Below are 105,955 nucleotides of genomic sequence, written 5' to 3'. Positions count from 1 at the left end.
TCCTGGCGTCGTGAGGGAGTTTGTTCCACCATTGGGGGGCCAGAGCAGCGAACAGTTTTGACTGGGCTGAGCGGGAGCTGTACTTCCTCAGTGGTAGGGAGGCGAGCAGGCCAGAGGTGGATGAACGCAGAGTTTTTTTATTTAATCCATTTTAAAATATGGCTGTAACGTAACAAAATGTGGAAAAACTCTAGGGGTCTGAATACTTTCCGAAGGCAATCAGAGAGCTAGAGGGGGGGTTATTGAACACACTGTCAGCCTAATGGAGTATATGGGGTATTGGCCCTATATTGATTGTCGAGTTGTGTTATATTCTACACTGAGTGCACAAAACATTAGGAACAACTGCTCTTTCCATGACATAGGCTGACCAAGTGAATCCAGGTGAAAGCTATGATCCCTTATAGATGTCACCTGTTAAATTCACTTCAATCAGTGTTGATGAAGGGGAGGAGACAGTTTAAAGAAGGATTTTTATCCTTGAGACAATTGAGACATGGATGGTGTGTGTGCCATTCAGAGGGTGAATGGCCAAGACAAAATATTTAAGTGCCTTTGAATGGGTATGGTAGTAGGTGCCAGGCACACCGGTTTGAGTGCGTCAAGAACTGCAAAGCGGCTGGCTTTTTCATGCTCAACAGTTACCCGTATGTAGGACATCCAGCGAACTTGATGTCAATATGGACGAGCATCCCTGTGGAATGCTTTCGACACCTTGTAGAGTCCATGTCCCGACGAATTAAGGATGTTCTGAGGGCAAAAGGGGGCGCAAATCAATATTAGCAAGGTGTTCCTAATGTTTTGTACACTCAGTGTACATTTACCTTGTAGCCTATACTTCATAAATCTAATCGTGCACAATATGCTGGTGGCATTGTTTTCAGACTAAATATTATGCATTAATATAAACCTAAATGTGAATAAAACTATGTAAAGGAAAAAGGTTATTCTTGAATGATAATCAGATTGTATTGGAATGCTTGGAATGTGTGATGCATTATTTAAATTATGTAATGTAAAATTATGAGGCTTCATGGGTGTTTCACTAGAACATTGGCCGAGTAAAATACCATAAAGTATCAGGAAAAAGTATAGCCTGAAACATACTCCCATTCATAACCATGTATGGACCCCAATAGGCTGCCAGTGTGTTCATTAACCCCCACTCTATCTCTCTGTCAGGGCTGGGGCCAGGCAGGCAAATGCTATAGTAGAACATTAACCGGACCAGATGGTTGCCATAGCACAACCACTGTAAATTCAATTTAAGGCATTTACATCATGACATCATCCAACCAGCCATCTATATATACACCCCTCCCCAATCTGAGGGATTGGGAACGTTTGGTGGGTCTGGACAGGTACAATCCTAGATAGGAACCTTTTACGGAGGACGTACAGTTTAGGTGTGTACGAGTTTGTGTGGGAGCCCTTTGGACTTTAGAAAACCCCTTTTGGCCCTGTGTGACTGTTTTGGCTGATAAGGTGAACCATGTGCTCGGGTAGCTTTGCCAAGTCCCTGGGCATCACCTTGATCCCCCTGGCCATCTTGTGTGTGCTCAGTAACATCCTGCTCTTCTTCCCTGGGGGGCTGGTCGCTGACGACAATGACCATATCACTAAAGAGGTGTGGTACTTTGGGGGCATCATGGGATCTGGGGTTCTGGTAAGTCAGCTGTTATGGAAGGGATGGAAAAGGGCTTCTAATAACTCTCTAATGTACACATTTCTAATTTCAATGGTTTTACTTGAATATCTCTATTCAAACATGTGGAGAAACATAGAAATGTACCAATATTGTCTTGAGCCTTTCAGATAAACAGTTGAACAGTCAGGCAGACACATACAGTTGTGGCTGTAGCCTATGCGGTGTGTTTAGGAGCCCGTCTCTGCCTACAATACAGCTTTAGTGAGATGAACAGTCCTTTTGAAAAGCTTTGTTTCCTACTGCGAACTAGACTGTGGATTTTGGTTGAGAGGCTGGGAGTGGGTCAGATGTAAATCATTTATAATGTATTATAACTTCATAATAGTATATGAGGTACAATTTGAAACGATCAAAATGAAAGACTGAGGTGGGCTTGAGCAACATGCTTGTGTTATTCCAGCATTCTTAGAATGTGATGAAATGTTTCCAGCGTTCAAAAGAGTGCCACGCTGTTTTTGCTTCTTTAAGCCAGCCTGCCGTTGTCCTTCCTGTTGCCGATGACAGACACAGTAGCCTCCCTACTATTCGGATACAAGCCAATATGGTTGTCTGTGCTAGAGTGAGCATTTACAAAATGGAGCGCAGTCTTCCTGGTCTTATCTAAATGGTTGTATAGCGTCTTTCTGTCCAGATCTTAATCAATAGTTGTGTATCCGAATGGTTGTGCAGATATTGTTGCGGTCTGATTCTAATGATTGTGTGCTGTATATCTTTCTGAACAGATGACCCTCCCAGCACTGGTCTTCATAGGACTCAAAAACAATGACTGCTGCGGTTGCTGTGGCAACGAGAGTTGTGGAAAGAGATTTGCGGTGAGTGACGTTACATGGAGAGAAAAAAAACATGCAACTTAATAACATATTTATTTAGTTAAAGCATGGGGCAGTAGGTCAACTCAGTACAAAACCGCTATGGGGATAGAAAATCACACCCTAAGCAGACCCCAGCGGACACCAAATGAAAAGGGCGACGGCAGACCACACAGAGTTCCAACCCGACAGAAAACCTGCCTTTGCGATACATGAGATTGGTTTACAAGATGTGTTAAAAGAAATCCTTTCAGATAATATACCATATCACCCAGTCATCATCATCATCATCACAATATCCTCACCAAGACCCCTTCAAACTGGTGCACAGTCCAGCTTATTGTCCACTGTATGCTCACATATTGAAAGGATCTCTTAACAAATTGTGTAAGTCAATCTTATCTGATTATGTATCATGAAATAGAAGCACACTTCAATCAATAAATCACATTTCTTTCGCGAAGCTCTTTTTATATCAGCAATTGTCTGTGTTTTACAGATATCAGCCAAAAACCTACAATGAATAGAGGGTGCAAACACTTCAAGACCGTAAGGTCAGGTGGCTTTTCATGCTTTAGGAAGTCAGGGTATGTGTGTGTGATGGTAAGAGACATGGCAGTTAGGGATCAGTTCAGGTCACACTAGGTAGTCAGCAGCACGGGAGAGGCAGCCCAACCAGGTGGATTGGGGACAGGCACAGCCAGGAATCATCAGGCAAGGGTGTCCTCGGGCGTAGAGTGAGATAAATGGGCTAATTAGTGGGGGCATTCAGATCCAATGTTTTATTGATATTCATTCTTTATTGACTATTAATTACACTTCATATTACACACGTTTATGAACATATCCTTTAATAAATCTCATTAACATAATTTCACTTCATAAATGTTACATTTTTCTTATTAAAAGTTGTGAAGGGTTTTCTAAACAAGTTCAGGCCAAGAACTGCTTGTTCAGTAAGCACAACTTTTATTTTGAAACTATCAGACCAGCTGTGAAAAAAAAAGTGCTGCAACCTGATTGGCTGAATGCGATAAGCAACATCCGGGACTAAGCATTAGGCACTCAAGTATGGTGATGGAAAATTGTGTTTCACAAAGAAAGTATGGATATTTTCCCACCATCTCGCTATTAAATTGATTTAAGGAGGAAATTAACTCCTTTGCAGCCTGAATGGAGAATGTTTTATGTATGAACCTGTGCACGGTGGATAGGAGTGTACAGTCGGCTGCATACATTCACTTTGGATGGTAAAATTATGACTCAATATCGCCATCTGTCGACCTTCGGCTAGATGCCGCCAGACCCCTGGTGGATTGGGCAAGTACACAGTTAGGTATTTCCTGCCTTTTGCTGTCATATGCTGGAGAAACAGCTTCCACAATCCACTGGGAGAGACACTGTTTAGAAAGCGCTCTACCACGAGCCGGATTAGAAAAAAATAATTTAAAAAATTGGTCACACAAACTGGTCCGCTCAAGTCTGCTTAATGCTTATAGTATGCTTAATGCTCTTACCGGACACAGGGCATGTACCGCTCTGCTCTTTAGAAGAGAACAGAGGGAAAAAGCTCAAAAGCTAGAGACCTGTAGGGCATAGTCATGACCTTGGAGGCGAAGGTCACAACGTGACTTTAGAGTTGCCAAAGGAGCACATTATACAGGAGGGATGAACGGGTGGAGATCTCCCACCACCTGTAGCTGAGGCCAAAGCCACGAGTAGAGCGGTCTTGTAGGAGAGGATCTTCAGATACACAGACTCAAATGGGGCATCAAACAGCACATCCAAAACCCAAGCCATATCCCATATAGCCGCAATAGGTTTAGAAACCGGCCTGAGACAGTGCACACCTTTTAAAACCTCACTGCCAGGGGAAGAACGCCCCAGGAAGTGGCATCATCAATTCTCAAATGAAACGCTGAATTAGCTGCCATATACACCTTCAAGGGAATTAAACTGCGTTTCGTGGTTTATCGCTTGTGGAAGGCGTGGCTTCCGGTGAGGCACGGTGTTCACTGGCCTTGTCAGGCGTGATTCTAATGTTCTTCATTAGAGGGAGTTACCGCGCGAACACCCAACGTACGGAGTTCACCGACCGAAGGGAAACAAAGAGCAGGCAGTGAGCTACAGCGCTCTCTTACCACCCGACTAATAATATTATTGATCTCATACTGGTACCATACTGCAGCATTGTTTAGGACGGTGCCATTGCTTTCAACAGATTTTGGGGCAAAAGGATCAATTGATTGATTGTCCATTGTTCCATTGGTTGGCTCAAGGAAATAATTATTTTGAACTGTTGCTGATATATCAAGCTGATATGCTCACAGAATAAGTAAGACCTAAAGTCCATCCTGACCTAGGATCAGGAGGCCAGACCTGTCCGTATAATCTTATCAATTATGGTCTGAAAGCCAAACTGATCCTTACTCAGACGCTGTATGGACACGGGCCCTGGACACTAGTGTTAGTCCACTGAGTTAAAAGTAGGAGGGGCTAACGAAGTCTATTTGAGTCACTTGGATGGCCTGGGTTCAATACCCAGATTGATTGAATTGAACCTCGACCTGTGATCTTTATTTTCCTCAGATGTTCACCTCGATCATCTTTGCTGCGGTGGGGGTTCTGGGGGCTGGCTACTCCATCATTGTGTCTGCTGTTGCCATTCATAATGGACCAATGTGCCTCTATACCAATGGTACAACAGAGTTATGGACCAACCCCTTTGTTGACGGGTAAGAACGGTTTTACCACTCAAACACATTGTTGTTAATAACCTCTTGAAGCTAGAGGGCACTATTTTTATGTTTGGAAAAATAACATTCCCAAAGTAAACGGCCTATTTCTCAGGACCAGATGCTAGAATATGCATATAATTAACAGATTAGGATAGAAAACACTCTAAAGTTTCCAAAACTGTCAAAATTTGGTCTGCGAGTTAAACAGAACTTATATTGCAGGCTAAAACCTGAGGAAAATCCAATCAGGAAGTGCCCCTGTTTTTGAAACCTCTCTGTTCTTATGCATCCCTATTGCCCATTTAAAGGGATATCAACCAGATTCCTTTTCTATGGCTTCCCTAAGGGGTCAACAGCCTTTAGATGTAGTTGCAGGTTATTATTTTGAAGAATGAGCGTGAACGACCACATTGCGTAAGTGGATAGATGGGGGCTCTCAGTGAGTTGTGCGCAAAAGGCGGCCATTGTTACTCTCGGTCCTTGTGAAAAGCCAACTGTCCAGGTCGATATATTATCGAATAGATATTTGAAAAACACCCTGAGGATTGACTATAAAAACGTTTGTCATGTTTCTGTGGACATTATGGATATAATTTGGAATTTTTGTCTGCGTTGTCGTGACCGCTCTTTCTGGTGGATTCCTGGGCATAACGCACCAAACTAACGGAGGTATTTGGATATAAAAAATATATTTATGGAACAAAAGGAACATTTGTCGTCTAACTGGGAGCCTTGTAAGTGAAAACATCCGAAGACCAAAGGTAAACGATTAATTTGATTGCTTTTCTGATTTTCGTGACCAAGTTACCTGATGCTAAGTGTACTTATTGTTTTGCCGAGCGATCGCTAAACTTACAAATGCTTGTATTGCTTTCGCTGTGAAGCATAGTTTCAAAATCTGAGATGACAGGTGGATTAACAAAAAGCTAAGCTGTGTTTTGCAATATTGCACTTGTGATTTCATTACTATTAATATTTTCTAGTAATATTATTTGACTGTGGTGCTATGCTATTTCCGTCATTAAAATGTAAATTAATTTAACATTTTTGGACATACGTTTCTCTGGATTTTTTTGTTGTTATTCTGTCTCACTGTTCAAATGAACCTACCATTACAATTATAGACAGATCATTTCTTTGTCAGTGGGCAAACGTACAAAATCAGCAGGGGATCAAATAGTTTTTTTCCCCTCACTGTACCTCTGTCACTCAGATAAGATTCAGCACACTGCAATGTATTTGACTTTTTGCTGAACTTCACCATTTTCACCAGTGACTACCTGAATAACCACACCCTGTGGAAGGACTGTACAGCACCTGAGGGCATTGTGACCTGGCACCTGACCTTGTTTTCCATGCTGCTGGTGATGGGCCTGCTGCAGGCTGTACTCTGCGCCATCCAGGTCATCAACGGACTCATCGGTGCCATCTGTGGAGACTGCTGTGGGGTAGGAGGACCAACCCTAGTCTTGAAACACCACAATCTTAAATAAACATCTAGCCCATATGCCAAATTGGGGGTCACAAATACTTTTGCTCTAGTGGAACATACCTTTTAACTAATTGTATTCTAAAGCCCAGAGCTGGACTGGACCTGCCCACATCTAACACTCAATAAGGCTAGCCCCCTATTGACATTTTCACCCACCTGTGTCACTGACCTCTCGGGCCATGTGTTGTCTGACCATGAACTCCAGTGAGCTTAGCAACAATTACCTCATCCATGATTGTCACACTAATACACTGTATAAATATGTTTGTATTTGAATAAAAGTTGATTTGAAAGTTTTGTCCTGTGTTTGTCTTTCAGAGTACTGATGGTGCAGTCTAAGGATGTTTGAGCCTCTCAGAAGACTTGTTATAACTGGCTTTCTATGAACAATTTCCTACCTACCTAACTTGATGGCCTTTTGCTTTATAGAAAATATTAGATTTATTTAAACGAAGATAATACTTTTAACGTAATCAAATGTATTATTCAATATGTTTAAAACATGAGAGCAGTTTTTACAAGTTATATTATAATTTCATATTATGCACGATAGACATGTCCAACAGAACACTTGGCATCAATTAAATCTATCAAATATGTATCTTTATTTAATTGAAAATCATTTTAGCTATTTAAATACACGAAGAAAAAAAAAACTTCATAAAAGTTTGACAGAGTGAGTGGACCACACCTGCGTTGGACTTATTTTAGTAGGCCTGTGGGTTAAGTTAAGAATTTGTTCTTAACAGACTTGCCTAATTCAATAAAGGTTCAATAAAATACATTTAAAAAGTCGTCTTATAACTTTATTCTGGCTACGTCTTAATGGAGGGACACGGCTAGCTTCCCGCCGCTGTGTCACGGCATGGGGTTACTGAGGAGTCCATGACATTATGAGGATGTTGATTGCACTATATTATACAAACACACAACATTGGGTCTCCAACCCAGACCCGCTTTGCATTAAACATGTTCGAATGGTAGATGCAAAGATTCTTGGGCTTGCAAGCCTCCCCCTTTTTCCTCCAAACATAACAAAGGTCATTATGGCCAAACAGTTCTAATTTTTTTGCATCAGACTAGAGGACATTTCTTCAAAAAGTATGATCTTTGTCCCCATGTGAAGTTGCAAACTGTAGTCTGGAATTTTTTATGGCGGTTGTGGAGCAGTGGCTTCTTCCTTGCGGAGCGGCCTTTCAGGTTATGTCGATATAGGACTTGTTTTACTGTGAATATAGATACTTTTGTACCCGTTTCCTCCAGCATCTTCACAAGGTCCTTTGCTGTTGTTCAGGGATCGATTTGCACTTTTCGCACTTCTCAGGAACGCGTCTCCTTCCTGAGCGGTATGACAGCTGCGCAGTACCATGGTGTTTATACTTGCGTACTATTTTTTGTACAGATGGACGTGGTAACTTCAGGCATTTGGAAATTGCTCCCAAGGATGAACAGGACTTGTGGAGGTATATACTTTTTCCCCCTGAGGTCTAGGCTGATTTCCCCATGATGTCAAGCAAAGAGGCACCGACTTTGAAGGTAGGCCTTGAAATACGTCCACAGGTACACCTCCAATTGACTCAAATTATGTTAATTAGCCTATCAGAAACTTCTAAAGCCCTTACATAATGTTCTGGAATTTTCCAAGCTGTTTAAAAGGCACAGTCAACTTAGTGTATGTAAACTTCCGACCCACTGGAATTGTGATACAGTGAATTATAATTGAAATAATCGGTCTGTAAACAATTGTTGGAAAAATGACTTGTGTCATGCACAAAGTAGATGTCCCAACCGACTTGCCAAAACTATAGTTCGTTAACAAGAAATTTGTGGAGCGGTTGAAAAATGAGTTTTAATGACTCCAACCTAAGTGTACGTACACTTCAGACTTAAACTGTATATGTGTGTCTGTTTATGTATACAGTCACTAACTCAAATTATTTTTTATATTTTCTACATTGTAGAATAATACTGAACACATCAAAACTATTAAATAACCCATATGGAAACATGTAACCAAAAATGTGTTAAATCAAAATAGATTTTATATTTGAGTTTCTTCAAAGCAGCCCCCATTTGCATAGTCTTGGCAGTCTCTCAACCATCTTCACCTGGAATGATTTTCCAAGTCTTGAAGGAGTTCCCACATATGCTGAGCACCTGTTGGCTGCTTTTCCTTCACTCTGCGGTCCAACTCATCCCAAACCATCTCAGTTGGGTTGAGGTTGGGTGATTGTGGAGGCCAGGTCATCTGATGCAGCACTCCATCACTCTCCTTCTCGGTCAAATAGCCTGTACACAGCCTGGGGATGTGTTGGGTCATTGTCCTGTTGAAAAACAAATGATAGTGGGACTAAGTGCAAACCAGATGGGGTGATGTATCGCTGCAGAATGCTGTGGTAGCCATGCTGGTTAAGTGTGCCTTGAATCCTAAATAAATCACTGACAGTGTCACCAACAAAGCACCATCACACCTCCTCCTTCATGCTTGGTGGGAACCACACATGTGGAGATCAACCATTCACCTACTCTGCGTCTCACACAGACACAGGGATTTTGGAACCAAAAATCTCACATTTGAACTCATCAGACCAAAAGGACAGATTTCCACCGGTCTAATATCCATCGCTCGTGTTTCTTGGCCCAAGCAAGTCTCTTCTTATTGGTGTCCTTTAGTAGTGGTTTCTTCGCAGAAATTTTACCATGAAGGCCTGCTGTTTTGGGGGAACTATTTAATGAAGCTGCCAGTTGAGGACTTGTGAGGTGTCTGTTTCTCAAACTAGACAATAATGTACTTGTCCTCTTGCTCAGTTGTGCAACGGGGCCTCCCACTCGTTCTATTCTGGTTAGAGCCAGTTTGCGCTGTTCTGTGAAGGGAGTAGTATACAGCTTTGTACAGTTTCTTGGCAATTTCTCTCAAGCAATAGCCTTCATTTCTCCGAACAACTATAGACTGACGAGTTTCAGAAGAAAGTGCTTTGTTTCTGGCCATTTTGAGCCTGTAATCGAACCCACAAATGCTGTTGCTCGAAAAAGTAAACTAGTTTTCTTGCTTCTTTACCAGAACACCAGTTTTCAGCTGTGCTAACATAATTGCAAAAGGGTTTTCTAATGATCAATTAGCCTTTTAAAATTATAAACTTGGATTAGCTAACACAACGTGCCATTGGAACACAGGAGTGACGGTTGCTGATAATGGGCCTCTGAGCCTACAGTACAGCAGCCCATTATCAGCAACCATCCCTCCTATGTAGATATTACATTACAAACAAAAGTAATTTACAATATTAACAATGTCTACACTGTATTTCTGATCAATTTTAAAAATGGACAAAAAAAGTGCTGAGGTGAACTTCTGTATTAAATGACATCAACAAATAAGATCCACGGTTCTGACACCATTTTATTCATTTTTTTTACATGTTATACAACTTTAAAATGATCAAAGACTCCTTGCCCAGGTTACATTATGTAAAATGGCCTCCACACTGCCAGGATACAGTATACGGCCATTTTGTTGGTGTGCGATTTCCACAACCAATGAGCATTCCAAGAACACTGTACCTACTGACAACATACCCCCGTCTCATACAACCATGCAGCTGTAGCCTAGCCACTGCGCTATATATTGCTACAGAGTTATCCTTTCCAATCCATGTCATGCCCCTCACTATGCACAGCTGTAGACAAAACGTGCTCCACACCAAACCATTTCCTCAAACACTTTATTCTGTAACACCACCGCCGTGTTCATCCCCCATCGATGGTCTCAAAAGGATCCATCTCTTTATCAGGCCTCCAAAGTACAGACTTACAAAAAGACATTCTGATATAAATGCGATTATCCATTTTCTTGAACTTTTAACTTGTGCCCTTCATACTGGTGCAACCTTGAATCGTGTCCAGTAACAACGCACAAACATCCCTGCCCAGTGTCCCCCCTCAGTGCCCCTCTGGCTTGTGTTAGAGCTTGAACAGCAGGCCATTCAACAGAAAACAGACAGGAAACCTCCCTGATGCACACCAGGAGAGGAAGCTGTGCGATTGGACAGTGTTAAGCCTCATCCAATCCCCTTGTCTGATTCTCAAAGGACCTCATCACCTCTCACTGGAGCGGTTTTCATCAGCTAGGCCTGGGCATAAGTTAGCATGTTGCTAGCCCTGTCAGAGCGAGCCTTCTTAGGCCATGCTTGGGTCATAGAGAGGCCTCCAATCTTTGGCACTAATCCACACCATTTCCCCCAATCCACACCTCTCCAATGAGACGTGGTAACTGTGTGCCCCTCTCACCCCCCCTCTAGGCCTCTCTTCACCTTGACGTTAGGACGTCATGAGCGCGGTGTTGGCCGCTGTGTTGAAAAGCAGCGGGCTTTGGCGTGCATTTGACGCCCCCCCCCCCCCCCCACTCCCTAAACTCAACCCTCCTCCCTCTCTCCCCATCGATTCATTGCCCCTTCCCAGGATCCATCACTTTCTCGCCTTGTCAGTCCTAACGTTCTACACAGTAACCAGACTCAGTATAGTCACAATATAAGGTCGGGCTATAGAAAACCTAACGCTAAGAATAACAAATTATGTCATTCAACATGCAAATACAAAAACTGAGGCAAATGTAGAAAAAAAGATTAGAGCAGATTGTGATGAGGGGCTGGCATGTTAAAACAAGATCATAATGCCAACCCCATGTCAATCCAATCTCACAATCCAGTAAAAATCCTTTAAAAACACATTAAAGGCCATATAAAATACTATTGTTGCATATTTCCCCGCAGAACAGATATTAGAACAGTTGTCCTTTGGGTTTTCAAACCGGCCCAACTGAGGACCAAAGACAGAGTTTGCTTATGAAGGATTATCAAGCCTCAACGCACATTGAACCAACACGTCTAGTGGGAGCTTCTGGTGATCATCTAACTTCAACATTCACTTCATGATCAGATATCTTTGAATCCCTTGCTGATTTGCAGTGCTTTGAAATCTCAATTGCATTAACAAAAAAAAACAAAAAAAATCTAAATGTAAGAGACATAGCTCATGATAAATACTAAAAATGCTAACTTTATATTATAGGTCCTACAATGGCACCAGATGCAAAGAACCCATCTGGGCTATTTTACAGTAAAAGGAAAAATAATACTTGTAGCATGATATAAAAAGTACATGGTATAAAACAATTCTACGTATGCACGTCATCGCATAACCGAGGCATGAGCTTTTAGTGTTATAATAACTACATTGGAATCAGCTTGAGTACAATTAATAAAATGACAAAAAAACAAAAAACAATGTTTACAAAAACAAAACAAAAATCAAAGAATACAATTTTAAAGTTTTAAAGCTTTTGTAGTGACATTGTAGCGAACCACAGGAAACATTATTTGGTATACAACACACTTTGCTCTCATGGCCGCTAACGCTGATATATAATTGAATCCAAGATGGTTTTCTTTGTGAACAGAAGCAAAAAAACAGTAACAAAGCCAAATCAGGTTTTTTATTCTAACCCAAACTGACAGTCATGGTACTGTTGGTGATATAGAAGAAGGTTTACAGTGCTGTTGCCAAACGAGGTCCACTTTATACAAAGAACCTACAGACTGGACAACCTTGTAGCCAGTAAAGATCCATTTCATAACTGCAGTACGTTAAGCAATAGCTCCACCTAGTGGTGAAAAAGACTCCCAGCATACATTTTGACAGTCACATCAAAGCAATACCATTGGGAGCCAAATGTATTGATTTTCACCAAGTCACCCCAAGAAAGAAAGGAAAGCTGTGGAATTGCTTTAATCAATTGTGATTCCAAAACCAGAGTGGGTTATCGGAGGAAGTCTTATAGGACATACAAAACCAAAAGTACTAACGTTGTTAGTTTACCATACAGTAACTTCAATAGTGAAGTATACTTTAATACATGTCATGTTTTGATTTGCTTTTGTTCTCTCAAGGCTTTGATTAATACTCGATCTTTGATCCAAAACTGAACTCAGATTGACTATATGTGGTCTGGCAGACTGAGGTTAGACAGACAGAGCATAATATTACTGTACACATGGAGAAGTGGGAAGAAGAGATAATGCTGATTTGAAAAAGTAGCAAAAAGGTAGTCTTTAGATATGTGGAGTGAGTCTTTCATCCTGTTTGTATGGCTGTGAATATATGTGTATAGAAGTGTGTGTGTATGTGTGTTTGTGTGTTTACAGCCAAGTGAGGAAGGGCTCGCTCTTGTTGAGGACTGACTCCACGTCGTTGAGGATGGGGATGAGGTCTGCTCCCTCCAAGGTTCCCAGGTCCACATTGGTGCCTGGCAGCGAGTCCAAAAAGTCCGGGAAGCGGCTGTGCTGGGGCACGTTCATATTGCCCGCCTGGGCCATGCTCTCACCTGGAGGGGGAGATGAAGGTTAGTCGAGGGGAGGGCGGGGGGGGGACAGAGAGAGATGGTCACATAGAATCAGAGAGAGAAGAGAGAAGAGAGAGAGAGAGAAAATGTTTGCTTTTGCAATGTATGTGGTAACACTTTCCATGTCAATAAAGCCACGTGGGAGAGGAGGCGAGAGAATAAAGGTGAGAGAGAGGGCGAGAGAGAGTCCTACCTGTGTCCATCTCCTCCATGTTATTAAGGAAGTCCTCTGGGGTGGTGGGGATGCTGTAACAGCCCAGCCCCAAGCCACTGTCTGTGCTCTGCTCCCGTGAGTGCTGGAAGTGACCACTGTGGATCACATACATGACACACACATTAATACACTGATCCCTTCTGTCCACAAACTGGATCACACTCTACAGTTTGAAAGCTGAAAGCAGAAGACAGGCGGAGAGGAGAAGGAGAAGAGAATAGCCAGGGGATAAGAGGGAGAGGGGGTGTTGAGAAAGAAGGGAGAGGAGAGAGAGCAAGGAAGGGGGGGGGGGACTGAGACAAAACAGAAGCAAAAGAGGAGGGATAGGTAATATATGGGAGTCAGGAGTGCACTTGCCTGTTGAGGAAGGGGTCGGCTCCATTGGTGGGCATGTTGCCCTGTGTCATGGGCTGGGCAGGGTTGCCACCGGGGGTGGGCACTGGTGCCATGCTCTCCGAGTCCATGGGCAGCTGTCTACACAGCGCCACCTCCTAGGGGGAAGCAATAGGCAGCAGGGGAAGGGGGAGGAGAAGCGAAGGAGAGGGGGAGGAGAGATTCAAGATTACTGAAACTATGTTCATTATTGAGAGCGTTGGACTAGTAACCGAAGGTTGCGAGTTCAAACCCCCGAGCTGACAAGGTACAAATCTGTCGTTCTGCCCCTGAACAGGCAGTTAACCCACGGTTCCCAGGCCGTCATTGAAAATAAGAATGTGTTCTTAACTGACTTACCTGGTTAAATAAAGGTCAAATAAAAAAAAATAAAAAAATGTTATTATTGAACATGTGCTACAGCACAACGAGGAGAAACATTTGCTGACTCCAGAACAGGGACAGAATCTGCTTCTTACAACTATTACAGAACAATTAACCAAGTAGTGTTTTTCCAGGCCACAGGCATCAGACTAGCATAATATATTAGTGAGTGTGTGAACTTCACAGCAATTATCTGATGTGAAAACACACACACTTAACAGTCTTAAAGAAAGGGGGCCACTGGTTAAGTAATAGGTGTGTGCTTTCTGATTTACAGATAACCCTACCCAAACACACACACAGTTAGGCACTCGCACGGGATGAGTGTCAAAGACAGACCTACACTGGTGGGACTTGGAGGAAGGGAGAGAGAGGGGGACCTTTGCCGGTCCCACTGCCCTGACACCGTTTCTGGGGTTGGATCAGTGCCAGCCTCCATGCCTCAGGCACTACTAACTCCCAGTGCACAGTCATTCCAATTCACTTTAAATGGCTTCCCCATTCATCTGATGGGCTGTGTGTGTAACAAAATGGCTGTATATCTAAAGGCAAGGGGCTTTCCAGGCTGCTGAATACGGCTTTATAACAGTTGATAAGTGGGAGTGTGACATTGGAGCCGGATGGACTGAACACCACACTGTATGGTAGTGAACAGAGCGGTTAGAGGAGGAATACACCAGTCTATATGGATCTATTTGCAGACAGTCAGACCAAAGCAAAGTCTAGGGGACGACAGTGGAAAATAGAGACGCTACTGCTAAGGATGGGCCTTACTGACACACCACACACACCTCCCCTCTCCCAACCCTTGGCCAACCCCAGGCCATTCAGTGCTGCTCAGTGCTCAGGGCAGGCCAAATGTGTGCCAAAGAGTTCTGGGTAAGATAAACACTTCCTGGATGAGGTCACTGGCTGGATGTTGAAGGCAGCCATTTTGTAAACAGACTGGTGTGCACATCTCTGACACACTAAAGGCTTCAGCATGCTTCAGTTCGGCTAGCGCCGAACAAGCGTGCTCGCATTCTCCCTTAAAATACCTTTGCTTCTGAAACAATAGTACTGTTTGTGCATTTTGAGATGCCGTAGCGACGCTACTGCTTAGGACGGGCCTTACTGACACACCACACACACCTCCCCTCTCCCAACCCTTGGCCAACCCCAGGCCATTCAGTGCTGCTCAGTGCTCAGGGTGGGCCAAATGTGTGCCAAAGAGTTCTGGGTAAGATAAACACTTCCTGGATGAGGTCACTGGCTGGATGTTGAAGGCAGCCATTTTGTAAACAGACTGGTGTGCACATCTCTGACACACTAAAGGCTTCAGCATGCTTCAGTTCGGCTAGCGCCGAACAAGCGTGCTCGCATTCTCCCTTAAAAGACCTTTGCTTCTGAAACAATAGTACTGTTTGTGCATTTTGAGATGCTGTAGCCAGTATACATTTCCTCAAAATAGTCAAGAAAGGATATCTTTGTCGTAATTTTAGGTGCAGTATTTCTCAATGAAAAAATGTGCATGAAAAGGAGTCGTCTCTCATTGAATGACAACAAGGATTTTATTGAAGAATCCCTACTGTTGACCAATCACTGACAATTGGCTACCCCGACTTCCGCTTACCTCAATACAATTTTTTGGTGTGCCCGAAAAGCCGAAAATCCAAAACGTCACAAAATGTTGTCGAACTCCTCGGAATTGTTTCTGCTAGGAAGCATACGGACACCTTAAGAGTTCAGTGTGCTCTCTCTCTTTCACTCTCAATGTAAACACCGCTCTTAAACACTACCCTGCCTTCGTGCAAGTGTAGGAGCAGATGGCTTAAAACAGAGAGTAGCTAGTAGCTAACCCTTTTCAGCCACCAGGTGATGCTAATGTTTAACCCCCAACCCCCCCCTGCCACACGCCAGAAAAAGGCCCAAAGCATGCGCTCAAAAGAAACTACTGTCGAGGTAAGCGGTCAATTTCCTGTCTTTCTGAGAGTCTGAGGAAACCCCCGAAGACGTGATGCGTTGGCTTGTGGCCAGTGTGTATGTGTATGCGTCCATGCTAATGTGTGTTTAGCTTGAATAAAATTGGGTCGAAGTGTCTTTATGAGGAAAAGAGGAGATAATGAGTGATTAGCGATATTGTGAGCAATAAACAAAAAAGAGTGAGACTTGAAGAGGAAGACCGAGAACAGAGCAGTCTCTCTGTCTGAGACCAAGGCCATAGGGGCAGACCAGACTGGGAGGATGAGGGAAGGGGGGGATGTAATACATTTGTGTGTTATATGGCTTACTAGAAATAGAGGGCTGTTGCTTATACTGTACTAGGCCATATCTACTTAACCATGGCCTTTCATGATTAGAGCTTAGAGGACTCATACGGGCTCATACTTTAGCAGCTGGGGGTTGTTTTTGAGGTTCAGATTGCCTCACCTGTCTCATGAGCTCCTCCTGTCGTCTCTGGATCCTCTCCCTCTCCAGCTGGATGCGCTGCAGCCTCATCTTCTGCTGGTGCTGGGAACTGACCCCCACGCCCAGGGGACTGGACAGGCTCATCATCCCAGCCTGGGAGCTCTGCTGCTGGGGGAGTGAGCCAGGTGAGCCTAAGGCTTGGGCCTGTTGGGGCTGCTGCTGCTGGGCGTGTTGCAGTTGCTGCTGGTGATGGTGTTGGGACATCACTGTGGAGGGAGGGACAGAGAGGAGGGCGATAGGAGAGAGAGGGAGGGGAGTTGTTATTAAGGCTAGAAACAACAAAGCACAGTGGAGGACAGAGAAAAAGGGGCGAGAGGGTTATCTTGAAGCTTACAGTACTGTGATAAGAACGACTGCGCTAGTATGTACACAGTACCACTACAAACACTTCTATCAGGTCTATTCAATCAGGTGAACAGCAGCTGATTCGGAACACTTTGAGCTCAGCTCACTTCACGAGTTCCACATCACCTCTTTTCACACCACTGCTCTGGGTAGGAGACAAGGTCCAGATAGTAAGTTAGGCTGGAAATGGATCACCCGCGCATAGGCCACATGTATTCATTTGATTTAACTCGGCAAGTCAGTTGAGAACAAGTTCTTGTTTTACAATGACGTCCTTTTGCACGTGTACAAAAGCACTGTGTGCGCGCACCCACACCACACGGGTGTAAGACTGTCGGCATAAACACTGCACATGTGATAGAGCTTGGTCAGGTTGTTTCTCACGGTCAACAGAGCCTAGGCCACATACTTTAAAGCACACCTGGAATATGGATAGAATACTGCTCCTGCTCTTAAGGGAAACCAGATGGCCAGGACAGACTAGACCTCCAGCAATAACATCTAGACTTGGCTATTCCAGACAACAGCCAAAAGGGGTTTGTAAGGTTGGTTTCAGAAAAACAAAACAAAACAAAACAACAACAAAAATTAGAGAACATGGTTTTTGGGACTTGTCTACTGTTTCTAGTCAGTTAATCATCAGCTCATTCAAAGACTGTATCATCATTATCAAGCAGTGATGAGCCGTTTTTCTTTGTTACCAGTGGGCGTTAATAATTAGCTAGCCCCTATGTCTGACTCTGTGATCCCAGCCAGCTCAGTCACACAGAGTGAGAGAAGTGTAGCTTAATGAAGGCCAGTACAGTGATGCAGTGTTCCGTTTTTTTGTCTCAGGACAGGACAGACACACGGTCACCCTACTCTCACAGGAACAACTAGACTGACAGGGAGTTACTGTACTGGACAGAGCCTGCCTTGGGTCTGGACAGGGAGAAATGTGATCATGATTTGGTCAGTTCATTCACTTGGTCAACATTATTCACACCTCAATGGAGGTCTTTAACTGCAGCTTCACCACTATTTTTTCAGCAGTATCGAATAAAACCTTGCTCAAACTTTTAATGGATTCTCCAGAGCACAAAGTCATTGTGTGTGTGTGTGTGTCGTAAACTAATCACACATGGCATAAATGTAGCAGTAAAGGCCCGATTTGGAGCCGAAAAGGCACATGGCACAAAAAGCAGACAGTCTGGTGGTTTCGGTGTGGACAGTCTGCTCTCTCTCCTTCACCCCATCTCTTTCCTTCTATCTCTCTCGGCACATCTGTTTCTCTTTCCCTCCATCTCTCTCCTTTGCCTCCTCACTCCATATCCTCCTCCCCTCTCCCCCTTGGCAGTTCAGTGTACCTCTCTCCCCCCTCATCTGTCAGCTGGACCTGTAGTTTACGTGAAGTCTGGATGAAGAGCAAAGGAGGAACATAGTTTACCCAACCTCCTTTCCCAAATCACAACCAAATGGGTTCAACACAGACTCAGTGTGTGGGGAAAGATTGACTCACGTAAGAAAAAAAATGGTTTTGGCCTAGCTGTCATGCAATGTATGATTTCATCTTTCTATCTATAAAAGCAACACATTTGTGGAGCATAAGGTGTTCCTCAGAGCCCCCTTAACGTACTTCACAATTCTGCAAAAATAACCATCCATAATCGTCCTATTACACTCAATGACGTAATTCCCAGAGGCTCGATGCACGGCCATTTTGGTTCCAAAGCTATTCATTGCAACAGTCTTCATGTTTGGTGAAGGGGCCAGACAGGAAACCGTCCATTAGACATTCAAACATATCAAATAGATTATGCTGACAGCTATTAAGAGGCCTGGGCTAAAGTACATGACAATAATGGGAACATTTATTTATTATACCCTTGTTTTGTTAGAACCAAATAGCTTGAGCGGAGGCCCTATGTTTGGATTTGGGCCAAACAAACAGAGACACACATGCATACACATGGCATGCATGCAATTGCACACAGAAACACTCAAAGCAGCATGTTTAGGTTTGGGTCTGGGACAAGCTTACATGGCAGGACACACCCTGTCAGAGTGTGCATATTGGGGCTGGAGAAAACAGACTGCAGGCTTTGCACAGCTCCACACAGCCTCAGTCACAAGACAAATAACACTCCTCTACTCCCTCCTGTTTTACCCTCTTCTCCCAGGATCTTCCTCACACTTTCCCACCTCTCTCCCCTCACCTCCCCCTCTCTAACCTCTCCGATAGACTAGAGCAACAAGACGACGAGCCAGCACACTACAACCCCTCACAACTCTGTCACAACATCAGGAGAGAAATGGAGACAGAGAGAGAGATTGAGAGAGAAAGGAGTAACAGGGAAGTTGGGGTCAAAGTAAAAAGGGAGGAGGTAAGGGCGTTGAGAGAAAAACAGAAAGGAAGAGAGGGAGGCTGAGAAACAGGGGGACACGGTAGGTACCGAGTGGCGCTGCTCTGCTAACAAAGATCTTGTTTCGTTTACTTCCCAGAAACAGTGTCAGCTAACACGTGGAAAAACAGAAACTCATTAAAACCTCCACCATCTCCTGTGTGTGCGTTTGTGGGTGTGTTACATTTGATAAGAGACAGCAGAGTGATTTAACTTCTTGGATATAGGGGGCGCTCTTTTAGTTTATGGATAAAAAAACGTTCCCATTTTAAACAAGATATTTTGGCACGAAAAGATGCTCGACTATGCATATAATTGACAGCTTTGGAAAGAAAACACTGACGTTTCCAAAACTGCAAAGGTATTGTCTGTGAGTGCCACAGAACTAATGCTACAGGCGAAACCAAGATGAAACTTCAAACAGGAAGTGAGCCAGATTTGAGGCGCTGTGTTCCAATGTCTCCTTATATGGCTGTGAATGCGCCAGGAACGAGCCTACACTTTCTGTCGTTTCCCCAAGGTGTCTGCAGCATTGTGACGTATTTGTAGGCATATCATTGGCAGATTGACCATAAGAGACTACATTTGCCTGTTGTCCTCCGTCAAAATTGGTGCGTAATCTCCAGCTGCATGTATTTTCCCATGTGATTCAGAGGAGAAACAAAACTGCCACAAATGACTTATCATTGAATAGATGTGTGAAAACACCTTGAGGATTGATTCTAAACAACGTTTGCCATGTTTCTGTCGATATTATGGAGTTAATTTGGAAAAAAGTTGGCCGTTTTGATGACTGAATTTTCGGGGGGGTTTCTCAGCCAAACGTGATGAACAAAACATAGTGATTTCTCCTACACAAATAATATTTTTGGAAAAACTGAACATTTGCCATCTAACTGAGAGTCTTCCTCATTGAAAACATCCGAAGTTCTTCAAAGGTAAATTATTTTATTTGAATGCTTTTCTTGTTTTTGTGAAAATGTTGCCTGCTGAATGCTAGGCTTAATGCTAAGCTAGCTATCAATACTCTTACACAAATACTGGTTTTGCTATGGTTGAAAAGCATATTTTGAAAATCTGAGATGACAGTGTTGTTAACAAAAGGCTAAGCTTGAGAGCCAATATATCCATTTAATTTCATTTGCGATTTTCATGAATAGTTAACGTTGCGTTATGGTAATGAGTTTGAGGCTATAATTACGATCCCGGATACGGGATTGCTCGTCGCAACAGGTTAATATCATATAAAAGGATATGTGGAAGTGACACTTGTAAGGATCGAGTTTTGTGTGTGTGTTTGCGTGTGTTTGTATGTGCATGCTTGCACGTGAGGATCAGGCAGGCCGGCAGCACTCACACACAGCCAGTCTTTGAGGACAGCTTCTTGTGCAACAGGACCCGTTTGGGCAGCTGGCTGGGGAATGAAAGACTAAAACTCTAAAGTAAATGCATTATTTTAAGGTCAGTGCCAACTAAAGATGAAGTGGACTATAAGTTAATGTTTTCCATATTCAAAGGAATTTTTAACAGAGCAATTTAGTGTTGATATGTTCCTCTCCTGGATATGTTCCTAAACCAGTCCATACTCCAGGCAGAAAACAATTCCCATTTTAAAATCCAACACCAATTAACTCTCTTCTGTCAAAGAAAGCTTCTGTTTTGCCTTGTTGGTCTTACCTCATCCATCTAGGGACCCGACAACATCCATCTAGGGACCCGACAACATCCATCTAGGGACCCGACAACATCCATCTAGGGACCCGACAACATCCATCTAGGGACCCGACAACATCCATCTAGGGACCCGACAACATCCATCTAGGGACCCGACAACATCCATCTAGGGACCCGACAACATCCATCTAGGGACCCGACAACATCCATCTAGGGACCTGATAGTGCGGAGGTTATCCAGCGCACAGAGCTGGGTACTCTCCTAGGGACCCGACAACATCCATCTGCTCCCCCCAGACACACACCTCATCGATCCATCTAGGGACCAAATCATATACACACCTTGTCTCGACACGCCAAATCATATACACACGCATAAACACGCCAAAACACATTTCCCACTATTGCACTCGCATCACTAACTAAAACACTGAGAAACTAAACAGACTATAGTTGAAATACAAGCACCCAAATTTGTACGTCAAATACACACACAAAAATCAATCAATCATCATGCAAGGATAGGAGAGCACTGTCAGGACAGGAAGTGACACAATCACATGTAGAAATCAGGAGACCCATTGGTCACTGGTGGGAGGGAGAGGCAATCATTTTTATTGGCTTGGCACAGTCTTTGGCTATTGGAATCAGACTTGGTATCCAGATAAACATGTGATTGGGTTTCTCAGGAAGATTTAGCTAACTCTAGTCCAAGCAAAGCATTCCTCTAGCTTCTCACAGGCAAAGTTCAGTCCCAGGAGGCAACAGGGGGCAAGGGGTCAATGGCCAGGTATGAGAGATCAAGGGGCATAGTTTGATTAGTTTAATGCTAGTAATTCTGGGATGAAGGGGGTTGATTGGTTGGTTGGAGGTTTGAGCAAGTTGAAAAGGTAGCGATTTGGGGGATTTGCGGTCCACTTGCTGTCCAGAGGGTACTTACTGAGGCGAGCATCCACGCGCGGGTCGAGCCAAGACGTTCTGTGTGTTTTGTGGTCAATGAAGTAGGTTTCTCCACTAGGGTTTTCAGCCTGCTCCCAGCCATCAGGTAGCTCTCCTGTTCACAAGCAGCAGCAACACCACATCAGCCAGAGTACTTCACCTTTACCAAGCCTGACTGATGCAACTTTCTTGTGACCAAATTTCATACCTTACAGTATATGTTCATTTGATTGGACAATAACACTTTTGGGGTATTTGAATTCTTTGGAGCTGAAACATACTGGTGAACAGTAATCTAACTAATTACAGTTTGACACATTTTCAATGTTTCTCCCCCAGTCACTCACCTTTTGTTTCATCAGGTGATTTGACTAAGAATACAGTCAAGGGGTTGAAGTGGAATGGAGAGGAGCAGAGCACTTTCTCACGAGTTTCATGATGAGTCAACATGTCTAACAGGGGAGATGAGCCTTGTCATGACTAGACCTAAAATCTGAAACTCACTGCGTTGCCATGGGAGATGAAATTCCACCGAATCTATTCTAGAACTACAGAGACAGTGGTCATGATCACCAACGTAGTAGTGGAGAGATGCCAGGTAGCTAACAGTATATTTCTAGTCGTTTCTTAGAATCAGGTGTTTTAGTGCTGGTCTGAAACAAAACCCTGCACACCATCACCTCTCCAGAACCAGGATTGGCGATGATCACTCTGGATACCCATACAAGAATCAAGCACTTCTCAGGGAGTAGACAGAATCTACAGTACGGGATCAATACCTCTAACTGGCAACCATAGACCTGTGTGTTGTCTGTTAAAACCCCAAAGCAGAGTGTGCTAACATGTCCATCTGAGAGGAGAGAAGAAAACAAAAGGGGTAGAACACAGCCATCAGGACAACAAAGACAAAGAGAATTCCCCTTCAACAAAAGACTGGGGCGTCCGCAAGCATTGTTCCAGCAAGAAGGGGGGGGGTTCAAATCCAGTTCTGAGATTTGAATTTGGTGAAAACTTTCCATGGAAGATTTGCACAGAAGTTTGAATTAGGCCCACAGGCTCCAGTCGGGATTAGTCCTGAAGCGCTTTAGGAACAGCCCTCAGAGTTATTTTATAGTCATAGGTTTTAGAGAGTGTGTGAGTGTGTGAGTGTGTGAGTGTGTGAGTGTGTGTGTGTGTGTGTGTGTGTGTGTGTGTGTGTGTGTGTGACATCACTCCAATAGAGCAGTGGTAAAAACATCCCAGTGACGTTTGAACAAGTCGAGCAGGGCGGTGTATATACAACTACTCAGGTTGAGCGACTCCATTCATACACTCGCACACTAGGCCACACACACGCGCACGCACGCACGCGCACACACGCGCGCGCGATCCCGCTCCATTTCTGTCCGTCCTAAATTTCCTAGGTCTCTTGACATTTTCCACTTGTTTGGCTCTCACTCTTGAGTTTACCCCTCCACTGCTCACTCAGCCCATCCCTCTCAAACTGCAGACACCTTTTTCCCCCCATGTCATCGACTCAAATGGCATAAAGCGTTGCACACACACTGTGCTGAACGAGGCAGTGGTGATGTTCTGCAGGCTGAGCCAGGTGGCCGTGATATGGGTTAGCTAGGTCTATTATTAGGTGCGAGCTAGGCTAATGCCAACGTGAATGAGATTAACCAGTCAATGCCAATCTGTGTTATGAAGGAGCTGTCAGGCTCTGTCAGACTAAGTGGAGCATAAGAGGGCGGGGAGGGTTTCCTTATCTCACCTTCAACACAATAACATGCCTCTCTCGGGCAACACAGATCCTGGCTTTTGGTTGGTTCACACACATTCCTTTGGTGTTATTGTGGAAAGGGACTGCGCATGTTATTGTGGTAGTTCCCCAGGGTGAAAGACGTCATTGGTCAGAGTGATAATGGGCAGTGCCTTGTGGCAGATATGTCAGCACATAGGCGTCAAGAGAAGTGGGATATCAGTGTGTTTTGGTAAGCTACTAACTCACGGTGGTTGGCCCAGTTGAGTGTGTCAGGGTTTAAGAGCGTGAATCGGGGTTGCCGAGATTCACAGAGATACCCTGCCCAAAGCCACTACCGTTTCCCGGGATAAATAACTGCGAGACACCAGTAAATGATTATAAATGAACTATATGAACAGCATGATGTGAAATGGAGCTGTTAAATGATATGCGACGTCTAAAAAAAAATAAAAATAAATTTTTTTTTTAAATCGGTCTCATCTGTCCTGCTATGTGCACGATCAAGGCAACGTTCAGGGTGGGGACAGAACGCGCAGTTCACGGGTGCATGGATCACCTCATCAGCCGGTAACTTTTGTCTTCTTCTTGTGACTGGTACATTTGCTGCAGCATAGCCTACTGTATGCTACAGTAATATTATAACCAATATATCTGAATGCTCGTCTAATTTCATCTCCATCTGGCTTTCGGGGGGTCATACGCACTGCACTATACACACACCAGTACACATGGATTTTGTGTTGTAGATATGTGGTAGAGGAGTATGGGCCTGAGGGCACACACTTACTGTGAATTCTGTAATGAATGTATTGTAATGTTTTTAAATCGTGTAATTGCCTTAATTCTGCCGGATCTTGGAGCAAATTAAATACCTTCGTTTTTTTTGTGTGTGTGTGTGTGTGTGGGGGGGTGACTTCATTAAAATTGCAGCTGCACTCGAATATTGTTGCTTTAAGTTAGACCATGCTGGCATATGCACTTTCTCTCACCATCAATTCCATTCAAATTGTATCCAAAAAAACGATACAGTATCGATACATCGATGTTGACGATACAGTATCGATATAGACATACTGTAGATAGATGTCCTAGCCTAGGTAATAAATTCAATGCAGCATTAGCCCTTATATTTTGCTAATTCATTATGGGGGTGGGTTCTACTAAGTTAACATATGGAATTGTTTTAAGGTGTTCGTACCATGGATCATTTAGCTATTTGATTTAGGAAGGTATAAAAAAATTAATGATTTGATAAAATTACTACTATAGCCCATAGAAACACATTGAATGACAATCATAAATGGCAAAACAGACAGTCAAAAAAATGTATAATAAGAAATACGTTTTTTATATAGGAGATAAGAAAGCTCAGGAAATATATTTTGGGGGACAAATATTTAACCATTTTTGATGGCACAAAATTAATTCTATACTTCCATTAATTTTTTAAACAGGTACTAGGTTACCTTCAGACCAAGGTAAGAGGGATGCAAGCTTGCTCTTGTTTGCTGAAAGTTAAATACAGCAGCCAAAAGAACCCACAAGGAAAGGAGAAGACGCGCTATAGCACAGGGGTACTCAACTACTATTTGAGAAGGTCCAGTGACACAAATTTCCTAGGTGGCAAAGGTCCGGAGGGATATCATCGTTTATCGGCGCTATGGTACAGCGTAGTAGCAAACATAGTAGTCTACGACTTAGGAAACATGTTATATAAAATGTACATTAAATACATTGAGACTAAGAACTTTACTTTACTTTAATAACTCCTTTAGCATGTAAACGTGGAACATTGCTGAAGAACAAAAGTGGTTGCCTAATTGTCTATAAACAAAGTGCACTCTGAACCATTGTACACGGGCCTTGAATTAACTTTTTACAATTATTATTATGAAATAAAGTGCATGTTTTCTGGAGAACAAAGGAGAGTTGAACAAAAAAAAAATAATCTGAATGCACAGAGTGTCACTCTGGGCCATGCAATATTCATGTATAAGTCACTCTGGGCCATGCAATATTCATGTATAAGTCACTCTGGGCCATGCAATATTCATGTATAAGTCACTCTGGGCCATGCAATATTCATGTATAAGTCACTCTGGGCCATGCAATATTCATGTATAAGTCACTGTGGGCCATGCAATATTCATGTATAAGTCACTCTGGGCCATGCAATATTCATGTATAAGTCACTGTGGGCCATGCAATATTCATGTATAAGTCACTGTGGGCCATGCAATATTCATGTATAAGTCACTGTGGGCCATGCAATATTCATGTATAAGTCACTCTGGGCCATGCAATATTCATGTATAAGTCACTCTGGGCCATGCAATATTCATGTATAAGTCACTCTGGGCCATGCAATATTCATGTATAAGTCACTCTGGGCCATGCAATATTCATGTATAAGTCACTCTGGGCCATGCAATATTCATGTATAAGTCACTCTGGGCCATGCAATATTCATGTATAAGTCACTCTGGGCCATGCAATATTCATGTATAAGTCACTCTGGGCCATGCAATATTCATGTATAAGTCACTCTGGGCCATGCAATATTCATGTATAAGTCACTGTGGGCCATGCAATATTCATGTATAAGTCACTCTGGGCCTTGCCATCACATCAATGAGAGAAATTAAACTTGGTCTCCCGCCAATGCTTTGAATTTTGGCACTGAGAATAACTCAGAGACACTGGTGCAGGTGTTCATTGGTGAGCCTGGTGCGGTATTTGTTTTTAATTAAGTTGATTGTGGAGAAGGCTGATTCACAGCTGTATGTGGAGCCAAACATGGTCAGGATGTATAATGCCAGTCTCATGAGAACAGGAAAAATCAGTTGCAGGCACCATCTTTCCCCAGAAAGTGACAGCGTCACAATCACCAGCCTGCTCCTTCAAAGACACATTTGCTTGCAGCTCAAAATCAACATCATTTCAGTAATGTAACATCTACCCATCTGAAGATCTGGTTAGTTTCTTCTGACAACTTGGTTGCAGTGTTATCGGTTGATTCATCCACAGCTAATGAAATGAATGCTGCATTCTGAATGGCCTCATCAAGTTGTGAAGTTAAATCTTCAGCTAATGTTTCAGTTCTCTTCATTACAGTGGGATCTGGTTGATCTTTCCCTGAGCTCATCCTTTTGTTGACCTTCAAGGAAGGTGTCAGCAACTTCACACATGCATCCTTTTACCATTTCAGCATCTGGATTTTCTTGTGCACGTTTTCCCAAAACTAACCAAAGCGATCCTCAGTGGACACTCCATTGCACGCTGTTGGGCTGTCAGGGAATTGACAAGGACTTTGATGGACCACTCATACTGGGATTTGTCTTGGTTAATCTTGTTTGTTGTCGCCTCCGTGTTCAGGGGATACACCTAATCAAATGTTCTATGCCTGGTGTCATAATGGCGCTTAACATTGGCACTTTTCAGGAGAGTTATGGACTCGCTGCATATCGGTTGTGTTAGTTGCGGGGAGAATGAATAAATACATTTCCGTCCACTCGTCTTTGAACATACGGTTTTCAGAGTAAACTTTTTTTTTTAACAAGCCATTTAACAAAGATACTGGTAACTAAGCTTCTTCTATGTGTGATATTAACAGTTGAACCGCACTTTATTTCTGCCTGCTTGTCCCCAAGGTTCCGCAGAGGATATTTGGATTGATGTGATTGGGTAAAGCGGCCTCTTGTATTTGCATATAACCACGCGATTGTATTAGACGGGGGCACTAATAGGTGGGCGTTGCTTCGAGAGAGCGTGAGAAGGGTGATGCTGAGAGGCCGCTGAGCCCGGTTGATGTTTTTTTTAAAGCTGTCTAAATATAAATTGATTGACATTTTATATAATAAAATGCGATGTCAGTTCCGGAATGACCCTTCTCTGGGTTCGGACCCAGACCACGGTCCGCCAGTTAAATTTGGCTGCTATAGCAGTTATTTATTCAGACCCATAAACATTCAATCTTCGTGAAGAGAAAAAGCCGTATGCATCTTATTTTAGTCCTGTATTATTCAAGCATGTCATTACAATGAAGATAATGACAACAAAACGGATTCAAATGTACCTGTTGAGGAAGGAATGAAGGTAATACACACGTCGCACAACATGAGGGGAAATATTGTGAAAGGTGGGCTAATGAGTCAGCCTACTAATTATCGCCTTTTGAAATAGGCCTATTATATTTCAGAATGAAACTAATTCACTAGCCTATAACTGTAACTTTGTAGGCCGCATGTCCTGCACCAGCATTGCAGGTTCTCTCCCAGCTTCATGGTTTGAATGAGGTGCGTAAATCCAGTCCATATAATACAGAATAATAAAATCCACATCCAAAAAGATTACAGGAGGCCGTTTTATTTATTTACCTAAGAGAGCATACAATCGATGAGCTTTCATGTTATTCTGTTGTGCGTAATGTGCGGTGGCTTATAGCCTGTCAGAAGTACGCCTATTGAATAACGTCACAATCATTGGAGCTTTATGTAGGGCTCATCTGGCTTTTAGGTGGCATCGGCCTTGAATTTTTATGCCGATCAAAGCTCTGATCAAAGCTCTAATCAAATCCAGACATTTGCATATGTTTTAGAATTAAACTTCCAGTTTTGGTGGGAAATACCAGGTTACCCGACAGAAAAGTGATTTATTCTTCTCAGAGTGGAACATTTGTAAAATACCAGGAAAGTATTCAACCCTAGGGTGTGTGTGTGTGTGTGTGTGTTTGCGACACTAACCGAGGTTGGGCTGGGACAGGGCCATGTTGCGTTGCTGTGGGGTGGCGGAGGGTGGGGGAGCGTGGAGGCTCATCTGATTCATGGCGGCCGTCATGGTCTTACGAGGGTCATGCCAAGTAGTGATCTTCTCCACGTGACTACAGGGAGACAAAGAGAAGAGAACACCAGGTTAGACAGGAGAAAAAAAACATGTCAGTCAGAGATGGTTTCCAGGGTAACCGTCTTCAATTCCTTCCTTTACTCCTCTCCCTTTCAGATTCCCTGTCCCACATCCACATAGTGATTAGGGGGACAAAGACACACAGAATATAGCAATATCATATCGATTCTATGACTCCAAGTATGGCTTCTCAAAATAAAACAAAAAACATTAGCTGGTTCTAGTCAGTTGTACCTGCACCAAACCTCGTATTTCTCCATCTCTAGTTTGTTATCAATCTTCTTTTTAAAAATGGTGAACCTACATGGTTTTCAGCACTTTTAATTCCATGACTGATCAAATTCATTTTCTCGCGGCACTCTCGTGTCCTCTGCAGCAACGCAATATGTTCGGAACACCGAATTGCAATGCATATATATGCATGTATCGGCACCGTGATAATATTGTATTGTGAGCTCACTGGCATTTCCCAGCCCTACACCCATAGCTAGCCTGGCGGTAGATAAGCTACTGTACACGATATTCCAGCCCCGCTGCATTCTTCCATAGGACCACATGAGCAGCAGCAGGCCTAACAGGTGGTTAGTTACCGCAGCTCAGTGGCTCATAACTATCACTGATCATTATATCAGGGATTACGCAAGTTTCAGTTCCTACAGACCTGCCCTAATGCAAGTGTAATACACTACATGATCAAAAGTATGTGGACACCTGCACATCGAACATATGGAGTTGCTCTCTTTTGCTGCTATAACAGCCTCCACTCTTTTGGGAATGCTTTCCACCAGATGTTGGAACATTGGCAGCAAGTTCCCGCAGAATTCCGCCACAAGAGCATTAGTGAAGTCGGGCACTGATGTTTGGCGATTAGGCCTGGCTCGCAGTCTGCGTTCCAATTCATGCCAAAGTGGTTCGAAGGGGTTGAGGTCAGGTCTCTGTGCAGACCAGTCAAGTTCTTCCACACAGGTCTCGACAAACCATTTCTGTATGGACCTCGCTTTGTGCATGGGGACATTGTCATGCTGAAACCGGTAAGGGCCTTCCTCAAACTGTTGCCACAAAGTTGGAAGCACAGAATTGTCTAGAATGTCGTCGTATGCTGTAGCGTTCAGATATTCTTGTAAATATAGTGTACTGTACATTGATAAGAACATGTTTCTGGTGTAATGTTTTTTGTATCATTGCTAGGTGTTTGTCTTAAAAGGTGAACAACAGTTTTCAGCTGTGCTAACAATTGCAAAAGCGTTTTCTAATGATCAATTAGCCTTTTAAAATTATAAACTTGGATTAACTAACACAATGTGGCATTGGAAAACAGGAGTGATGGTTGCTGGTAATGGGCCTCCATACGCCTATTTAATTATTCCCGTAAAAAAATCTGCCATTTCCAGCTACAATAGTCATTTACAACATTAATGTCAACACTGTATTTCTGATCAATGTGATGTTGTTATTTACATGGACAAAAAACAAGGATATTTCTAAGTGACCAAACTTTTGAACGGTAGCGCGCGTGCGCGTGCGCGTGCGCGTGCGTGTGTGTGTGTGTATACACACACATACATACACAAGATCAGATTCATATCTGTATTCCCAGTCATTTCATATCCATAGATTAGAGCCTAATGAATTGATTTAAATTTACTGATTTCCTCAAATGAACTGTAACTCAGTAAAGTCTTTGAAATTGTTGCTTTTATATTTTTGTTCAGTTGCAAATGATAACAGTTCCTCTCTCAATTAAAATCAATCTTGCCAAGACTCCTCTTTCGATAACCACCAAGCCTCGGTGTGAAATAACATTTTCATGCATATCGCTATAAGGTTATGCGAACAGGCGTGCATGATGTAGTTTACGATCCAAGTTACCTGCTGCATAACTCGGAGTTCCGCGCGCAGATCTTTTGCCACCATTTGCTGCCAGTGTATTCATTATAGCTCAGTGGGTGTATTATACAATGTGTCCATATGGCAGAGGGAGACACATTCATAACAAGAGTGCAGTTGCCCGCCTGCCATTCCGTGAGAGATTGTGTGCAAAAACCAACCATTCGATCCCATGGAATCTGTTTTTTTTTGTCAATATAGCCACGCAGCACACAGAACATACCCTGTGCAGTTTCATGCTTGGGAATTGTGAGATAGCGCAATATGTCCTCGTGCAGAACATCCGACATGTAGCGAGCAAGAGTCAATGCATGGGCATCTCGGCCCTCGCAGCTGACGTTCATTTGGAGAACATAAGGTGGGGAGTTTTAGAGTTTCCTCTTGATTGCTAAAAATAGCATCAATTTTTAGTTTCACGGTGTTATCTGACAAAAGGTATTGATGTGAGTTTCTGTGCCTCAGCCTCCCCACACATTGTTTTCACATTATCAATTGCGGGCTGGTAAAACCAAAGTCTCTGCAATCGGTGTGGTTTCATAGCGTAGCGGGCGTAGCCATTCACCGTGGAATGATTGAAGTGCAAAGGTCAAGTGAGGCCTTTCCCATGATCTAAGGGTGCTCTCTGGTTGAATTTTAACTTTTAGATTTGAATCATTTAAAATTGAGAGGTTAACCACATTCCAATGATTTGAGAGACAAAGACGATATTATAATATACATTCTCGTAGGTTTTTTTAACCAGGATTTTGGAAATTCTCCTATCAGGCGACCCCTAGCTTGGAAAACACTGCTCTACACTATACATTGCTTGTTTTGTCACAAGCTGAAATTAAGCTAACTATTAGAATTTTAGCAACCAGGAAATGGAAGAGCGATTTCTGCATATTGCACCTTGAAGACATTCATACCTGTAGCTAGTTACATTGTCACTCACGGGATCAGCCAGGCAGGAACATGAAAGTACACACAGGCACGCCAATATGCACACACAGGAAAGTGTTGAGTTCCACAAAATGGAAGATAACGTTGCGGATAAAGTTCGGAATGACAATGTCATGTGTACAGCATCTAAAAGAGCTGCATCACAATGCTGAGACCTTTGGGTGTTTTTGGAGCCTTTGTTTGTGATTTTGGACACCCTGGAACTCCAGAATGACGCTCAGGATTTCAATCGCTGCAGAGGTAAGTTTGTCAAAACCCAGGGAAAATGTAAAAAATATATATCTACACCATGCCATTTACATCAAAAATACAGATTAAGTTCCATTTTTTTAAAAATTCTCCTTCAAAATGTTCAAGACTAACCATTTCCCTTAGAGGGCAATAAAGTTATATATATATGTATCCATCTATTATACTGCCATCTCAGTGCGAGGGATGTCAAACTAGTTTGTTTAAAATACAAGGGCCAGGAAGGAGTCTTGACAGCACTGTCACATCACTGCATGGGACACGAGACCTGATCATAGTCTCGCTCATTCCACATTAATATACACCCATAAATGCAGCACAAATTAACTTTTGCATGATGTGAAAAAGAACTGGAGTGTACTTAAGGTACCAGTCCAACATTTGGACACAAGGCTTTTTATTTCTACCCTGTAGATTAATACTGAGGACATGAAAATGATGAAATGACACATATGGAACCATGTAGTAACCAAAAAAAGTGTTAAACAAATCCAAATGTATTTTATTTGAGATTCTTCAAATAGCCACCCTTTGCCTTGACAGATTTGCACACTCTTGGCATTCTCACAACGAGCATTATGAGGTAGTCACCTGAAATGCATTTAAATTAACAGGTGTGCCTTGTTAAAAGTTAATTTGTGGAACGTCTTACCTTCTTAATGCATTTGAGCAAATCAGTTGTATTGTGACAAGGTAGGAGTGGTATACAGAAGATAGCCCTATTTAGTAAAAAGACCAAGTACATATTATGGCAAGAACAGCTCAAATAAGCAAAGAGAAATGACAGTCCATCATTACTTTAAGACCTGAAGGTCAGTCAATTCGGAAACATTAAGAACTTTGAAATTTTAAGTGCAGTCGTAAAACCCATCAAGCGCTATGATGAAACTGGCTCTCATTAGGACCACCACAGGAAATAAGACCCAGAGTTACCTCTGCTGCAGAGGATTGCAGCCCAAATAGCTGCTACACAGTTCAAGTAACAGACATCTCAACATCAACTGCTCAGATGAGACTGTGAATCAGGCCTTCATGGTCGAAATGATGCTAAGAAACCACTACTAAAGGACACCAATAAGAAGATATGTATTGGGCCAAGAAACACAAGCAATGGACATTAGACAGGTGGAAATCTGTCATTTAGTCTGAGGAGTCCAAATTTTAGATTTTTTGGTTCCAACTGCTGTATCTTTGAGACGCAGAGTAGGTGAACGGATGATCTCCACATGTGTGGTTCCCACCGTGAAACATGGAGGTGGTGTGATGGTGCATTGCTAGTGACACCGATTTATTTAGAATTCAAGGCACACTTCACCAGCATGGCTAACATTGCATTCTTCAGCGATACGCTATCCCATCTCGTTTGTGCTTAGTGGGACTACCATTTGTTTTTCAACAGGACAATGACCCAACACACCTCCAGGCTGTGTAAAGGCTATTTGACCAAGGAGAGTGATTGAGTGCTGCATCAGATGACCTGGCTTCCACAATCACCCAACCTCAACCCAACTGAGATGGTTTAAGATGAGTTGGACCGTAGAGTGAAGGAAAAGCAGCCAACAAGTGCTCAGCGTATGTGGGAGGTTTTGGAAAAGCATTCCAGGTGAAGCTGGTTGAAAGAATGCCAAGAGTGTGCAAAGTAGTAATCAAGGGAGGCTACTTTGAAGAATCTCAAATATAAAATATATTTTGATTTGCTTAACACTTTTGTTGATTACTACATGATTCCATCTATTTCATAATTTTGATGTCTTCACTATTATTCTACAATGTAGAAAATTGTTAAAAAATAAAGAAAAACCCTAGAATGTGTAGGTGTCCAAAATTTTGGCAGGTACTGTAGATACATACAATCAAGAGAATAACACTAAAAAGCTAGGTTTAATAAACTGTTTACAATGGACACTAAATAGTCAGTCAGATTGGTGCGGTGTGAGGGCATAAAGGGCTTCCCACACCATGTTGTGACTCACAGAGGCACACTGGGAAGGTAAAAGCCACTTCCTGTTACTCTAACCCAGTCAGGAAGAATCCACTGTGGGGTTAGTCACCAGAAGCAACAGGGCCCCAAAAAAACAACACCGAGCTGAGATGTAGATTACCGGACATTGCTCTGTGATTTACTGCAACAGTGAGAAACATTTTGTTGAGTCAGTATAACTATGTTTACTCTGAAAAAAAAACGTGCTCAGAAGCCTTTGCTAATGTAGAGAGAATACCAACAGACATGCTTCCAAAAAGTGAAAGTGTATTTCAATATCAAACCTCAGCTGCAGACACTCCAGATGCTCCATCATAACACAGAGATGGAGGCTAAACACCAAACATGGTAATAGGCCCTAATCTGGGTCAGGCTCTAAATGATTATTGTGGCCTGCAGCTCTAAGTAACCACAAGACTCCAGTAAGACAACCAGCTGCGGTGCCGAGTGTGTGTGTGTGTGTGTGTGTGTGTGTGTGTGTGTGTGTGTGTGTGTGTGTGTGTGTGTGTGTGTGTGTGTGTGTGTGTGTGTGTGTGTGTGTGTGTGAGAGAGACATCAGAGGAAAGGCTGATTAACGTTTTTAAGACTTGGGGCGGCAGAGCGTCGCTCTTCAGGGCAGATTTAGGAAAGGTCTGTGGGAGAGTTGGATGAAGTTGCCTCTAGACACTGATCAAAGGTCAGTTTGTGTTTCCTCTAAATAGATAAGGGTAGAACTTGGAGAGGGTAAGCTTATCCCAGATCTGTGCCTGGGGTGGGGGTTGCCTGGTGGATGTCAGATCACCGCAGGGCCTCCGGCTGTGTGGAGTGGATGGGATTGACCCCTGAATTAAGGCCCATGCCCAAGCCTTTTAACTAGGTCTCACTCTGGAGGAGTTATTGTCATCTACTCATTGGTTTCCACATGGGTGATTGAAAGCTCTACGAGGAGAAATTAAAGTAAACAAACCATGTTTTTATCTGTGGATGAATTGTCAGAGTAGAGAACACACAATTTTGTACGACTCAAAATTCTACAAAGATCAAGCAAAAAAAGGACCATATGCATTTCAGGTAAAATAAGAACCCAATGTTTATCTCCCAGGACAAATTAACTAGCAACATCAAGATAGATAAATGTCCATGAATGCTCCATGTGTTTTGACCTGTCCCCAAATGAATATAGTTGGTTCACAGTTGGTTTTGATATTTTAACCTGCGTGTCATGAACGCGTCTGGGTGGGAATAGACTAAATCAACATGCGCACGATGGCGCACTCGCTGTGCTGGTTTCGTTAAGGTGTTAGTGGGAATATCTCACCAGGGGAGGAGCATCATCCTCAGTGAATTTGATAAAAATAGTGAAACAGTTAGTTATCCTTTATGGGATACAACAAATGATATATTCAGGACACCAAATAATTGATTAAAACACACTGTTTTGCAATGAAGGTCTACAGTAACCTCAACAGCACTCTGTAGGGTAGCACTATGGTGTAGCCGGAGGATAGCTAGTTTCCGTCCTCCTCTGGTTACCTTTACATCAATACAAAAACCTGGAGGCTTGTGGTACTCACCCCCTTCCATAGACTTACACAGTAATTATTAGAACATCCGGAGGACCTCCAACACATCTGAGCTCTTAGGGGATAGACATTGTCCACCCAATCAAAGGATCAGAGAATTAATCTCGTACTGAAAGCACAAGCTACTTCTAGCTAGCACTAGAGTGCATAATATGTGGTGAGTAGTTGATTCAAAGAGAGAGAGAGAAAAGACAATAGTATAACAAATTAATTCATAAAAAAAATGGAGAAGCGACTGAGAAAGATCTATCTAGATTTCATAATTTTTTTAAACTTTCACAGGCAGCTAGCTAGTTTAGCCTACTCAAACACCCGGCTCAAACAGAGAGGGGTGCTATGTTAGCTAGCTGGTTATGGCTATCCAACATTGTAACTGTTCTAAGTCAAGGAAAACGTTTGGTTTTATTAAACCGCAGCACAACTGTAACTGCTTAACTGCTTGCTGACTGTACACTGTACTGCATGTTTGTAGTGTGTTTACTCCAACCATGTTAGTTCTAGTAGCTATGTTGACTATGACGTTAGCTAATATGTAGGCTGTGTGTAGCGGTTATGATATGAAGGTTTGGCTTGGAAAGGTTTTTTCATCTGGTCACAGACAGCTGATGTGTTGTGCACTGAAGTCCACAAGTGAATGGAAAAGGTGAAAGTAGGAGAGCTCAATGAAAGGAATCATGCTGTTTGTATGTGGCTGCTATGAAAGCCAACTGTGTTTGTGTATGTATCAGGATTGTATTCATTCTGACGATTCGGTTGAAAAACATTTCTTAAAAAGGAAGCAAACAGAACTAAAGCCTGAATTTGTCTAATAGAAACTCTTGTTTGCAACTGTTGGACCAATGATTACACCCTAGATCAGCTAGATGCAGGCAAGACGGTATTGAATGTGTCAATGTGTGTAAACTTTCATTTAAAAGGCTAGGATGTAGCAACCTCGTGATGGGTACAGGGAACAATCGAATATGAAATCAAATATGAATGACAGTCATCCAATATGCTCTAATAGAAATAAGGCCACGCTCATTAACAAAAACATTGTCCTCTCTCATCTTAAACAGCACCAACCACCACTGCTCCTCACCTCTGAGCAGCAGTGGATCAGCTCCCTTTTCTTTCAAAGCAGAAAGCAGGTGATCCTGTCCTCTTGCCAAGTTGAACCTGAAGATCCGGCATTAAAGCCATCACCAAGATGGCACAGTGTCAGAATCAGGAAAACACATACACAGGGGCGTGCATAAGTCTGCAGGGGGCTGAGATGTTGGGTAGGCCTAGGGGGCTTCGTGTGGCGGTGTTTGGGAACGAGAAGCACATTGTTTACAGAGGAAATGGGAACAATGGCTGGAGCAAAGGTAAGGGACGGCCTTGCAGGCTGAAACAACAGTCCCCATCTGTTGCACGCCACCACACACAAACTATCCCACTGCACACCTCATAACTCACAAGACTTCAGCATAAACAGTCTCTCCGTCCTCTTCTCCCCCTAGCCTCCCTGTTTACGCCAGCGCTCCACAGACCAACAGGGCCTTGTGTGTACATAACCTACTGAGGGGCTGGATCTACACTTAACAGCAACGCACTATGGTACTCATCTTACACCCATTCATTTAAAATTGACGGCTGCAATGCATTTGACTCTCTGCCTGCATAACAATGTATGAGAATGTGAGGAAAGCCAGAGTGGTTAAGGGCTAAATCACAGCAGAAAAATGGCGGAGCTCACTATTTACTTTGGGAAAAGTGGGGGGGGGGGGGGGGATCCTAGCTCCTCTTCTGAGTACTGCGGTTGTTGTTGCTGAGTGTTGTCCTTTTGTGTTTCATATTTACGGTATGGGAGGGAGGAGGGAATGAGGGACTTGAGAGGTGCTGGGTTGTCCCGTCCGGCTGCCCCTCACATGCTGGAGAGCCAGCAGTGTCTCTATAAATACACTGCCTACGCGGCTGGCAAGCAGGCAGCTGCTGCTCACACACACTTATTGTGCATTCATGGTACATACACACACATTAGGCCATACAAGGCCAGTGATCCAAGTTATGTAAGTGATTAATGTGATGGCTCTATGATTGCCACCATGTAGTGTTATGGGAGGTGGGAGTACATATTGTAGGTGGTCTAACTGCTACATGGCTCAACATCAGACACAGTTCAGACACTGTTAACAACTCAACCTGAGCTCAGGGAATTTGTCCGACTTGGAGCCATGGAGACATCAATAGACACCAGACATTGTTTGGTTCCCTCCACCACATTGCCAGACAGGCACTGTAACTACAGTGATACACACTGGGCAATATGGAGAGCCTTTAGATTTGCACAGTTAGGCAAACTATCCTCCATACTGGTGCCAAATGGTTAATCAATCAGCACAATACCATTCTGATTCACATTCTCACTAGAATGTAACCAGTCTTAGAACATTTAATGTCAACATGGAACCTGAAACCCCAAAACATGGTTTACCATTGTTTCCTTGTGTAGGCGTTATCTAGGTCTCGTCTGGTGTTATGTTATGTGTACATGTTAATCCATCCTTCGCCTCTTACATGGACATGAACAAACCCACTGGTTCATCAGGTTAAGCCTAAAAGCTGGCTTTTCTCTCAGTATACAACCAGAAGCTGCTCTGGTTGTTAGACAAGAAATTAGCAGAAGGCAGAGCAGAGAGCTTTTACAGGCCTTCTCCATATCACATTCAACTTTCATTAAGCCAAAACACTAAAGTTTATTTATGGCTGCATGAACACAATAGCAGACTGAGTGCAGGGGTTATGATAAGAGACCCCTATGGGGCCTTGTTGAAGACCGTGATAATGCAATGTACGGTAAAATGGTGGAGAAATGGTTACAGTAGATGTAAATATGGAGATTGGGTGGCAGCCTACATTATAGACCTATAGCTGAATTCTAAGGGCTGTTTTGTGTGAAACCACACTGGATTGTGTCTGATTGTGATGTTGTACGCTGATAAACCCAGAGGCACAGATTGTGCTGCTTTCTGAGATTCAGTGATAAGAGAAATACTGAGATGGACATACAAAAATGGTACAATAACTGCCCTGCCATAGAGACTGCACTGCATCCTACACCCTCTCTATTATACAAGAACAGACACGGGACGACGGTTTAACACAAAATCAGATTTGGAGTTTAGGAAGGCGAATGGTTACAACACACACACACACACACACTGGTAAAACAATGTCCTATATCTAATTAAAGGTTGTCTGAATCACTGAACCACACCAGAAAGTGACCGGGCCTTGTTGAGTTGAACAGCATTCCCGTTCCCTCCCTGTAACCTTAATCAGAGGCCGGGAAAAAAAAGGAGAGGATTGCTTTCCCATTCTGCCCAGGCTCCAGAGCTCTGGTTACAAGGAGAATCCCCCAGGTCATCCACACAATGGAAACCCAACACTGACTGTAGAGGACTGGGTCTCTATGGGAATAGGAGTCTCTCTGTCTGTCTATCTATGGCTAAACACTGTATTTCAGGGGCTGAAGACTTGCCCAAACTATTAGGAAACCATAGAATTCTAACAAGAATAGCATTAGCTATAGTTCTACGGCAGTGTTTCCCAAACTCGATCCTGTGGACCCCAAGTTGTGCATGTTTGGGTTTTTGCCCAAGCACTATAGCAGATTAAAATTACAAAAGTTTGATGAGTTGATTATTTGAGTCAGCTGTGTAGTGCTAGGCCAAAAACCAAAATGTGCATTCCTTGGTGTCCCCTAGGCCAAAAGAATCAGATCTTACGGTCGCTTTAATTCTCTGTAAGGTCTGGTCGGCAGGCTGCCATGATCAGGACACCGCGGAGCCGCTGGGAGATATGGCTTGGAAAACATACCTCGATCCAGAGATGGGAGAGTGCACTGTACTCTTAATTATCCCATTATCCAAAATGATACATTGAGAAGATTGAAATACTGAGTTTTTAATTAAACTGCAGTTTGTGTCAGCATGCTAGGCTAGCTAATGCTAAATCAACCCATTGGATTCGACAACACTTCCAGCAGCAACTCACCACAATGCAAGACGTTGCATTTTCATGGAATCCAAAGGGCTGCTATAGCATTAGATGACAGAAACGGCATTTTAATTTGAAACCAGCAGTACTCCAATCTTCGAGTCACCATTCTGAGATAATTAATAATAATAATATATGCCATTTAGCAGACGCTTTTATCCAAAGCGACTTACAGTCATGTGTGCATACATTCTACGTACAGAGACACATTCCATCCCTGGATTTTCCCAGCCATATACCGCGCCGGACTCTGGTTGTCCACATTGTGGCATAGCACCGTTTTGGCATAGCAAACTAACGAAAGTCACATTCTGGCTAGCTGTCCCCAGAACCAAGTTTGGGAAAAGCTGATCTCCGGGTTTCTAAGGGAAAACATCCACATATAGATAGCCTTAATGGCCTTCCATCAATTGGAGGGTTTCTTGAATTCCAACAACCCAAAAATGACAAATGTCAGAAGGTCTTAGTTTCAGAGTTCTCCGCGTTTGTTGTGGAATGTTACACTAGACAGCAGCTGGAAATCGTATTCAATTAAATTACAACAAAGAGGAGAGGAGTGGCAAGGGAGGAAGTGGAATGTGACTTGCTAATAATAGGCCTTCCCATTTGCCAGGCCTGCCTGCCAGCAGGGAAGAGTAGCGCTAGCTGGCTTGACACAGGAAGAGACCAGACTGCCATTTTCCCTGAGACATGTTAGGGCTAGCAGTGACTAGCCCCGACTGACCACAGTCAGAGATGCACAGTCGGTTAGCACAAAAACCTCTGACGCTCTAGAGAATGATCAATATGGATTTTGTTTTAGGGCTGATGCCAAAACCTATTTTTGCGGGTCAAGATCGATACTTTAGGCCGATATTCAATATCATTACATTTGAAAATTTGGATGACAACATTTCCCAGAGACAGCCATGTCATTAATGCATTAATATGAAAATCAAATAATACATTTGACTTTGTTTGTACCAATCTAACTACATGTCTTGAATGTCTTGACAAACTGGGTAAATTAAGATGGCATAGGCCTACTCTAAACACAGACGAAGGCATTTTCAATAGGAGTGTGTGCGTGCATTGAGTTATGGGGTTTTCCTGGCTGATCAGTGAAGTCTATGGTGCTACAGATGACTAACAATCTGTTTGCCTTCCATATGCATTGAAGCATCACATGATGTTCTTCCAAACAGGCGTGACGTGCTGGAGTGATGCTTCAATGCAAATGTTGTTGACCATAGGCTCTGCTGATAGATTGAAAATATAAAATAACATATAGTCAATGCAAATGGTTCCAACGTAACGTCATGACTTGTGTTCACGGATGCTTATGAAACTAGTATATGTTGTAATTTTCCATGATCGGGATATTTTCTCTCTCTCCAGCTGTCACAACGCATCTCTAAACAACTCAGCTGCCAGGACGAAATTCGAAATAACTCAATTGGCTAGTTCAGCTATCTGTCAAGAAATGGGTGGGCTGTAACTAGGGCTGTGGCGGTGGTGAAATTCCGTCAGCCGGTCTCATGAAATAGCAGTCGGTCTCACAGTAATTAACAGTAAATTAACAAAAACACACTTGGCATCTCCTGGCTTCCACACATGATGCAGACCTTTGGAACATCTACATTTTTTTAAAGTCTAAGAAATCCATGTAATATAGCCTACACCTTGACAATAAATCCATTATTTATTTTAGACAGGTCTAAAGAAACATGATATGAAGAAAATGTAGTCTATTTCAGAACAGAATAGCATACTCTTGAGTTGTCCTTATGTTCGGTCCTGATGTGGCCATGCCAAATGGCTGTGTGCTAGACTAGTTCATTTAGCAGACAAGATTTCCTCAGAATTCCGTGGCATTATTTTATAGTATGAAGAATACAATTGAACAAAGCTGAATAAAATATAAATCTTTTCTCCAAATGATTTGACGGAGTGCGCGCATGTGGCTATTCTGTGTTAAGAGGTTAACAAAGAAATAGGTATTCCTATATGCTCAATTTAGAGTTAATGTAACTTTAGTTGTTCTATACGTTTAGATTTGTAATACATTGTAAGGCTGCATCATGTGATTAGTGATGATTTGAAAAAAGTTGCTTGAAGGCATGAGCTCTGCTTTGTTTTTTTGTGCAGGCTGTACACACTTGATTAGTCTCTCATTCACAATTTGACAAACACTTGATCACTTTTATTTAACCTTTAGACAGTTAAGAACAAATTCTTATTTTGTCTGAATGACTCCAATCTGCCCATAGTTTGAGAAGTGAGAACACACACACACGAGCGCTGATCTACAGATTTTTTGTCCATAAACATGCCGGAAGATTCTTTAGGGAGCTAACCCTATTGCAAACCTTTATTTAAGCATTTTAAAACACTTCCATCTTTCCCTATTACGACAATCATTTAATCTGACTATCAACTGTCGGTTTACGGATACGATTGCAGCTGGTCAGATCAGCACACTAGTAAATAGCTAGCATTCCACCGCAAGTCAGATGGCTTTGTTGCCAAAAACGGTGCATGTTCACAATGATAACCATTAAGGGTAGCTAGCTAAGTTAGCTATTAGATCCTATCTGATATGCTTAGCACCATGTTTACCAAGAGAGCTAGCTAGCATAGTAGCTAATATAGCTAGCTAACACCACATAAAATGGTTAGTTATCGTAATATTTGCTAACCGGTCACATAGCTCACATAGCTTTGCTATCTTGTTAGTGAATTTACTAAACAAATATTTGCAACAGGGGAAGTTTGAATTTGGTCACTGTCAATTCATCCATTTCTCAATAATGCACCTTTCTGTTGGAGAATGAGCTAGCTTGCTGCTGCTGCTGATTTTCTCACCTAGACATTCCTCAACAATGTGCAGTGCTCGTAGCTCAGGCGGTGAGTGAAAGCTGTCATAGTAGCAGCTTAACTAAGTACATGGACTATGGGCAAAGCCGATAGAGAAGGGCCGATAGCCAAGAATACAAAGGGCCAATATATCGGACAATTACAGTCGTTCTGTAGTTAGCACCAAATGTGATGAAAGAATGGTAATTTATGGTTAGTTGGGGCAGTTCTCTTATTGGAGCTTTGGTGCCAACATGGCGCCCGGGAGAATTCTACATCTCAAACAAAGTCTGCCAATGTTTGAAACAACAAATGAAATGGGAGGAAAAGCCTTATGTTGGGCAGCAACAGTCATTTGTGTATCAAGGTCAATATTATGGTGATATTAGTTGGAAATTATATCCATAAATATCATTGGTCGGGTGGAAAGTTTAACCAGTTCCCCCTCATCTGTGGCAAAGCACTATGGGTGGCTCCTCCTTGTTACTGCTGGGGACAACTGGTGGTTTGGGAGAGGTGAAAGAGGGTTTGAGTTTGGAGGGGTAGGGGGCGTGTGGGCGCAATATAATGGCAGCTGTTGATGGGCCGTCTAACTATAGACCTGTAGTTGGCTAGGCTTGGTAGTGCATGGGCGCAAGACACACTCTCTCTCTCACACAAACACACCCTATTGAGGAAGGGGGACCAGACCTACCTTCACCTGAAAATAACAGTATTTAACTGTCCACCTACACACCCCTACCCTGTATAAACACTCAAATATCATCACAACCTAAGAGAGCAAAGTTGCGACTTCAAGGCTGTTGAGTCAAGGTTCTAAAAGACAGACAGGCAGACAGGCGGAGAGCCATCAAGAGCGAGAGAGGACATTTGCTGGATGACAGATGGATGTCCTCCGAGAAGGCCAATTTGGTCTCTCAAACCTAATAATATGAATTACAGTGGTTTGTTTTCCACTAGGACAGAGGACATCCAGACATGACAAGTTCTTCTGGTGATATGATCTCCCTGGTCAAAATCTGAAAGAAGTACAAGCAAAAAAAGTTCAGATAAATTATTCAAGTGATTTCAAAAGATATGTTGATAACTGCACTGTGATTTAAAATGTATGTTAATGACTCAATTTTGTTTAAAAGATATGTCACATGGCAGATTTTTGTTTACGAAAATGTGTGTCGCTTCCAATGTCCAAAATCACCACATCCCAAACCGCTACATCAACCCTTCCGCTCATTCTCGCCTTGACCAATCACAACAAAGATCAGAGCAGCATGGGTCTCCATGTTCCCTGGCTGTGGTTGATGTGATCCTGATTTATCCTCTACTGAACAGCAGGAGACAAACAACATTCAGACTGGTCTGGGACAGGCTTCATTAGGCCTTCATGTGCCAGGTCTGGCCCACATCCCAGTATGTTAAACCAGTAACCAGAACCCACACTGGAGTCCAACAACAGACAGACTGTGATTGAGGGCAGCGATACTGGATGTAAGAGTCTCTCTCGCTCTCCTACGCCTGTAGCGTGCACACACACACGCACAGCTTCCTCAAAGAACTCCATTGGAGGAGAGAACTCATGCATATCAAGAACGCTGCACTCGGGCGAAGGCCTGGGTCTATACAATTACCTCTGTATGTGTTAGTGTGAATGTTTTAAACGTTAACACGTTTAAATGAAATTGAGTCATTAACATTTCATTTTAAAATCACAGTGCAGTTATCAAAACGATCACTGATCATCATCATAAAAGGGAGAAAAATTCAAGAAATAGGCCTACCTAGTTAGTAAGAGGGGATTTACATATTTCAAATGATTTGCCACGGATATAAAGCGCTCTGCAACTCATTGTCATCAACAGTTTAATTTTTCTTTTTTTAAAGTGCTGGTTACAGAAATTATTGCAGTTGATAGGCAGCCATTATCAACGGTCTACTTTAGTTGAGGTAATTTGCTAAATGAAAGACAAAGCGCCATTTGAGCCGTGACTCGCGCTACTGAAACAGGGGCATCTTTCATCCATATCACTGTTCACCTTTTACAAACCGTTTCAAGAGGTGTTATTTCTTTATTATGGGAGTTGACACTTAACAGCATTAGAAAGCAAAAATGATTCCCTTTTTAAACAGTATATACCCGCATTTGATTGGTTTTCTTCAGCCCTGTTTTTTATTCGTGAGTTTATACTAGGTGGGCAGGCTTTTATTAAACATAAAATAGTCCCCTACACTAGGGCCCTATGATTTCTGCAATGCGAAAACGTGGACGGAATCGCAGAATTTGGTAATAAAAACGGAATCAACTGTAAAACGTGGAATATTGCAGAATGTTCCATAAACTTTTTTTTTATCATCAAATGTAGGCCTAATTATTGTAGTAACCTAAATTATTTCATGATTGTAAAACTACAGACGAGTAGGCCTAGAGAAATAATTCAGTTTTTGATTGGGGTGTTTTGAGAGGGGGCAGGGGATTCGCTCGTGGGACTATTACGTCACTTTGAGAAACATGTCGAAGAGTCGTCATTTTTTTTTTTTTTAAGACCCCTAAATTCAGAGCAGAGCAATATCCAAAGGACTTATGAGTCAAGGCGATAAGCTGTTTTGCAAATTCTGTCAACATATTATTGATTGGACCGTAAAAATACTTGTGATGACCACTTAAAGTCTAAATCCCACGTGAAGAACAGGGAAAAGCACAGTGTTAGCCAGAGCATGCCTCTTCAAAACGGCCATTCTAGTAATGCAAGCGCATTAGCAGATTCAAGAGGAGAATTTATTCAGGACTTTGTGGCTGTGCGCGCCGAGTCTGGGATCCCCTTAGAAAAGCTAAGAAAGCTACGGCCGTTTCTAGTGAAGCATTGCAAACAGGGAGGAGTGTTGGCCAAAAATGAGAGCAGCCTTCAAACTCACCTGCCCCATGTGTTCGACCAACATATAACTGCCGTTCTACAAAAGATCCATGGGAAGAAGTTTGCAGTGGTTGTTGACAAGACAACAGATCCATGGGAAGAAGTTTGCAGTGGTTGTTGACAAGACAACAGATCCAAGGGAAGAAGTTTGCAGTGGTTGTTGACAAGACAACAGATCCAAGGGAAGAAGTTTGCAGTGGTTGTTGACAAGACAACAGATCCAAGGGAAGAAGTTTGCAGTGGTTGTGGACAAGACAACAGATCCATGGGAAGAAGTTTGCAGTGGTTGTTGACAAGACAACAGATCCAAGGGATTGCAGCGTCCTAAACATCGTCATTGGTGAGTTAACAGCCTATTAATATACCATTGCAATAGCCTACATTTACATTCTGCAATGTGAATTGTCCACATGCAAATTGTGATATTCCAAACGACGAGCTATCGTGGTGAAATATAGCGATGCATAATGTCAGCAGTTGTCTGCCTCCCAATCTAGCCAACTATCGCTGTATCTATATTGTTAACACTTGGGGGAAAAAAAGCGACAAAATAAGTGTTAGGTTAAAACGTAATTGAAGTTTTCCCTCGTCTTTCATTGCAGGTATTGAAAACCACCAGAACGTACTGGTTGTCGTCATTTTCATGGACAGAGTTCAACGTTTTCCCAAGCTATACTAGCCTCCCTCCACAGCAAATATCTGAACCTAAATGATGCCTGGGCAGTGATAGATAACGTCTCCTACTTCCTGAAGGCATACAAGGAGATTCTGAAAGGAGTGATGCCCAACAGTGTCCATGTAACCCATCTCTGCCATGTCATCAATCTGGTGGGTGAGACCTGGCAACGCTACGAACACCTCTCTGAAGTTGCAACACTTGTGAAATGGATGAGATCGGTCTCCTTCAAGAAGCCTGCCAGAAAGAGAAGATGGGTGAGCTGCCTTATTATGAAGGAGTGTGTGCAGGCCAAGGCTCCTCCTGAAGCAGTGAGCTCCAGAGGAAATAGCTGGTTTGAGGCAGTGAAATACCATGCTGAGCATGTTCATCTGTACAGAGAGTTTTGGTTGGCAGAAAAGTCAACATCCCAGGCAGTCAAACATTCTCAGCCAGCTGGAAACAGAGGTGGTGCAGGCCCTCACTGTTACACTAACCTTCATCTCGGAGGGCTGCTCTAAACTGACGACAGCTCTGTCAATCCTGGAAGGAACCCACCGTCCCACAACAGTGTCTGCATACAATGTCATGGAGGATCTGGGCTCTTACCAAATGAATGGAACAGCAAAAACATGTGGGTGTGGTGCCAAGACAGATGAGCTATTGAGAAAGATTGGGATTGGAGAGAGAAGGGGAGGTGCTTGACCATCTCCATGATGCATTCCACTTGGCCTTCAAAGTTGTCAAAGCACTGGGACACCCATCCAGCCAGAGGTCTACAGGCTGGCTTGGGTGTTTGATCCTAGGCAGGCTCCAGCCATGGAAAAGCAGATTAAATGCAACGTTTAGTTGTTGTTTTTTTACATAAGTATAACTCTAGGTTTTGCCTATTGCTTGCTGCATTGTTGCCTAGATTCTTGCATTACTTTTTCCCCCATTTATAATCAAAACACTTAGTAGAACTCCGTATTGAAGTAATTTCTGTAGGCCTAATGGGACCTTGGTTGCGTAGCACTTGTGTGTAGAGGGAGCTGTCAGATTCTAAATTTAGTGAGAGACACGTAGGGAAAAGAGAATGTCGGGAAAACAACTTATCACTTGGCTAGTCGTTAATGCACATAAGATATGGAAGGAACACTAGAGTCAACGTGAATTAACAGTTGCCTTTGGGACAACATTTCACCTGCACAAAGCAGATTCCAGATGCCTAAAGCCTGTTGCACGCTTTCCAGCTGAAACAGTTTGTGCATATATTGGTGAAGACATTTTGTGATGTTTTTGTTCGTTTTAGTGTTTGGCAGGTTTTGTTTTTTCCTTCAGCTGTTCGAACCCATAAAAGGATTGAGGCAAATCGAAGTTTGGTAGCAGAAGTCTGCACCTTCCATCAGTGATTGGTCAATAGTACTACTAACACCTTCCTAATTGTGTCTTACAGATCCTTCTTTAACCCGTCCCCCCCCCCTTAATCTACACTGACTGAAGTGGATTTAACAAGTGACATGAATAAGGGATCCTACCTTTCACCTGGAAACACCTGGCCAGAAGCGGGCAACTGAACAGTGTCCTGTCTATACTTGGTTTGTTGTTTTTATGAAATAGTTTTTAATTCAATCCTTTTTAAAAATCATAGCTAAAGTTAGTATTGCTACGGATTCCGCAATGTGGTCAGCCTTTACAGCTGGGACCACAATTGTGTGTCCTGGATTCCTGTTAAGTACTAGTTAGCTGCTAGCCCACTGGTGTTTTTACCCACGGCCGGGTGGGTCAGGTGCGAGATGTTTTAGAGACTGACAAGGTCTAGTAGTGCTCCAATTCTCCTTGTCAGAATAAGCAACAGAGTACATAGAAAGCATATCAACTCCTGTATTAAATGGCACAATGGTTATTGTGAGTAACCTAATTTCTGTTCTTTTAACTCTGAGTTTATACAAACTGTAGATTAGAGACGGTCAGAAAACATTGTTGTAATGTTAATAATTTGGTTGTTATTCCCATTGGTTACCTTAAAGCAGATGCTCCAGGGGCAGAATGGCCCACACTCATGGAATATGGAGGTTTTAAATGTTAGGTTTTACTAGTGATTGCTCTTTCTCGTGAATTACATCATTACTGAGCACAAAGTTGATTGCATGTTTCTCACGGAAACATGGCTGTCATTAGATTGAGTAGGAAAAGCTGTAGAGTGGTACTACAATCAGAAAAGGGCTTTTTTATTTTACTAATGCTGTAAGGACATTTCATTTGGCAACTTTTAGTATTCTTATCATGCCATATACTGTTTAAATGTCAGCCACCAGTGCAGGCCATAACCCTGATTTACCTGAACTATTGTCGATTGTCCTTGAGAACAATGATAAAATCCTTGCGTTAAGGCAATTTTAATATTCATGTTGACAAAGAGAATGAATTCAAGGCCATTGAATTTATGAATCTTTTGACTTTATCCAACATGTTACTGGGCCCACCCATAACCGCGGCCATACTCTGGACCAGGTTATCACACCAAGGTGCTTTCTATCATTTCCTCTATTGTTGATGTTGCATTATCTGATCACCACTGAATATTTTTACTACCTTGTTACCCATAGTATAGGATAATACGTAACGCAGTATTAAACACTATCCTACCTCTGAAGTTGCTTCGGATTTTGAGTGTATGACTTTTTCCACATTTTGTAACATTACAGCCTTATTCTAAAAATAGACAAAAAAATAAATGCATCCTCAAATCTACACACAATACCCCATAATTACAAAAAAGTTTATCTAAAAAAGAAAAATGGAAATATCACATTTATATAAGTATTCAGACCCTTTACTCAGTACTTTGTTGAAGCACCTTTGGCAGCGATTACAGCCTCGGGTCTTCTTGGGTATGACGCTACAAGCTTGCAGGCCTGTACTTGGGGAGTTTGTCCCATTCTTCTCTGAAAGTCCTCTCAAGCTCCGTCAGGTTGGATGGGGAGCGTAGCTGCAGTTATTTACAGGTCTCTCCAGAGATGTTCGATCGAGTTCAAGTCCGGGCTCTGGATGGGTTTAAGGACATTCAGAGACTTGTCCCGAAGCCACTCCTACGTTGTCTAGGCTGTGTGCTTAGGGTCATTGTCCTGTTGGAAGGTGAACCTTTGCCCCAGTCTGAGGTCCTGAGCAGGTTTTCAACAAGGATCTCGCTGTACTTTGCCCCATTCATCTTTCCCTCGATCCTGACTAGTCTCCCAGTCCCTGCCACTGAATAACATCACCACAGTATGATCACCACAGTATGATGCTGCCACCACCATGCTTCACCGTAGGGATGACGCTTGGCATTCAGGCCAAAGAGTTCAATCTTGGTTTCATCAGACCAAAGAATGTTGTTTCTCATGGTCTGAGAGTCTTTAGGTGCCGTTTGGCAAACACCAAGCGGGTTGTATTGTGCCTTTTACTGAGGAGTGGCTTCCGTCTAGCCACCCTACCATAAAGGCCTAATTGGTGGAGTGCTGCAAAGATGGGTGCACTTTCCAGAAAGACAACCATCTCCATAGAGAACTCTGGAGCGGTGTCAGAGTGACTCTTCTCCCCCGATTGGATGGGCAGCCAGCTCTAGGAAGAGTGTTGGTTGTTGCAAACGTATTCCATTTAAGAATGATGGAAGCCACTGTGTTCTTGGGGACCTTCAATGCTGCAGACATTTTTTGGTACCCTTCCCCAGATCTGTGCATCTACACAATCCTGTCTAGGAGCCCTACAAGACAATTCCTTAGACCTCATGGTTTGGTTTTTGCTCTGACATGCACTGTCAACTGTGGGACCTTATATAGACAGGTGTGTACCTTTCCAAATCATGTCCAATCAATTGAATTTACCACCGGTGGACTCCAATAAAGTTGTAGAAACATTGAGGATGATCAATGGAAACAGGATGCACCTTAGCTCAATTTCAAGTAGTTCATTATTATTTTTAACTTGTAATAAATTTGCAAACATTTCTTAACCTGTTTTCGGTTTGTCATTATGGGGTATGCATGTGTCTGTAGATTGATGAGGAAAAACAAAACGTAATAATGTTAGAATAAGGCTGTAACATAAAAGGTAGAGAAAGGGAAGGGGTCTGAATACTTTCCGAATGCACTGTACTCAATATACAGCACCAACTACATAAATATATTTTAGGGTCCATTATCCGCTACCTGGACTTTAACTGAAGTATGTAGCACAATAGTGGACAGTGATTTAACTGTCCCTGACAGCTGGGTGCATGTCCACGTCTAGGGTTTGGGGGTGAACGAGAGACAGAGATACAGTGAGAGACCCAGACAGACAGAGCGTAGGCTGGAAAAGCACTCTGCCTGCCATGGAAAACAGGAAAAGGAGAGAGAAAGAGAGAAAGAGAGAGAGAAAGAGAGAGAAAGAGAGATAAGAGATAAAGAGAGAGAAAGAGAGAGAGAAAGAGAAAGAGAAAGAGAAAGAGAAAGAGAAAGAGAAAGAGAAAGAGAAAAAGAGAGAAAGAGAAAGAGAGAAAGAAAGAGAGAAAGAAAGAGAGAAAGAAAGAAAGAAAGAAAGAAAGAAAGAGAAAGAGAAAGAAGAAAGAAAGAGAAAAAAAGAGAAAGAGAAAGAGAGAGAAAGAGAAAGAGAGAGAGAGAAGAGGTTGTAGAGGGAGAGAGAGATGGCAGGCAAGGAGGGAGATGGCTGGCAGTGGCCCACGCAGGCTCTCCTCTGCCTCGATAAAGAGCCCAGTGTCTGGTGGATGACCCTGGACCAGAGAACAAGGACCAGAAAACCAGGAGTGACTTAATACAAAACCTTTAAAGTGTAGTACTTTTTGGCCAAAATGATCAGTATGAAGCTAGATATCCTGTAACGGTTATGTAATCCAGTGAAGCAGCAACACCTTGCTGTTGATAGGAAGTCTCCTCCAGTTCAGTAGCAGTCCAACATGGGCTGAGGCCGGAGGTCACGCCTTCGCAAAGTTCTGTGCGTTGCCAACTCACTTGAGACGACCTCTTCGCCGTGCTTCAAGCTATACATCACAGCAACACTGAAGTGTCAAATAAACATTTCACCCCTCTCGCTGGCCCAATAGACTGGTGGTAGGACAAACAAACCTCTTTCTCTGTGTCTGTCCAGTGAAAAAAAGAAATCAATGGACAGATATTAGCGTAATGCCCTACTGTACAAAGCAGCCATTGTTATTAATCCTAAAGCAGACGTCGGAATGAACTCTGGCTCCACCATACTAGCCTCACTATCCTCCACTCCCCACGCCTCACTCCCTCTACAGGCACTTTTACAAGTTATATTTTGGCATGCGGAAGGAGGGGAGGGTGTATATATGTGTGCGTGTGTGGGGGGGGTTACACCCAACTATCACCCCTTTATATATGATCTTTATCTTGATAGCCCTCTGTGGAACAGACTGTCCTGTGCTTGGCCTGTCAGTGTTTACCGCACAAGGAACGAAAACAAATCTATTTTCTCTCCCCTCATCCCTCTTGCATCTGCTCGCTACAACAGGCCCTTGACAACAGCTTGCTTTTGGATGGTTATGGAACTCATTATAATAATATCAGTAAAAATAATGAATGGTTGCTGTCAAACCTGCACTCCGCCACCCCCTACACGTGACAGGGAGCAGTCAAACTTCACCACAGGAAGAACAAGCTGGAGACAAACACGGGGGGGGGGGGGGCAGCTGAATGGGAAAACATTCCTTCAACATTGTGGCAACGAACACTGTTTTGGCAGGAGAGATTGTTTAAGAATGTTGAATTCCTCAGCTGGGGATGGAGAGAGCCGTCTCCTCAAGCTGGCCTTGAGGAGAGGAGAACCAAGTAACAGAGAGGGGAAGTTGTACCTGCAGAGGTGGTGGTTAAGAAAGAGAAGAAAGAACAGAGGATGAAAGAATGGCACTGCAATGGACAGCTGCCGTTTTATAGTCTTCTGACCCTAAAAACGAACGTTTCTGCCATTGTTTCTTATGAACGAAAAGAGCTTCTAGACAGCTCACCTAGATTTAGATGAAGATTTCTACTTCAACGAGTTGGTAGCGCAGGACATACTGCTCACCCCGGACCAGGCCCTAATCCTGAGACTTGGAAAAGGAAGAGACTGCGTAAAAGAGGCCGACGTGCAGGCAACCCGATGAAATGAATTTGGCGGGTAAATAAACCGCCTCTACCATCCGTTCTATTGGTGAACGTACAATCACTGGAGAACAAACTGGACGAGACTATTCTATCAATGGGACCGCAACAACTAATATCCTACGTTTCTTGGAGTAGTGGCTGAACAAGGACATGGATAATATACACCTCAGCCTCGGGTAAGCTCAAGGATGGAGGTGTGTCTGTTGACAACAGCTGGTGTACAATCTCTAATATTAAGGAAGTCTCAAGGTTCTGCTTAGCCTTCGTTAGAATACCTAATGAAAAGCTGTAGACCATACTATTTACCAAGAGAGTTTATCTATATTTTAAGTAGCTGTCCATTTACCACCACAAACCAATACCGACACTAAGACCGCATTCAAGTTTTAGAGGGCCATAAGGAAACAAGAAAACGCTCATCCAAAAGGCAGCGCTGCTAGTGGCTGCTGATTTTAATGCAGGGAAACTGAAATCCATGTGTCACACCTGTGCAACTAGAGGCGAGTCAAAAAATGAGATCACCTTTACACCACATACAGAAATGCATTAAAAGCGCTCGCTCGTCCTCCAATGTGGCAAATCTGACCATAACGCTATCCTCCTGATTCATGCATACAAGCAAAAACTCAAAACAGGAAGCTACAGGACTGGTTCCCTAGCACAGACTGGAATATGATTGAGAATGAATTCGATGGCATTGAGGAATTTTCCACATCGGTCACCACTAAATGAATCGACAACGTCCCCCCCCCCCCACAGAGACCATATATAAATATACCAACCAGAAGCCATTGATTACAGGCTAAATCTGCTCTTGGCTAAGGGCTACAGCTGCCGCCTTCGACTCAGTACTGGTACCCCATGTATATAGCAAAGTTACTCATTGTCTATTTATTGTTATTACTTTTCTATTATTTCATCATGGGGCGGAAGCATAGCCTAGTGGTTAGAGCGTTGTACTAGTAACCGGAAGGTTGTGAGTTCAAACCCCCGAGCTGACAAGGTACAAATCTGTCGTTCTGCCCCTGAACAGGCAGTTAACCCACTGTTCCCAGGCCGTCATTGAAAATAAGAATGTGTTCATAACTGACTTGCCTGGTTAAATAAAGGTAAAAATGTTTTTATCTTTCTCTGAATTGTTGGGAAGCGACAATAAGTAAGCATTTCAAGGGTTAGTCTACACCTGTTGTTTACAAAGCATGTGACAAATAAAATTTGGTTTGATGAGAAGTACGAGTTATTAGTAAATGGGTGCAATCAGTTTCTGGGATCAGTGTGGTAAGGAGGAAGGGTGGATGGAAGGCCTAACCTGCAGGCTGGCTGCTATGTGATCATACCTGTTCTTACTTCACACCCAAGCAGGTAGCAGTAGGCCTCCGTCATTATGGATGTGAAGGACATTGATTACATCTGAAGGCTACAGGTACTTCCAGCATTACATCATGAGGTTTTAAAGGTGCAGCAAAACAATTGTAATTCATCAATGTCTATTGATTGACTTAATGCATTCATTCACTGTAGGGAGGATACCTCTCACAAACTATATTGATCAAGCAGCAGCGCTGGACCGGAATAGAACATCTGTCTAGTACAGGTATTCCCAATCTGGGGCAATGCCTTCGGGGGTACGCCAAATAAAACGTGATTCACTTTTTTTTCTTTTTCTTCTTTTTTTTTTATACATTTGGGTGAGGTTTTTTCACCTCACCCGAGTAGCCTCGTTTCACTGGCAAAATTTTCCGAACACCACAACGTCAAATACAGGTAGCCTAGTCAAATCATTCACATTAACCGTTACTCTCTTGTGGGAATTCCACTAACTGTCCATATGTAGCCAAATGTAGCTTGTAACGCCAGGGTAGTGGGTTCGATTCCCGGGACCACCCATACGTAGAATGTATGCACACATGACTAAGTCGCTTTGGATAAATGCGTCTGCTAAATGGCATATATTATTATTATTATTATAGCTGCTGCTCATTCCACTTGATAAATGTATATTTTTTTTAACGGCCCGCGTCCATGTTACACTGGCAATACTAAAGTGCCTATAAGAACATCCAATAGTCAAAGGTTAACCTGTTGAGAGGAGCAATTCCGTATCCGGGAGCGTAATTATAGCCTCAAGCTCATTACCATAACGCAACGTTAACTATTCATGAAAATCGCAAATGAAATGAAATAAATATATTGGCTCACAAGCTTAGCCTTTTGTTAACAACACTGTCATCTCAGATTTTCAAAAAATGCTTTTCAACCATAGCTACACAAGCATGTGTAAGAGCATTTGTGTATTGATAGCTAGCATAGCATTAAGCCTAGCATTCAGCAGGCAACATTTTCACAAAAACAAGAAAAGCATTCAAATAAAATAATTTACCTTTGAAGAACTTCGGATGTTTTCAATGAGGACGACTCTCAGTTAGATAGCAAATGTTCCGTTTTTCCAAAAAGATTTTGTGCAGGAGAAATCGCTCCGTTTTGTTCATCACGTTTGGCTAAGACAACCCCCCGAAAATTCAGTCATTACAACAAAATTTTCCAAATTAACTCCATAATATCGACAGAAACATGGCAAACGTTGTTTAGAATCAATCCTCAAGGTGTTTTTCACATATCTATTCGATGATAAATCACTCGTTGCAGTTTGGTTTCTCCTCTGTTCAAAATGGAAAAATGCACGCACCTGGAGATTATGCAATAGTTTCGGAGGACAACGAGCAGACACCTGGTAAATGTAGTCTCTTATGGTCAATTTTCCAATGATAAGCCTACTAATACGTCGCAATGCTGCAAACACCTTGGGGAAACGACAGAAAGTGTAGGCGCATCCTTGCGCATTCACAGCCATATAAGGAGACATTGGAACACGGCGCCTCCAAAATCTGGCTCACTTCCTGTATGAAATTTCATCTTGGTTTCGCCTGTAGCATTAGTTCTGTGGCACTCACAGACAAGATCTTTGCAGTTTTGGAAACTTCAGTGTTTTCTTTCCAAAGCGGTCAATTATATGCATAGTCGAGCATCTATTTGTGACAAAATATCTTGTTTAAAACGGGAACGTTTTTCATCCAAAAATGAAATACTGCCCCCAGAGGTTCAAGAGGTTAATGAAATACAAATGGTATAGAGGGAAATAGTCCCATAATTCCTATAATAACTACTACGAAAAATCATAATTGGTCGACCTCTAATTGGGAGTAGTGCCTTTCCTCAGCCACAGTGTGTTGTGTGCAAAAGTACCATCTCACAACTCGATGAAACCTTCACTCTTGCGCAGACATTGAGAAACAAAACATTAAAGATGACTTTCGAGTAGTAAGACATGTATAAAAGCAACAGATACCATTAATGAGAAGGGGCTAGAAGCGTCTTATATGGTGAGCTACCGAGTGGCTAGGACAGGTAAGCCCCATACTATTGTGGAGGACTTCATTCTTCCTGCTGCCACGGATATGGCAGGGACAATGCTGGGGGAATGTGATGTTTTTTCTCACCTTATGATCTGAATCTAGGATTAAAGGAACTCTCCGCAACTATATTCAATGTGCGGGATAAAATTGTAGCTATGATTAAGAAGTTGGAGCTCTTCTCTGTCTGCATTAACAAGGACAACACACAGGTATTTCCATCATTGTATGATTTTTTGTGTGCAAATTAACCTCTTCAGTCGACCCTCTACTTTTTCGAACATTCTGTTAAAAATCGCGCAACATTTCAGCGCCCTGCTACTCAGGCCAGGAATATAGTATATGCATATGATTAGTATGTGTGGATAGAAAACTCAGACATTTATTAAATCACGGAACGTAAATCACGGAACATGCGTTTCATCGAAAAGTGCAAGAAAATCTGATCACTGAAAAAGGAAATAAATATCCTTGCGCTACTTCCAGGAATTGTTCAAAGTGAACCGAATTACATGAGGCCGAGGTTGCAGTGCCTACAGCTTCCACACAATGTCTAGACTCTTGTCATTTGATTCGGCTTTGATTCTTGGTCAAACCGAATCAAGGGAACCGATTCCCTCCGGTCTCCGACCGGATGTTTTGGTCGAGCTCTCTCCAGACATTTTTTCGAGACGGACAGCTATAGAATTTAAATCGCCTCCTGATGAATTTTATCGCTTATTAACGTGTACTAATAAAGTTGCATTACAAAAGTATTTCGAAGTGTTTTGTGAAAGTTTATCGTCGACTTTTTGAATTAAAAAAAATGACGTTATGAAATGCTATTTTTTTCCGTTTATCACACAGTCTTCATAGATCGATATCTAGGGTATATATGGACCGATTTAAATCGGAAAAAAAAGACCCAATAGTGATTATGGGACATCTAGGAGTGCCAACAAAGAAGATGGTCAAAGGTAATGAATGTTTTATATTTTATTTGTGCGGTTTGTGTAGCGACGACTATGCTAATTATTTTGTTTATGTCCCCTGCGGGTCTTTTGGGGTGTTACATGCTATCAGAGAATAGCTTCTCATGCTTTCGCCGAAAAGCATTTTAAAAATCTGACTTGTTGCCTGGATTCACAACGAGTGTAGCTTTAATTCAATACCCTGCATGTGTATTTTAATGAACGTTTGAGTTTTACCTAATACTATTAGCATTTAGCGTAGCGCATTTGCATTTCCAGAGCTCTAGATGGGACGCCTGCGTGCCAGGTAGAAGCAAGAGGTTAACAAGCTTACAGACAATGTCAAATGTGATGTAGCGAAGCACCGAGTGAGTTGGGTGCGCAATTACGCAGGTACTTTCCCCCGAAACGGATGACGCAAACAACTGGATTCATTAACCCTTTCATGCTCTGCCTCCAGTCCACTTACCGATATCTGAACAAGAGAGCCTCATTGAAATTGCAACAGGCGGTTCTGTGAAAATGTCATTTAATCAAAAGCCACTGCCAGATTTCTGGATTGGGCTGCATTTATAGTATCCTGCCTAGGCAAATCGCGCTGTTAAGACACTGACGCCCTTTGCAACCACGTACCTACGTGAGAGTGGATTCTCGGCCCTCACTAGCATGAAAACAAAATACAGGCACAGACTGTGTGGGAAATTATTTAAGACCGAGACTCTCTCTAATACAACACAATGTTGCAGAGTTATGTGCATCCTTTCAAGCACACCCTTCTCATTAACCTATGGTGAGTTATTCAACATTTTCGATGAACAAATAAGGTTTTATATGTAAGATGGTTAAATAACAGCTAAATTATTAATTATTATTTGTGCCCTGGCCCTATAAGAGCTCTTTGTCACTTCCCACGAGCCGGGGTTGTGACAAAAACACACTCATTCGTATGTTTAATAAATGTATCGTATGGTGTGTGTGGAGCAGGCTTACAATGATGGCAACAACAACAAACATTTGAGAGTGCGCTGACCCTGGTGCTAGACGGGGTACGCAGTTAGAGGTTGAATGTTTGAAGGGGTACAGGACTATAAAAAGTTTGAGAACCACTGGTCAACCACCAGGACCACCACTATTGGCATCAGAATGGGCAGCCTTGGTTCTGATATATTAAATAAGTGGTGTGAAAATCCACAAGATCCAACACAAGGCTTATCCTTAGCTGGCATTTCGGATGGGCAAAGAGAGATGCGTGTGAAATTCCATTAACTTTCCCTCCCTCATTCCCGCTCTCTGGGGCAGTGGTCAAATAGTGGGGTGGGGGGGTCAGCCACCCTCTATTTGGGCCGCCACCACCGCTCCCGAGTGAGTGACCAGCGCCATTCATAACTCCAGCCTGTCACAGAGTGGAATGCGGTGGAATTCATTCTACTTGACTGAGATCAGACATGCAGCAAATTCCTCTCCAGAAGCCACTGTGTCTGAGGGACAATGGGGATTTGCTTGGCCCCTGTCAAGTGGCCCAAAGATTACGCAATGCATCAAGATGATGACATACTGTATGGCTGCTGTCTACTCAACTTTGCCATTTTGGCGTTCATCTTTACGAAATGCATCCGCTATAAATTCCTAATAAATCTGCAAAAAAAATTGGAACATCAGATCGGCAGTTACTAACCTCAATTAAGTCTTCAACTTTGACAGATTCATCCACTCTGGGCTCTTTATTTACCTCTGATCCAATCTTCCAAAAGGAATCACTGGCAAAAAAAAGAGGCTATCAACGGGACTCTCGTAACTGCAATATCCGTTTTTCTGAAACATGGTGAGTATCTTGTCTGAAATCCATAGCTACTCAACTTGATACTCCATTCTCCAAGCAGACAGTTGATTGGATTCAGGGAAATCCAGGAGGGTGTAGGTCTCTTCATCAACAACAGATGATGTGCAGTGGAAGTCGACCTATTGTTCACCCTTTTTGGAATACCTGATGGTCAAATGATGACATTTCTAGCTCCCAAGATAAAAACTCTTTCATCGTGACTGCATATTCCACCTCGGGACAACAACAAGCTGGCACTTAAACTGTTCGAGGCTATAATCAAGCAGAAAACCATGCACCATGCTTTTCTAGTTGCCTGTGATTTCAATTCCACGTCACTAAGAAACCTGATGCCTAACTTCTATCAACACATCTCCTTCACCACTAGGGTCAATAAAGTCCTAGACCACTGTTACTCAACCCACAAGGAAGCACACAAGGCCCTCCCTCATTCCCCATCTGCAAATCAGCTCATGTCTCTATACTCCTGATTTCTGTTTACAAACAGATGCTCAAAACAGGAAGTACCCGTGATGTACTCTGTAGAGTACTCTCTGTCGCAACCCCTATTACCAGCCTGTTCAACCTCTTTCATATCGTCTGAGATCCCCAAGGATTGGAAAGCTGCCGCAGTCATCCCCCTCTTCAAAGGGGGAGACACCCTGGACCCAAACTGTTACAGACCTATATCCATCCTGCCCTGCCTATCTAAGGTCTTCGAAAGCCAAGTCAACAAACAGGTCACTGACCATCTCGAATCCCACCATACCTTCTCCGCTGTGCAAACTGGTTTCAGAGCCGGTCACGGGTGCACCTCAGCCACACTCAAGGTACTAGACGACATTATAACCGCCATCGATAAAAGACAGTACTGTGCAGCCGTCTTCATCGACCTTGCCAAGGCTTTCGACTCTGTCAATCACCATATTCTTATCGGCAGACTCAGTAGCCTCGGTTTTTCGGATGACTGCCTTGCCTGGTTCACCAATTACTTTGCAGACAGAGTTCAGTGTGTCAAATCAGAGGGCATGTTGTCCGGTCCTCTGGCAGTCTCTATGGGGGTGCCACAGGGTTCAATTCTCGGGCCGACTCTTTTCTCTGTATATATCAATGATGTTGCTCTTGCTGCGGGCAATTCCCTGATCCACCTCTACGCAGACGACACCATTGTATACACTTTCGGCCCGTCATTGGACACTGTGCTATCTAACCTCCAAACAAGCTTCAATGCCATACAACACTCCTTCCGTGGCCTCCAACTGCTCTTAAACGCTAGTAAAACCAAATGCATGCTTTTCAACCGATCGCTGCCTGCACCCGCATGCCCGACTAGCATCACCACACTGGATGGTTCCGACCTTGATTATGTGGACACCTATAAGTACCTAGGTGTCTGGCTAGACTGCAAACTCTCCTTCCAGACCCATATCAAACATCTCCAATCGAAAATCAAATCAAGAGTCGGCTTTCTATTCCGCAACAAAGCCTCCTTCACTCACGCTGCCAAGCTTACCCTAGTAAAACTGACTATCCTACCGATCCTCGACTTCGGCGACGTCATCTACAAAATTGCTTCCAACACTCTTCTCAGCAAACTGGATGCAGTTTATCACAGTGCCATCCGTTTCGTCACTAAAGCACCTTATACTACCCACCACTGCGACTTGTATTCTCTAGTCGGCTGGCCCTCGCTACATATTCGTCGCCAGACCCACTGGCTCCAGGTCATCTACAAGGCCATGCTAGGCAAAGCTCCGCCTTATCTCATCTCACCTCACTGGTCACGATGGCAACACCCATCCATAGCACTTGCTTCAGCAGGTGTATCTCATTGATCATCCCTAAAGCAAACACCTCATTCGGCCGCCTTTTCGTTCCAGTACTCTGCTGCCTGTGACTGGAACGAATTGCAAAAATCGCTGAAGTTGGAGACTTATCACCCTCACCAACTTCAAACATCAGCTAGCTGAGCAGCTAACCGATCGCTGCAGCTGTACATAATCTATTGTTAAATAGCACACCCATTTTCACCTACCTCATCCCCACAGTTTTTATTTATTTACTTTTCTGCTCTTTTGCACACCAATATCTCTACCTGTACATGATCATCTGATCATTTATCACTCCAGTGTTAATCTGCAATATTGTAATTATTCGCCTACCTCCTCATGCCTTTTGCACACATTGTATATAGACTCCCCTTTTTTCTCTGTGTTATTGACTTGTTAATTGTTTACTCCATGTGTAACTCTGTTGTCTGTTCACACTGCTATGCTTAATCTTGGCCAGGTCGCAGTTGCAAATGAGAACCTGTTCTCAACTAGCCTACCTGGTTAAATAAAGGTGAAATAAAATATAAAAAAGAAAAAAGAAATGGTCCTCCAAATCGGAGGTCGTGTTGCAGGACTGCTTGGCAAGCACTGAATGGAATATGTTGTTTCATTTTAGCAGCAGCGTAGGGGTTACAGTAGCCTTCGCTAAAAACAGTGAAAAGTCTGCTGTTCGCCATCATGAAACTGATTTCAGATTATTCTTTCTTTTTTGTGTGCGTTTACATACGTATGCTATAGTGACAACTGCAAAATAGGTGAGACAAATTATTCCAAAACTGCAGCTTGTTGTTGAAAGACATCTTTCCCCAACAAGTAAATTTAGAATTTGTGATAAAACTGTCGTCATTTGGCAAGGAATGCAGCTTGTGTATCTGATCAGTTAAAGTTTATATAAGCATTTATTTATGTTGGCCTAACAGAGCACACGTGTAGAGGGAGAGGTCGGAACCCGAGTGAGTGAGACACGGAGGGGAAAGGGAATTTAGGGAAAAGAACTGTGTGATGCGTGGTTTCTTTTTTTGTTCTGCAAATGCGCATGCACAAATTTAACAGGAGAGTCAACACACACATACGCCTAGTTTCCTGAAACAAGTCATATGTCGCGCATCACTACCTCACAGGTGAGACATTTGAATGTAAACCTTTTTTTAAATATATAAATGTATTTTTGGGGGGCAGAAATACCTTCTGGAACATGTCAACTTTCATGTGCCTTAATAACAAACATGTTTGCCATCTGTAAATACGAATACAATTGTTAAATTACAAGCCTAGTTGGTTTAGTCACGGAAAAAGCCAGCAACCTTCCTGCTAGCCATGATTTGCTGAGATATGCCGAGAGAGGAGTTTGGATTGGTCTGCCATGTAGCATGCTTCTGTCTCTAACATGACCTGGTCAGTATGTGTAGGTCATCCCTTCAAAACACAGCTTTTTTTGAAAGATATTACATAGTAAAACTGCAGAAGTGTTGATCTACACTTTGAAGGACAAAGTTTTGAAATCAGTTGCATTAGATTATGATAGCTAAGGAGATGGAGAAAAGTCTGGCGTTTGCAAACGAGTCAAAAAGAGAACACAGAAGGCTGTTGTATAAAACACTTGTCTCCGGAATACATCTTAAATCTAAGGGCAACCATGGCATCCGTGACATCCATGTTGTCTAGCTAGCTACGTTGAGATATTACATGATTCTAATTGTCAAAATGTCATTGTCATTTCAAGAGTAATGTTGGCTAGCTAACTGGCTCGCTAGCTAACATTAAGTGTCAAGTGTATGACCTGTGAAATAAAATGATTCGTATCTCAGAGCCATTTGCATTGCTAGTTATAGCCTAAAGTTCGATAGCTAACATTGAACCTGGTTGGTTAGTTACCTGCAAATTCATACAGGATAGTAACGCTATGAGTTGGTATTATGGTTAATTGTTTAGCTAGCTAGCTATACGTCTAAACAAAAGACTCCACTAGTAACCATTTCAATAGAGTGTTCATGTCACTGCAACAACTGTCGAGATGTAGCTGGTAAATTCTGACAGAGCGCAGAATAACTGACTAATTTAAGAACGCTTAACCTGTTAAGTCGACCCTCTACTTTTTCGAACATTCTGTTAAAAATCGCGCAACATTTCAGCGCCCTGCTACTCAGGCCAGGAATATAGTATATGCATATGATTAGTATGTGTCGATAGAAAACTCAGACGTTTATAAAACTGGTTAAATCACGGCTGTGACTATAACAGAATGTGCGTTTCATCGAAAAGTGCAGGAAAATCTGATCACTGAAAATGGAAATAAATATCCTTGCGCTACTTTCAGGAATTGTTCAAAGTGAACCGAATTAAATGAGGCCGAGGTTGCAGCGCCTACAGCTTCCACACATTGTCTAGAGTCTTGTCATTTGATTCAGCTTTGATTCTTGGTCAAACTGAATCAAGGGAACCGATTCCCTCCGGTCTCCGACCGGATGTTTTGGTCGTGCTCTCTCCAGACATTTTTTCGAGACGGACAGCTATAGAATTTAAATCGCCTCCTGATGAATTTTATCGCTTATTAACGTGTACTAATACCTAAAGTTGCATTACAAAAGTATTTCGAAGTGTTTTGTGAAAATTTTATCGTCGACTTTTTGAATTTTAAAAAATGACATTACGTTATGAAACGCTATTTTTTTCCGTTTATCACACAGTCTTCATAGATCGATATCTAGGCTATATATGGACTGATTTAATCGAAAAAAAGACTCAATAGTGATTATGGGACATCTAGGAGTGCCAACAAAGAAAATGGTCAAAGGTAATGAATGTTTTATATTTTATTTGTGCGGTTTGTGTAGCAACGACTATGCTAATTATTTTGTTTACGTCCCCTGCGGGTCTTTTGGGGTGTTACATGCTATCAGATAATAGCTTCTCATGCTTTCGCCGAAAAGCATTTTAAAAATCTGACTTGTTGCCTGGATTCACAACGAGTGTAGCTTTAATTCAATACCCTGCATGTGTATTTTAATGAACGTTTGAGTTTTACCTAATACTATTAGCATTTAGCGTAGCGAATTTGCATTTCCAGAGCTCTAGATGGGACGCCTGCGTGCCAGGTAGGAGCAAGAGGTTAACACCCGTTGAATAAGGCCGGTGTCAGTAATAAAATGTTGGGGAAAAAGCGGAATTAAATTGTTGCCACCTACACTCTGGATAACATAAAAACAGCCTAACCAGCTCTGATAGGGCAAATAGAATGGTCAGAGTGAGCTGTTCTCACATGTGTCTGGAAGTAGCTAGCAAGCTAGCCCACATTAGCCAGTTAGCTTGGGTGCTTTACTGCGGTTAGGACAAAACGCTTGGATTAACTCTACTCCTCGGCCTGAACGTCCAGTGTGCGGTCTGAACACTCAGAGTGAAACACTCTGAATTTACGAACGGACAATGTGACAACGCTCTGAGTTTACGTATGCCCAGAGCACACTCTGGCACTCCAGATTAAACGTACAAACACACCCCTAGTATAAACCAGCCTTTAGTCTTGAAATATTTGGTTGTTTAGTACATGGCCTCATGTCAACCCTTAAAGAGATGGGTGGGGCTAAAGGTTAAGATGGTGTGAACAATGTTGAATGGGTGTAGACAAAGGGCTCTCCAGTATTAGTACCAAAACATTCAGAGGCCATTTTCTTAAAAGTGAGTTTACAAGTTAATCAACTTTCAAAGCATTTCCCATTGCAGTGTATGCTACACCATTTTGTAGCTCTGAGTCTCTACTTTTATCCAATGTAAAAAAGCACCTTTTCAAATTTTTATTCATAAGACCGAATTAAGCCGGTTGGTCACATATGTCATGACTGCCCTGTGAGGATCCCAATGGGTTAGATCAGCTTTGCAATGGATAACTTCAACCAGACCTTCTCTCACCCACAGAGGGGGGGAAGGAGTTGACAGCCCACACCCTATTGTAAATAAAGGAGAAAACATCCCTCTCCAAATTCACAAAGGAATGTGCCTTTGTTTCACAGACATTTTCCAGCTGAAACTAACACATTAAGCGAATACTGGAACAATATTTCTAACATAGAGCGTGGGGAATCGTCAGAGTCGACCTAAAAAAACAATGTCATATGGGTTGTTATTTTAAGAGCGATGTGATCTTAGAACCTGTAAGAGGATATTGCTTCTAGAACCTTGTACAAGTAAGTAGTCACCGCCCCCTTGAGTGAGGTCAGAGAGCGTGTCAGCCTCACAAACCACCACTTTTGAACAAACTGTATAAAACAATGGGTTAAGAATTAACATATCAGACCAGAAAGGTGTCGAGCTGCAGCTCACATCTAAAGTGGTTTGAACTCTGAAATCAACACAAGGTAGAGACAATAGTCACGTAAAATATCAAGACCATTCTACTATTCTAAAATCACCGTAGTACTCTACTCTCATCATCCCACTGAGAACCATATTCCAATAATCAGCTACAGGAGTGAATTGAAGGAAAATCAACTCTGGAGTTCTGTTAAGTCACCGGATCCCGGACGACAGCATAGGAGAATAGAATACGAGTGGGGACCCCTTTTGGACAATCAGAGCCTTACAAGCGTGCCGCGGAAAGGCCCAACCAACACCCTTTCCAAGAAGGACTGGTTCCAACAGAAATACACGAAGAACCAAGACATTTACACGTAAATACATTCATGGTTTCTTCCTCCAAAACAAGCGGTGGTTAGTGTGCTAAGTATATGATTACAATGAGAGTAGTTTCTAAATATACCAAAGTATCTGTTCTCTCTCTGCTGCCATATTGTGCCAGTCTGCTAGGGACCTGATTAAAATGTATTACCATTTAGTTAGCTAGTAAATAAATAATTAAATAAATAATTAAACCAATTTGTGCAGTTCTGAATCATAAGTAAGGCTGGGGTTTTTGCAGATGCAGGAGGTTACGACTGTTCAGAATGATGATATTATACAAGGTTATGATTAATGACTGTTTATGGATGTGATAGGTAAAGACCTTGAGTTTAATTCGGGAGATGGTAACTCTTTAAACAACCACTCTCATGGTGCCCCAATTCCTAGTGAGTTAATTGTTACATGATTATTACTAACCTCTTCCTCCGGGAAGAGCTGGGGCTGATATCCCAGGGAGCACCCAAAAGGAAAGAGACCAGTGGCTGAGCAAGGGAAGGTGTTGCGGGCGTACTCTACCCACACGAGCTGCTGGCTCCAGGTGGTGGGATTAGCAGAGACCAGGCAGCGAAGAGTTGTGTCCAGGTCCTGATTGGCTCACTCCCACTGGCCGTTAGACTGGGGGTTGTTGGAGAGTTGTTGGAGGTGGCAAGATGGAGTCTTATTCCCATCGTAGTTCTTATGGTGGTTTCTATTATTAGTATTACTGCATTGTTGGGAATGAGCTATCAAGGTAAGAATGTCACCATACTGTTTTACACCTGTTGTATGCTGCGCACGTGGCAAATAAACTTTGGAACTTGAAACACGTGACACCCCAATGAAGTAGGGCAACCCCCTCGAGCCAATACAAACTCCACATCCTCACCACCGCACCAGTCCAATGAGCTGCTAGCACAATGCTGTGGCACAAAGTAACAGTGTAGTAGTCTGGGCATGGTAACTGGTGAATGAAATGCCAGTGGTAGGGGATAGAGACGCAGAGAGGGCTGTTAAAGCCTCTGCTCTGCCTGGGGAACAATACACCAACATAGCTACTGCTCACATTCCTGGGGCCATAAACAGACTGCAGTGGAGAGAGAAAGTGGTGTGGGGGGGGGGGGATAGGCTAGAGGGGGAGGGGTCCTGAGGAACTGAGGGAGTCGGGTGGGTGGGTTAGAGAGAAAGAGTTGATTTGTTGCTTATCTAGTATTGTAGTTCACTTGCTTTGGCAATGTTAACATGTGTTTCACATGCCAATAAAGCCCATACATTTTGAGAGCGAGAGAGCGAACGAGAGAGAGAGAACGAGAGAGAGAGGGAACGAGAGAGAGAGGGAACGAGAGAGAGAGGGAACGAGAGAGAGAGGGAACGAGAGAGAGAGGGAACGAGAGAGAGAGGGAACGAGAGAGAGAGGGAACGAGAGAGAGAGGGAACGAGAGAGAGCATGTGTAGACTAACTTGTCCAAGCTAAACCCAGATACAGACACTCATTCTGAGAGACTGCAGTCAGCGACACTACAGCTCTCACACTGTCTTACACAGAAAACAGTGTTTCTTTAGTGAAAGACACTACATCACTATCCGTTAAAAAAACATTTTTTTGTAATTTTTCAACAGAATACAGCAAAAGTACTACGACAAAAAGTTCATTCACATTTACATTCAACCCCCAAAATAATTTTATTTTGGTTTTGAGCATTTGGACATTGTTGCATTAGCCATGAGTACACTATAAATCTATGGGTCATGGTTATTATGAAGTAGTTGTTGATAGATTTGGTAAAGTCATATCTCCAAGTGCTTCTGAGAAATTTTCTTAACTGTAAATATACAAAGAAATTATTGGATAACTGGTATTTCTCTTAGTTGCTCAAATGACATACACCTTAACCAAATACATTTAAACTCAGTTTTCCACAATTCCTGACATTTAATCCTAGTAAAAATTCCCTGTCGTAGGTCAGTTAGGATCAACACTTTATTTTAAGAATGTGAAATGTCTGAATAATAGTTGAGAGAATGATTTATTTCATCACATTCCCAGTGGGTCAGAAGTTCACATACACTCAATTAGTATTTGACAGCATTGCCGTTAAATTGTTTAACTGGGATAAACATTTTGGGTAACCTTCCACAAGCTTCCCACAATAAGTTGGATGACATTTGGCCCATTCCTCCTCACAGAGCTGGTGTAACCGAGTCAGGTTTGTAAGGCCTCCTTGCTCACACACGCTTTTTCAGTTCTGCCCACACATTTTCTATAGGATTGAGGTCGGGGCTTTGTGATTGCCACTCCAATATATTGACTTTGTTGTCCTTAAGCCATTTTGCCACAACTTTGGAAGTATGCTTGGTGTCATTGTCCTTTTGGAAGACCCATTTGCGACCAAGCTTAACTTCCTGACTGATGTCTTGAGATGTTGCTTCAATATATCCACACAATTTTCCCATGATGCCATCCATTTTGTGAAGTGCACCAGTCCCTCTTGCAGCAAAGCAACCCCACAACATGATGCTGCCACCCCCGTACTACACGGTTGAGATGGGTGTTCTTCGGCTTGCAAGCCTCCCCCTTTTTCCTTCAAACATAACAATGGTCATTATGGCTAAACAGGTCTATTTTTCTTTCATCAGACCAGAGGACAGTTCTCCAAAAAGTACGATCTTTGCCGTCACAGTAAAAACGAGTCCTATATCGTCATAACCTGAAAGGCCGCTCAGCAAGGAAGAAGCCACTGCTCCAAAACCACCATAAAAAAAGTCAGGCTACGGGTTTGCAACTGCACATGGGGACAAAGATTGTACTTTTTGAAGAAATGTCTTCTGGTTTGATGATTTTATTGACTCCAACCTAAGTGTATGTAAACTTCTGACATCAACTGCAAATACATTCATTAAAAATCCTACAATGTTATTTTCTAGATTTTTCTCTCATTTCGTCTGTCATAAGTTGAAGTGTACCTATGATGAAAATTACAGGCCTCTCATTTTAAGTGGGAGAACTTGCACAATTGGTGGCTGACTAAATTATTTTTTTGCCCCACTGTAGTGTGTGTGTATATATATATATATATATATAATAAAAATAAATAAAATATAATAATATATATAAAAATAAATAAATAATATATATATATTTGTTAACTTATAATAGCCGTGGAAAAGGAGTCCGGTGGGTTCTGCGTCACAGCAGTTGAATTTAGAACATCCATCAAGAGAAAAATAAGCAAATCCTTAAACTCCTTATAAAACTCTGGGGGAAAGCCATCATCCCCTGGTGATTTTGCTGGATTGTAGAGAGGAAATTGTCTTTTCGATTTCTGTTTTTGTAAAGGGGCGATCTAGTTAATTTTGGTCTTCTGTGTGAGGTAGCTCAATAGTCGACAGAAATGTGTCCATCATTGCTGGTTCTGTTCCATCAGAAGTGTTTCACTTAGAATAGTATTGTTTAAATTAATCATTCATCTCTTCCGGGTTGTGAGATACTTGATTGTTTTGTGTTTCAATAGAGTTGATGGTTCGCCTCAGCTTTTATCTGTCAGGCTAAGACTGTGTTTTCTCCCCCAATTCATATTATATCTTTGCCTAGTTCTAAGAATAGCCTTTTCAATGAGGTTGCTTTAGTTGAGGATCTATCCAGATACGGATCCAGACAAAAATTAATGTCGCCCCCAACTAAGAGTGTTCCCTGAAATTCCACTACCTTGAGGAATATATACTGAATAAAAATATGCTCATCTTAGTTAGGTGCAAATATATTAAGGTTCAAGATTCAGAATACATTCTGCCATGGACCAACTACATAAGTTATTAATCCACTGGGAAGTTTTCGTTACACAGAAGGGTAAATTATTATTAAAATCAACAGTTACTCCCCATGTCTTTGTGTTATATGAAGAAGCAAAGACCTGTCCTACCCATTCCCTCTAAGATTTTATGTTCTGCCCCTGTTTGATGTGTTTCTTGTATAAAACGCAACATCATTCTTTAGTTATCAAGTATATAAGGACTCGCTTTCGTTTAAAAAGGACCATTCAGTCCATTAACGTTTAATGATGTATGATTTACTATCTTAGCCATATTGTTCACTCAATATATTCATGCAAATGTCAAAAGTATGTTCAATAAGGGTGTCCATTACCTATTTTCAGTGAGCCTGTAGTCAAACTCATACTATAAAGCGAAAGTCGCTCACAAAACAGTACTGTAATATAAAATAAAGCAAACAAACAATCCCCCCCCCCCAGCACAAATCTCACCTGTATCTCTATTCCTAAATTCTGTTTCTAACATGGAGGCAAACTGAACCTGGAGCTCGAGCTCAGTAAAAATGAACAAAAAGAGAGAATTCTTCACCCATCATTGTGTGATGCAAGTCAAAAACAAAACCAGTAACAGGGAGCAAAATAAGACGTCATGGCTTAGCCATATAAAAAGGTCCAACAAATCATATTGATGCCTCAGAGGACCATGCTTGTCCCAAATAACTTAAAAACCAATGTCACTCTGGTAAAAACAAAGCAGTTTTTTTTATGGATATTGGGATCTTACCTCATTGATCTGCCAGGAAACTATGGTATAATCCAGCAAAGCAGTCCTACCGGTTATGCAAGCAATAAGGCAGGCTAGTGGAACACAGCCCAGCAAGCAGTGAAATTAACCCGAAGCGCTATCCGAGTAACAATGTCCTGAGCTGGTAGCCTGCAGTCCGCGGAGAAAAACTTGTTTGGGCATTTTGAAGGATCTTCTCTATCCGCCATGTTTGAGTCTCATCGTAGCAGGTTGAAGCATAGCAAAGGGAATGTTCTTGGAGCCAAGTTATTTTTTCACCTGGTCGAATTCCTTCTTGCGTTCGACCATCCCAGGAAATAATTTAAATCGGCTCCCCTCCAATGTAAGATCACTCCTATCTCCTTGAAATATTTGGCCACGGTTCTGAGAAATTTCTCTGTTCTGGTACCTCAGAAACTGAACGAGGAAGGGTCATGGGTTCTGATCAAGATAGCCAGGGGTTCAGGTAAAATGTTTTTTTTTGCCCACTATGGGTCAATATTGTGAAGGTTGTTGACATAAGTGTCCCGACTGTCATGGTAAAACTTTGTACCCCCAGATGATGATTTCATGAATGGGAGGGGATAACGGCAGCAGAGAAATCAATGGGGTCCGTCCCCTCACAGCCGTCGCGGAGGTCGAAAATTCTAATGTTGCTTCGCCTACTGTAGTCTTCCAAATGGTCGACATTATTCATCAGGTATTTTTTGTTTTTGCACAGATTCTGTAGTTCTGTCCCCATTCCCTCTAGCTTATCCTCAGCAGTGCTAATGCGCACTTCAGCCTCTTCCATTCGTGATACAAGCGTGTTAGTAGTCGTTGTCAAACCTCGGATGGCGTTTTGGATTTCAGCCTACTGAGATGGATGGAGTAGCTGAAATCAGACGTTTAACTTAAAACGTGTTGAGGGAGTCATTGCCTTCGTTGATCACTTTGAGGATGTGAGAAAGCCTTGGGTTTCCGAAGAGGCCATGGTCAGAGGTTCTTTCTCTATCGTCACATGGTCAGTTTCGGTGCTACCCTTGCCTTTTTTTTGTCTTGTAGTCATATCGCTACTCTTGGCTACAGTGTAGTAGTAAGTATGGGTGAAGTTTAAGGATAGCACTGCTATCGGGAGCTCTCGTCACACTTCTTCTTAGCTTCGCTGCATCATGTGCCCCCACACCACTGTCCTTAAGTAGCCTTAGAGGGGGACATTTATAGGGCAGACATTTTGACAAGGAACACCGTGCTATCGGGTTGTTAGTGTCAATGTCCTAGGTTAGTCATTTTGAACTCCTGAGGAATGCAGATTTTTTTTCTAGATAATTAGGCTGATTTAGTATCTCAGAGCTGCCAAAGCTCCTTCCATAACAAGCTATTCTCTGGCTCTTCACACTCTTTGGCTTAGAAAAGAAGACAGGCACAGAGCATACAATGTGAATTGTTGTCTCACAAACCGTTTATACCAAATTAAACAAGATAAAACAGACAAAATAAGTCATCAATTTAACCAAACCAATCTCCCCCATCCATCTTAACAAAAATGTTGTCATCATATTGGGGGAAAATGGATTCCTGATGACTCATCATGAATTTAATTCCATCTGCTGTATTGATTGCTCAATACCTTATAAAATCAAATTGTATGTCACATGCACCTAATACAACAGGTGAAGAGCTTACAATGAAATGCTTACTTACAAGTCATTAACACAGTTAAGAAAATACCCCAAAAATTATATACAGGAGGTACCGGTACAGAGTCAATGTGCGGCGGCACCAGTGGAGGTAATATGTACGTGTAGAGTTATTAAAGTGACTATGTATAGATAATAACAGAGAGTAACAGTAGCATAGAAGAGGGGGTGGGGACAATGCAAAAAGTCTGGGTGGTCATTTGATTAGCTGTTTGGGATTATTATGGCTTGGGGGTAGAAGCTGTTTAGAAGTCTCTTGGACCTAGACTTGGTGCTCCGGTACTGCTTGTCGTGAGGTAGCAGAGAGAACAGTCTATGACTAGGGTGGCCGCCTGGTATAGAGGTCCTGGATGGCAGGAAGCTTGGCCCCGGTGATGTACTGGGCCGTATGCACTACCCTCTGTAGTGCCTTGCGGTCGGAGGCCGAACAGTTGCCATACCAGGCAGTGACGCAACCAGTCAGGATGCTGTCCATGGTGCAGCTGTAAAACCTTTTGAGGATCTGAGGACCCATACAACATCTTTTCAGTCTCCTGAGGGAGAATAGGTTTTGTTGTGCCCTCTTCGCGACTGTCTTGGTGTGCTTGGACCATGTTAGTTTGTTGGTGATTTGAACTTGAACTCTCAACCTGCTCCACTACAGCTCCGTCGATGAGAATGGTGGCGTGCTTGGTCCTCCTTTTCCTGTAGTCCACAATCATCTCCTTTGTCTTGATCACGTTGAGGTAGAGGTTGTTGTCCTTGCACCACACAGTCTGACCTCCTCCCTATAGACTGTCTCATCGTTCTCTGTGATCAGGACTACCACTATTGTGTCATCAGCAAACTTAATGATGGTGTTGGAGTCGTGCCTGGCCGTGCAGTCATGAGTGAACAGAGAGTACAAGAGTGGACTGAGCACGCACCCCTGTGTTGAGCATCAACATGGCAGATGGGTTGTTACCTACCATTACCACCTGGGGGCAGCCTGTCATAAAGTCCAGGATTCAGTTGCAGAGGGAGGTGTTAAGTCCAGCTTAGTGTTAGCTTAGTGATGAGCTTTGAGGGCACTATGGTGTTGAACGCTGAGATGTAGTCAATGAAAAGCATTCTCACATAGGTGTTCCTTTTGTCCAGATGGGAAAGGGCAGTGTGGAGTGCAAGAGATCGCATCATCTGTGGATCTATTGGTGCGGTATGCAAATTGGAATGGGACTAGGGTTTCTGGGATAATGGTGTTGATGTGAGCCATGCTCAGCCTATCAAATCATTTCATGGCTACAGACGCGAGTGCTACGGTTCGATAATAAACCGAGGCAGGTTACCGTCGTGTTCCTGGGCACAGGGACTATGGTGGTCTGCTTGAAACATGTTGGTATTACAGACTCAGTCAGGGAGAGGTTTCGAAATGTTAGTGAAGACACTTGCCAGTTGGTCAGCGCCTGCATGGAGTACACATCCTGGTAATCCGTCTGAAGAACTGATAGTGGACGTGGCGTTAGACCAAATCGATGTGGATGGCTCGTCAAGCTAGTAAAATGGTTGTTCAGTTTTAAGACACTGCGACTGCACTGCAACCCCTTTTTCACGCTACTGCTGCTCTCTGTTCATCATATATGCATAGTTACTTAAACATATCTACATGTACATACTTCCTCACTCAATGTTTGTATGTAGCCTTGCTACTGTTATAGCCTCGCTACTGTATATAGCCTTTTTACTGTTGTTTTATTTCTTTACTTACCTATTGTTCACCTAATACCTTTTTTGCACAATTGGTTAGAACCTGTAAGTAATCATTTCACTGTAAGGTCTACACCTGTTGTATTCGGCGCACGTGACAAATAAACCTTGATTTGATTTGCCATTCCAGCTCGACAGCCATCAGCCCAGTCAGACAGGAAGTAATGTGGAAAGAGGCAAACATTTCATTTTTTATTAGTTAAGTGTGTCAGGGAGTTCTTGTCCATTTCTTCCCCTGCTGCATGTGCCTTTGAAGTGAGTGAGTCATGATCATTGTTTTACTTTGTCAGAGCCCAGAGAGAGAGCCTTATGAGTCCCCTGTAGCCATTCTCTCTCCCTCCAAAACAATAGGAAATTACCAGCTCTATATCCTGTGGACCTCACCACCTCTTTCAACTGCTTATTGGGGGGTGTGAGGTAGTCTATGGAAAATACCACTTTTCCATTAAAAAACAGCCCATCTCCATCGTCATGTGGAAAACCCTGGCACTAGCTCTTTATTTCCTTTCATCACTGTAAAAAGGAGACATACATCAACAAGAACAAATAAGGCTTGTTATGCAACAGAAACAGGCCAAAGTCAACATACTGTACATGTTGGAATGGAAAGGGAGCGAGAGAAGCAGAAGGAGAGCGAACGAGGGGAAAAAATAAAAAGCAATGAACAACTACATGGAGGACATGGTGTCTTTGAAGACCACCTGTTGGAATTGAAGGGGGGGGGGTCAATATCACATATGTGCGCATGCTCTGACAATGACCTGCTTCTTTATTTAAACACCATTTTTAAAAAACGCATACACTGCTGCGCTCAGAAATCCCATCCAGGACAGCACACATCACACACACAAACACTAGTCTAGAACTTTCCTGAACTCTCAGCATCAGAAATATTATATTTCAGACTAGAGAATTTTTGTTTGCCAACAAACAGATGCGTTTTTATTTTCTTAGTGTACAGTAAATTTAATCACTGCTGAATATCAGCACATATAAATACACCTTGTGATGTGCAAAAACAGATCTATTTTAAGTTATGATCAACTCAACGCCACAACTCAAAGGGAGCATTGTTTAAGGGTAGTAGACTGATGTGATTAAAGGTGGCAATACATCCAGGGTAAACAAGGAGGGTGTCTGCCCATCCGTCGCCCCACATACACCATGATGCCTGGCTCCCAGAGGATGTGTTCTTTAGGGGGACCAGGGAAGGTCAGGTATCTCGCAAACACACACACACACGCACACATCCTGGCAGGCTCGGTCTCTGGCTCTTGGCCCATAAATATCAGGGCTGTTTCCATGGATTAAATAGCAGACGATAAAGTAGCGACTTCAAGTAGCGAGTGCATAAAATGTTCATACTTTTTTCTTACTGTGTGTTAGGGAATGTGGCTGGAGGCTGGGTGAGGACTGGACGGGGGCACCACAGGAGAGAGAGAGCTGGGCCCTCAGCTGTTGTGTGGAGGAGACCGGAAGGGAACTACAACAAGACTGTAGTAGACCTTTGTGAGATTATCATACATTCTCACACACAAACTTTGTGCTGGCAGACCCCATTCGCCTCAACACCTCGCTTTCAAATTTGTTCTCTTTTTCTCTGTTGTGGCTAACTTCCTTACTATCATCCAAAGACCACTTTCTCTGTAGCGCTCCTCCTCTCCCTCCACTGACACACATAATGTATGTATTTACAATCCAATGGGTAAAAAAGTACATGTGAAAGTAATATTCTCATGAATAGTTTTAGCGAACATCTTGAGCGCCTTACTCTTGGCTAACACTTCAAACCAACAGTTAAACTGCAGTAACGAAACATATGTTCACTTAAGTCTGTATGCCTCCCCTTGTTAGGACTCAATATCGAGGACAAACGAAAGTACTGCCTTATTCTCCACTCTGCTCTGTGTTATTGGGCTGCTTCAAAGCGGCCATTTTGTTGTCCCTTTAATACCGAGAGCCCTGGAGCTGTGGAGGATTTTCCTCTAGCCCCAAGCTCACACCACTCCAACTCACTAACCTCTGCCGCCAGCCCTGCTCCTATTCAAGGCCAGAGAGAAAAACAGACTCGGACCACAAACTCCATAGGTTTTAAATTCAGCTCACATGACATTTCCTTCAACTTGAATTGCTTTCATACCATTTAAATCTGCGATGCACACAAGGACCTGGGAGCTGTGCAACTCTCTTGCTGTACAAAGCCCCTCTTGTCCTGTTTAGCCCCCCCATCAGTAGGAGAGGAGAGCGGCCCAGACGGCCAAACAAGCATGTCTTCATGCTCTTCCAACTAACATATCAGGACAGAAAGTGGATCCGGCGTGGCCGCAGTGCTAAGGCCCCAGCCAGGAAAATACAGAGCTAGCCTCAGAGTCTGCCTGTCTAGAAAGAAGAGGCAGGGGTATCCAGCATGTCTGCCTGCTTGGCTAGCTGCTTCACTGCCTGGCAGACTGATTGGCTGCCAGTCTTGACAAACATCTGTTCTTGCTGTTCCAGATAGGCCCAGAGGCTTCAGATCTGTCTGTGTTGCAGGGCTATTGTTTTTATCATGCCCCTTGTGGGTTTCGAATTTCCACTCCCTCACTTTCCCTGTGTACAACTCCCTAACAATTACCCCCTCTGCCCCCTCCTTCCTTTGGCCTAGAACACTGTATGAGGCAGCAGATCAAGAAAGGGAGGGGGGAACTTCATGTCCCCTGATTTTGGGCCTTTACTTCTAGCCTAGTCTGAGAGGAAGAGGGAGGCTTTTCAATTATTCCCCAAAAAAACAGTATGGCCCTATATATTCAGTTTTATATATCTGATTCCATTTCGTTTTTTTACCAAATACTGTTTTGTTTTTCCTTGTTCCGTCAGGTTTTCACTCTTAAAAAAAAAAGAAATAGCACACTAATTATTTTTATTTTTACAAAACCCACATTAGGAGACCACTCATGATATTCTGCCAGGCATAGGCTACTTTGTAGTTCGCATTTAATTGATAAGGTTTTGGGAAAGCCTTTCCATCTCTACCAGATGAAGCTTATTTTTTAGCATCATCGTTAACCACAACACAAAGGGCATGCTCACACACACACACACACTGGCATTCCTGTTTCTTTTCAGAAAGTTGCAGGACAATACAAAAATCACTGATGCATTTTCTTCATGTCTTATGATTAAATTGGGCAAGTGAATGCAAGTTCAATACATTTAGTTGATTTCGTAATAAGTTCAATACATGTTTTTTATGTTGTTGAATTCCACTTCAATGTCTGGATTCTGTGATTTTATATAGTCCTACAACTGCTCAAGCAGTGACCAGAGAGAGAACATGTGCCTTTGCCCAGCAGATGTAACATGTCACAGCTAGGTGGCTCACAGCTTATAGAGACCCAGTGAAACTCTGACCTCCAGGGTAGTAAACTAAAATGTTACTGACCAACCAAAACACTGGTGGTTGGGATTGGCCAACGGGCAGAAAATAAAGACACTCAAATCAAATGTACTCTACCTGGCTACCTTCTGTACGTTTGGGTCCTACTAGTACCAACTGTTGCCACACTAATCATTCATTCTTCTTCTGCCATTGGTCAAGAGTGCTCTGGCCCAAGCCATAGAACGTCTGGCACCAAGCATTCCAGAACAATGACACTCTCTAGGAAGAATCCAAATTAGAACATTGTTGGCATGGAACACATTGTGCCAACATCGGGGACAGTTCTCTGAGAATATCTGCCTCTGCTCTGACCTAGTCTTGCCCTTAAGATGAAGCTGTGACCTTAATCAAAACATTCACCAGTCACTTAGACTTAACCAAATTTTTATTGGTGGTCTGGTGCTATTTTCAGCCACTTCCCCACCCTACCTTTCTGGTAGAGCCCCACCACCACAATCCACCTGGCGCTTAGCCACCAGTCCATCTTACAGGTGCAGAACAGAACAGAAATCCCACCTTCCCATTTAGACCTATAAATCCACCCAGGACAGCCCTAACCCAGCTTGACTAACCGACCATTAGGCCTACCCCTACTCTCAGCCAGAGCATGTGAGTGAAATGGAGCTGTAGTGCGCCCAATTTGACTGGAGCGAGTTTCAACCAAAGGCTGGAGCGTCGGCCTTCTCGCCCGCTCCAGTAGAGCTCACTGCCCGGCCCATAGATAATAGAATGAAAAATGACTCACATTGTAGCAAAGTATTTACAAACAAATATCTGAGATCTTAAAAGTTGTTAATTTTTGTTCTATTATCTACACATCTCTATCAAGGAAAAACCTTCAGGACTACCTATAGAGAAAAAAAATTAAACCAACTCTGCATCCCTGTCTAGACTGGCAAAAGTGGCCCGAAAAGCGTAACCCAGTGGCTCTGCAAACACAGAGAGGATCATCTCAGCTGCTGGCCTGCTCTCCAGACACCATCGCATGAGCCTGAAGCCACAGACTCTGACCAAACCAGTGTTTCTAAAAGTGAATTCAAAAAGGCACTGTAGACAGAGCCTAATAAGACATTTTTCGTAAAATGTTTATTTAATTCTAAGTCAGTCACAGCCTATAAGCGCAATTCCCAGAATATAATGACTTAATACAATGAAACATAGTTTAAATGCTGGGCGCTTAATGTTCCTACCAGCCTAGTGTCACACTCGCAAAGACTTCACAATTGATTTATTTGTAGGCTACAACCTTGAAATAATAACAATAATATAGCCTAAATAATTCATTTTCGTAGACCACCCGTCTGGCTCCTGACCTATTTAGTGTTTATATGCCGTTTAATACAACATGTAGCCTATTTTAAATGATGAGCGCTTCTTACCATCACCTTTTCATGTCGTTTCTTAAAATACTTTTTATTCAAATCATATGGTTAAGTTTCAATAATTCAAAAGTAAATGGAATGTCCAGGTACACACAAAAATAGATGGGTGTTGGTCTTAATTTTAACGCGTGTTATTTATTTTTTTACCTGTTTTTCTCCCCAATTTCACAAGATCCAATTTGTAGTTAGTCTTGTCCCATCGTTGCAACTCCTGTACGAACTCGGGAGAGGCGAAGGTCATAAGCCATGCGTCCTCTGAAACAACCTCGCCAAGCCGCACTGCTTCTTGACACACTGCTTGCTTAACCCGGAAGCCAGCCACCCCAATATGTCGGAGGAAACACCATACAACTGGCGAGCGAAGTCAGCGTGCCTGCGCCCGGCCCGCCACAAGGAGTCGCAACAGGACAAGGACATCCCGGCCAGCCAAACCCTCCCCTAAGCCAGACGACACTGGGCCAAATTGTGCGCCGCTTCATGGGTTTCCTGGTGCAATACAGCCCGGGATCGAACCCGGGTCTGTAGTAACGCCTCTAGCACCGTGATGCAGTGCCTTAAACCGCTGCGCCACTCGGGAGGCCGCAAGGAGCATTTTTTTAGCAGAGAAGTTGGAAAGGACTTGAGCTGGAGCAGTGTGCAAGCATACATACTCTGCTCTCAGCAGACTGACCATTAGGCCTACCCTACTCTCAGCATAAACACCCAGGGGACTAGCCCTGCCATGATTACACCCCCACCCCCTGGGATCTAGGACCGCTAAAACAGAAGGCAAGGTTCATGCTCAAGTGACTATCAGATCATTCCCCTCTCTCACATTCCCCTACTGGTTTGATATCAAAGAGGGCTTCAAACAGATTGTTTAATCCAAGCCTGCAGTGGTAGTGCTGTAGTAAGTGGTAATCACATCCCTTTGTGCGGTGAGGACCCAGAGATTAAAATCAGCCTTTTCTCCCAACTGAGCCACTCACATTACATGATTCAAATGCACTGGACGCTTTCAAGTTGGCAATACACTGTTCAAGGGCCATCCAGGCATGTTTGTGGTTTGCACCTGGTAATCACTGGGCAAATCGCTTGCCTTTTCAAAGACCCTGTGGATCAAACAAGCTGTTCATAAACATTCCTCAAACACCTTCATCTTAAAGTAGCTACTATAACATTGATCAAATACTGATCAGATGAGAACAGTGGGTAAATCTTTCAATGTGCTGGTCCCGCTTTACCAAAAGCATCTTAAGGCAAAGTTTATCGTTAGAACATTCATAGGAGCGTCGTTAAATCTCTGAGCTGTTTCCCAAAAACCATCGTTATTGTCACACTTGAAAACGTTCATAACGCCAGCCTCAGACCACTCGTACAACAGCTAAGTGTTGGATTTTTTGATCAACGCTACACATAAAAAAATCATGGTTTATTTGTCTATACATGTGACCGCCGACAACGTTAGGACATGTTTTACAAAAAATGTAAGTTGCCAATGTCTTTGCAACAAACAAGCGATGTTTAAAAATATGCTTCAAAAGAAAACCAAGACGACTGCATGAAAATATAAATAGTAGGACCAAAAATCTAATCAAATTGTATTGGTCGCATACACATGGTTAGCAGATATTCATGTGTGTAGTGAAATGCTTATGCTTCTAGTTCCAACAGTGCAGTAATATCTAATAATTCTACCTAACTACCTAACACACAAACCTAAAGGGGTGAATGAGAATATGTACAAAAGTGTGTGGATGAGCGATGGTCGAGCGGCATAGGCAAGGTGCAGTAGATGGTATAAAATTCAGAATATACATATGATGAGTAATGTAAGAAATGTAAACATTTTTAAAGTGGCATTATTTAAAGTGACTCGTGATCCATTTATTAAAGTGTCCAGTGATTATGTCTCAATGTAGGCAGCAGCCTCTCGGAGTTAGTGATTGCTGTTTAGCAGTCTGATGGCTTTGAGATTGAAAAACATCTTCTGTCTTTCGGTCCCAGCTTTGATGCACCTGTACTGACCTCGCCTTCTGGATGATAGCGGTGTGAACAAGCAGTGGCTCGGGTGCTGTAGGTGTCCAGGAGAGCAGGTAGTTTGCCCCTGGTAATGCGTTGTGCAGACCGCACCACCCTCTGGAGAGTCTTGCAGTTGAGGTCGGTACAGTTGCCATGCCAGGCTGTGATACAGCCCGACAGGATGCTCTCGATTGTGCATCTGTAAACGTTTGTCAGGGTTTTGGGTGACAAGCCAAATTTCTTCAGCATCCTGAGGTTGAAGAGGCGATGTTGCGCCTTCTTCACCACACTGTCTGTGTGGGTGGACCATTTCAGTTTGTCTGTGATGTGTATGCCAAGGAATTTAAAACTTTCCACCTTCTCCACTGTTGTCCTTTTGATGTGGATACGGGAGTTCTCCCTCTGCTGTTTCCAGAAGTCCACGTTCATCTCCTTTGGTTTTGTTGATGTTGAGTGAGAGGTTGTTGTGTACACAGCTGTGACTATAACAAACGAGAATTCTCGTGGTAAGTAGAATGGCCGACATTTGATTGTAAGGAATTCTAGGTCGGGTGAGCAGACGGAATAGAGTTCCTTTGTGTTATGATCACACCATGAGATGTTAATTATAAAGCATACACCCCGCCCTTCCTCTTCCCAGAGGTGTGTATCTCTGTCGGTGCCATGCATGGAGAAGCCCAGTGGCTGGACCGATTCCGACAACATATCCTGAGAGAGCAATGTTTCCATGAAACAGAGAATGTTACAATGTCTGATGTCTCTCTGGAAGGCAACCTTTGCTCGAATTTCATCTACCTTGTTGTCAAAAGACAGGACATTGGCGAGTAGTATGCTCGGGAGTGGTGAGCGATGTGCCCGTTTACGAAGCCTGACCAGAAGATCTTTCCGCCTGCCCCTTCTGCGTCTCCGTTGTTTTCAGTCAGCTGCGGGATTAGATCCATTGTCCTGGGTGGTGGTCCGAAGAGAGGATCTGCTTCGGGAACGTCGTATTCCTGGTCGTAATGTTGGTAAATTGACGTTGCTCTTATATCCAATAGTTCTTCCCGGCTGTATGTCAATAAGACTTAACATTTTCTGGGGTAACAATGTAAGAAATAATACATTTTAAAAAAACGAAATACTGCATAGTTTACGAAGAAGGCGAAGCGACCATCTCTGTCAGCGCCGACAGAGATGGCCTATTTCAATCATACTGAAATACATTTCATGTTCAATAAATCGAGTTCCATTTTGATATTTGTAGGCTACAGTGTTTCGATCCCATCAGTAGACACATGACGCCCTTAGTGACTGGTCTCTCTGCGTGGAGTTTTGGGAAATGCATAATACATCTCTACATCTGATGTGGAAAAGACGCATAGTAAAAAAACTTTTAAAAACTCGTAAGCCTAAGTTCCATTGTTACTGGGAAACCAGGCCATGGTTAGTCTAACTCCTGTGTGTCTGTGCTCGTTTGAGTGTTTATTATAAACAAGCGTCTGGCAACAACTTCTCAGTCGGAACCTTGATAAGACCAGGACACAAACACAGGCAGCACTACAGATACGGCTGGTCTGTGATAGGTCAGATTCCACAAACGGAAACAATCACACCTAATATGCTGTTATACATTACATATAAAATCTGCCATGGAATTTCAGCTACACAGAATTCAACTTACAACATATTTAAGTCTGATTCATGTGGATTTGTATGAAGCACTTTGAAGATACTGACTGCCATCTAACATCAAACGCATGCTTAATTACAGACTACCCTTACTCATAGATTCTTGTTACAAAAAAACATCCATACATTGAGGAATTTTGGGCTTTCCAAGTAAAGCAGACACCCTGGTATGCCGTGTGTGAGACAGCCTTGTGTGTGACACACACATACAGCTTGGAGTCTGCAGCCCAGATGAAAGCACTACGCTAGGCATAAACTAGATAGAAGACATGTAGGGATTTATGAAGGGCTCCAAGCAGAAGATTAAGTTTTGTTTATCTCCTCCATTCTCTCCGGTGTCATGACTTTCACCTCCGCCTCAATGAATCAGGACAGACTGTCCAGATCTCAGTCCCAACTCAAACCCCTGTACTAACTCAAACCAGCCAGAGAACAGGACATTGGTTAGCTAAACACTGATTGACCTCTCTGCTCCTCTGCCTCAGCATTAATCACCTACCTCCTCCAGTCCTGAATCCAGGGATGTCAAAGCCACCCACGCAGATCTCCCTCTCTCCATTATCACTCTTTCTATCCCTCTCACCATCATTCCCCATCACACAGACCAGTTAACTTACTGTAAAGTGTTTACTGTGCACTGTACCTCCCACACACCTTTATCAGGCCTACTGAAGCGAGCTAGGCAGCTACTATTCAGTCCAGCTTGGGAACACAGGGTTAAGCTCTCCGCTCACTTTACTCTGTTATTATACTGGTGCATGTGTGCTTCGGGGAGTCAGATTTTTTGGAGCAACACGCACCTTTTGGTAACATATTATTGTACTTGCCAGTGTAACCTACAAAAGGTATTCCAGTTTGAGATGGTAATGTAATAGCTCCCGTCTCAGCTAAAAATAGATTTTTTTAATTGACATAAAAGTATCACAAGGCAAGCAGCGGTCTAAATAAAATACATTTTCAGGGGATTCTAATATAATTTAATAAGGCTAAAATGTTGTTTGGTTTAGTCACTGAGATTATATTTATCAATGCAAAATAGTGTACATAGCCTAAAGACCGATCATTTGTTAGTTTGACATAGTTAATTTTAGACACAAAAAGATCCCACGAAGCGAGAAATGGTGGTGGAAACACCTTTCTGCACAAATATTGATATAATAACCATCATATCAAAGTACTCTTGGAGTCATGTGATATGGTGTGTGGTCCACTACGATTCTTGAAGCCATGTAGTTTATTAGGCTACAGATTAACTTCACAGGGTGGTGGAAGTGCACAGTGATCTTGTTGCTCCTGTTCAATAAATATTGATGGTCTTATTCTGGTGACAGGACGATTGATGCGTGACTGCCATTTGACAAATACAGTGGGGCAAAAAATAACAATACCCATTTTCACCATAATTTGCAAATAAATTCATTAATAATCCTACAATGTGATTTTCTGGATTTTTTTTCAAATTTTGTCTGTCATAGCTGTAGTGTACCTATGATGAAAATTACAGGCCTCTCATCTTTTTTTAAGTGGGGTAACTTGCACAATTGGTGGCTGACTAAATACTTTTTTGCCCAACTGTAAAAATCATTCTTATCATGTAGACTATCTTACCTGCACAGCTTACGCCCACTGTTTCTGCGAGCTGTTGGCTAGAGCGCACGTGCAAAGACCAGAGCAGAAACACTTGCTATTTTATTGAAAATGCAAATAGAAACACATTGAACTTTTGATTTTTTTTAGTCGGTACATGACCCGAAAAAGTACATTGGGTGCACTACGTCCTCATGCACTGACTTTTATCCGCAGCAAGTCCGTTTGGTGGAAACACTGTCCTCTTTGTAACTAGAACAGTAGTTGCTTTGAAAACTGTATTTTTCCCGCAATTGCATTTTGAGCAACGGTCATGTGAGACCCTTTACAGATAGCTGAGCATATGACGCACGTCACTACTTTACAGGAGAGGCATTTGAACCAAAAACCTTTTTTCAACCAAATAGATTTTTTGGGGAGGGGGCAAAATGCCTTCTTGAACGTGTGAGCTTTGATATGCCTTAATAACAAACTCTTATGTAATCAGTAAATGTAAATAAAATGTGAAATCAAAGTTGTTAAGACACTGAGAAAATACCGAATCTTGCCAAGCCATGATTGGTTGAGATGAGGGGGCTGGGAGATTCATGAGAAAGAGAGTCCATTCTGTCACTCAAGGCTTCTCTGTCAAATGGCAGATCCTGCTCTATGCTACCGCAGATATTTGAAAGATCCATTGTATTTACTAATATTTTAAATCATGGACTACATGCAAAGTGTAGCTACAGCTTTAAATGCCAGTGGTGTCCTGAATAAAGCTGCTGGCATCGACAAAGCTCTGTCTTCTGTGGCTAAAGCAGTCTGGACTGGTTGAAGCCGAGTGGGAAGGATTATTTTGAAAGTGTTTCAGTCTGCCATTAATCATTATAATCCATAGACCGGTAAGAGTCCACAGTAAAAATAACTACTTTGAGACAGTAACGCATGTAGCTTTCATTGAACATATTTATTGAATAACATTTGAACATCTTGGCCATGTTCTGCTATAATCTCCACCTGGCACAGCCAGAAGAGGACTGGTCACCCCTCATAGCCTGGTTCCTCTCTAGGTTTCTTCCTAGGTTGTGGCCTTTCTAGGGAATTTTTCCTAGCCACCGTGCTTCTACACCTGCATTGCTTGCTGTTTAGGGTTTTAGGCTGGGTTTCTGTACAGCACTTTGATATATCAGCTGATGTAAGAAGGGCTATAGAAATAACTTTGATTTGATTGCTAGCTATTGTTAGCTATATTGCTAGCTAGATAGAAAATGGCATACTGGTGCCGTTGTAGCTTGCTTCATCCCGCAATGAGCCATTTTTTACAAATGGCCACTGTGGTCCGAAATAATCAAACACCATGTTACGTTATAGGGACACATGCTAAGTTGGCTAACCACGATGAAATTATAGCTAAATAGCTATTGGATTATAGATTAAGGTAGTTTTTTTGCATGCTCTACTAACATAAACTCACTCACTTTTGTACATTGCCTTGGTCTGTACAACTGACCTTATTTTAGCGCCCCAAAAACATAATACTTCCAGATCAACTGTAATGTCAATATCATTGTAAAGCACACTTTCTCCCCTTTCCAACAGAATCAATTACATGACCTAAACGCTGCCCGTTTCTGCATGATTCAAGCATGCATTGAGCCCCGTCGGGTCTTTTTAAAAATGGCGGGTGTGGAAGCGAAACTAATGCGTGATAGTGAAAAGGAGAGATGTTGTCGTGTGGGAAAATGGCTTTTTTTCACTCGATCTGTCCAACTTATCACCTTATCGCCGCTAAAACGTAAATAAAACACTATAAAGAGTTATAATAATGTTACATACCAATTTGAAGTTTTTTGTCGAATTTGAATCGGATTTTTAGGGCGGTGCTAAAGTGATCTTCAGAAGTAAACAGCAAGCGGCTTTGAGAATGATGATCGCATGCAATGACGACGCAAAAAATGACTAGGTATCCCCCCTTAGTTGCTTTATGCGTGCTGTACATTACGACATGACATGTCACGATGTAACGGAGGGTCCGTTTTTTCAACTTTTCTCCAATACTATAGATCCATTACCATGTCGATCAACACTTGAATAGAAACCTAGTTCACAACCAGGATGTTGAAGTCAACACAGTCGCTACTGTCCCTTTAGTTCTTTGTAGCCTCGTTTGAATGTTGCGGTTGCGCATATTTGTACGGAATGGGTTGAGTTTCCTTTAGCTCGTTAGTCAGATGAATACTATTTACATCTAACCAGCTGGTAATTATGAAGCTAAACGTTTGCTGAATCTAGCTAGTTATCTTGTGTCTGCATTGCCATTGTCGGGCTGGAAGCTGGTGTGTACAGGGCATTTTAGTACAGCTGTAGCAGTCAACAGGCAAGCTATAGGACTTCAATTCATGTTTTATCCAATTTTTCTGGAATTTGTCTTTCAGCATAAACCACCGGTACAAGATGATCAAGGGTGAACAAGCAACAATTTTTCTTTGTACTTGGAGTTTATTGCTTGGACATTATTGAATGAATGTTATTGCTGGTATGCAAGGTTAATGTCTTGTCTATTTTTGTCTGCTTTCCTCCTTCACAGCTTTAATTGCCTGGAGCCTTGTGTTGTTGTGGCCTTTCACTCAGATGGAACCAGGTTTCAGCTGCTGTACAATGTTGACGTCCTTCCTCCCAGACATGTGAAAGCATTCCCCCGGACTGGACACAACTCGGCAAACATATATTTTTAAGAAGACAAAGGAGTTTTGCAATGAAAAGGCTATGGACATTCCATGTCCTCCTCCAAAGGATAGGACAGAAATATGCTCTCAGGGAAGATTTTTGTTCATATCATAACCTGCAGTTACTTTTAAGTTACTTAAAAGGATCTTATGATATAGGCCTAGATATTGTTTTTATCTAAACCTTTAGCTGTGTTCCAATACTCATACTGACATACTGTATACTAAATCACTTAATGAGTATTTACTACTATTCGAACACAGCTTTTGGTGTTTGTGTGGGTTACATTTTTCGTAATTATAGGCTACTACCTTTAGCACTTGAAATTAATAAAGTATATTATTGTTGAAATATTTTCTGTTTTTTTAAGCACTACCTCACTGCTTTCGCACATGGCCACATTCGCATGTGTTCCAATGTAGATTATTTAAGAGATGGGTGGGTCTAAGGCTTTAGAGGGTGTGAAGGATACTAAATGGCAGTAAACAATGAACAGCACTGTAGCTAAAATGGCGCCGGAAGAAATGGCAGCAGTTTTACAGGCGCCTAACCAATTGTGCCATTATGTGGGGGTTTTGCATTATTTGTAACTTATTTTGTACATAATGTTTCTGCAACCGTATCTACAGCAAAAAAAGAGCTTCTGGATATCAGGACAGCGATCACTCACCTCGGATTAGACAAATATTTTTTCTAAAACAAAGACGCACAAGACAATGTGACTCGCAAAAGGAAGCGACGCAGGTACAGAGGACAAAGAGCCGGATGCCTGGTCAGGACCCGGAGAAGGCGACTGGGAAAGCTGCCGTTACCGTCAATACTACTCACCAACGTGCAATCTTTGGACAATAAATTAGACAAGGTACGATCACGAATATCCTACCAACGGGACATCAAAACTGTAATATCCTATGTTTCACGGAATCGTGGCTGAATGACGACATGGATATTCAGCTAGCGGGATATATGTTGCACTGTTCATCATATAGGCATAGTCTCTTTAACCATATCTACATACTTCCTCAATCAGCCCGACTAACCGGTGTCTGTATGTAGCCTCGCTACTGTATATAGCCTGTCTTTTTACTGTCGTTTTATTTCTTTACCTACCTATTGTTCACCTAACACCTTTTTTGCACTATTGGTTAGAGCCTGTAAGTAAGCATTTCACTGTAAGGTCGACACCGGTTGTATTCGGCGCACGTGACAAATAAACTTTGATTTGATCAATGGAAAAGGTTCTTTATTATACTACAATAGGCAATTTAATACTGTAAATGGTTTGCCTAATGGGGTAACTTGGTGAGATAACGTTCAGAGAATCCATTTAGGAAATTTGGTGAAAGTATTCCTTTTCTCGGTTTCCCAAGGATTCGATTAATGTAGAGCAAGTGTGAAAATCACAGCAAAATGTTTGAATGCCTTTTGCTCCTAAATGGGATTATACATTTATGAACATTTAAAGCACCATTACTTCCCCATGTTTCCTCCAACTACATATGCTTGTGCTTCTCTGAATGCATATCTCCCTCCTCCATGTGCACAGTGGGGAGAGGGAGTAAGTGGCTCGCTCACACAACAGCTGACAGCAAAACAGGGACAGGCAGTTACTTTTTTTTTGTTAGAGGAATCAACATAATGCATCTGCTATTACTGTAATGGTTTTAGTAAATAATGGTTTCAGTACAATCTACAGGAACGTTTTGTCGCATAATCAGAGAAAATTACAGACTTATGCAAAATGCTTTGGTGAGAGGAAGGTAATGTCGATGGCAGTAATTCTCTGTTTATTGTCCCAGCTCTACATGTCTGATCTATTACCAGGTACTACCACAGGACTAAAAAAAAAGTCAGGCCTTAACCCTATTATTTTTCATTTGAGTAGTACACAGTGTGTCCCATCCTTTTTTGGGACATTCAACTGTACAGTAAAAGTCTGCAATAGAACAAAGAAAAAGTTCTGAAAAAACTAAAGCCTTAAAGGGTTTTAAAGGTAGACAGGAGACATGATGGAGCAGCAGTGGCATCCTTAACAAAGAGCTCAGAGTGAAACTAAAAAGATCCAGCAGCTTCGGGACAAGCAGGCAGACTTTGTTATCCTGCCTAGTTAATTGAAGGGTGCGGTGAGGCCGGGGCTCCCAGCTTTGTTGGTGGTGACAGAGCCAACTGTGAAAACCTCTGCATGAGCAGGCATGTTCTCACCCCCGGCCAGGAACCAGAGAAAGGAGAGGGAGAGGAGACACCTCCTTGAGCCTGGGGTTAGACTGCAGTCATTCCCTCCCTTTCCTTTCCTCCTCTCCACAGGTGCCAACAAGAGAGCTCACAAAAAACAGCCTCTGCCGCTCCGTCTTTCCATCCCTCCCCTCAAACTCTTTCCTTGCCTCTCACTCCCACTTGTTCTCCTTCCACTCTTACCCCCTTCCATTTCTCTCGTTCTCTCCCTCCCACCTGTCCACCCCCTCTGGCTCTTTCCCATCTCTCGGTCTCTCCTCCCATTACAAAACCGTTACATGCAAGCACAGCCAACCCCCTCTCCTTTTTCTGTGGAAAGTTATCTAGCTAATGAACAGCCAGACCTACTGATCAGTGTTCTTTCTGTTCCGTGGTTGTTCTCCTGACGTGGCTATTTCTCCTGAGGGTCAGCATGCAGCCAGCCAGCCATAGAGCCAGGCAGTACGGACCAGCCATGTCCCTCTGCTTCTCTCATCATCTCACACTATGTGTTTACATTTCAGCCTGCCTGTTTCCTGGGAAAAACACCCCCTCTGTATTGTTCTTTATCATTTCACCTGGTCAACTGGCATTTAAGCTAATGTTGAACTGATATGGATTACTCTTGGAGACAATGAGCATCGGGCTAATGTCTCGATGGGCTGTTGATACTGTTAAAAAGAGTAATCCAGGAACAGATCTAGGTAAGTGTGTAAAAAAACAAAAAAAAAGTGTATGAAGTGAGTGTATGTTTTAGCAGAGAGGCCTCTGCTGCAGTGAGACTTGGTGGAGACCAGGGTGTGTTCACACCTTTATAATTACTGTCCCTATAGAGGACATCCTGCTGAGCTGACCCCTACCACACAGCCCTAACCTCTGCCTAGTCAGATAGCCATGGTGACCCCTGGGGCAGGGAAGAATGGGTCTGCCTGGTCATCTTGTTCCACCGAGTCAAGAGTCACAACACTCATTTGCATTAAGACTGACTGTCTCCAGCAGGGGAGGTATGAGCGAGCAGAGGAAGGCTCTTCACTGATAAGGTAATCCCTTTCTTATCAAGGTGAACAAGAACAGGGATCACAGGTATGTGTGTGTGTGTGTGTGTGTTTGAAACAGGTTACAAAACAGTGATAGTTTGGATTCACATTGATAGTCAAACACATTCAGTTTACCTTGTGCATGTGCTAAAGTGAGAGGTGAAAGGTCACTTATTCTGAAAATATGGCGCTGGATGGAATAGCAGCTGTTTTACGGGCTCCTGACCAATTGTGCTCATTTTTTTATTTATCTGATCCTAACTTTTTTTGTACATAATGTTTCTGCCATGATTTCCTATGACCGAAAAGAGCTTCTGGACATCTGAACAGCGATCACTAACCTCGATGGGGATGAGGATTTCTACTTCAATGACACTGAGGCGAATTACATACTGCACATTCCGAACCAGGCCCAAATCGGTCTTACCTCATTTCTATCAGCATGTCACCTGTGCAACTGGAGGCAAAAAACAAAAACTCTACATCGATTTTATTCCACACACAGAGACGCAAACAAAGCTCTCCCTCGCCCTCCATTTGACAAATCTGACCATAACTCTATCCTTCCGATTCCTGCTTAGAAGCAAAAACTCAAACAGGAATTACCAGTGATGTGCTCAATAAGGAAGTGGGCCAATGAAGCGGCTGCTCAGCTAAAGGACTGGTTTGCTAGCAGACTGGAATATGTTCCAGGACTCATCTGATGGCATTGAGGAATTTACCATATCAGTTATTAATAAGTGCATCTACGATGTCATCCCCACAGTGACCGGACGTACATATCACCACCAGAAGCAATATATTACAGGCAACATCCACACTAAAGGCTAGAGCTGTTCATTTCAAGGAGCAGGACACTAATCCAGACATTTAAGAAATCTGGCTCCACCCTCAGATGAACCATCAAACAGGCAAAGTGTTAGGACTAAGATTGAATCCTACTACAACAGCTCTGACGCTCGTAGGATGTGGCAAGGCGTGCAAGCTATCACGGATTACAAAGGGAAACCCAGCCGCAAGTTACCCAGTGAATGCCTAAATGCCTTCTATACTCGCTTCGAGGCTAGCTAAACTGAACCATGCATGAGAGCTCCAGCTATTCCGGGCGACTGTCTGATTATGCTCTCCGTAGCAAATTTGAGTATGACCTTTAAACAGGTTAACATTCACAAGGCAGCAGGGCCAGACAGATTACCATACTCAGAGCACATGCTGACCAGTTGGCAAGTGGCTTGACTGATATTTTCAACCTCTCCCTGACCCAGTCTGTAATACCTACATGTTTCAAGCAGATCCTTGTGTCCAAGAACACCCAGGTAACCTGTCCTAATATTTAAATATATTTCTTAATTCATTTATTTTACTTTGAGATGTGTATTGTTGTGAATTGTTAGATACTACTGCACTGCTGGAGCTAGGAACACAAGCACTACTCTACAACCGCAATAACATTTGCTAAATATGCGTATGTGACCAATATAATTTGATTTGAAATGACTATCGCGCCGTAGCACTCACATCTGTAGCCATGAAATGCTGGTCATGGCTCACATCAACGCCATCATCCCAGACCCACTCCAATTCGCATACTGCCCCAACATATTCACATATGACGTAATCCGTGTTGCACACCACACCTTCCTTACCCACTTGGACAAAAGGAACACCTACGTGACAATGCATTTCCTTGACTACAGCTCAGAGTTAAACACCATATTGCCTTCTAAGCTCATCGCTAACCTAAGAACACTGGGACTAAACACCTCCCAGGTGATGAGGGTAGGCAACTACACACGGGTGCCCTTCAGGGGTGCATGCCTAGTCCCTTCCTGTACACCCACGAATGCTTGGTCGTGCACGAGTGCAACACCACCATTAAGTGTGGGCTCCTGAGTGGCGCAGCGTTCTAAGGCACTGCATCTCAGTGCTAGAGGCATCACTATAGACCCTGGTTCAATTCCAACCGGCCGTGATTGGAAGTCCCTTAGGGCAGCGCACAATTGGCCCAGGGTCGTCCGGGTTAGTTCGTGGGTAAATAAGAACTTCTTAACTTACTTGCCTAGTTAAATAAAGGTTAAATAAATAAAAGTTTGCAGACAACACAACGGTGGTAGGCCTGATCACTGATTACGATGAAACAGCCTATAGGGAGGAGGTCAGAGACCTGGCAGTGTGGTGCAAGGCCAACAACTTCTCCCTCAGTGTCAGAAAAACAAAGGAAGGGAGGTGATCATGGACTACAAGAAACGGAGAGCGGAGCACGCCCCCATTCAGACGGCTGTAGTGGAGCGGGTCGAGAGCTTCAGGTACCTCTGTGTCCACATCACTAAGTACCTGTCATGGTCCAAACACATCAACACAGTCGTGAAGAGGGCACGACAATTCCTCTTCCCCCTCAGAAGGCTGAAAAGATTTGGCATGGGTCAACAGATCCACAAAAAGCTATACAGCTGAACCATTGAGAGCATCTTGACAGGCTGCATCACCTCTTGGTATGGAAACTCCTTGGCATCAGATCGTACGGTGCTACAGAGGGTAGAGCATACATCCCAGTACATCACTGGCTGAGCTCTCTGCCATCCAGGACCTCTATACCAGGCAGTGTCAGAGGAAGGACCTAAAAATTGTCAAAGACTCCAGCCCCCCCAAGTCATCGACTGTTCATTCAGCTACTGCATGGCAACCGGTACCGGAGCGCCATGTCTGGGACCAAATTGCTCCTGAACAGCTTTTACCCCCAAGCCATAAGACTGAACAGATAATCAAATGGCTACCCTGACTATTTGCATTGACCCATTTTTTATTTGCACCAGCTCTAAGCACACTCACTGGACTCTACCCACACACTCAAATATACTACACTGACACTCCAACACACACACACTAACTACGGTCGCTCACACACGCATGTTGATGCCATACGAAAACACACACATTCACACGGTGCTGCTACTGTGTTTATTATCTATCCCGATTGCCAAGGACTTTTACCTCTACCTGCATGTACATAATACCGCGTACCCCTGCACATTGACCCGGTACCCCTTGTATATAGTGAAATGTTTGCAATTTTATTGTGTTAACATTTCCTTTATTTCTACGCTAATATCTTACTTTGCATTGTTGAGAAAGAGATGGTAATTAAGCATTTCACAGTAAAGTCTACACTTGTAGTATTTGACGCATGTGACAAATAAAATATTATTTATCCCAGTGCGTGGGCGGGGATTAGAAACACTACAGCCATTGTGGTTTAACCGGCTGGGGCTCAGAGAAGGAAACCAAAGACAACTTCACTGCTGTTGCACAATACACTAGAGGTGGTCTGTGATCAAGTTGCACAAGGAGATACTTCACTAATGAATGGGGAAACTTTCCATTGAGTTTACTAGGGCCAGGTGCTCGTTTATATTATTATATAGGTCTAGCACAACACTGACTAATTCTAGCAATGATATTAACCTACCAGCCTGCATGAAAACAAATGACAGTGTTCACTGCAAGCACAGACAGGTAGGCTACGTCTCACGCAAAATATGAGGCTATACGCGCCGTATTGGGTTCGACTTGTGTGAACAATGCCGCATTCAAAACAATTGGGAACTCTGAAAAATACGAGGTCGAGTTTGAATTCCGAGTTGGATGATCGAGTTCCCAGTTGTTTTGAACGCACTGAAGTCGTAAGTGGGAGATTTCCGAGTTCCCAGTTGTTTTGAACGCGGCATGAGTGGTGGCATTATAGGGTCTTAGCTGACAGCGCCAAACAAAGACACAAAAACAGTGTACTCAGTCAAACTGGCCGCACAGCGCTCAAAGGGGCCACTTGTTCCGCACAGTGATCCAAAACTATTGGGATTTACACTCACATTACACAGATTTTCCACAACCCATTTAGGCCCATCACTTGAGATGAACCAACGTTACCTGAAGTGAGGCTTGCATTGACTGAACCTGGTGTTTTTTTTTAAAGGGACTGGAGACGTGTTTTTTCTGTATAATACAAAAACAAAAAAAACTTACTTGAGAAAGTACTTCTGTCCAGTTGACGTGTAGGCCATCTCCCATCCAGGAGGCAGGGGCAACTCTTCGGCAACATCGAAAGACTGGTGCCGGATGTGCGAGTGCTGTACTGGGCTTGGAGTTGAATTGGCTCCCAATCCAAGCTGTAAGGACGCGGGCGAGGAATGTGACCGTACGTGTTGTACGGTGAGCCTGGGCGGGTGGCTGCCCGAATCAGTGCTCGACTGTCGGGAGTGAGATCCAGAATCTGGCTCCTTGAAAAAAGACTCGGGTAACATTTTCTTCCTCCATGAACTGGGTTTCGGGTTCATAACCGAATTAAAAAGCGCCTCAAGATCCGTATCAGAGTCCTGAGCGACATGGATAACTTGTTGTCCTGGCATTGGCTGCAGTGGGTTGCTCATTTTGGCTTCGTAGAAAAGTTACAACGCAATACAGAAAATATAAAACGAAAACGTTTCTAGGCGAAGAGAGATATCAAACCTTGAGCTCTCTTTAAACGGTCATAAACCCTCCTCTGTGCGGACAAAAAAAATAGTTATCACCTTGCTGCCGTCAAACTCGCGTTAAAACAATTCTGAAAGAGTTAGATTTAAACACTAAAATGTATCCTTACATTAGAAAGGTAATAAGAACGGTACTTTCTCTTTGCCTCGGCCAGTTCGATAGCTCTTGTTGGTGCTGCCCAAACTTCCCTCCCGTCCCAAAGTTTAACTCAACTTTTTACGACGCCTGTGTCAGCAGTCGTTCATGAATTATTCATGAGCTCCGGGGCGAGAAGGGTTTAGTACAGTTTCGTGATTACAAAACAATCTCTCAAATGACAAACTATTGATGGCGGGTGTAAAAATTTTGAAAATGTTTAAATAGTTTACAACTCAACGCCACAAAGTTGCGGAATAGATTTGAGAGTTTGTTTTAGCAATAAATCACGGCTGCTTCGTTCTGTTACATTTGGAGATCATTTGGGGATGGTCTATAGGCCTAGAGACTATGAACTAAAACAATGTTAAGAATAGTTCAAGTTAGTCTGTCCACAGAGCCTATCTGTCGATTGGACAAGTGAAATCATTTTGAATGTAAGGTAGTGAGAAAATTACACATCTGTTGAATAATAACTTGAAACTTGTGAGGTTCTGAGATGTTTTGTCATTGCCCATATATAGTATGAAAGATGAAAGATAGGCTGCGCCCATGCCTGTCAGATGTAGGCTACTCTACTTTTCCCCCTTCGTAGTGCATTTTCACTCCCATTTATTCAACACAGGTCAATTCTATATAGTGTCCAGAAGCCTACATTAGAAAAAATGACAAAAACACTGTGCTTGCTATCATTTCATTACTATGTCAACAATGTACTTCCAGACATTCTGAAATTCACTAAAGCATCCCATGTATGTAACTTTAGTCTTTCACTTTTCCATGATTCATGACAGTCTCAAGCTAATCTTTTTTTTATGTTCAGAGCTTTCTCTGTGCACTTCTGTATCAGTTCTGCCCCACATTTTGATGTAATTAATTAAAACGTTAGACTACTCATGGTGGATTCTATCCAAAGTTTTTTTTTAATCTAAAATATCCACTAATGAGTTATTCCTCGCAAAACCCAGACAAAAATAAAGACCATGATTTTGGAAAATGTCACGAAATTTAAACTATTGAATAGTCTTTTTGGCATAGGATTGTTGACATATATTTGAGATTTGTATCTAAAAGCATGAGAAATAATTGATCAAAGTTGGCATATTCATTACATTTCGTCCTCACCCAGGCCTCCTTTAAGACTCCATAGAGCTTAATCTATAGGTGCTAAAAACCAAATATTGGTTTCTTAAGAAGCTTTACCACTTGCTCTGTACGATGAGTAGTATTTCGTTTTTTAAAGTTTTACATTCATTTATGAATATAGAAAAATCAACATTTAGAAAAGGCATTTGTTTAAATATATTGTTTAACATATTATATTCTGTAAGCATATCAAAGTTCAAGAGTGAGATCTCTGCTACTTTTATAGTTATGATCCCATTTGTAAGCATTCCCAACAGTGTGAATGTGAAAATGGAGTCACCCTCTGCTGGTTATTTGTAGGATGCTATGTTCAACTATATACAGTGCATTCAAAAATTGTTCAGACCCCTTGTTACTTTACAGCCTTATTCTAAAATGGATTCAATTATTTTCCCACTCATCAATCTATACAAAATACCAAATAATGACAAAGCAAAAACAGCTTTTATATTATTTTAGCAAATTTATTCAAAACAAAAAACTGAAATATCAAATTTACATAAGTATTCAGAGCCTTTCCTCAGTACTATTCAGTACTTTTTTGAAGTACCTTTGGCAGTGACTACAGCTTTGAGTCTTCTTGGACGCTTGACGCTACAAGCTTAGCACACCTGTATTTGGGGAGTTTCTCCCATTCTCTGCGGATCAACTCAAGCTCTGTCAGGTTGGATGGGGAGCATTGATGGACAGCTATTTCCAGGTCTCCAGAGATGTTCGATCGGCTTCAAGTTCGGGCTCTGGCTGTGCTACTCAAGGACATTCAGAGACTTGTCCCGAAGCCACTCCTGCGTTGTCTTGGCTGTGTGCTTAGGGTTGGCTGTTGGTAGGTGAACCTTTGCCCCAGTCTGAGGTCCTGAGCAGGTTTTCAACAAGGATCTCTCTGTACTTTGCCCCGTTCATCTTTCCCTCGATCCTGACTAGTCTCCCAGTCCCTGCCACTGAATAACATCACCACAGCATAATGCTGCCACCACCATGCTTTACCGTAGGGATGGTGCCAGGTTTCCTCCAGACGTGACGCTTGGCATTCAGGCCCAAAGGTTCAATCTTGGTTTCATCAGACCAGAGAATCTTGTTTCTCTCAGTCTCTAGGTGCCTTTTGGCAAACTCCAAGCGGGCTGTCATGAGCCTTTTACTGAGGAGTGGCTTCCGTCTGGCCACTCTACCATAAAGGCCTGATTGGTGGAGTGCTGCAGAGATGGTTGTCCTATTGGAAGGTTCTCACATCTCCACAGAGGAACTCTGGAGCTCTGTCACAATCGTGTTCTTGGTCACCTCCCTGAGCAAGGCCCTTCTCCCCCGATTGCTCAGTTTGGCTGGGCGGCCGGCTCTGGGAAGAGTCTTGGTGGTTCCAAACTTCTTCAATTTGAGCATGATGGAGGCCAATGTGTTTTTGAGGACCTTCAATACTGCAGTACATTTGTACCCTTCCCCAGATCTGTGCCTCGACACAATCCTGTCTCGGGAGCTCTACGGACACTTCCTTCGACCTCATGACTTGATTTTTGCTATGATATAGACTGTCAACTGTGGGACCTTTATATAAACAGGTGTGTACCTTTCCAAATCATGTCCAATCAATTGAATGTGCTACAAGTGGTCTCCAATCAAGTTGTAGAAACATCTCAAGGATGGTCAATGGAAACAGGATGCACCTGAGCTCAATTTGTATTCTCATAGCAAAGGGTCTGAATACTTATGTACAGTAAACACAATTTCTAAAACCTGTGTTCACTTTGTCATTATGGGGTGTGTGTAGATTAAATAAAAATTTCATCAATCTATTTTAAAATAATGCTGTAATGTAACAAAATGTGGAAAAAGTCAAAGGGTCTAAATACTTTCCGAATTCACACATATACAGTACCAGTCAAATGTGTGGACACACCTACTCATTACATGATAGCATGGAGAATAATAGTGAAGACATCAAAACGATTAAATAACACATAACACAAATCCAAATATATTTTATATTTGACATTCTTCAAAGTAGCCACCCTTTGCATTGATGAAAGCTTTGCATACTCTTGGCAATATTTATATTATTTGGGCTGCAATACGAGATGCAGTCACGACTTCCACCGAAGTTGGCTCCCCTGCCTGTTCGGGCGGTGCTCGGCAGTCGTCGTCACCATCCTACTAGCCACCACCGATCCCTTTTTCGTTTGTCTGTTTGTTTTGTCTTATTCGTTTCACCTGTATTCTGTTGTATGGCTTAATGAGCTTCCCTATTTTAAGCATGTGTACCCCCGCCCTTGTTTTGTGCGGGATTGTCTTTATGTTACGTGTGCTCCTTTTAGGTAGAGGTGGATATATTTTCGGAACTTGGCACCCTGTGTTTTTGGGTAGTCACTGTGTTGTTGGGCTTATCATTTTTGTGTGCCGAATTAAAGAGCACTTTTCACAACTGGAACTCTCTGCGCCTGATTCCTTCACCCACCTAGTCCCGCGTGACAGAATCCCGCACCCTGACAAATGGAATCAGCAGGAGCATCCACACCTCCTCTCCATCATACCAGTGTTCTCCACAGGATTGGTTCAGCGATGGATCTAATGATGGAGAGGATGGATCGATGGGAGAGGAGTGGGCTTCCCATCTCATCTCCAGCACCCTCTCCTCCAGCACTTTCTCTCCCTGCTACAGCATCCGGCTCCGGGGCTATTCGGCTGGCCCTCCCACAGGAGTATGATGGAACGGCGGCTGGATGTCAGGGTTGCCTCCTACAACTAGAACTTTAAATGGTGACCGTTCATCCTACTCCCTCCGGAGAGGAGAGCGTGAGCGCCCTCATCTCCTGTCTGACTGGACGCGCCCTAGAGTGGGCAAACGCAGTGTGGAATGGAGACAAGGAACACGCAGGACTTTGCCCTGGAGTTTAGGACCTTGGCCGCAGGATCAGGGTGGAATGACAGGGCCTTGATAGACCATTTCCGATGTAGCCTCAGGGAGGACGTCCGCAGGGAGCTAGCGTGTCGGGACACCACCCTCACGCTGGATGAGCTCATCGACATGGCCATCCGTCTTGACAATCTGCTGGCTGCCCACGGACGTTCGGAACAGGTCCCGTCGTTTCCACCTCCCAGCCCTCCTGCTCCAATCCCTATGGAGTTAACCTCTTTCCCTGGCTTTTCTCCCTCTACAGCATAAGGCGCTATTCGATTGAGGCGCAGCTGGGAATTTCATGGATCAGGGGCTCACGTTAAGGCTAGGGATTCCCCTTGTGTCGTTAGACCTACATTTCCCCGTGCACTCCCCAGATAGCCGACCATTAGGGTCAGAGTGGTCAGGGAGGCCACGTGCCGCTGGACATGGTAACGCAGGGGAGTCATAAGGAGCAGATTAGTCTGTTCCTTATCGATTCATCTGCGTTTCCAGTGGTGTTGGGAATTCCCTGGCTAGCTCAGCACAACCCGGTGATTTCCTGGTGACAGGGGGCTCTTAAGGGGTGGTCAGAGGAGTGTTCAGGCAGGTGTATGGGAGTTGCCGTCTGTGCGACTACGGTAGAGAGTCCAGACCAGGTTTCCACCGTGCGCATTCCCTCTGAATATGCCGATTTGGCTATCGCCTTCAGTAAAAGGAAGGCGACCCAATTACCACCCTATCGTCGAGAGGACTGCGTGATAGACCTTCTGGAGAACGCTGCACTTCCTAGGAGTCACGTGTACCCATTGTCCCAGGAGGAGACAGTAGCTATGGAGACATGTGTTGCTGAAGCGCTGGGACAGGGGTACATATCGAGGCCTAAATTCCATCACAGTGGGGTTTAGTTACCCACTACCTCTCATCGCTACTGCGGTGAAATCATTTCACGGGGGGGGGGGGGGGGGGCGCTTCTTCACAAAACTGGACCTGAGGAGTGCGTATAATCTGGATGTATAATCTGGTGCATATCCGGGGAGGAGATGAGTGGAAAACCGCATTTAGTACTACATCTTGCCATTATGAGTACCGCGTCATGCCATATGGGTTGAAAAATGCTCCAGCTGTCTTCCAATCATTCGTAGATGAGATTCTCGGAGACCTGCTCGGGCAGGGAGTGGTAGTGTACATCGATGACATCTTGATCTATTCTGCCACACGGGCGGCGCATGTGCCTCTGGTGCGTAAGGAACTTGGGCGACTGCTGGAGCATGACCTGTATTGCAAGGTGGAGAAATGTGTGTTCTTCAAACAGGCCGTTTCCTTCCTGTGTTATCGTATTTCCACCTCCGGGGTGGTGATGTAGTGTGAACGCGTTACAGCCGTGCGTAATTGGCCGACTCCGACCACGGTGAAAGAGGTGCAGCGGTTTTTAGGGTTTGCCCCGGGTTTTGGTCAGGTGGCTGCTCCCATTACCTCACTGCTGAAGGGAGGACCGGTGCGCGTGCGTTGGTCAGCAGAGGCGGGCAGAGCTTTCAGTCGTCTGAAGGAGCTTTTAGGATGAAGGATGCAGTTAACGCTAATGAACTTCTCCTCTGCAGCAGAGGTAACTCTGGGTCTTCCTTTCCTGTGGCATTGCTCATGAGAGCCAGTTTCATCACAGCGCTTGATGGTTTTTGCGACTGCACTTGAAGAAACTTTCAAAGTTCTTGAAATTTTCCAGATTGACTGACCTTCGTGTCTTAAAGTAATGAAGGACTTTCATTTCTCTGCTTATTTGAGCTGTTCTTGCCATAATATGGACGTGATCTTTTACAAATAGGGCTACCTTCTGTATACCACCCCTACCTTATCACAATACAACTGATTGGCTCAAACACATTAAGAAGCAAAGAAAATCCATAAGTGAACTGTTAAATAACAGGTGTGCCTTGTTGAAATGCATTCCAGGTGACTACCTCATGAAGCTCGTTGAGAGAATGCCAAAAGTGTCCAAAGCTGTCATCAAGGCAAAGGGTGGCTACTTTGAAGAATCTCAAAAATATATTTTGATTTATTTCATACGTTTTTGGTTACTACATGATACCATATGTGTTATTTCATAGTGTTGATATCTTCACTATTATTCAACAATGTAGAAAGTAGTAAAAATAAAGTAAAACCCTGGAATGAGTAGGTGTGTCTAAACTTCAGACCCCTTGACTTTTTCCACATTTTGTTATGTTCCAATGTTACAGCCTTATTCTAAAATTGATGACATAAATGTTTTTCCTCATCATTTTACACACAATAACCCATAATGACAAAGTGAAAGCAGGTTTGTTGACATTTTTTGCAAACATATTAAAAATAAAAACCAGAAATACCTTATTTACATAAGCATTCAGACCCTTTGCTATGAGACTCAAAATGTAGATCAGGTGCATTCTGTTTCCATTGATCATCCTTGAGATGTTTATACAACTTCATTGGAGTCCGCCTGTGGTAAATTCAATTGATTGGACATGATTTGGACAGGCACACACCTGTCTATATAAGGTCCCACAGTTGACAGTGCATTTCAGATCAAAAACCAAACCATGAGGTTGAAGGAATTGTCTGTAGAGCTCAGAGACAGGATTGTGCCAAGACACAGATCTGGGTAAGGGTATCAAAACATTTCTGCAGCATTGAAAGTCCCCAAGAACACAGTGGCCTCCATCATTCTTAAATGGAAGACGTTTGGAACCACCAAGACTCTTCCTAGAGCTGACCGCCCGACCAAACGGGGAGAAGGGCCTTGGTTAGGGAGTTGACCGAGAACCCAATGGTCACTCTGACAGAGCTCTAGATTTCCTCTGTGGAGATAGAACCTTCCAGAAGGACAACCATCTTTGCAGCACTTCACCAATCAGGCTTTTATGGTAGAGTGGCCAAGTGGAAGCCACTCCTCAGTATAATGCACATGATAGCCCACTTTGAGTTTTCCAAAAGGCACCTAAAGACTCTCTGACCATGAGAAACAATATTCTCTGGTCTGATGAAACCAAGATTGAACTTTTGTCCTGAATGCATGAAGCATGATGGTGGCACATCATGCTGTGGGGATGTTTTTCAGAGGCAGGGACTGGGAGACTAGTCAGGGTAGAGGCAAAGATGAACGGAGCAATGTACAGAGAGATCCTTGATGAAAACCTGTTCTAGCACGCTTAGGACCTCCGACTGGGATGAAGATTCACCTTCCAACAGAACAATGAACTGAAGCACACAGCCAAGACAATGCAGGAGTGGCTTCGGGACAAGTCTCTGAATGTCCTTAAACCCAGCCAGAGCTCAAACTTGAACCCTATCTAACATCTCTGGCGAGACCTGAAAATAGCTGTGCAACAACGCTCCCCATCTAACCTGACAGAGCTTGATCTGCAGAGAAGGACAGGAGAAACTCCCCAAATACAGGTGTGCCAAGCTTGTAGCGTCATACCCAAGAAGACTCAAGTCTGTAATTGCTGACAAAGGTGCTTCAACAAAGTACTGAGTAAAGGGTCTCAATACTTATGTAAATGTGGTATCAGTTTTTAATTTCTAATAATTTAGCAAAAAAAAAAGACCCTTTGTGTTTTGTGTAGATTGATGAATGGGAAAAAAATTATTTAATCAATTTTATAATAAGGCTGTAACCTAACAAAGTGTGGAAAAAGTCAAGGGGTTTGAATACTTTCCCAAAGGCACTGTATATAATATTCATCAATATATATAGAATAATTAGTCAAACATTTTATATTTCAATATTCATAATTGAATGTAAAAATATGTAATTGAAATCCAAAATACTATTTATATTACAGAGCAAGGGGTAAAGCTTCCTATGACACCAGTTTTTTGCTTTGTAGTAACTACAGATTCTGTGTTCTCCATTCTGGAGTCTTAAAGGAGGCCTTGGCAAGATCAAAATGTCATAAATATGCCAACTTTGATTCATTACTTCTCAATTCAGATTTGAGATACAAATGTGAAATATATGTCAACATTCCTTCCTCCAAAGGATTATTCTACGTATTAAATTTCATGGAAATGACCCAAATTATGGTATTTTTTTTGTCTGTGTTTTGTGAGTAATCACTAATGTTATGCACAGCGTAAATATGCCTTTGGCTCACTCAGTTGATGAAAATATCAACATTAGGCTATCGGAATGCAGCAGGTTAAATCTCTACTTAGTGGGCTGAATTATGCTCCATGTTCATGAATGGTTAAGAGATTTCTTACATTTTTTAAATAAATTAATAGAATTATGCTACCCAGGTGGTGGCTCTTCAGGGTTGTAACCACAGTGTGAAACTGTAACACAGCCCATAATAAAAGCAACCAGAAGTCCCTTGTACTCCACAGAGGGTGCACCTGTCCTTTGTAATGTGAAATTCTGAGATGGCACCGATTTAAACCAATTTCTTTGGATAATTAATCTGTCCTCAACAATGTACCAACCAAGCAGCCAATCCACTCTTCAGTCTGGATGGCCTGGCCTGTGTTGCTGTGGTGGGTCTTATATGATCTGGTCTGTGTTCACTGGCACATGTCCAGCCTCAGACCACCAACCCCATAATGTTACAGAGGTTGCGCACCTACAACAGCCTCAGACCAACAACCCCATATTGTAGCATCTTCTCCAAGACCAAAAAGTAAACACTTTCCTCTGGATTGGAAGTTTTTTGGTCAAGAGGTAGACTATGTATGGGTGCAGAACGTTGATGTAACACAAAATAAATGATATGTATATTTGTATTGCCACAGCCTGACTATTACAGTACAGCCACAACCTACGAGTCATTCTGATGTAACATTTGGGTAACACTGCATGCCCAAGCCCGAACCCAAAGCTGTCTGACATGCCAGGGAAAGCCCCGATCAGATAGTGAACAGGGATCGTATTCAACCACACAACATTGACTACATCTACAGTGAAGACAGCATTTGAATTGAAGGTCAATATAGAATGAAAATGATTATGCAAGAGTCAGTTTCTCATTAAAGGATTAGGATGAATCCACTTGTTCACATTGCTCATTCTCATTTGTAGCTGTGCCTGAGATTCTGATTCACACACACAGCTCTAACTGTCGCCGAGGTAGGCTCTCTGGCGATGTGCACCTGTCTCTGAGAACAGCTGATGTCTGACAGAGAACCCCCTGCCCCCTCCATACACTCCGTACCCTGGGAAACCCACCTGTCACTAAAGATACCCTGACCTCTACACCAGCCCCATCGCCCTTCAATAGTCTGGGGTAGAGGCAGACCTATGGGATACAGTCAGTAAAGGTTTACTTACGCTGATATTTCAGTAGAGCAGTTTTAGTTTTTTTTGGTGTTGTGTTGAAGTTGTTTGTGTCATGCCTCTAATTAGCACTACATCTTATGCTCTTTCATCATGTTCTATAACAATGATCATACGTTGATTACAAGCTTGTAATTGTATCATTTTAGCGTTGTAACATTGTTTTAAATACCGGTATGTAATATGTTATTTTGAAAGGCTTTATGAATGACTACATTCGACTGACCTAGAAACGTTCTTATACACATCCGTTTTTTACTTTTAATGCACTGCAATAACTTTTAGTATTCAACCACAAATAGCCATTAAAGTGCAGATGGTTCCAGGAAGTGCAGTAAGTTGATGTACAGCAAGCACCTGTGTTATATCCTCTGCTGATCTGTAACAATGACTTCACACCTGGGTGACCTCTAACCTTATTCCTATAGACAAATGGTATAATTCCTCCCCCACTACATTGTAGACGTATGCCAGATCTTACAAAGCCTGGATAGGTATTTAATACATCACATCAGCTTCTGTTATGATATGGGGGGAGGTTAGCGTTAGGACATAAACATGCACTTCCACACCTCATCCCTAGGTGGCAGCACCAACCATTAAGGGCATTGCTCTGCCAGGAAGGCTTGATAAGCACATCAGGTGCAGGCAAATAAGGTGATCGTCAGTTGGTGTCTCAGTTGCAGAGTCATGAGGCTTTCGTTTGGGCATGCCTGTTTGTAGTTTTCTGTTTTGTATGCTTATTTTCGTCACCATCTGAACAAAGGGACTTCCGAAAATCACGGATTATAAAGGGGAAACCAGCCACTATCCCACCTGGACAAAAATAATACCTATGGTAGAACACGGTTCATCGATTACAGCTCTGCTTTCAACACCATCGTTGCTGAGGTCTAAAGCCTTGTTCACACTGCAGGCCTTAATGCTCAAATCAGTTTTGTTTTTCAAATCTGTTTTGGGATACAGGCTGTCCAAACAGCATGTTACAAGTGACCAAATTAGATTTGCGTGTGTTCAGACAGCAGTCATTTGCTGATAAACCTACGCTAGTCGCTGTAGTAACGACGGGTGTGTGCACAGTGGTCTAAGCTGATTGGTGGTGGTACTCGTGCTTCCTATCACTCAGAAGATCCGTAACAACAATTAACAAGCTAGTTAGCCATCATGGGACCATACTTGTGAACATAAGCAACCGTTTAAATCTAAATGGGTTTTCCAGCACAAAATGCATTTCAGCCAATGAAAAGCGTCTATTTACTTGTATGTGACAGAACACCAAATTGTAGCTGGTCCCATCAGATCAAATCAAATTATACTTGTCACATGCCCGGAATACAACAGGTGTAGACCTAACCGTGAAATGCTTACTTGCAAGCTCTTAACCAACAATGCAGTTCAAGAAATAGAGTTTAGTTTATTCAGTAAATATTTTCTTAAGTAAAAAATAAAAAGTAACACAATAAAATAGCAATACAGAGGCTATATACAGGGGGTACCAGTACCGAGTCAATGTGCGAGGTTACAGGTTAGTCGAGGTAATTTGTACATGTAGGTAGGGGTAAAGTGACTATGCATATAGATAATAAATAGGGAGTAGCAGCAGTGTAAAAAAAAGGGTGTGTGTGAATGTAAATACTCTGGGTGGCCACATGGCACACATTAGCTCTTTGCTAACCTCAACGGGTGGTACTGAACATCTTTATCAGCCTATGAAAGATCTTAGACTTTATATCCACCAACCAATGGCATTTCTTAAAATGGGTCTACCCTGGGCACAGAGGGATATTGTAAACCTACAAAATCAATTTTTGTTGTTGTTCTGTTGGTCTGTAATAAGACGTAGTGTGCCAATATTGCAGTGATGCATCCTTGATTAAGCTACTAGCTACCATTTACATTAAAGACGTTTTTGTTACTGACCAAATACTTATTTTCCACCATAATTTGCAAATAAATTCATACCAAATCCTACAATGTGATTTTCTGGATTTTTTTTCTAATTTTGTCTGTCATAGTTGAAGTGTACCTATGATGAGTATTACAAGCCTCTCTCATCTTTTTAAGTGGGAGAACTTGCACAATTGGTGGCTGACTAAATACTTTTTTGCCCCACTGTAAATATAAACAGTACCAGCACCCAAAATGAGTACCGGCACCTATAGTGCTTTCAGAAAGTTGTTATATACCTCCTTGACTTATTCCACATTTTGTTGTTACAGCCCGAATTCAAAATTAATTAAACATATTTATTTCCCCACACCCATCTACACACAATAGCCCATAATGACAGTGAAAACATGTTTAGGATTTTTTGCAAACATATTGAAAATTAAATAAAGATCTCATTTACATAAGTATTCACACCTCTGCGTCAGTACTTTCTAAAAGCACCTTTGGCAGCGATTAGTTTTGAGTTATTTTTGGTTTATCTGTATCAGCTTTGCACATCTGGATTTGGGTATTTTCTCCTGTTCTTCCTTGCAGATTTTCTCAAGTTTAAGCTTAAATTAGATGCGGAGCGGCAATGAACAGCAATCTTCAAGTCTTTCCACAGATTTTCAAATGGGATTCAAGTCTGGGCTTTGGCTGGGCCACTCAAGGACTTTCACATTGTTGTTCTAATGCCATTCCATTGTTGATTTGGCTGTATGCTTGAGGTCATTGTCCTGAAGGTAAATCTTCATCCCATTCTAAGGTCATTTGCACTCTGAAGCAGGTTCTCATCAAGGATTTGCCTGTATTTGGCTCCATTCATTGTTCCCTCTATCCTTACCAGTGTCTGCCGCTGCCCCATAGCATGATGCTGCCACCACCATGCTTCATGGTAGGGATGGTGTTAGATGGGTGATCAGCTGTGCCTCCAGACATAGCGCTTTACATTCAGGGCAAAGAGTAAAAATGTTGCCTCATCAGACCACAGAATATCTTGTCTAATGCTCAGTATATCACGTGCCTTTTTGCCAACTCCAGGTGTGCTGTCATGTGCCTATATCACTGGAGTGGCTTCAGTATCGATACTCCCCCATAAAGCCCATATTGGTGAAGTACTATAGGGACTTGTCCATCTGGCAGGTTCTCCCATCTCAGCCAAGGAACTGTAGTTCTGTCAGAGTGGTCAATGGGTTCAAATCAAATCAAAGTTTATTTGTCACAGGCGCCGAATACAACAAGTGTAGACCTTACAGTGAAATGCTTACTTACAGGCTCTAACCAATGGTGCGAGAAAAACAAGGTGTGTGTGTGTGTGTAGGTAAGTAAAGAAATAAAACAAGAGTAAAAAGACATTTGAAAAAAGAGTAGCAAGGCTATATACAGACACCTGTTAGTCAGGCTTATTGAAGGTTTATATACATGTAGGTATCGTTAAAGTGATTATGCATATATGATGAACAGAGAGTAGCAGAAGCATAAAAAGAGGGGTTGGCGGGTGGTGGGACACAATGCAGATAGCCCGGTTAGCCAATGTGCGGGAGTACCCGTTGGTCGGGCCAATTTAGGTAGTATGTACATGAATGTATAGTTAAAGTTACTATGCATTTAAGATAAACAGAGAGTAGCAGCAGTGTAAAAGAGGGGGGTGGGGGACACAATGCAAATAGTCTGGGTAACCATTCTTGGTCACCTTCCTGACCAAG

At 42.8% G+C, this 105,955-nt stretch overlaps 2 protein-coding genes across 4 annotated transcripts; one reads left to right on the top strand and one right to left on the bottom strand.

The window, feature by feature from the left end:
* Positions 1-1,356: 1,356 nt before the first annotated feature.
* Positions 1,357-7,539, top strand: LOC124037144 (transmembrane 4 L6 family member 4-like). Its single transcript, XM_046351804.1, has 5 exons — positions 1,357-1,666; positions 2,431-2,520; positions 5,107-5,252; positions 6,529-6,703; positions 7,066-7,539. The coding sequence occupies exons 1-5, from the start codon at positions 1,493-1,495 to the stop codon at positions 7,084-7,086; spliced, it is 606 nt and encodes a 201-aa protein (XP_046207760.1). The 5' UTR covers positions 1,357-1,492; the 3' UTR covers positions 7,087-7,539.
* A 2,590-nt stretch (positions 7,540-10,129) lies between these two features.
* Positions 10,130-93,089, bottom strand: LOC124037980 (WW domain-containing transcription regulator protein 1-like). 3 transcript variants are annotated; one of them, XM_046353302.1, is made up of 7 exons: positions 92,359-93,089; positions 28,388-28,524; positions 21,903-22,016; positions 16,524-16,768; positions 13,716-13,846; positions 13,338-13,453; positions 10,130-13,126 (listed from the first exon to the last, which is right to left on the bottom strand). In XM_046353302.1, the coding sequence occupies exons 1-7, from the start codon at positions 92,760-92,762 to the stop codon at positions 12,942-12,944; spliced, it is 1,332 nt and encodes a 443-aa protein (XP_046209258.1). In that variant the 5' UTR covers positions 92,763-93,089; the 3' UTR covers positions 10,130-12,941. The 3 variants fall into 3 exon arrangements, with proteins under 3 accessions (XP_046209258.1, XP_046209257.1, XP_046209259.1); XM_046353301.1 differs by having other exon boundaries at positions 13,716-13,849; positions 92,359-93,088; XM_046353303.1 differs by lacking the exon at positions 21,903-22,016 and having other exon boundaries at positions 13,716-13,849; positions 92,359-93,084.
* Positions 93,090-105,955: the final 12,866 nt, after the last annotated feature.

Source organism: Oncorhynchus gorbuscha, linkage group LG06 (assembly GCF_021184085.1).
Source record: "Oncorhynchus gorbuscha isolate QuinsamMale2020 ecotype Even-year linkage group LG06, OgorEven_v1.0, whole genome shotgun sequence".
NCBI lineage: Eukaryota > Metazoa > Chordata > Actinopteri > Salmoniformes > Salmonidae > Oncorhynchus > Oncorhynchus gorbuscha.
The sequence above is the reverse complement of the archived record's forward strand: the minus strand, read 5'-3'. Positions and strand labels throughout refer to the sequence as shown.

Bases quoted from the DNA above. Each gene is read 5' to 3' on its own strand.
- LOC124037144 (XM_046351804.1), top strand. From the start codon at position 1,493: ATGTGCTCGGGTAGCTTTGCCAAGTCCCTGGGCATCACCTTGATCCCC. The intron at 2,521-5,106 runs GTGAGTGACGTT...TATTTTCCTCAG, and splicing joins GTTGTGGAAAGAGATTTGCG to ATGTTCACCTCGATCATCTT. The intron at 5,253-6,528 runs GTAAGAACGGTT...CATTTTCACCAG, and splicing joins ACCAACCCCTTTGTTGACGG to TGACTACCTGAATAACCACA.
- LOC124037980 (XM_046353301.1), bottom strand. From the start codon at position 92,762: ATGAGCAACCCACTGCAGCCAATGCCAGGACAACAAGTTATCCATGTC. The intron at 16,769-21,902 runs GTAAGTACCCTC...CTCCCTCCACAG, and splicing joins GCGCGTGGATGCTCGCCTCA to TGATGTCCCAACACCATCAC. The intron at 13,454-13,715 runs GCAAGTGCACTC...TGTGATCCACAG, and splicing joins GCCGACCCCTTCCTCAACAG to TGGTCACTTCCAGCACTCAC.